At 41.2% G+C, this 139813-nt stretch overlaps 15 protein-coding genes across 25 annotated transcripts in view; 4 read left to right on the top strand and 11 right to left on the bottom strand.

Annotated features, from left to right (window-relative positions):
- Positions 1–4243: 4243 nt before the first annotated feature.
- On the bottom strand, positions 4244–5331 carry LOC106657526. Its single transcript, XM_023462212.1, has 5 exons — positions 5172–5331; positions 4945–5100; positions 4801–4875; positions 4519–4731; positions 4244–4443 (listed from the first exon to the last, which is right to left on the bottom strand). Exons 1-5 carry the CDS (start codon positions 5247–5249, stop codon positions 4324–4326), a joined length of 642 nt encoding a protein of 213 aa, XP_023317980.1. The 5' UTR covers positions 5250–5331; the 3' UTR covers positions 4244–4323.
- Positions 5332–7522: 2191 nt separating this feature from the next.
- Positions 7523–8498, bottom strand: LOC111694390. The gene is made up of 5 exons (XM_023462368.1): positions 8381–8498; positions 8154–8309; positions 7975–8049; positions 7710–7916; positions 7523–7621 (listed from the first exon to the last, which is right to left on the bottom strand). Exons 1-5 carry the CDS (start codon positions 8465–8467, stop codon positions 7532–7534), a joined length of 615 nt encoding a protein of 204 aa, XP_023318136.1. The 5' UTR covers positions 8468–8498; the 3' UTR covers positions 7523–7531.
- A 689-nt stretch (positions 8499–9187) lies between these two features.
- On the bottom strand, positions 9188–10411 carry LOC106657565 (cell death-inducing p53-target protein 1-like). The gene is made up of 4 exons (XM_014379153.1): positions 10247–10411; positions 9595–10060; positions 9390–9522; positions 9188–9312 (listed from the first exon to the last, which is right to left on the bottom strand). The coding sequence occupies exons 2-4, from the start codon at positions 9974–9976 to the stop codon at positions 9210–9212; spliced, it is 618 nt and encodes a 205-aa protein (XP_014234639.1). The 5' UTR covers positions 9977–10060; positions 10247–10411; the 3' UTR covers positions 9188–9209.
- A 746-nt stretch (positions 10412–11157) lies between these two features.
- LOC106657578 (probable salivary secreted peptide) lies at positions 11158–12305 on the top strand. The gene is made up of 2 exons (XM_014379172.2): positions 11158–11267; positions 11769–12305. The coding sequence occupies exon 2, from the start codon at positions 11787–11789 to the stop codon at positions 12147–12149; it is 363 nt and encodes a 120-aa protein (XP_014234658.1). The 5' UTR covers positions 11158–11267; positions 11769–11786; the 3' UTR covers positions 12150–12305.
- A 2648-nt stretch (positions 12306–14953) lies between these two features.
- Positions 14954–41166, top strand: LOC106657576 (neuronal acetylcholine receptor subunit alpha-7-like). Of its 2 annotated transcripts, XM_014379170.2 has the most exons (8): positions 14954–15301; positions 23934–24070; positions 30117–30271; positions 30984–31167; positions 34781–34997; positions 36688–36822; positions 39526–39870; positions 40636–41166. In XM_014379170.2, exons 1-8 carry the CDS (start codon positions 15247–15249, stop codon positions 40908–40910), a joined length of 1503 nt encoding a protein of 500 aa, XP_014234656.1. In that variant the 5' UTR covers positions 14954–15246; the 3' UTR covers positions 40911–41166. The 2 variants fall into 2 exon arrangements, with proteins under 2 accessions (XP_014234656.1, XP_023317865.1); XM_023462097.1 differs by lacking the exon at positions 14954–15301 and having other exon boundaries at positions 23496–24070.
- LOC106657577 (retinol dehydrogenase 12-like) lies at positions 24822–29972 on the bottom strand. 3 transcript variants are annotated; one of them, XM_023462104.1, is made up of 6 exons: positions 29563–29972; positions 29308–29415; positions 28379–28552; positions 26065–26275; positions 25774–25972; positions 24822–25694 (listed from the first exon to the last, which is right to left on the bottom strand). In XM_023462104.1, exons 1-6 carry the CDS (start codon positions 29705–29707, stop codon positions 25506–25508), a joined length of 1026 nt encoding a protein of 341 aa, XP_023317872.1. In that variant the 5' UTR covers positions 29708–29972; the 3' UTR covers positions 24822–25505. The 3 variants fall into 3 exon arrangements, with proteins under 3 accessions (XP_023317872.1, XP_014234657.1, XP_023317870.1); XM_014379171.2 differs by lacking the exons at positions 28379–28552; positions 29308–29415; positions 29563–29972 and adding exons at positions 26352–26531; positions 26630–26737; positions 26837–27270 and having other exon boundaries at positions 24846–25694; XM_023462102.1 differs by lacking the exons at positions 24822–25694; positions 25774–25972; positions 26065–26275 and adding exons at positions 26995–27674; positions 27745–28151.
- Positions 41167–41687: 521 nt separating the features above from the next.
- Positions 41688–44150, bottom strand: LOC111694357 (ankyrin-2-like). The gene is made up of 3 exons (XM_023462245.1): positions 43130–44150; positions 42768–43049; positions 41688–41698 (listed from the first exon to the last, which is right to left on the bottom strand). Exons 1-3 carry the CDS (start codon positions 44148–44150, stop codon positions 41688–41690), a joined length of 1314 nt encoding a protein of 437 aa, XP_023318013.1.
- An 8740-nt stretch (positions 44151–52890) lies between these two features.
- LOC106657527 (facilitated trehalose transporter Tret1-2 homolog) lies at positions 52891–58086 on the bottom strand. The gene is made up of 4 exons (XM_014379111.2): positions 58052–58086; positions 57862–57973; positions 57360–57798; positions 52891–54212 (listed from the first exon to the last, which is right to left on the bottom strand). The coding sequence occupies exons 1-4, from the start codon at positions 58084–58086 to the stop codon at positions 52891–52893; spliced, it is 1908 nt and encodes a 635-aa protein (XP_014234597.2).
- Positions 58087–59307: 1221 nt separating this feature from the next.
- On the bottom strand, positions 59308–60430 carry LOC106657528 (chymotrypsin B-like). The gene is made up of 2 exons (XM_023462257.1): positions 59927–60430; positions 59308–59511 (listed from the first exon to the last, which is right to left on the bottom strand). The coding sequence occupies exons 1-2, from the start codon at positions 60428–60430 to the stop codon at positions 59308–59310; spliced, it is 708 nt and encodes a 235-aa protein (XP_023318025.1).
- Positions 60431–61039: 609 nt separating this feature from the next.
- LOC106657562 (calmodulin-like protein 4) lies at positions 61040–62162 on the bottom strand. Its single transcript, XM_014379151.2, has 4 exons — positions 61974–62162; positions 61847–61877; positions 61371–61685; positions 61040–61285 (listed from the first exon to the last, which is right to left on the bottom strand). The coding sequence occupies exons 1-4, from the start codon at positions 61974–61976 to the stop codon at positions 61185–61187; spliced, it is 450 nt and encodes a 149-aa protein (XP_014234637.1). The 5' UTR covers positions 61977–62162; the 3' UTR covers positions 61040–61184.
- Positions 62163–62299: 137 nt separating this feature from the next.
- LOC106657553 (inosine-5'-monophosphate dehydrogenase-like) lies at positions 62300–64717 on the top strand. 2 transcript variants are annotated; one of them, XM_014379138.2, is made up of 3 exons: positions 62300–62446; positions 62759–63070; positions 63214–64717. In XM_014379138.2, exons 2-3 carry the CDS (start codon positions 62777–62779, stop codon positions 64456–64458), a joined length of 1539 nt encoding a protein of 512 aa, XP_014234624.1. In that variant the 5' UTR covers positions 62300–62446; positions 62759–62776; the 3' UTR covers positions 64459–64717. The 2 variants fall into 2 exon arrangements, with proteins under 2 accessions (XP_014234624.1, XP_023318029.1); XM_023462261.1 differs by having other exon boundaries at positions 62301–62446; positions 62762–63070; positions 63214–64715.
- Positions 64718–65130: 413 nt separating this feature from the next.
- Positions 65131–67595, top strand: LOC106657555. 4 transcript variants are annotated; one of them, XM_014379143.2, is made up of 6 exons: positions 65131–65364; positions 65761–65857; positions 65920–66073; positions 66139–66559; positions 66628–66854; positions 66926–67595. In XM_014379143.2, the coding sequence occupies exons 2-6, from the start codon at positions 65764–65766 to the stop codon at positions 66996–66998; spliced, it is 969 nt and encodes a 322-aa protein (XP_014234629.1). In that variant the 5' UTR covers positions 65131–65364; positions 65761–65763; the 3' UTR covers positions 66999–67595. The 4 variants fall into 4 exon arrangements, with proteins under 4 accessions (XP_014234629.1, XP_014234631.1, XP_023317837.1 ...); XM_014379145.2 differs by having other exon boundaries at positions 65137–65364; positions 65926–66073; XM_023462069.1 differs by lacking the exon at positions 65131–65364 and adding an exon at positions 65441–65653.
- Positions 67596–67793: 198 nt separating this feature from the next.
- LOC106657530 (ankyrin repeat, PH and SEC7 domain containing protein secG-like) lies at positions 67794–70057 on the bottom strand. Its single transcript, XM_023462168.1, has 2 exons — positions 68835–70057; positions 67794–68751 (listed from the first exon to the last, which is right to left on the bottom strand). Exons 1-2 carry the CDS (start codon positions 69937–69939, stop codon positions 68066–68068), a joined length of 1791 nt encoding a protein of 596 aa, XP_023317936.1. The 5' UTR covers positions 69940–70057; the 3' UTR covers positions 67794–68065.
- Positions 70058–70768: 711 nt separating this feature from the next.
- LOC106657529 (tankyrase-2-like) lies at positions 70769–73110 on the bottom strand. Of its 2 annotated transcripts, XM_014379113.2 has the most exons (3): positions 72647–73110; positions 71908–72583; positions 70769–71827 (listed from the first exon to the last, which is right to left on the bottom strand). In XM_014379113.2, the coding sequence occupies exons 1-3, from the start codon at positions 72998–73000 to the stop codon at positions 71301–71303; spliced, it is 1557 nt and encodes a 518-aa protein (XP_014234599.2). In that variant the 5' UTR covers positions 73001–73110; the 3' UTR covers positions 70769–71300. The 2 variants fall into 2 exon arrangements, with proteins under 2 accessions (XP_014234599.2, XP_023317929.1); XM_023462161.1 differs by having other exon boundaries at positions 71908–73110.
- Positions 73111–83225: 10115 nt separating this feature from the next.
- Positions 83226–139813, bottom strand: part of LOC106657579 (apoptosis-stimulating of p53 protein 1) — a 105122-nt gene continuing 48534 nt past the window's right edge. Inside the window, exons 1-14 of one of the 3 annotated variants that reach the window (XM_014379174.2) lie at positions 132046–132264; positions 113961–114530; positions 103477–103620; positions 98002–98128; positions 89373–89557; positions 88572–89289; positions 87762–88499; positions 87421–87688; positions 86520–86924; positions 84935–85441; positions 84517–84852; positions 84266–84432; positions 83972–84171; positions 83226–83883 (exon numbers count right to left, since the gene is read on the bottom strand). In XM_014379174.2, the coding sequence (XP_014234660.2) occupies positions 83845–83883; positions 83972–84171; positions 84266–84432; positions 84517–84852; positions 84935–85441; positions 86520–86924; positions 87421–87688; positions 87762–88499; positions 88572–89289; positions 89373–89557; positions 98002–98128; positions 103477–103620; positions 113961–114347 (4221 nt within the window). In that variant the 5' untranslated portion in view covers positions 114348–114530; positions 132046–132264 and the 3' untranslated portion in view covers positions 83226–83844. Of the gene's footprint in view, positions 83884–83971; positions 84172–84265; positions 84433–84516; positions 84853–84934; positions 85442–86519; positions 86925–87420; positions 87689–87761; positions 88500–88571; positions 89290–89372; positions 89558–98001; positions 98129–103476; positions 103621–113960; positions 114531–132045; positions 132265–136454; positions 136539–139813 lie in introns of those variants that run through there. The other 2 variants (XM_014379175.2, XM_014379173.2) reach the window with 2 other exon arrangements.

Consider the following 139813-nt stretch of genomic DNA (forward strand, 5'->3'; position numbering starts at 1 on the left):
CATGATTGAGATTTTTGGAGTTTATTTTAGTATAGTTTATATTTGAATAACAACTGTACATAAATAAAGATTGAACTTCTTAATATCATTCACATTTCTTGACTCACATGTCCAAACATAGCACCACAAATGTCAATTTTTTATGTCATGCTAATGAATAAACTTTTGTGTTTCAATTTTATTTTAGTTTTATTTACAAAGAATGATTCTACGCTCAAAATGATAAAATTCGCTTTGCTTCAATTTACCATCTATTTCTATGTTTCGAGTCATAAAAAAAAACTCCGTGAATACATAATTTGACGTAAGGTTTGTGCCATTTCAGGATTCGAGCTCAGATTCAAGATTTGATGCTTATTTAAAAAAATATGGTTGTTTATAGAAAAAAGAAGTAAACTTCGTTGCAAAGTTTCGATTTTTCAAATTAAATAATTTGTTTGAAAGGATGTTTCATATCTCACTGGCACTACAATTTATACATGCTATCATTATGGAAAGCTCATTTTTTTCCTACGCCTAACCATCCTAACATACCAAATTCTTTCATCCTTTTGCACAAAGTAGTGTCAACTGTAATCTGCAAAGAAAATACAATAGTTTTAATAGTGAAGTTTTATCTCCTTTAGACGGACTAAATTAAGCTTTGCAATTTTACTTACCTCGCAGACTTTTCTGAGTATGTCATTGTCAGTTGTACGAGGACACGCCTGCGTGTATACAAAAGTGGTGCAAACCTTTTCGATTTCGACGGTCAGTTGTTCGCATGCGTCACGTGTATCAAAAAGACCATTGACGTTTTTGTTCATAAAATTGGAAGTGACTTCAAATGCATCATGCGCACTTAGGCATCCGTCGTACATGAGTTTGTGACCCTAAAAGTTGATTCAGCTTTAACTATCGATGTTTTTTCACGCAGCAGGAGGTGAAATGGTTATTTTACTACTTACCAGTGACTTTGTATCATTGACGCCAACGGTAACGAAAAAATCTTTGCAAATACCGTCGGTTATGAATTTCTAAGTTTTCAATGCAAACAATAATAATTTTGATAATGTAACTGTTCAATCTAACAAATTAAATCTCCAACTTACTTTGCACAAGTCTTGGTAATCTTGACAGTAGGTTTCGATTTGGTTGCATCCATGGGTAAACATTGTATTTAAAGTCGAACTCAAAACTTCACAAAAAGCTTCAGCCGAGTCAGGCTTGTAGGTACCTCGACAAACTTCCTCCACTGTCGTGGAGATCTGATAACAAGGTGTTACAACATTAACTCTGAGATTTACAACAACAAAATTATTGTTATTCAAATTCATGTACCGAGTTTGGTTCGGCATATGTTTTTTTCAATAAAATGAAAAACAAAAGAACAGAAAAAACCCTCATTATGTTTTTTACTTGAAATAATTGAATTTGAAAACACGAGTGAATTATAGAAAATTGTTGGACTAAGTGCAACTTAGAACTGGAAATTCGAAACAAATATTTTGAAATTGATAAATCGTGACTTTTTTAGTCGGTTCATCGCGTTAAAATGAAATTACCCGAAATACTTTTTCCTTATAATCGACTCAATTATTATAGCTCTAAAAACTATTTTAAAATTAAGTATGAAACTTTTGGGCACGTTCTTTTTCTTTTTAAAATTTGAAAATTCGAAATTTTAACTTTTCTACGCACTTGTCTTGAATTGCTAATAGAAGCTAGCAGTGACATCATAAATTTCAAAAAAATGTGGGGTTGGCTCAACGCCCACGGCAAAATTGAGCACCAAAGAAGTCAATATTTATCAAACATACTTCAATATAAATCAAATATGATAACTATGACTTGCTAGCAATGGTTTTCGAGTTCGAGTCGAGTCGGGAAAATTCAAGTACTCGAGTTTTTTTCAAATACTCGAGTTTTTTCGGGTACTCGAATTTTTCCGAGTTTTTTGAGTACTCGCATGATATTTAAGTTTAAGTAATAAATAAATGATGAATTTACAGTCTCTAGACCACCTCTTGATTGGATTGGATTGGAAGAAGGAAATAATTTAATAGTACCGCACTTCATCACCTAACTTCGCTCAGCTTTGTGCAACGAACGTTGCACTAGTACTTAGTTTGAGAAGGTCGAAATATTCCTCGAAGGAATCGTAGACATGTTAAAATTTAAAATTGTTATGAAAGTTTTAAGAACAATGTATAAAATGATAAATTGGTGACTTGATTGTAAACAATGTGATCATAAACGATTTTGACATATTTCCTAGTCATACTGATCATAATTATAGTATATACAAATTAGTTTAAATATTATCTTTCTCGAAATATCAAGCCATATAATACCAATAGATAAATTTTACCCGTTCAATCTGTCTTTTATTTGAGGCACCAAAATGGATAAAAGTGAGAAGAAATCCGATGAAATTGTCTCAAACGTCAACTCAAGTGATCACGACATTGTTGTTTCAGACGAAAAAAACACGTTTGTGATAATTACAAGGAGGCGTTTGCACTTAAATCAAGCATGATAACACACCGAGAAACAATTCACTATAAACAAAATAACTTTTCATGTGACAAGCGCGAAAAAAAATTCGGGTTCCGAAGTCATTTGAGTAGACACCAATTATCAGAACAAAAAAGCAGCAAAGATTTTGCATGCGTTCAGTGCGAAAAGAAATTTGTGAAAGAATCAAGTTTGTTTACGCATCAAAAGTTGGTACACAAAGATCGCGAAGATTTGACGTGCAACAAGTGCGATAGAAAATTTGAAAATAAATCATCTTTACTCAAGCACAAAAAAAATATTCCACGAAGTTTTCAAAAATTACTTGTGTGAAATGTGCGCGAAGAGATTTAATACTAAACATTGTTTGCTGTCGCAGACGAGGGCGGTACACGGGAGTCTCAAAGATTACGCATGCAATAAATGCGAGAAGAAATTTACACTAAAATCAAATTTGTTCATTCACCAAAAGACAGTTCACGAAGGTCGCAAAGATTACACATGCGATAAGTGTGAGAAGAAATTCGGACGAAAACTGCATTTGCTTAGACACAAAGAATTAATTCACGAGGGTCGGAAAAATTTCGCTTGTGACAAGTGTGAAAATAAATTCGGACAAAAGCCTCAATTGCTTCTCCACCAAAAGACAGTCCACGAAGGTCGCAAAGATTTCGCATGTGACAAGTGTGATTACAAATTTGGAAGTAAGTCAGGTTTTTTGAGGCACCAAAAAACAGTACATGATGGTCGCAAAGATTACGCATGTGACAAATGCGAAAAGAAATTTGGAAATACTGATAATTTGCTCATCCACCAAAAGACAGCCCATGAAGGTCTTAAAGATTACGCTTTAAGACCTTCATGGCCTACGAAAATAGTCCACCAAGGTCGCAATGATTACGCATGCGTCAATTGTGAGAAGAAATTCGGACACAGATGGGTTTTGCGTATACACCAAAAGACAGTACACGAAGACCAAAAAGATTATGTGTGCGAAAAATGTGAGAAGAAATTTGGGAGACCATATAGTTTGACTAGACACCGAAAAACCGTTCACTGTGGTCGCGACAACTACCCATGCGACAAGTGCGAAAAAAAATTCAGACAAAAAGTGCAATTGCTCAGACGTGAAAAGCAAATGCACTAGGGTTGCAAAGATTTCGCGTGTGACAATCGCGAGAATAAGTGATGATTAACAGTTGTAAATATGTATAGATACTTACACATGTATTTTTCTGAAATTTCAATAAAAATTGTGCAGACATTTATTGATAATTTGGTTTATGAATTGAAATTAGAACGTAATTAGGTCATTTGGACTGATTACCTGTGTATTAATTTTTTACTACGCGAATTATATGCATCATTTTAGAAAAATTGTTTTTGTCCCAAGCTTAACAGCTTGTTTCGAAATCTCATCTAAAGTTTATCCTTTCGTCGAATGGCTGTAAATTCTTATACAGTTTGAGTTTTCACTTAAATGCTGCATATCAATAGGAAAACAAATATTTACTCTTTTTTTTCTATTCGTTCCTTCACTTTGATGACGTATAAAATCTGCAGAATCTGACTCTTAAAAATAATAAATTTTGTTCATTAATTCGACATAACTGTGTAATCTTCTTATTTATTGTCAGCTGAAGGAATGTAAATATTAAATTTTAAGCAGTCACTAAAGATTGGAAAAATTGGGATATCTAGAGTATAAATTAAAATATACAGGCTCTATTTTCTCTTAACTAATTAATGTCAGGAATATGTAACATTTTTATTCTTTATAATCATACAAATCTGTGATTAGAACATGTTTGAAAATAGCGTAAAATTTCATTTTTTACCCAAATTTATACCCAAACCACTCAGAATACTACCGAAAATAGCTGAAGGACTCGTCCCCTCTGGGGTTTGTCCTGGACGTATTTTACACACATAAACGTCAAGCACACTCTGCAAATAAAAATGTGAAATAATGTAATTAACATATTTTTCATTCCCGATTGTTAACTTTCCCATTTTAATTACCTTGCATTGTTCTATGAACTCTTTAGGGATAATACGAGGACTGCATGCCTCCTTATTTACGAACTTACGGCAAACACTTCTGACGGTCCTGGTCAAGTCTCGGCATGCTACGTCGCGATCTAAAAGAGCGTCTATGTTCATGTTCAGATATTTGGTTACGGTTTGTACTACATCTTGAGATTTCAGGCACGTTTCATGCAAAATTGTGTAACCCTGAAAAATAATTCATCCGTGCAGTGGATATTTTTTTATGCAGCAATAGGGAATACGGCTAATACTTACCAATGATTTTGTCGGCTTATCTCCGATGGTAACGTTTGTGAAAAGATCTTTGCAGATACCATCAGTTAGTATTGCCTGTAAGTTTTCAAAGGAGCATACAAAGAATTTCAAATATCAGAAACATTGATCAAATTAATAACTTACTTTGCATAATGGTTGGAAACCTTGACATATATTTTCGACTTTGAAACACGATGAGATGAAAGTTCCTTCCAAAGTGGAACTCGCCTTATCGCAAAATGCACCAATGGAAATAGGCTTGAAGGTACCTTTACAAATGTCCTTTACTGCTGAAGATAACTGAAAGCAAATTACGTTAAAAAATCAACTGTGAAACTTACAAAACTAAATTTTTAATTGTGCTCAATTACCGTAGGTAAATCGGGCTTGGGTTCGGCATCGATTTTTTTGAAGAAAATACAAAATAAAATAATATAAAAAGCTCTCATAGTAATATGAATGTTGTTCAAAATAATCTGTAATAATCCGAAATAGATCTTGTGAATAATCCGAAGTTTTCAGATTGACTGCAAGTTCAAAACTCGAAGTTTGAAAAGAATTCAATGTTTATAAATCGAGATTTCGTTAGTTATTCAGTCGTTAAAAGTGTAATTTCGTGCAATACTTTTTTTCTCGTGATTGTTTCTATTACAGCACCAATAAAACTTTATTTTAAAATTTATAAGCAGGAAACATTTTTTCACGATCTTTATAATTTTAAAATTCACAAATTTAAACCATTGAAGGCCAAAATTATATTTCTTTGAATGTTTTTAAACTGAAATATTACTGCAAACGAATCGAAAATTATAAATATTTTGATGAATAACGTATGCATTTTAGAAATTGCTTCGGATCATAACGTGTTGCATACGGCCAGGCGTGCTTACGTATTTGCAATCGAATTGTCAACTTTGAATTTACAAATACTATTGAAAGCATCGTAAGTTAAATTGTCTACATTTAATTATAATAAATAAATCGTTGCATAATAAACTCATTTAAGAGATGCCGAATGTACATCCTTTGAACTATTCATTTTCAAAATGACATAATTAAACATTCCGATGACACGCGTGACAGTTCGAAAGTAACATAATTCTGAAACACGCGCGACCAGCGTAAACAATGCCGAATTGAGCGGCCTTCATTCGTCAATTATTTTTTATGTCTCTGTTAATTAAAATCTTACGAAAATATGATTATCACGGCAGAGAAATTACCATGCACTGTCGCTAGTATGAATGAATATCTGAGAAAAGCTATAAAACTGCGGTGACCACGACTTCACTGATTTCGGGAAAAGAGCGGCCCGGGGTCCATTAGTATATGCGCGCTTGCAGGAGATGTGTCAATTATTGACCCATATCCCCAGGCGGGGATGAAGTTAAGGTGTATAAAACCTCTAGTAAAAGAGGATCGTTCGCTCAGTGGTTTCTCAAATTTTTTAAGGCGCGTATCAATCCATTATACGCAAGCTCTGCAATTTCCGATCTCTTATACGGTGTACATTCAGTCACCATTCGTTACTGTAGACTCTTAGATTTTGAATCTTTCGAAAATGTGATTAAACGTTCGTTAGTTTTTCAACGAAAAGTATTGTCCAACGCTGTACTTATGCTCAGGCAAATCGTCAGCAATGGGACTTGAAATATATTTTTTCATTCAACGGGTATGATGTGCGAATAATTCATTGTAACTGCCCGAGCAAGTGCATCTGCGTGATCCAGCCTTCATCGAGACGTCAATCAACCAAGGAACATCTGTGAGATGGGATAAAACAGTGTGAGAATGAGTGTTTGTGTGTGATATGTATAGCGACCAATGACACTTGTTAACTATGTCATAACTGCACCCGCGCCAGAAATATTGGCGCCAAAAATGACACCTGCATGAAAACTCATCAGCGCCGAGTCACTAGCAATTGGTGGCATATACAGCGGAATAGACACCAAGAAATCGCGTAACTTAATAGTATTTCCACTGGAGAGAGGAGCTGTAATGAACACCATCTTACGAGGAGCAGTAGGACAACGAGTAAATACAGAAGGAATATCCATAAGTCCGTTCCTGACAGAAAAAATCCTCAACAAGATTGCAACAAATACGTGGAACAAAGTATACTATAGCTTAGTGAATTAAAATTAACGAAAAATATTATATTGAAAATATTACATGAAATCTAAAAATACATTCATAGAAGCCTGCATAAATAGAGGCACAGAGAAAATTGTTTGACTTGACTTGGGACGTCTTATCGCACGAGCTATCCAAATGACTTAATATTATAAATTAATATTATAATATTATAATATTATAATGACTCATCCTTTGACTAATGTATAACTTATTAAGATAAAATATGTGTGAGTGTGTCAACACCATCATCGACGATTCTAAATAAAACTGTAAATTTGATATTATCATATCTATCATTTGCATATTTATTTTCATCCTCCTACAACCTGACAACAAAAACAAATCAACAAATAGTTTCTTGCCTAATTCCGACTGCGTGATCTATGCCAATATAAATAACAATCAACTCAAAAATCTTAATAATAAAATTAATAATAATCTTAATAATAAAGTTTTCATTATTCATAATCTTACAGTTCTGCGAATAAAACATATTTGAAAGTAGCGTAATAATATTTTTAAAATTATTTTGAATATTATCACTTGTAAAACTTGAAAATGCAAGATTTTAAGATATCTGAAACTTTAATTTTCACCCAGTAATTGCATTCCAAAAATCTGAAAAAGTTGGCCAATCAATTTTTCCTGGATGTACTTTACATACAAAATTGTCAAGTACACTCTGCAAAAAAAAATAAGTAATAAACATTTCAATAACATATAATTTACTACTTTTTCAATGCAAGTATTAGCCTTCCCATTTTAATTACCTCGCATGTTTTTGAAAAAGCTTTGGTAATTCGAGGACATGCCTCTTTGTGTACGAAATCAACGCAAACTCTCTCGACGTTCTCTCCCAAATTCTCGCATGCTTTCTGTCGATCGAAAACAGCTTCTATGCTTATGTTTACAAAGTCGGTTATACTTTGCATTACATCTTGAGATTTCAGACACCCTTCGCGCAAAAGGAAGTAACCCTGAAAGTTAATTTATCTGCTGCAGTCGATGTTTTATTATGCAGTAGTTACTGCTTACCAATGTTGTTGCCGGCTTATCTCCGATGGTAACGTTTATAAAAAGATCTTGGCAAATACCATTGGTCAGTAATTTCTATAAGTGTTCAAAGGTTTATGATAATAATTTCGTAGTTAACAAGGTTTATGATAATAATTTTAAACTTCTAGAATATCGATTAAATTTAGTTCCGAACTTACTCTGCATATCGGTTTGAAACCTGGACAAAAACTTTCGACTCTGGTACACGATGAAAGGAAAACTATTTCCAAAACGGAACTCACTATATCACAATATTTATCAGTAGAAATGGGTCTGAAGTTACCTAAACAAACCTCCTGTACTGCTGAAGCAATCTAAATGCAAGTGACGTTGTAAAATTGACTGTGAAACTTATAAAACTACACTTTAATATAGGTTAATTTACCGTGGGTAGATGTTTCAGCTGAGGCTCGGGTTCAGCATGGATATTTTTAAAGAAAATGAACAATAAAAGAATATAAAAAGCACTCATAATAATATGTATGCTGTCTAAATTGATTGAATATGCAAACACTCGTGAATAATTGAAACTTTCATATAACAAAACTCGAAGTTTGAAAAAAAGTCAATATTAATGAATCGTGACTTTTTTAGCTGTTCAATCGTGTACAAATACAATTAAGTGCATTATTTTTTTTCTCGTAACTATTTAAATAGCTACACCTTTAAAAATTTATTTTAAAAATTAAGTATGACGACTTTTTTGCACGATATTTATAATTTGAAAATTTACGAATTTAAATCATTAAATACCAAAAGATTAGTTCTTTGAACGTTTTTCAATTGAATTATTAATAAAAACGAATCGAAAAGTATAATTATTTCGACGATTGACACATAACTTTGAAAAATTGCTTCGGATCATATCGTGTTGCATACGGCCAGGCGTTCTTGAATAATTCCATTCGAATTATCAATTTTGAAAGCTACTATTGAAAGCATCGTAAATCAAGGTGAAAAGATTTAATTACAATCGACGAATCGTAAATTAGGATATCAGGAACAGATGCTGAACGTTCATTATTCAAACAATTTATTTTCTAAACGACATATTATATGATAACGTTCTTACATGAATTCGACGCAACATTTCAATAATATAAGTCAAATCATTTTACATTCGCACATATAAATAACGAGTCAAAAATCTTAATGAACTAATATTAAGAATTGAAAACAACTACACTAGGGTTTGTCTTTTTCGAAAAGTAATCTCACTTGGCATACACTCCCAAGAAGCTATGACAGTCCGGACAATAATGCTTCTTTTCTTGCAGATCTTTATCGCAATAGGCGCACGGAGATAAACAGCAGCAACTGCGAAACAAAAAAAAATACTTTTATTTTTACACTCCAAATTTCATGGTGACAAAATGATTGTCAAACGAACGAACCATATATAGCACAGTAACTGGGCCGCCATCCGATTCTTCCAGGAAGGAACGTTGCGAATTTCCGACATCACCGTCTTTTTGCACTTCTGACAAACGAGGCTTATTGGCTCGGTAGAATAAGTCACTCCAGGTACTTAATTTGAAAAAAAATAATTATTACAAAATTCATTCTCATTTATACTCGCTTCGACAATATTGTACATACCATGATACGGAGGATCGTCGACCGGCGTCGCGGTCAATTGTACATCCTCTTTTCCTTCCTCATCGGTCTTCAGCGGTTGCTTCTCGTCGTCTTCGAAAGGATTTCCCGCGGGCTCGTCCTCTTCCGGCTTCTGCTCGACCGAAGGCACCGAAATTTTTTCCGCTGACTTCGGTCGGTTCACCACGGGTGCGAACTCCCTCGGCGGATCCGCGGGTTCCTCTACGTCCTCGAACGGATTCACGGGTGGCTTTTCCGTTGCTTCCTCGTTGCTTCTGCTGCTGCTCCGCGCAGCGACGCCGCCGGCCTGATTCGACAAGTTTTCCGAAGAGCTCGTCCCGTTCTCGAACGGATTGACGGGGGGTTCGTCTTGTTTTTGGATCATTTTGTTTTCACTGCGCGACGCGACGGTACGATGCACACGAATGAAACTCGCGTATAAACGTAATACACGAGAGATGGTCGCGAACTGCTTAACGCACCCAAAGTATGTAATATTGGTGAAAAAAAAAGACGAACTGATAAGATAATATTGGCATTCGAGACCAGTTGCGATTTCGAGAAATTTATTTCATGTGCGAAAAAAAAAATCACACAATATCAAATGCCACCGGTGTTGAGATTCGATATATAGAAATAAAAAAAAGAAACTTACCTTGCTACTAATAGCCCGTAATTCAATTTTGACGTGATTAATCAAGCGGTATATCGTTCAAGACCATCTGCCCGAAATAAATTACATAAGAATGACCATTCGAAAATAGGATTTTGACTTGCAAGCGGTACATCTTGATTAGAAGAAAAAGAATCTCAAGCATGAGTGATTTGAAACGTAATACATCGATATCGAAGAGCGAGCGAGAGAGATAAGATTATGGGCGATTCCCCGGCATATATAAAGCACGTTGCATCAGGAAAAACCAAGTTTATTCATTCAAAAGACGTGTTCGTAGTAAAACACATTGTGTTTTAGATCGTCTCGTCTCGTATACATTATTATGAATCCATGAGAAACAAGATAGAGACAAAAAAAAAATCCTCGTATCCATCGTGAACCGGTATTTACTTTTTCACGTATACGAACAAAGAACGATCGCGAGTGACTTTATAATCTGCGATAAATAAGGCCGAAAATGAGGCCAAAGAGCAACTTCAACGAGCGCGACCTTTACCCAAAATTCGACGTCCTTTTTCTCGTAACGCGCGTGTGCTCGAAAATTGACCAAGCGCTCCTTCGGAAATATTATTTTACCTGACTGAAAAAAAAATAATAATAATAATAATAAAGACTCAAACGTTTTTTTTTTGCTTTCTCATCGCGTCCCATTCACAATATATACCTGTCAAGCATTGTAAACACTATATAAGCTCATATAGAAAAAAAAATGATTTGCATTGGCCGCTGATGTCATAAGCTAAATATATGTATACATCACCTCGTTTTGTAAATACACAAAGCGAGTCCAGTGCGAGTCTCTGTCTGTGTCTCTCTCTCATTCTCGAGCACACTCATTCACACTCGTCGTCGCACTCGGTGTGGGATAAATTAGATACTCATACACATAATATAAAATCTCGGCTGCGAATCGTCGTGAGCTTCAGTCACGAGTCGCTAGTCTTCCACGGAACACGCAGCAGCACGGCACAGAGTCGAGATATAATAATAATATTACAAAGTGAGTGATCCCAGCAGTGACCGTTTGTTTATTATTGTTTTTCTCCGTGTAACGTAAAGAGATACGAGTACTCGAATTTCATTGAATTTAAAAACAAAAAACCAAAAAAAAAAAAACAAGAAATAATTACGTTGTCGAATGTACGCAAGTGCGAATCGAGATCGGATGTGTTTGTCTCGTAGGGGTAATTCGAGAATCTGGATCGGCGAATATTGCGCGTCGAAACTACGCGTCAATGTCGATGTGCGCGCGCGCGATTAAATTATAAACACCTGCAACCGCGTATCATTTGTGAATGTGTAATCGAGCACGATTTTACTCAACGAGACGCGCGCAAAAATCGTTCGTAATCGAATCACGTCGGCGTTTAATATCTAAATAGGTCGGTCGAGTTTCGTAATTTTCTCTCTCTCTCTCTCTCTCTGCGTCTGCATTATCTGCGTGCGCACAAACATAACACAACGCTTACAATGTAAATCATCGTACTCGTTTTTCTCGCAGATCATCGCTTCGTCTAAGATGTCCAAGAGCATGAAACTGTCGGCGCTGCTCGTCCTCTGCCTCGTCGCCGCGCTCGCCGAGGCCCGCAACGACCTGGTGATCGGCGTGCGCCAGCCCAACGACTTTCTCATTCAGCGCGAGCTCGTGCAGAAGGACGCGGACGTCTCGGCGCTGGGCATCAGGACGAGCTACGAGCGCACCTTCACCGGCAACAACATCTCCAACATCACGATGATCCGTGCTCTGGACCAGCACGACAACGGCCACGGCGCCACGGCCCAGATAGTCGGCGGCGGCGTCGGCTTCAAGTACGTCACCATCAAGTTCAAGAGCGAGCTGTTCCGCGGCATCGACTTCGTCGTCGAGATCTACGGAAAGTAACGCGGATGTCTTCAGTTTTTTTTCTATAACGTAGCTCTCTAAAATATGTATTGACTTTTGATCTTTTTTTTATGTATAACGACGACGCGGAAGTTATTGATCTGAACAAATATTTGTGTACCATGTGATTTGAATAAATATTCAATTATTTTTTAAGTACGTATTACTCTGTTATTTAACGATTGCTCGAGACGTCGAGATGAATCGTACGAGAGGTTGCATACTTTCAGGCGCCAATTAACGAAAGGTAAACAATCGGTCACTTCAAAGTATTTTATTCCATTATGAAACAACCTCGATTTACCGACGACACGACATCTCCATTCATTTGTATCGAACACAATATCGAGATTTACAAGATAAACGCCACTGAATGCAGAATAATGTCTTTTGAAGCACATATATTAGCAACTCTTTGCCTCAAAGGCCCACGCGATATGGCGTAATGATCGAATGAGAAAAAAAATGAGACGATAATGAATTTTGTACGCCATACGAATTCATGCATCACGGTTGATACTCGTTATAATTGTTGTACCGACGACGAGATATAAATCACTACTACTTGCGCGCGTGCGTTTCGTTTCCTTTATGCGTGTGTGCGCATTTAATGCGATTATCAATTATAAAAACGATGGGAAAAGTAAATACAATTTTTTTTTCTCTCCGTCTCTTTTTTTTGGTACATTTAAATAATAAATCGCGATCGTCGTCGTTGTCGTTGCGTTTGTACATTTTTTATGAAAGGATTTAAATTGATTTTTTCTCAGTCACGGGCTCAAAAGCATTTTTTTTGTCTATTGTTAAAAAAAAAACATTCAATCGCTCTGGTAGAAATACTCAAAGTTGATAATGGCCCAATGACCAAAATATGATCATTCAAAATCAAGAGGTGCGATAGCACCTAGTCGGCAAAGTATAAAAAAAAATTATTAAAAAAAAAATTTTCGAGAAGAAATTTTTCAAAAAAAATTTTTTTATGATGTTTTAAATTACATTTCATTTAATTGGCTCGTTTTTTGGGGATTTGTATGTTACAATTAAGTAAAAAATATCAAGTGGATTTTCAATGATATCAAAATAGAAATGTATTTGTTTCAAAAAATGAAGACTAATTTTCGACCAGTTTGTATATAACAAAACTACTTTGAGCCTCCGCCACTAGATGGCGAGTACTTTTATTTCTGTAAATCTGCAAGTGGTAAAGTGAACATAAATGTATAAGTCTAGGCATGGTTTCTCCAGTCCTCGACGAATTTATTGTTTGTGTGTTGATTTCGAAAACGATATAATTACAATTTTATTTTTCAAATCTAGGAAAATTAAAACAAGGTTAACAAATTAAAAAACTAACGCCAAATAGAAGTAAAAAAATGTCGTTACTTTTCTATCATTTCTCTCATTAGTTCGTTTTCGGTGTTTAGTTTGCTTATTATTTTATTGTTAGCTTTCAAGTGCTTTTCAAGTTCTTTGATTTTTTCTTTAAGAAACACCACATCATGCTGTAAATTAAAATTTTAAAATTATTATATTTTTAAGATTTCATTGCAGTACTTCGTGCAACAGATTTAGATGTACTTTTTTTACAGTTTCAAAAAAGGGTCTGTAAATGTGGCAAAAAAACACTTTAGCAAATTACACTTAATCAATAAATATCCATTCGTAATGACCAAAAAACTAGCCATAAAATTTTGATATTTGATCATTTAACGAACGAAGTGATTTACACACGCGATAATCGGCTAAGAAACGCGAACCACCTCAAGATCGGCCTCGCTCGTACACGCCAAAGTTCGACACAATTGCACGTATCTACACGCCTTCGAGCACAAGTGATACGCGGGAGGTAATATTCGTGCAAAAGGCTCGCATTTAACGCAATTACAAACTTCTCGTTTTAAGTAATAATGATAGTTCGTCGAAATTTCGGGGAGCTCGACGATCCTTTACCATACACGTAGAAACTACTCGCGCGAGATATATACGTATGATATTGTAATTTTTTTCTCACACTCCCTGCAGAGAGAGAGAGAGAGAGAGCCATCATTCGCTATATATTTTGCTACGCAGCATGTGATGTATTCCGATTCAATTTTCGGCGAAAAGTTTATAGAATTTTCGGAAAATTATTCGCGAGCGCCAGGACGAAAGTTTGCAAACGCCCGCAGAGCTTTTCTATAGCGCGTGCACACACACGCACACACACACATTTATAATATGTGCGTATTATCAAATTCATAATGTATGTAAAATTTCGAGGCCACGAAGTTAAGAGTTGAATTCTTCCTTTTTTTTCTTCTTTTTTAGTTTTGATCCATTATAAAAAATTTAGATTTGGATTATGGAAGGATTAAATCAAAACGATTTTATCGTCATTACTATATATTTTGATCTTTTTTTAGTGTATTAAAGTTTTTTTTTTTCGTAAAAAAAAAGGGAGGAAAGAGTCACGCCGAATGATATACGTATATTTTCGCGTCCTCGTCGCCTTGTGTCCCTATAATCTCTAACTAATAACTCACTTTACCGAATAAAGCGAAAAATTCTCTCCTCGGCTTTTTCGCTCTTTCTCTCGCTTTCGCACAGCAGCAGCAGCAGTAGCAGTAGTAGTAGTAGCAGTGTTTTCCTGCGAGTATAGTCCCTCTCTAGCTTTGCTCTCTCACAGAGAGAGAGACAGCGCAGGAGCTCTTTTAAAGCGTCTGCGCGCAAGCTGTGTGTGCTTGCGGAGCTTTTGGCGCGCGGGAACCTAAATCTCTCGCTCTCTCGCTCGCTCGTCCTCTCTGGTCCGACGAGCCGACGGCGCGTATCAGTCGTTGGAAAAGCGACGAGCCTCGAAGCCACGGGCAAAAGTGCGAGAGGAAAGCTTGCAACGTCCGTACATACGTAGTTCGCATGTAAAGAGAGAGAGAGAGAGAGAGAAACCCCGGTGTGCTTTTACATGTATACGTAAACGTCCTGTATATATACCACATATACATATACGTATATTTTTGTGTGCTCGTGGAGAGGCCTGTGTCAGAGAGAAAAAGAGAGAGAGAGTTAGTTCAAGTTGCCGTCGCTCGAGATATACAAGGCCTCATGTCTCGGAGCAGTACACATGTCGCAGTTTCACGCCGGATTCCTTGGACTTTTGCTCCTTTATTTTCCGTTCGGTGAGTGTTTGACCATCATCATCATCATCACGTTTAATTAAAAAATAAAACAACGACAAATGAACGAAGAAATAAGCAATCTCGGGCCGCGGTAAAAGTAATTAAGCTAAAATAAATCGATTTACCGATAAGTAGTTTACAATCGGACTCACGGCATCTTACATAGCCTGTATACCAGCAAAAAAGAGAGAGAGAGAGAGAGAGAAAACAACAACGGGAAAAAGCTTCTCAAAGAGCTGACGCGCGCGCGTCGTACTGCAGCAGCAGGGTAAAAAGAGAGCTCCTTTTATGTGTCTAATAATGTATTGTTACAACCACTTCGCGGTGAAAATCTCATATAAACGCGTGTAGAGTTTTCCGCGCGCGACTCTCTTCTCCTGTTTTTTTTTTATCTCGTCCTCAACTCTCTTCTACCCTTTCTTGACTCGTAATCCTAAACTTAAATTCGAGCATAATAGTGTCTTTTCTACGTCTAGCTGTGTGTGTGTGCGTAAAGCCTTTAATTTATATACACCCGAGAGAGAGAGAGAGAGAGAGAGAGAGAGAAGAAAGAAAATTTCTTCGGTCTCATCACGTCATGCAAATAATACCAGGATGTATATAAAAAGGCCCGTCGCGTCTCTTTTCTACGCGTCTCTCTCTCCTGTAATACTCAACCCCGCTCGCGCAGAGGCGCACACGAATTACACTTCTACTCTCGAGCTGGCAAAAATTCTTGCGGTCTTTTGCATAGCGATGTAAGAAAGTACGAGGTAAAAAAAAAAAGAAGAGAGAAAAAAAATTAGGAGGATAGGGAAAATGGCTTTTCTCGTCGGGGTGGGTGGGCAATATCGCGTGGTTGAGCTGACGCGATGATGTTCCATCCCGTAGAGCAGAGCGCGCGGTATCGGATAAAGTGTCGACGTGTCTTCGCGTCTCCGCGCGCCGCGACTTTCTTATGTATAGCGAAAATTTTTTAGCGCAGCGAAAAATATAATACGAATTGTTTTCTTTAGTTTACCTCCTTTTTTTTTATTCATCGAGCTCTTTTCGTTAGGCGCAACTTTATTCTTTCGTCTTTTTTTTAATATCAAACTCGAGGAATTGTTTGCTCGAGAGAGAAAGAGAGAGAGCGAGAAGTTTTCCATCGCTGCACGTAGCCAGGAGATATTATATACATAACGCAGGAAGGGGGTGGTAGATAGAAAAGATTTTTCGGTTGATTATTTCGTTGAGCAATTGTTTCAATTATAAAGGTGAAGCTTTTTTTCCCCTCACCGATGTATAAATATCACAAACACACGCACAAGTATATACACAATATTATGTATATACACGTTGAATGTATCGCGACGCGACCGACCGAGGGGTGTGATTAAAAACTTTGCATAGTTTGTCTGTCTGTGCGTGCATATATATCTGCAAGCACAGACTAAGGCATCAGCAGTTGCAGAAGCAGAAGCAGAAGCAGCTCAACAACTCGAATCCCATTAAAACTTATTATTAGCTTCGCTTGCGATATACATATATTATTGCCTTTTGGTGTCGGTGCCGAGCAATTATCATCCTGTTGCAGTTTATATGCATACAGTCGATATAATATAAGCTTGGCAAAAGAAAATCTTCACGCGCGCGCGGTGGAAAAAAATCAAATTTACCGCTCGATTCGTATAATTTATTACAATTTTATATTTTATAATAAACATCGAATTCATCGTGCCTGTGTGTGTGCAATACGTGGTAAATCGGGGGCGCCCGCAGAAGCAACACATCGTCATCCTGATCATCATCATCAGCAGCAGCAGCTACAGCAGCTGTTGGAGGATGTACATTTGACACACTCGTGTGTGCGCCGCAGAGCGTCATGACGAATTGCGTATATTATGTATTACCGTGTATGGGCTTTTGTTGTTGACTCAACTGCGCCGCGCATTGGTGCAACACGTTACTGTATATATGAACGCCGTACGGGTATATATAGCAAGTAAGTAAGTGCGGGTATATGCCCAAGGTAAATCTAACGAATTGTTTACCTAATACAACGTGCTGCTGCTACGTACTCCATTTTCCGACGAAAATTCGAAGATTTACCAAATCTGCATATTACATTGAACGAGTCCTCGTCTTCGTCGTCGTCGTCGTCGTCGTCGTGCAGGTGAAAATTTATATACGGCCAAATCCCAAAATAAAATGCAGTATCGTAAACAAAAAAGGAGGTGACATTTTTTTCGCGAGAAAATCGCCGTCAAACATTGAGGGCTAAATATCTCGAAAAATTCAGTACGTGAAAAGTGAACTTTTTGCTTTATTTTTGATTTTTCATCGTGAAAATTGAATATTTTGGAAATATTATTATAAAAATAATAATAAAGCCATTGGCTTCTCAGAAATATCACAAACTATCCCGGATTTTTTCTTACTAATATACTCACACTACCGTTCAATCACTTTTGCCATACCTAAGAAAAAAATGAGTAAACTTCAAAACGTCATAACTCAGTCAATAAAAGTCGTATTGAGATTTTGAAGCTACCATTTGAAAGGTCTTCTCAAGCCCTTTCTAACCATATCAATTAGTATTAGGATTATTCGTTTATTCACTTATTTTCGTTGACAATTAACAAGTCGAAAAAAAAGTTTTTCTGGTTTTTGCTATTTTTGCTATCAGTTTAGTAAGAAGACTCGTAGAAAAATTCTGAGCACATCAATTTTTAGGTTTTGTCAAGACTTAAATTGTACTACGAGCATTCTTGAGTTCATGAATGTTATTTTGGCTAAAGCGTTTAGTCGATACAACAATTATCGGCATTGATCGTCGCAAAATCGCTCTAGTTAATCACGAGATGGATTACGCAGCAAGAATACATCACTTCTGGGGCTGATTTTTCGAGTTTTACTCGATTCCAACTCGACTCGCCGAGTTCAAGTCGAGCTCGTGTCGAGTCGGGAAAATTCGAGTACTCTAGTTTTTTCGGGTACTCGATTTTTTTTCGAGTAATCGATTTTTTTCGAGTACACACAAAGAGAAAGGTCTAGAGACTGTTGATTCATCATTTATTTACTTAAAACTTAAATATATTGCGAGTATTCGAAACAACTCGATTACTCAAAAAAACTTGAGTACCCGAAAAAGCTCGAGTACTCGAAAAATTGAGTACTCGACTCGAACTCGACGAGTCGAGTTTTTTCGAGTACTCGAACAGTCCTACTAATTACCAGATGCCGAGAAACGGGCATTTTTTAGCCAACTGCACTGAACTAATACATCGGTGTACGATTAGAAAGCTTATGAAAGTAACGAAGTGCCATGTGCTCCGTCTGTTAGTTACGAGGGTTAGAGCAGCTTGTCGCTTTCTCATGTTAATTCTCATAAGAAAAGAAGGTAATTCGAGCATCCGAAGCGGCGTTTTTTCCACAATAACGAAATCTACGGTTACTTTCGACTGCAACCTGGCTTTCACTTTCAATGATTCGGCCATGTGTTTTTTACTCTCTGAATGTGGAGATCAGTATACGTTCGAACGCGGCAGTGTGAACAACGAGAAAAAACGCAGCCCGCGCCTCAAGTGACTTTTGTGGAAAAAAGAAATATATTTTGTTATATAGTGAGCGACTAATAATCGTGTGCGAGTGTGAACAATGGCCAAGAACGTTAATTTAGAAACATTTAAGTGCTTGCGTGACTGGAAGGGCCAACTTTCTAATCTTTGGAGGGAATTTCAACCCAAAGAAATCAAGCGTCTCATCGCGGATTCCGCAAAAGGTATTCTCTTCGACAAAGACTACCATCGCGTTGAGGAATATCAACGATTCATCATGTACGCGATCCGAGCGAGCAAGATCAGAAATGAAGCCATCAAGCTCGATCCCGACGAGGTTAGACTGTTGCAACGTTTAGTCGGTACGGGCTCATGGGACGGGCATAAACTCAGCATTGACCCCAAGGTTTCTCGTTGCCTTTTCGACATATGGGCCGAATTCGATGCGAATTACTTCGACAAGGAGAGCCGTTCGGAGCATTTCCACATGGCCTGCGAATTCGCCAATTACGACGTGGTGAAAAAGTTCCTCGAGCTTGGTCAGGATCCCAATTGCATCGACAGAAAAACGGGCGAATCGCCGCTACACTTGTTGCTTTCGCCGACCCGTGACAACGACAACGAATTCAGACGAACGATCGAGCTGCTGCTGAGAAACGGCGCCAATCCGAACGCAACCAATCGGATGGGATCGACGCCTCTGCACAAGATGTGCGAGTACAGAGACTGCTGTTCTATTAACACGATTGACGAATTCTTGGTGGTCTGCGACGATGTCCGTCAGCGGGTGCACATCGACGCCCAGGACAATGAGGGTCGGACGCCGCTGCACCTGGCTGCGGAGTTCCGCCGTCAGGATGTGGTCCTATTGCTGCTGAGACGCGGCGCTGATCCTAATGTCGCCAACGAAATGGGTCGTACTCCTATGCACCTCGTCGCCCTGCTGAACCAATTCTACGGGGATGAGATAACGAAGATGATCTTCGAGTACAGCGCCGAGAAGCAGCGACCGGTGAGGATCAATGTCCAGGATAGGATGGGTGACACGCCGTTGCATTTGACCATGCCCGGCTGCGACAAGAAGGTGTTTAAAACCCTACTGAGACAGGGCTCAGATCCGAATCTGGCCAACAAGTACGGCACGACGCCTCTTCACGCTGTCTGTCGCAGAGACCGCGACGACGGATTCGTCCAGATCTTGTTTGAGATCTGTGATAAAAGGCAGCTGGCGGTGCAGGTTGACGCCCGTGACAGCGACGGTAAGACACCGTTGCAGTTGGCCGTAGCCAATCTATTGCCAAACGCCGTCGATGTGCTCTTGAATCGTGGCGCAGTTGTAACCAACGGCATTTTTCCAACTTCAATCGATATGGAACTCTTAATCGATTCATCGTTGACCTGTAAAATGAGAGTAGCGTCCGGTGCTTTGGCCGTCGCCGAACAGCTCGAGGCAAGAGGATATAGCTTCAGCCGAAGCGACGCCCTTTCGATCATGGAACTCTTTGCTAAACACGATTTGTTTGAAAAGTCATCGGATCTTAAAAAATCTCTGCGTGATGATGAGGAGTTCGCGAGCCAGGCAAAAATGGCAATGATCATTCCGAGTCTGTCGCTCTACGATCTCATCCACTTAGGACCCAAAGAGGAGGAAAAGCTACTCTCTTACAGGGACTACTTCGTGTTCGCGGGTCAGTATTATAAATTGATGGTGACTTCAGAAAAGAATGAGGAGAATTGTATTTTGCATCTGTGCGAAAAACTATCGAGAGGATTTTTTCGACGCTGGGCACTGGATCCTTTCTCCGAGTTGATTCGCAAACGGCTGCCGATTCTCTGCTGCGAACAGATCTTGGAGAAGCTGGACAACCAAGATCTGTGCAATATCTGCTTGGCGGCTGCAGGCCAAACCTCTTCATAACGATCAATGTGTTTCCACAACTTTATTTATGTTATTGTATTATTCATTGTTCCACAAAGCACACCAGAGAACTATTTTTCAAAAATACTCCATTGTAACGTTATTTGATTGTAAATTTAGTAAAAAATAAATTAAACGACTTGAAAAAAAATGTTAAGAGGAAAATTGAACCTACTTATCCTTTAGATCCTACTAACTCAAAATATAAAAGTAAATATTAAATATTTACCAAAGAGCATTACATTGATTTCTATGCAATGTAAACGATACTTGCTATTTGATTTCATGACAATGAAAAAATAACCGAGTACAACAATCAATAAAATTAAAAATTTTATTCAAATTTTTTCAATTTTTGACATTCTTGAACTGGGATTTTTTAAAATTTTTTCATAACTTTATTTTATTTGCTCTTCTATTAAATTTTCCAAGATTTTTCTTCTTTCATATTTTGTAACTATTGTTACTGATAAGCCGTATTTGCGTGAAAGCACGACTTTTCGGCATCTAAAACACAAAGGTGACAAAAAATAATACTTACCTTCAAATTTCATGTTCAAGCGTTTTTCTCACTCCTAGAAATACTAGGAAAAATTGGCTTGGGTCCGGGCTGCTGGGCACGCAAAAAAATGTCACCTTTTTTTGTCAACTAAACTGTATTTTATTCGGGGATTTGACCATATATCTAAATTCGCGTCGAGAGCACCGAAATTTAACGATTGACTTCACTCGTCGCTCTCGGCAAAGTTTTACCGAATTAATTATGAATTTCGTTTCTTTTCTTTCTCGTCGTCGATTCATTTTACCTGCAGTTGCTCCTCGTCGTCGAGTCTCTCTGATTTTCTCTCTCTCTCTCTCTCTTCGTCTATATATAATAAAGTCTTTGTATGTATACGCGAAACTTGTGCGTATATTATACGCCGCGCAAGGTATCCTCCTCCCCCGAATAAATTTCCCGAAATGCGTGTACGATGTAGCGAAGTCGTGTGCGCGCCTGTGTGTGTACGCGACGTTTAGAATTGAGATACGTATTATAACTGTCGCGTCGCGCGATGATAAATGGCACGTCAATTAATTATAACGCACACGATGTGTGTGTGTGTAGGAAATTACGTGGCTCACGTGAGCCGCTAGGCTGGGCTGGGGCTGATGATGATGTTCGATTCGACGAAATCTCGATGTACGTACCTTTATTACTTTATATCATTTTTGGGGGAGAAGGTAAAGGCACACAAGAGCCGCGATCCCAAAATTACGTTGCCATTGTCTCGACAGAATCGGTGCGTCGATGCGAGGATTCGCGGCTTATCGCTCTGTGTGCTCTATGGAAACGTATGCTGCACGTCGTACATAAGCACAATGTAACCCAATTCTATATCTTCGATCTATGGGGCTCATTATGTTATTAGCTCGTTTCGATATATAGCGTGAAAGAGGCTGCGAGAGCACTGCCCGCTATTATCGCGTTAATTAGCATCCCTGGATAGAAGTGCTCGACAATATTTTTTTTTTTTAATAGTTTGGCCATACGATGTTCGACATTTTTTAATTGTCGCTATTTAATGATCATTTTTTACTTAGTCAAAAAGAATGATAACTCCTCACGGTGGGCCTGAAGCCTGTATAGGTTGTATCAAAATGGCCACCAAAACTGATTGCACCACTTTTTAGTAGGTCAATCACAGATGAAAAGACCGTTCGAATCAAAATCCTAGCTGATCCTGTTCAAAAGTTATACGTATTTTTCACTTTTCATACGAAAATCTCTATTTATTTCCTTGCCACCAAGAATAAGAATATTATAATCTCATTATTATAAAGAAATCAACGATTATATTGTACATTTAAAGTGTTCGGTAGTGAGTGCGTTAAGAAAAATTTCCTCATGTACGTTTCAAAATATACAGTCGTCAAATCTTTCCAACTTTTTCCATGCCCGAGCGAAAAATGTCTAAACTTAAAGTGTCGTAGCTCAGTCAAAAAAGGTCAAATGAAGGTTTTGAAATAACCAGTGGAAAATCCCTTTAACTACTCAAAGGCTATATAAATTGTTATTAGGTTTATTCGTTAATTTATTCATAAATTTTTATTAACAATTAACGAATCGAAAAAATTGGTTTTCATTTTCTTCGCTATTTCTATTGAAACAAATGTCCCTACAATGAAATCCGTGCCGTGACTTATATACAATCATTTTTACTTTGCCACTTGCATATTTGCAGAAATGATGCTACTCGCCATCTAGTGGTGAGGTTTCAAAGCGTTAATGTCGAATTCAAATTCGTCTTTGAAGACAGGACTACATTGTCTGTTTCAAGTCATTTAAAGTGCGCTTCATAATTTTAATAGGAAAAATTTCCAAAAGCAAGCCAATAACAAATTGAAGCATCTGAAAGCATTTTGATATATTATCAATGTTGAACATTTCTACCAGGACATATATATCCCAAATATAAGCCGAAGAGAAACACATGCTTCGAAGCGCGAAATTTTTACAACAAATACAAAATCTGCTCGTGCTAAATAATGATTTTACCCCTTACCAGAAAGAGAGAGAGAGAGAGAGACGTAGGAAGAGAGAAAACAAAAAATCTCACCGTCATTTTTCCGCTTTATCTCTCGCTCTAGCCGCAGCAGACGTCGTCGTTGTCAAAAATCAGGCCATCGCCGCCCATATAACGATTCGTTTTCGATATCTTTACGACAGATACGTATCTTTTTGCGGAAAAACAGCTGAGGAGCGGGTGAAAACATTTTTCTCGTTTGAATATCTTACGTACGCTCTGCGAGTCGTGGGTTGGGATATATTACATAAGGAGAAAAAGGAAAATAGCCATTGTGTATCAGCACTTTTTTTTCATTTTTCTCTCTCTCTCTCTGTCTTGTCTCTGCTACCGTTGCCACTGCCCGTTTCCTTGATGGAGTTGTTGGAAGAAGCGATTTATCAAAGCCTCGAAGCTTGTAATGCCACTGCTACGCTCGACGATCGTATCATTTTTTTTTTCTTCCCTCAACTTCTTTTTTTTTTTGTTTTTTATTCATTGTAAAACTTCCCCTCGTTTCTCGCGTTGCGCGCGATATTGCGCCGCGTCGTTAGATATTTTCTCTTTCAATCTCGTATACACGATGACTTTTCCTCTCTATATCTCAATCTTTGTCTTAATGTTGTGCGCCTCCGATCCACCCACCAACGCAGGCATCTGCGACGAGCACGAGTATAGGCTGACGAGGCACCTGCTCGAGGGCTACGACGCGGCGGTGAGGCCGGCGAAAAATTCATCCGAGCCGCTGGTCGTCGCTTTCGGCCTGGCGCTACATCACATTATCGACGTGGTAAGCTATGGATATATTTATAACTACTATAAAATATGTGAATATGTGTGTATGTGTGCTTGTGTGCTACTGTTGGCCAATATTAACGCCCTCCTTCCCCCACGCAGAAAAACCGTGAATCAAATATTTTCCTGATACTCGCGTGGTTGCAGAGCTGTATACTTACCTCAATAAATCTTTTTCGGAGATGTTAATGAAATTTTTACCGCTGCCATGTGGTTCGTGATATTTAGAAAGTTTTCGACGATATACGCGCCAGTAGGCTACTCGCGATTATTATTCGGGAAATATTGCCGTTCGTACGTTTCTTTTTTCTCGTTATGTACACCCGCGTATATCCGCAAACTCGTCGTCGAGAGGATAATAACGTTTGTATACACTTTGTATTTGACTCGTGGAATTACATTGCATAATGTAACGAGCTCCTCCTTCCCCCGCTTCCCCATATTATTATCATTATTCAAAACTCACTGCCGCAACGATGATCTGCATTAAAAGCGCATGGGGAAAGATAAACACGCGCGCGCCGACGACGACGACGACGCGACGTTTATAATAACTCGCGATGTAGCAGCGGCGAGGCGATGCAGTACATAGCGATAAGTATATAGTAGCGCGGTGATTTTAATATACATGTCACAGGCGAAAAGTAATTTTCTAAATACACTTAAAAAAACATTTTTTCCATTTCTCGCTCGTTTTATGCGCGCGCGCGCGCCGAGTGGCTCTCGAAGAAGTAAAAAAGTAAGTTTTTGCGTGCGTGCGAGCGCGCACATCTGGAAAAAGCGTCGTTTCAAAAAAAGAGAGAAGGAGTAGGAGGAGAGCGCGAAGAGTGCACTTTGCTTCGCGCGCGCGCCGCATTGTTTGCGCCTATATACACGAGCGAAGCAGCAGCAGTAATAGTAGTAGTAGTTATACGCAAAGTTTTCGCGGCGCGGCAGCTTTTGCAGCCGAGCAAAAGTACTATAATGAAATAGATAGATCGATGGAGGGAGCGAGGGAGGAAAATTTATAATACAGGAATTCGTCCATTGTCGCTCGCGCGTCGAAGTTGAGTTTTACCTTCTTTTTTTTATCTCGGATCTCAAAATTAACAAGATTCTCGATATAAAATGAATCGCAGAGAAAAAGAAAATGTACACGGTAAATAAATAAATGAAAAAAAGAAGGGTAAAAGTAATTACGCATTTATACGTGTAACGGTATATACGCGCAGTGTACACATTTATATATATCCTGGAATTTCAACCGCGCTCGAGAGCTTTTGTGCGTGACAGTACGCCGGTGTAATATACACAGTTTATACAGAGCATCTTTCTTTTTTTCTCTCTTTTTAATTACACCGTTTCTTTCTTTATCTCGTCGTGGTCGTCGTCGTAGCGACGAGAGAAAATTCATTAAAAAAAAAAAGAGAGAGAGAGAAAAAAAAATTGTCTCAAAACGGCAAGCGCTCGAGACCGACTTGTCGGAGCGACAGATCGAACAGACGATCCTGGACGAGCTCGTCGTTGCAGATGGCTTTGACGCGGGACTCGCGACAGTTGCTCACGTAGACGCCGCTCTTTTTCTCCATCAGCGGACTGACCGCGGCGTAGACCACGGGCACGGCGCCTTCCTCGAGATTCTGAGACAGATACAATACAACAACGACGATATAACGAAATAAAATTGAAATATATATATCGATCATTTTTAATACTGACTTTGAAGAGTACATCGACGATGGCCCGCAGGTACTTGACGTAGGTCGTGCGAAAGATATCGGTGCTCACTACGCCCGGATGTACGGCGCACACCTGCACCGGCAGTCTCTTGGCGGCGAGCTCGCGCGCCAGCCTCTTGGTGAACAGCACCTGGGCGAGCTTGCTCTGCGCGTACGCCTCGGCGGTGACGAACAGATCTCTAAATCGCGACACACGGATCGGAATTATCAAAATTTTATTGCTAAAAAATATTTATTTATTTTTTTTTTTTTCGTTTCGTATAACAATTACTTTCTGTTGGTGTCGCTGAATCTGACGTCACCGACCAGATGAGCGCAGGACGACACGTTGATCACCCGCGAATGACCGAGATCCGTGGATCCGGCGCGGGCCAGCGCCGGCATCAGCAGCAGCGTGAGCAAAAAGTGCGACAGATAGTTCACCCCGTACTGCTCCTCGTAGCCGTCCACGGTCTCGTTGTAAGGCGTGCACATGACTCCGGCTACACGATTATAATGAAAAAAAAACAAAATTAACGACGCAATCATGCGAATCGCAAAAAAATCGATCGTACGTACCATTGTTGATGAGAATATCGAGTCTCGACGAGAACTTGCTCCGATAATCCTCGACGAATTTCCTCACCGCGGCCAGACTCGAGTTGTCGAGGCACATCACCGTGGCTATGCCGCTCTCCACGCCCCCGGATCCGCGTATGTCCTCGACGGCCGCCTCGCCAGCCGCGATATTTCGACAAGCTTTCGTGATATATAATATATTTCCAATGTCAAAGTGTCAATAGCGCCGAGATACGATATTACTTTTTATTTTATTTTTTTTTTTTATATGTCATTACCGACGACGACGTGAAGGTCGCATTGGAGCAGCATCTTGACGATCTCCTTGCCGAGGCCGCGCGAACCGCCGGTGACGATCGCCACTCTGCCCGTCAATTTCGGCATCTCTATATATGATATGAAATAATGTGGCAGACGACGCAACAGCATACACATGTGTGTGCTATATATAAGTATAACGGTATACACGGCTCGCTTACACTTACCAGTTGCGTTGGTGCGCGCGTGCCAGCGATCCTCGACGATCCCGGCCAAGCCCAGCCAGGCGAACTTGACCTGAGTCGAGCAGTAGCAGTAGGCCAAGCTCAGGCACCAGCCGATTTTCGACAATATATTGTCCTCGTCCTTGCTCGACGACGACGACGACATCTCGATTCGATCGAAATATTTAAGCGCGAAACTGGCGTGTAAATTCACGCGGCGTAGCGCAGACTACGCACTCGATCTTTATTCGCGAGTGACGATGATGCTGCGATGCTGTGCAAGTACGCGGAGAGGAGAGAGAGATATTTTTAATGATCGCGGCCGTACGGATAGATGGCGCTTTTACGATGATTCTCGGTGAATATTTAATGTATGTACAGTGTACGCGACGATAGGTTTTTTGCGTGCGCTCGGTAGAGCTAATGACACGTGAGAAATTAATTGCTCGAACACGTCGATCGATGACTCTATCCTGTTTTTTATTATTCCATACATATTTGAGTTGTCTAATTAAAATAAAAAAAAAAAGAGGAAAGTATATGTACAAGAGAGAACGAACGTACGTATCGAGCGATACGACGACGTAAGAGCTGCGCTTTTTTTTGCGCGCGCGCTGCTAGCTGCTCGTGTAGCTCGTCAAACGGACTCGGCGAAAAAGTCGTAGTCCCGCAGTCCCACGTGCTTGAGCGACACCTCGAACATGCGATCCTGGGCAGCCTCGTCATCGCAGTACTTCTTCACCCGGGCCTTGCGGCAGTTCGTCATGTACCAGCCGCTGATCCTCTCCATTCGCGGATCGACCCCGGCGTAAACGATCGGTATCGCGCCCTCCGTCAGATTCTACGAATCGGTATAAATATAATAATTTTTTTTCCCCCTCGAAAAATCGGAAAAAATGTTCTACACGTACCTTCAACACGAGCTTGAGCAACGGCTTGAGGTAGTAAAAGGTCGTCTCGTCGAAGATGTCGGTGCCCACGGCGCCCGGATGCACGGCGTTGATGGCCACGGGCACGGAGAGCTCGTCGAACATGCGAGCGAGCTTGCGCACGAACAGCACCTGGGCGAGCTTGCTCTGGCAGTAGGCCTGGCCGTGGACGTAGAACTTTTTGCGATTGACGTCGTCGAAGTCGATGTCGCCGAACATGTACGCGACGGACGAGACCATGACGACGCGCGCCCACTGCTCGTTGGTGGCGGCTCGCCTCAGGGAAGGGAGCAGAAGCATGGTGAGCAGGAAGTGGCCGAGATAGTTGACCGCGTAGATCCACTCGAAGCCGTCGACCGTCTCCTGGTACGTGTTGACGAACGTGCCGGCTAAACGTTGGTAAAACATAATATGAAAGTGATTTCTTCTATTCCTATGTATGAATGCCAATAAAAACACATAAATCCCTTCAAAGTCATTTTACTTCATACATTGTTAGAAATTCAAACACGTAATCAAGTTAAAATAGTAAGATTTATTTTGAAAAAATGAAAAAGATGTATTTTGGAGCTTATCGTGTAGTTTCCTCTGTATAGGAGGAAGTATAAGAACTCACCATTGTTGATGAGAACGTGAAGCTGCGAGTACTTTTTGGTGAACTCGGCGACGAATCCGCGCACCACCTTGAAGTCGGCGTTGTCGAATCTCATGACCTCGGCGCGGCCGCTCGTGACGCCGGATTTGCGAATCTTGTCGATGACCTTCTGGCCCGCTTCGGGTTTTCGACAGGCTGCAGCGGTACAATATATATGTTATCATTGATTCCTCTACATACTTTTGAAATAAATAAGTTCTAAAACAATTGGCGCTAAAATATTGACATACGCTCGTTTCGTGTGTAGTCTTTTTTGAAATTTAAAGTAAGGTAATTTTTTCATTGCAATTTGCTTAGTGAGTTACGGCAGGCATCGTGCAAATATTAAATCATGAGCAGGATTGTCATTTTCAAAGACACATACTTATCGTAAGGCTCACATTTTTTGCGATCACAATTATTTAAAAAAAATCAATCGTTTTTTACAAGACATACGTAAAATGTGCAAGAACTTAAATTTTGAAAATATTGAGTTCGTTCGTTTAGAAAACATTCTCAAAAAGTTCCAAAAATTCATACACCTTTTTATAGACTAAACTTTCCAAGAGTTCATAACAGAAAGAAAACTCTGTGAAAATTTCAAGTCCACACCAACTTTTTTTTGTAAAGTTAATACATTTTTTTTTATAAGAATGAAATCGATTTTTAACTGCAGCATACTCAGAAAAGTCTTATCTTGAAAAGTATCGATAATGAAGTTACATGCTCAAAAAATTTCAAACAAAGATTCTGTTAAATTTTTAAAGATGCTCAATGAATACGTCAAGATTTTAAAATTACTCATATAGCACACACATTATGCCTGTCCATCATCACGGTTCAAACACGGCACTCAATTTTTATTATTCTTTGTTCACAAATGAGATAATGTAGTTTCTTCGTCTACGTACCTACGATGACGGTCATGTCGCACTCGAGCAGCATCTGCACGACTTTGATGCCGATGCCTCGGGCCCCACCCGTCACTATCGCCACCTGACCCGATCGTCTCGGCAGCTCTGCAAACGAAATAAAGAGAATTAAATTAAAAAATAAATCAAACTAGAAAACAACGTAGGCCGTGTAGCTTCTTTATCGCTATCGCGTGCTGTCTCGGCGCATCGCGCGCGATAACTTTTATATTGTTATACAGCGCGGGCACATACCAGTCTTGTTGTGGCGTCTCTGCGTGATCCTGTCCTGCAGCATGCTGTGGCCGCCGATGGCCAAAAATTGCAGATGCACGTAGAGCAGCACCACGGAATACTTGATGGCCCAACCGAGCCGCTGCAATTTCGACCACACACCCATGGTCCCGCACGTCGCGCGCGTACAGCGAACCCTTCGCGTTGTTTTATTTATTTTTCCAGGCTCCTCCTCTCGTTTATCTCGCTTTTATTTTCAATTGAAAAAGTACGAGCGAGCCACCAGCAGCAGCTACAGCAGCACTAGCGAACGGAATGTAGTTATATCGGCTCCGACGAAACTGCAGAGGTGTAGCTCTTTTGAGAAAACTACGCGATCCGTCGAACGAGTGCCAAACGAGTTCTGCTACTTCTTTTTTGTTGTCTCTCTTTCTTCTTCTTCTTCTATCGTCGCGCGATTCGTTTCGCGATCACGAGACTACGATCGACGCGAGCGATTATCGCATACACACACGCACAATGAGCGGCTATACGTTATAATGATAATACGATAATCGCCGTGTATAATTTCGCAGGACGAGAAGAACCAGATCTTGACGACCAACTGCTGGCTGACCCAGGCCTGGACGGATCATCATCTGCGCTGGAACGTCTCGGAGTACGCGGGCATCCGAGTGATACGAGTGCCCTACAACAGGGTATGGCGGCCCGACACTATACTCTACAACAAGTGAGTGTGTCGGCGTATACCCCCTGCTCTCTCTTCTTTTTCTTTTTTTTTCGGCCGCGCGTGCATTATTCATTGGTAATTGCGGCGTTAATAAACGATTGTTTATTTTCTATTTTTTTTTTATTTTCTTTTTTTCGGAGGGCAATTAAAGTTATACGTACAAATTTTTAATGCCTCAGGGAGGCCAGAGAGCTTTTTTTTATAACTGACAAATATTGAATTATGAAGCCAGAGCGGCATTGATTATCGTTTCATATTGTTATTCAAAAAGTTTATCGTCCAGAGAGCCGCGCGCTCGAGGATGCAGCTCTCATTGTGCCTATACGAGAAAATTGAAAAGAAATTCAAAAGCGTCGTCGAGATAGAGAGAGAAAGATCTCTCTCTCTCTCTTAGCAGTATAGTGCCAAAAGTTCGAGACGCGCCCCCCAAAGTGCAGCGAGAAAGCTCGCCGAAGCAGCACCGAAGAAAAGCTGCGATGTAATACGATATCTTATAATGCTGCCCCTTCTCCTCCTTCGGCTTCCCGCCGAGAAATCTCACCCGCGCGCATTAATCAAAATTTTCAACTCGCGAGCGATTTCCATATTATATAATATCGTCAGCTCGCGCGCGAGAACGCGGAAAAGATGTAAAATAACGTTATAACGATTACCATCGATAATTTGATTTCTTTTATTATCATCTTTTTGCTTTCCAACGACGACTATGCAGCGCCGATCCGCAGTACAGCTCGGCGGTGATCAATACCAACGTGATAGTGAGCCACACGGGCGAGGTGGTCTGGCTCAGTCACGGCATATTTCGCAGCAGCTGCGACATCGACGTCGAGTACTTCCCGTTCGACGAGCAGCGCTGCGTACTCAAGTGGGCCTCCTGGACCTACGACGGCTATCAGGTTAACGTCCACAATCAATTAATTATTTATACGCATTAATTAATTAATCAATTAATTATTACATTGTTCTATTGTATCAATAAATACTCTTGCGTTTATACGATGTATATCATGCCTGACACACAAATTTAACAGGAATTTATAATCCTCGTGCTGCGCCGCTGCCGCGCGTGAAATGATAAGGCTTCGCTATACACACACGCATAATAGTCCGCCTCCGAAAGTTTTCAACGCGCGTATATATACAGTGGCGCGGGAAACTAAATTAATACGGCCCAGCTCACACGGCGGTCGGGAAGCTAATACACACACACACACACACACACAAGCTCAAGCTCACGGGTGCGTGGTTTTCTTTGCGGGCGGGTGTGCTTTTTTTTCTGCAGCCTCGTTATATCAACGCAATTAAAATTCCTCGAGGTACACTTTGTCGCGAATCGATGTGTGTGTGCGTGACATATCACACGCGCCACCTGCGGTAAAAGGCCCCCGACGACGTTAATTACTTACTTATAATACGAGTTGCGCGTATCGAACCTCGAGCTCGCGTGGTCGTGTGGGGGGAGGGGAGGAATTAATGACTCGCTGCTGCTGTTGCTGCTACTTTTTGGGGGGAGGAGAGCTTGTGTGCCAGGAGCTTTAAAATGTTTCGGCGCGCGGCCTCTGGGGGGTAGAGAGACGACAAGCGCAGCGAGCTTCTTTATAATAATTTTACAACAACGTAAAACGAGAAGTTATCTTTTTTTTTTATAATCTCTTAACGCACGAACGAATTTTTTTTACCCCTACCCAATGCTGCTGCGACGACGACGATGACGATGATATGCACAAATCTCAACTGCTACGGATAGGATGGAAATTGGGGTAGTAGTCGCAGCAGCAGCGGTGGTGGTGGTAGCGGTTATAGTAGTAGTGGTAGTAACCGTGCTCTCTGCGACGCGATGTAAATTTCACGAAATAAGCCCCTGTGTGGCAATCTAGAATTCAGCGAGTGTACATCTCGGCAATCGCGTTGCTGTACGAATCTTTTTTTTTGCGCTTTTTTTCATCCCGCCTCTGTGTGCTCGGCCGGTCGCATTTCGACAGTTGAATTATCATTATTATTACGCGCGTTTATATGCGCGAGTGATACATGCTTAACGAATTAATCAAACTCTCCGGGTAAAAGCTGGGATTATTAAGCCTATACTGTACTATTTCTCGTCGCTAGTATTATATATTGGCTCGAAATTCGCGCGCGCGTGAGCTTGTTTTTCGCTCGATCGAATGCCAATATGTGTGTGTCTGTGTGACGCGAGCGGAACCCGATTTGTATTTATAACGTAAGCCGATATACGCCGTTACACGCTATATAGTACGCGAATCGAAAAAATCCGAAATCGTTCTCAATATCTCGAATGTATAACTCGATCTCGTCGAGAGAAAAAAAAAACTTGAAAACTGTCGTTCGCGACATCGCGTACGGATTATTATAATGTAATTCTTGTATGCATCTGCTTATCAATCATTTCGCTCGTTTTGAAGCGAAATTGTGACGAACATAAAAAAGTAGGCTAGCTTCTCCTTTGTCCCGGCCGATATATATGAGGTAAATACGTCAAAAATAGAAATGAAAAAAATAATGTACTTTTACAGAGTTACAGCTTATTCCTCATTTTTCATGAATTTTTCATGTTTTTTTATCTTATTTATGCTATCGAATTGTGGCCTTTTGTCTGTCGAAGATCAAATTTCAGGAAAAGTTGTATTATTTCAATTCTATCCTAATCGAAGGATACATAACATTGCACGATCTTAATTGAATTGAATTTGAATTTACTCATTAAATTCTGCATAAAAAAATCACGTTACAACCATTTTTTCATACTCACCCCTAGTTTAACCAGTTTAAAAGAATAAAGTTTGAAAAATGAAAATCCAACTCTGAACCTTTGTAGATCCACGAAATTTTACTCTTAAAGAGTACATAATTTTCTTTCTGCATCTCTATTTTTTGGCGCATCGCGCTCGCGCCGACTCTGGTTCAGCCCATATATATACCTATAATGATACGCGCAACATGAAAATTCGCGAAATCGGATTATGATCGCGCGTGTCACCACAATAAAGCTCGACGACGACGACGACGATTTTTTTGCAACTCACCGTCGTCGCTCGTTATACGTCCGAGAATGGTACGGGATTTTTTTGGGGTTTCATCGATACTAATTGAATTTGCATCGGCTTGACCCGGACGAGCGCATCGTCGCACGCGCGAATCCCCCGAAATTTTTCAAAATAACCGCGAAGAATCTCGCGAGATATTAGATATAGAACGAAACATCTTCTTTATATATTACGCAGTGAAGCTGAATAAAGTGATTGGATCCCCGACATTTCTGATTTAGATTGCTAAAAAAAAGTACAATAATAGCACTATTATAGTACTATAAAAGGACTATTACAGTACTGATATAGTTCTATAAAAAAGTACTACAGTAGTACGTACATAGTACTACTAAATGGTTTTTTTCACTATACTATATCATTTTATTAAATGGTGTTTTAAATTATTTAATTTCATGTACATCTCAGCTGCTCAATAATCCATAAAACTAAAAATCATAGAAAAACAAAACTTACTTCACCCTATAAAAAAACTTTATTTAATAGACTCTTCAATGAATGTTGAATCAATACTATACGGAGAGAAATACTATATTAAATATCAACACATTCGCTAGCCAATATTGCTATGTTCTCTAGAAAAAGAGCTTCATAGTCGATATGTATTCAATTTTTTTTGTGACATAGTAATTTTTAGTGCGGTATGCAGTATTTTTTAGATTGGTAAAATTATTTTAAAATAATAATTTTCTTGAGTGGCTTCCCGAGATGATTTTTCGATTTTTTGAGGGCCCAAAGTATTCGACCTAACCCTGGTTTCTGTGATCATGGGATTATTCCATTCGTCGGTATTTACAAATTAACACTCACTTGTCTCTAGAAATCTAATCTACCTAATAACAGTCGAGTATCAATATTAATGCAACCGGCAGTTTGTACAAAAATTGTTCTACCAATCGGATATATACCAATCGGAAATTTTTCTGCTACTTGTGGGAATTTACCATACTACATCTATTGACGAAATTGAAAAGCTTTGAATATGATAAAAATTGTTACAATACAAAATAAATTTTGAAATACTCATCCTCAAATTTTCTCGTATTTTATATTTAATTTTCTACATATCAATTTTCACTATGTAATATAGCAATTTTTAGAATATCTTATAAATATTTTTGAAGTACAAAGTTACAAAAATAACTGAATATTATAGTCATATTTAGCATCTATATAGTAGAAAATACCCATAGTTCGACTGTGGGGCACTTGTACTAGCGAATACAGTAATATTTGCTTGCAAATGTGTTGATATTTAATGTAGTATTTCTCTCCGTGTGGTAAAAACAACTTTTACAATTTTTGCAACTGTCCAAAATTTCTGATAAATAATCCGAAAACCGAACGAGCGTAACCCTGGTAAAAATGCAACATTTTTACCACGGAAGCGATTGAGGTAAAGCGCTAGCGTCATAGTAATGCGTGTGAAAATATAAAATCGATGCAGTTGCAGCTGGAGAAGCAGAGCGAGCAGGGCGACGTGAGCAACTACCAGCCCAACGGCGAGTTCGACCTCGTCAACTTCACCGCGAAGCGCAACGAGGAGTACTACTCGTGCTGCCCCGAGCCCTACCCGGACATCACCTACGAGATCAGGCTGAGGCGTCGGCCCATGTTCTACGTGTTCAATCTCATTCTGCCCTGCATACTCATCAACGGCATCGGTATCTATAGATAAAAGACGTTTTACAAATTATTTAATTATAAATACAGGATTGGCGCGACTTTTCTTTTCTTTTTCCTTTTCTTCTTCTTCACCGTTTTTTTTTATCGATCTGTGGCGCGTATAATTCATTTGCGACCAATGATTGGATTATATGTCCACAAGGTGTGCGGCGGTGCCGATTTTGCGACGCCACTACTACTATATAGAGATATCAGGAGTCGATTAAGTCGAGCGTGAATTTACGGACGACTCGATCGTCTACGCGCCCGCGCCTCCTCGGGGGTATATAGCTTATAAGCGATAAAATAATATATATCTATATTATAGCCCGAGACAAAAGACTCGATAAAATCTCGCGGCCTTATATATATGACGATATATAAAGGCGATGAATTACAGACTTGCACACTGCAAAATCGATTCTCTCATTAATTATTCATGTAATGTACATCGTTAATCAAAATCTTGGGGCGCGCGTGAGCGAGAAACTATATATTCACGAGCTTTTTCCTAATTCGCTCGATATTGTTTTATCGAGGACGAGTCGCGGCGACACCTTTCGATGATTTTTTTTCCGTCGAAATCGTTGCGCGCGTGACGTATTTACGGCCAAGTGTGAAATTCGTGATATACAATATGACGATGACGAAATTTTCAACTGTCATATTATAATGACGATAATAGCTGTTCCTTTTTAAAAATTCACGAGGATAAACACTGCGAGCGGATACGCGTCAATTTTTTATTTCTATCATTATATAAAGCATAATTCGAGCTGAAATAAAATAAACACACGTACGTACGTTAGTCGTCGTCATCATAAATATTTTCAATTCTCTGCCCTACATCTATATCCCATATATACACATGCACTTTGTGACGAGCGATTTTCATTTCCCACCCAACCCCTTCCCTCGCGGCGTTTATATATTTATTATACACTTTTTTGCCGTTGTCTGTATCCACTGCTGCGACTCGCTCGCGGTCACTCAACGGAATTGTTTTTTTGCGCTTCGATACCTCGCCAACTAATCATTCTCTCTCTCTCTCTCTCCCTCTGTCACTCGACGCGCCGTTTGAGAAATTAATTTTTTTTTACTTTTTCGTTCCTTTCCACGCGAAAATCTCGTTTTTTCAAGCTGTGTGTATGTGTATGCGTGGCCGATTTTCCCGCGCGTAGGTAGTCTCTTTGAAAATGCGATTCGGAAAAAGGATTTATTTGTTAAACAAAGGCGGATAAAAAGAGACCGGCGGTGCGTGCGTAACTCGGGCCGCGCGCGTTTATACTCGCGAGCTCGCACACACACAAAAAAAAAAAAAAAAAAAAGATAAAGACGCGAAAAAAGAAAGACAGCTAGACGACGAAACAGAGAGAGAGAGAGAGAGAATGGATTTCGCCGAGAGCCAATTACTTCGTAGCTACTAACTGAAAGCGCGGAGTTTTTCGGCCGGGCCTCGACGCGCGCATAGTACTACGCGTTGTAAAATGAAAAGAACCGGGCGAGCGAGAGGGAAAAAACCAGCCAGCTTGATTTCGATTGAAATTGACACTTACTACAATCCTCTGCACTATATTACGTGCATGTGTGCGCTGAGCGAGCAGCAGGGAAAAAATTTGCAGCTACGTACAGTTTCTGAAAAACAAGACGAAGTTTTTATTTTTGTCTGTGTGTGTATGTGTGTTACAGCTCTGCTGGTGTTCTACGTGCCGTCCGAGTCCGGGGAAAAGGTCACGCTGGGAATCTCGGCGCTGCTCTCGATGACGGTCTTCCTCATGACGATTAGGGAGACTCTGCCGCCGACCGAAAAAACGCCGCTGATAAGTAAGTTTATAAGTCTACAGAGGCTGACGATTGCCAGTCTCGCGCGCGTATATATGTGTGTGTGGGAGGCGGAGCAGATTACTTTAATTCGATTTTTGAGTTCTCTATCCTTCCACGCGGCAGAAGTTTTAGTTCGCGCGGAGAATTCGGTGCAGTGGTGGACCATGAGCTTTTAAACGAATCGGACGCACGACGAGAGTTGGGTTGTAGTAAATTTTTGATATGTTGGGTTTTGAATTGTTTTGGACAACGGTTGTTATCCATCTTTTTTTCAAAAATTGATGTGATGCATAGAGAAAACAGTTTTGAAGTGCAGGACGTTAAGTAAGTCGCAAAAAAACTCGTAGACATGGACCCGAGGAGTGCCATATGTTATTAGCTTCAAATTGAATAATATGTTCTCATTTTTCTCCAAAAAATTTATTGACTTTTAAGAAATTGAACACTTTTTTTAAATAATTAAATAATATTGAAGGTTTAAATAAAATTATTATAAATGAATATTTTTCAAATAGTCTTCCAAACGAATAAATTACATTTATACGTTAAATATCATAGTTATTTATATTAAATTTTATACGTTTATTTAGTTGTGATGAGTGAATGATGTACCTTCTTGATGTGTTTTTTGAGATTGCTCGTGTGTGCGAATGTCTTTTCGCATACACCGCATGTATGAGTGACGCCGATATGCGCCTCATCGACGTGGGCCAAGAGTTTGTACTTACTTGTGAATTTCTTTTCACATATTTCACATGTATGTCTGACGCCATTGTGCACTGAATCGATATGAAATTTTAGATAAGACCTGCGTAAAAATGACTTTCCGCACTTATCACATGTATTTCTGATACCATTGTGGGCCGCATCGATGTGTCTTTTAAGATCAGGCTGTGTTGAAAATGACTTTTTGCATGTATTACATTCATGTTTGACACCATTGTGGGCTACATCGATGTGGGCTTTGAGATTACTTTTTTGAGTACAAGACTTTCCGCATACATCACATGCATATGTGATACCCTTGTGGACTGCTTCAATGTGGATTTTGAGATGAGCTTTTTGAGTAAAAGACTTTCCGCATACATCACACGCATATGTGATACCCTTGTGGACTGTTTCAACGTGGATTTTGAGATTACCTTTTTGAGTAAAAGACTTTCCGCATATATCACATGAGTGGGTAATACACTGATGTATTGATTGGACATGCCTACGCAGACTACTTCTGTGTGCGAATATCTTTCCGCATATTTCACATGCCCTGGTTGTATCATTATGCACTGTACCGATGTGTGTTTTGAGGTTACACACATTGTTAAACTTTTTTTTAATTTTTCCTATTTTATATCGTTTGACAAGTTCACAGTCTATATTCAAATTCAGTTGTTCTCCAACACTTTCTTGTTTCGCTTCTTCCGCAGTTTCTATTATGATTGAATTTTGAGTTTCACAACTATCAGTATCTTTCATATCCTGCATGAAATTTTGAGAGTCTTCTTCAACTTTCTTGACTGCCAATAAATGAATGTTAGGCTTGACGTCTTCGCATTCAACAACTATTTCCACTCCGTCATCGGGTTCATTTTTAACTTTAATGTCACATTTTCCAAGGATATTGATCTGTTGAAAAATCAAAACTACGTTAAAATTTTCAGTTAAAACCCGAAGGAATACTTATAATTATCAACACTTACCGAATTTTCCAGTGGGTGTGGTAAGAGTTGAAAGTTTTTTAGATCGGGTTTCTCGTCAATCATTTTGCGATTATTTTGAATAAGCGACACGTCACTAGGCTCCTCTTTCACTCTAACATAAAACCAGTAAATAAGTGTTAGGTTATAATACATTTTTTGTGCTACCCCAACCTAAAGGAACATTTTACTCCCGCTGAGTAAAACCAAAATGTTACTTTAGGCTGGGGGATTCTCAAAAAATTGTATTTGCACCTATAAAGCGAAAAAAGAAAATCTCAGAGCACGTGATTATCAACCTCGGCTTCGCCTCGGATGATAAATTACACGTGCTCTGAGACTTTCCAGTTTTTCACTCCCTAGGTGTAAAATATACTATAAATGTATCGTTTGTATAAAATGGACATAATTACCTGACAGCACGATCGACTATGTCACTCGATTTCATTTTTCTCACTCAGAGTTCAACGGCAATCAATCTTTCTGTGGTGATTTTGCGTATCAAACTAACTTGAACACTATCCTGGCGAAAGATTGACCAAGAGCGATATGCTCTCTTCTCGCTTGCTTGAAAAACTGTGCCTTGTATGTGGGCTAAGAGAGCCCTCTAGCTCTATCACGGTATATGCACGGCAAAATACCGCGAGTCGGGCGGGCAACACACGAGTTCATGCAGGTGACATATATAATATGACCTACGACGTAAACAACAACCAGTTTTATCCGTGTAAAGCAAAAATTATGCTAAATTTCGAAGTTATCGATGTAAAAGAAGCCATAAGAAGAAATTACATTATGCAAACATTTTTCTACCAAAAATGATTCTTTGCTGCACGCGCATGTACCGAATCCTTCAAAGTTAATCGTCCACTGCAATATATATTTAACGCTCGTACAACTGCAGTAAATTAACTTTACCTCAAACATAAATATACGAAATTTCAATTATTCCTCACTCTTGTATTTATCTTTCGCTAATTTTCACGTGTTGTTTTCACACTCGTATAAGGTCTGTACTACGGGGTGAGCATATGCCTGGTATCTTTCGCCTCGGGCCTGGCCGTGGTCACGCTCAACATACATCATCGTGGCGTGCGCGGCGTCCGAGTCCCCACGAGCGTTAAGTCTCTGGTCCTCGACAAGCTGTCCCGAGTCGTTTTCTTCAAGTTTCAAGAGGAGTATCCACAGCAACAGCAGCAGGACGGGTTGCCGAAGAGGAACAATAGTTGTCCGATGCACGGCAGTAGCAGCAGTCACAGAGAAGGGATGAGAGGAAGCAGTCCGCCTTCGCCCGCTGCTGCTGCTTACATAGCGCGGAGACACGCCAACAACGATCGCAGCAGTCCGAATTTAGGTTCGTCTTGGGGTAGTTCTAAAAAAAATGCATGCCTTGTGTCTTGATTAAACCAGTCCGTTAGTGGTTGAATTCGACCCTCCCAGCTCGCGGTTTTAATGTATTTTGTACGTAACTTAAACTTCGATCAATTTCGGAAATTTTTTGAAGGATTATTCGAAAATGTTTAGCCGAAAAGGCGCAAAATGTCATTGTAATCACGCAACAACGAGTTCGGAAAAATTTTTCATTGTCGCGAACATTTTCGCTACCAAAGCATTTTAAAAGTTGTAAACGATAAGCAACGAGAACGTTTTACCACCACCATACTGATTTTTTACTTCTATTGAGAGTTATCCAAATAGAAATGTTGTTTTTTTGTTGAAAAAGTGACAAATGTAAAATTAACAATTTTTCTGAATAATACAACTTTAGAAATGAAAAATTAAGACGGTGGCGATACAGTTTTCTCTTTGCTCGTTATGTATAACTTATGGATTTTCCATAATGGTTAATAAATTGATATATCGTTTTACTTCATTTTTGAACACGTTTTTGCGTGATGACAATTACATTTTGCGCCTTTTTTGACTGGTATTTTTGAATTATCCATTGATTAAGTTAAATACAGAATACATGAAAAATGCAAGCTTGGTGGGTCTCATTTAACCGCCAATTGCCCGTGTATTAGCCAAGACACACGATAACCACTTTTTTTTAGATTTGCCCATATACATAATTGTCTTTCGACCGACTGTTTTATAAAACCACTTATCCTCTCTGCAGAATCGAGCAAGGACAATAACGCATCGACGACTCTGGACGGCGGCAACGGCCAGTGGTCGCGCGTGATCGGCCGCGTCCAGGCGACGATCGAGCGCAACGAGCGACGCCTGCTGGAGCAGGACAGCCGCGAGCGCACCGAGCTCGAGTGGAAGCAGGTCGCGCTGGTAGGCGATCGGGTCCTGCTGCTCATCTTCTTTCTCACGACGGTGGTGAGCACGGCCGTGATACTGAGCAATTCGCCGCCCAACGACGGCCAGTCCGTCATTCAGACTTGAATTTTCGACGCGCCGAGTTTACGCGCAGAGGGTGAAACTATACGCGGAGCGGCGGGGCATTTTGTTTTTCAATTTTTCAATTGTATAAAATTGTAACGACGTACATGATATTCATTCATATTGTACTATGCCTATGCGGAAGGAAATTCGTCCGCCGATGTGTGTGGCACGACAAATTTACTCTCGGTGCATACATTACTATATAGCTGTTGTTCGTTATTGTCGAATGTTACAGGGAGTTTAGATAAATATATGCATACAGTATTCACTTGATTAATGTAATTAAATTTATTCAACGATTATAGCATAATTAAAAAGAAAAAAAAAGAAACAAAAGATCAGGGGTTTTTCTTCTCTTCTCTTCGTATCAAGGCCCTGGTAGAATTCCTCAAAGCGTTTGGACAAGTTTTTTTAGCAAAAAAATGTCTTATAGTATCTTTATGGGCGTGATAATGCATCACATTTATTTTATAACCATTTTACTACCATAACAGTACGACAAGTAGTAGATCAAGAGGTGCGGTAGCACCTAGCCGGCAAAGTTTAAAAAAAAAAATTATAAAAAAATTTTTTTCAAAAAAAATTATTAAAAAAAAAATTTTCGAGAAGAAATTTTTCAAAAAAAATTGTTTTATGAAAATATTTTGTTAAAGAAATTGCTGATGAAATTACTGCTCTGACTTATATTATAGAATAGTTTTAATTTTTCCACTTGCAGATTAACACATAGTGGTACTCGCCATCTACTGGAGGCTTCAATTAGTACTATAGTATTCATTAGATCTGGTCTAAAATTTTGGAACAATTAAATTATAACTCCAGATCATTCGAAGAGCGCTTGATATTTCTAATATCATCATAACAGAAACAGAACAATACCGTTTAATAGTATATTTGAAAATAATTAAAATTAAAAATTTTTATCAATATACTAATGTAAGGTCTATGTGTTTAGTCATCTCAAAAAGTACTATAAATGCACGAACTTCGGCCACGATTGAGTTTTTAAAAAATTGGATGCGTGCTAAAAGTGGATCTGTCATCGATTTGTAGCAGATTATTTTTGTGAACTGTTATTATTATCTCTTTTGAAATTGTATTTATTTCATGGCGAGAATATCTTTGAGGCAATTCAGTTCCATGGATATTAGCGCGCCGCGAAGCTAAGATAACATTCTGGGTTATCGAAGCGCGTTGAAAAATGACTGGTATTATGAAATTGACATCAACTTATAGAGTTGAACATTTTATTTTAACTTGAAATTACCGATGAGCTTTTATTTTATTTTGAATACTTATCGTTTTTTACAAAACTTAAACATGGTTTCCATACATAATTAGATAATCGTTAATATTAGATAAAGTTGTTTATTAAGAACCAGTTGTGAGCGTTGATGGATGCTATTTTCTGAAACTCAGAATCTTTCCTGAAAAATTGAATAATCGTCAGTGGCCCAATGATGTAGAAGCCTCAAAGTTGAAGTTTTTATTGGTCATCTTGCGTGCCCGGCAGGCCTCGCGATTTACGCGACCGACGGATCGGTAGTTCAGAGCTCGCAGACGCCACCGACTCACTACTTCTACATCTCTTCTTTTGGTTGATCGGCCTTGATTTTAATTGATTTTCGCCTGTCTGCTGGCATAAACGGAACAGATCTTCGTCGCTCATGTGTTCGGCAATTTTAAGGCAAGCAAGATACGGAAGGTTTAATTGACAATGATCCGTCATAAAAAGATCGGCTACAAACCATTCCAGCTGTCGCCGAATTAAAACGTTTGCCAAGTGTCTTTTTGCGATGATGTTCACGTACGTACACGAAAGATCGTCCATTGCGGGTAATCGCCAATTTTTTATACCTTTTATCAGCGAATAACCATTACTGTAGCTCATTCGGCACATTTGATACAGCGAAACGTTTTCGCTGAGCATGATATTTTTTGTGCGCTCAACTTGAGCTGTCAAATCGTTAATTGCTTCTCGAGGAAAAAATCGGTGATATTCACTCGGATTTAAATTTCTTAATTCCTCGCATTTTTGGCGCAAGAAACCTTCAGCTTTTTGTGTAAGATGAAATCCGTACTTATCATGAAAAAATATTTTCTTCTCGATCTTGTCCTTGTTAAATATTTTCGATGACTCTAAAAGAAAAAGAAATTATTTTAAAAAATTATTCACCAGTAAATTTAATCTATGATTGGTAAAGTGAAATATGACTTACCGGTATCATCGCTGATTAGATGGTCTGTATCGTTTCCTCGAATTTTCATCCAATATTTTATCATTCTGAGTCTTGCTTGTAAACTTAAATTGTATCCAGCTGACTTCAACAAATGAGTCATCTCAATTATGTTGAGAGTTAGTGGATAATTTTTCAATTCCAGTGGTGTGAATGTCATGTTGAAAATTTTATTCTCGTTTAAATTGTCGATCTTCGCTCCATACTTCAAAAATGTCCTCGTGAGCTCAAGGTCAAGTCGAGAAACCGACAGACCTAGTGGAGTGTACCCTTGACAATTACGAGCTTCGATATCTGCTCCGTTATCAATGAGCATTTGAACGAGTTTATCCACTGGTTTCCTCTTATCACAGAATTTTTCGCAATCGGTGCACTGACATAGACACAGCCGAGCCAGGGCGTGAAGAGGCGTGGATTCCTCTGCGTCTCGCTGATTTGGATTGGCCCCGTGTGTCAATAAAATTTCAACAACTTCAGCGTGTCTGTACTGGGCTGCTAAATGAAGCGGCGAACACGTGTATGTGTCGAGATTGACGTCCACGCCTTGGCTCAAAAGTAAATTCACTGCACTCACATTGCCAGACATACAAGCTCCATGTAAATATGTATATCCGAGATTGTCTTGATAGTTTTTTTCTGGACTCTCCAATAAGTAATCCATGATCCTTAGGGTTAATACTTTTAAATTTCCTTCGCACGACAGGGGTTCATCGTTTCCTTTGTATATTACTTCAGCCAAATAATGCAGAGCAGAATGTCCATCTTCGAATCTGACCTCGTGTATTTTCAAGTTATCTGCCTCGATCAGTTTTATCATTTTTAAACAGCGTCTGACTAAAGCAGATTTTAAGAGATTTTTTTTGTCTCCAACACTGGGATATAGACTGTTCATTACCTGTATCACAATTTCACTCTCCATACCACAACTTACGGTGCGAAACATTAAATTGCTTATAATTTCCTCTTTTTTTTCACTTCCCAACCAATCGTTATTGGTTGCCATTTTAAATTGATCCGTTGATAAAAGTAAATTCCACAATCAAAAATTTTCTACAAAAAAAAAAAAAAATTATAGCTGATCACTGAACACGTGGTCGAGTTCACTACTGCACTGGCGTCTGGCACTCGAAAGAGAGAGTATGCTAATGGTTGGATGCGTGTTTCCCTACTGCGGCACATGCAGACATAGCGGCGACGTAAGAAGCAGCTAAAGACAGCTCTACATCATTGGAAAGTGAAATCATCCCGCACTCTTCGTTTAGTCAATTGATGCGTCATGTAACGGTCATTGACCAAGCTCCGCCCACCTAATTGGGAATACAACGCCGGCGCAATTATGGACCTGGCTAGCCGCCTGATTTGATCATCTGGGCCAAATCTAGTTCCAGCCATGGCCCTGATTAGCAATTTAATATGGTTCAATGATAAGTATTTCCTGAAACCAGGGTTAGTGTCGGGCCTCGTCAGGGCCTGCAAAAATTTCTTAAATGCATTTCTCCCGTGAAAAACTCGATATATCGATGCTGTTAACGAAAACTAGCACGTGTACATTATAAAATATATAGAAACGTACTAATGTCGATAACAGCGTCTATATTTGGGCCTCTAATGAACCTGAAGTTTTCTGATTTTAAAGTATTACTTTAAAATATAATAAAATACAAAGAATTAAAAATTGAAAATAAGTAATGTATTGATTTTATATTTATTATCAAAATACAACATATTGCATACTATTATATCTAGTAAAGTACATTCTAGTCTGATCGTTGGTATTTTTGACATTTGTGCGTAAGAATATTTTCAATTGATTTCGTCGAAAAAACCGCACAAGTAAAACTTGGGATTCTTTTGTTCTTTTCAACGGGTTCTAGATTTTCACTCGCGCTATGGTGCCTCGAACATCGACTCTTTGATGCGGTGCTCAACGGCGGCCATTGTAAACTAATAACATAAGAGTTCGCTCACCGTTACGATTATTATAATTGATAGTCAATCAATTTCCAGTATGAAAATCGCGCGCGTATCATTCGACATTCTTTCATTCCCAACGGCTTGTACATTTTAATCATTTGTGTAAACTCGACAGGCAGACTAGTCAACTAAACTACTAATATCTGAACAGTGCAACTTGATAATAAATATTGAATGGTGAAGCATTCAGCCACTAGTAATATCTGAATTGTACTGTTATTGTTGCTTCAAAGTTTTGTCTTGACTCTTGTGTTTGGTAAAACACTTGCAGCATTCAAAAAAGTAAATCAACTATATTCACAAGTAAGATTCATAAGCATTGTCAAATGTTCATCTGATCTTGTGTGATTGTGGCTTCCAAACTCGAGTTTCATGAAATTTCGTAGCTCTCAATGATATAATTTTTATTATTTCTGTTTAGAACAAACTATTAGTCGTTCATAAAATATTGATGTCAAGATACATGAAACGTACCTTTCTTTGGCACAGTTTCATGTACTATTCTTTTTTCTGGAGTAGTCCCTGTGAGTCACCAATTTATTTTTCACTTGACAAAAAAAAGATATCAATATGATATCGAGTTAAATTAAACTAATCAATTTAATGACATTTTCTTACAGTTTTTTTTGTCTACCTTTTTTATCTGAAATTTTAATTGTCAAAGCTAGAACTAAATAACATAGTACAATTATTTATCAATGCTTGTTACTCTGACATGTAAATATTATTCTTTTATACCTGTAAACGCTATTAATAATTCACAAAACTTATATGTCAAGATGAATATAAGTCTCGTTCGAGATCTCGGCTCAGCCACTCGGGCTCTCATTCTCATGCACTCGACCAAATTGGAACAAAGTCTTCTTCCCTCTCTAAGTCAAAAAATACGTCAAACTCTGAAAACCGACCTGACGATAGACACAAGTCTCGTTCGAAATCTCGGCTCAGCCACTCAGGCTCTCATTCTCATAGAATCAACCAAACCGGTTCGAGATCTCGTTCCCCTCGCTCGAGATCTCGTTCTCGGTCTCGGTCACTTTAGATATGCTACCCACTACCTGCGGTAGCAACCGAACTTCGAATTTTGGCACGCTCTACGGTGTTGGTTATGTTTTTGTTTGTATACATTTTCCAACTGTTGTTACAGTATGTGCGCGCATGAGTGTGTGTCGGCAGTGCGGTATGATGTAATGATCCGTTTCGTCTGTCGAAACGGATCCGTTTCGCCCGTAGAAACGGCTCCGTTTCGCCCGTAGATACGGTTCCGTTTCGCCCGTAGAAACGGCTCCGTTTCTGCCAGACGAACCATATTTCTATCAGTGTGTAGTTATGAATAACAGAATGATCAATAATGAATATGAGAGACTGCCTAGCGCAGAAATGACCTTGGAGACTCTGCGCCTTCGCCGATTACCTAAACTTCGAACTACGCCAGACCGCATGAATAAGAATCGACGCTTGAGTATACGTACAGATCTCATGTTTATCAAAGCAACGCACAGTATTTGTGATAATTTTAATAAACAAGTCTTTATTTTTTTGTTAATTTATAGCCGATGGAATCAAAATAGACCACAATCACTCTTATAAGTTTGTAAAAGCTCACGCAGATCGCTGCTACATGCGGTACAAGCGAGCAAAGTTAATTAACAAAGGTATATTATTTCAGAATTTTTATCATTTATATCATTTTAGTACTTATTAATAAAATAATTTTATTTTTAGCTTACATACCACCAGAAAATTTATACACGAAGCTTCCTAATAATACGGTGAGTCTACTAAATTGCATTATTATTATACACACACGCAAAAATAAAAAAATATGTTTAGAAAACATTTATTCGTTTTTTTCAGATTGATCTTGGATTAGGCATTACAGTAGGAAAGAAGTGTTGGGCCATTATGAAAAGAAAAAAATATTCCCTTTTTGTAAGGGAACTGGCACATTATTTTTATTTTGAGTATGGTTGTTTTGCAATGGCACGAGTTAGACGCGATGATCCAAATCGCCTTCATGAAAATGTGCCGCATTCGTTTAGCTGCCCAATAGAATTTAAGGGATATATGCAGATTCAATTTAGTAACAAGAGTTATGGTAGTCATCGGGTATGTGGAAAATAAAGAATACCAAATCCAATGGAATGACATACTAAGAATAATGGAATTATTCGATACGAACAGGCTATTCCAGACTGAAGAGGACCGTAATGAACGCTGGTGGGAGGATGAGATGCTGAAGAAAAAATAAAAAAAATTAGAGTTATGAACAAGCTGTCACTCTACCAACTTGTACGAAACGACTATATTTAACTCACATACTCGATCTATTTATTCGCGTGAATTACACTATTTCTCTGTGCCACCTAGCGGCGACACGGCTCACTACAATACACACATCAAGTGATATGGGACGAGGCCGGTGAAAATGATGTTACACAAGAAGTAACAAATTTTATGAGTAATGATAGAAGACCAGTGAGGGTCAAAAATCCCCCAAAAGACTAAGAATAGATTGGTAGGGGTTGAAAATAATCTTTTTGGTTCTTCGAGAAATTGTAAATAGTACATACAACAATAGAAAAACGCGTTTATACCATATATTTATTTTGAAAATGATTATTTGAGGAAAAAGTTTTTGATATTTTACGTTTAAAGAATAACGACAGACACGATACGCCTGTATTATATGAAAATAAACTTTGGAAATCAACCATGCAAATATTGAATTACTTTATAAATTACTCAGTAATCGACGCATTGTATTTGCCGAAAAATTTTAATTATAAGGAGAAAAAATCGACTCGAACGAGTCGCAAATAAGACTCGAATTTTCTTTTTTAATTGCTTGATCAAACGACACGATAGAGTATAGTCGTCGTTCAAATACGTATTAAGTATTTTGTATTTGTGCGAAAGCAGTATCGAAAGATGACTCGAGTCGACGAAAACAGTTCGAATCTGTGGAAAAGTTTACTGGCAAACGTTAACTGAAAAGTCGAAAAAGAGCGACGCGATATTCTTCGCCGAGTAACCCGTTGATTGAAGATTGACACTACGGCGGAGCTCGAAAACCATAGACTTTTGAACCTCAGTTGATCTAAAGAGTCTGTATGTAACGCGTGCGTGTAGGAAGAAGCTCTGTGATGAGCTTAAAAAGTTTTTTCTCAATTTTTCTTCTTCAATTTTGTGTTACTTTGACCATTTGCTATGTAAAAAATAATTTATCGTAAAAAATAAAGCACGACTTATAAAGATCAGTTTCTATTCAGCGTTTTAGCTTTAATTTAAGATTCTTTAATTTTATGATTTTGTTTATTAATAAATGTTCATCTTTCGTAAATTTCCAAAAATCAGGTAGTTTTCTAAATATTTGTATAAGAATCATGAAAGAAGGGCGATTTTTTAAGATACTTGGCGTTAACTAATTAAATAATCGATCTTATATTGGAGGGAGAGAATGAGGGAAAAATGGATAAAATGAACGAGTAGACGTTATCAATGGTTACATACACAAGTTACAATTTATTCAGGGTGACTCAAACATACAGATGCACAGATCGTCTTCCACCTACATAGGCTTACTGAAGTGGCGATCTTGGCGCACAATCCTCGGTGTCTGCGTAGATGACTCAATAGACCAAGGGCCAGATGGAATTGACTGTCCAACAGTGGCTGCATCTTCATAATGAATTACACTTCGCATACACTTCGCATACATGTGTCACAGAGGTGAGGTTGTGGATCTTTATGAACTGAATCAACATGCAACTTGAGATGAGCCTTTTGTGTAAACGTCTTTCTACACAAGTGACATGGATGTTTGATACGATTATGCACCAAATCAATCAATAATTTTAGACTACCCTTTCGTGTGAGCTTTTTTCCATACGATTTACATGTGGGAATTGCACCACTATGCTGCTTATAAATGTGTCTTTTGAGACTGCGCTTGTAGACGAATGATTTGCCACACATATCGCATGTAAGTATATTGCCATGGTGCACCAATGCTGTGTGGTAATTGAGGTAGACCTTACTTGCGAATGCCTTTCCGCATCTATCACAAGTATATTTGATATTATTATGTACCATATCGATGTGAGTTTTGAGATCGCGTTTCGTTGAGAATTTTTTTCCACATATTTCGCATGCATAAGTGATTTTTTTGTGCACTATATCAATGTGGACTTTGAGATTACCTTTTTGTGTAAATTTATTTCCGCAAATATCACATGCATGCATAATTTGATAGTGCACCGAATCGATATGCTTTTTAAGACTACTTTTTAGAATGAATGTCTTTCCACAAATATCACATGCATGTGAATCACCATTATGTACCGAATCTATGTACTTTTTGCGAGTTTGCTTCGAGGCGAATGTCTTGCCGCATGTATCGCTCGCATGGGCAATTTTTCTATGAACTGAATCAATGGGAATTTTGATATTACCTTTTTGTTTTAATGTCTTCTGGCACATATCACATGGATGCGTGATTTTTTTGTGCACCGATTCGATGTGGGTTTTAAGATTACCTTTTCGAGTGAATACCTTTCCATAAATATCACATGCATGTGAATCACCGTTATGCATCGCATTAATGTGTCTTTTGAGATTACTCTTGCCTGAGAATATCTTTTGGCATATATCGCATGTGTTCGTGATTTTATTATGCACAGAATCGATGTGAGTTTTGAGATTACTCTTTTTTGAGAATGCCTTTTGGCATGCATCACATGGATGCGTAATTTTCTTATGCACCGACTCGATGTGAGTATTGAGATTACTTTTTTGTGTGAATGTCTTTCCACAAATATAGCATGCATGTCGAACTCGATTGTGCACTGAATCGATGTGGATTCTGAGATAACCTTTAGTTGCGAACGACTTTTGACATTTATCGCATGAATAACTGGTTTTATTATGCACCAAATCGATGTGGATTTTGAGACTAAATTTTTGTGTGAACGTCTTTTGGCATACATCACAGGCATGTCTAACACCATTATGCACCGAATCGATGTGGGTTTTGAGACTGCACGTTTGTGAAAATGTCCTTCCGCAAATATCGCATGCATGTCGAACTCGATTGTGCACTGAATCTATGTGGATTCTGAGATAACCTTTAGTTGCGAACGACTTTTGGCATTTATCGCATGTATAACTGATTTTATGATGTACCAAATCGATGTGTCTATTAAGACGATATCTTCGTTTGAAAATACTTCCGCAAATATCACATGCATGCGTGATACCATTATGCATGGACTCGATATGGATTCTGAGAACATTCTTTCGTGTGTATTTTTTTCCGCATACGTGGCATGTGTGGGTGATTTTTTTGTGCACTGCATCGATATGGATTTTGAGACTATGTTTATATGAAAATGTCTTTCCGCAACTATCACATGTATGCTTGATTTTATGATGCACCGGATCGATGTATCTATTACAATGCACAGATTTAATGCGACTTTTGAGATTATTCTTACATGATGATGTTTTTCCTCGTTTGTCACAATTTTGGGTGTTATCGCTATCCTTTGATTCTTCTGTGCCACTTTGTTTTTTATTTTGTTCAACGTCAAGATTTAAATTCAATTTTTCAGCAGCGTCATCAAAAAATTCCTGTTTAACTTCACCCCTAGTTTCTGTTTTATTAACCACTAATAAGTCCCTATCGAGTTTCACGTCTTCGCATTCAAAAATTATTTCCATATCTTCGTTGTGTTCACGATCATGATTAAAACTCGATTCTACCGCAAAGTCGTCACTGATTTCTTGTTTCACTTCACTCACGGTTTCTATTTTAATTGCAGCTTGAATTTCACAACCATCGCTATCTTTTTTATTCTTCATATGATATTGAAAATCGTCATCAATTTCTTGATGCATTTGGATCTGCAATACAATTGAATAAAGATTAAATTATGTTTAATCGCATGTAGCGATATCACTGCTTACTGAATTTTCTGTCGAAAATGGTAAGCATTGGATTTGATTAAGATCGGGCTTCTCGTCATCCATTTCGCAATCATTTTCGATACGCCACACATCAGTAGACTCCTCTTCCGCTCTACAACGATAAAATCAATAAAGTCAATTTTTTCACAATAATATTACTAACATTTTATTCCCTTAAAATGATATTTACCCGACAGCACAGACTAATTTACTAATATCCATCTCACTCGCTTGAAAACGATCGAACTTACGACGCGACGTTCGAGCTCCAACTGCGTGGAAAACGTGGCGATGAAGTGTTTCTGATAGGTCCTTTTTGTTTTCCCCACATTCAATTTACTGCGCATGCATATTACCTCAATCCTGTAGCTACGCAGGGTTACGATGCGGTCCTTGTCAAGCCCTTCGCATATCGATTCCGAGCATCTAAAAATATAGCGAGCCACATGCAACCTTACGAATACCTCATAGCTCAACTGAGGCTATTTTACTCGTATTTATGACAATTTTAATCACGATCTCATCAAGCTCAACCAAAGTATTATCATTATTGTTATTATTAATTATTTATTAAGCTACATTTTACAATTCTTAAGTAACACAATTTTAAAATTGCAAACAAAATATGCGATTTATCTGTACATAACACTCTCTATACTCTAAGTACGAGAGTAAAAATTAACAAAAATTATACCTACACGATACTTTTCATACGCATGAGAAATTATCGTATTCGTGACAAACACGAGATCTCAGTGGATAAGCATTCTATCCAAATTCTGTCACTTCATCGGTCACGTTATGATATTGAAATTCTGTTGTGGCTAATAAAAGTATTTATATACTCTGTCGGAATTCAGACTTATTTATAAGTAATCCAACATGTGATATTAGCTAAGGCCAATCGCGAATTGTCTGTTGAGATTAAAATATTATTAATCATTATCATCAAATACTTTATTTAAATAGCTAACCGTAACTGTAACTGACTTCGTGTTTGCATAAAGTTGTTTTGGTTTAAGTTAAATAATGTTTATCCATTACGACTGGAGGACAAGTAGATCAAAAAGTGTATCATAGTTATAATCAAAAAAGATAATACTTTGCTGTAGTTCAAACTTATTAATAAGTCATTGAACAGTTAATATTAGCAATACTAATTTCGACAACTTGAAGAAAAAAAAATTCGTTCGAAAAATTCCCGTTACGTTTTCAGGTTTGGCCATCAATTTGTTTTCAACGAACGACTTTATATGTGGCTATGAAGACCGATCGACCATGAAAAATTGTTTAGAGACATCAAAGCCGTGTCCTGCACTAATTCAAAATACTATACAGCGCGCGTGTCTGGTCAAAGCTTTCAACACTAAAAGCCATGCGCTGCATCGAGAATCGATCAGCTTTTTATTACAAAAAAATCAAAACAGAGGCACATAGGAGAAAGCTCAGTGCTACTATTTTAATTGTGCTTGAAAAGTTCTCGCGTATTATAGGGTGAAATTTCCCCAGGAAGCGATCGGGGTACTTTTTTTTAACCGTGTCAATTTTAACTCATTTTTTGAAGGCTTTTTTATAATTTAATTCTAGCTGATGAAATTTTCGACCAGGACTTAACTTCGGTAACACAAAATAGGATGGATGGATACATAGAAGTAATCATACAAACTTTAGTTCAATCGTCATTTTTTTTTTTTCATCAATATGCCTAAGATATAAAAATGAGAACGATAACATTTATTTACAATAAAATGAACAGTCGGCGAGGTATACTAAATTCGACTAGGGAAATTTGTCACGCTCGTTTATTTTCTACGCAACATATTCTGTATCTCGTTGAGGGACTTTCCCTTGGTCTCGGGCAGCAGCAGAGCCAACGGCACACAGAGGCTGGAGAACGCGACGAGCCCGCAGAAGACCCACTGGTCGCCGAGCTCGTCGGCGAGCGGCCGATACGACCTGAGCACGGCGAAGCCGCTGAGTGCGCCGCAGAGCGACGCCAGGCAGCCGGCCGCGCCCTTGATGCCGTCGCCGCAGATCTCGCTGAGTACGGCGTTCGGCACTCGGGCCAGGCCGATCGCGTAGAACACCAGATAGGCGACGACGCAGCTCGGCGTCAGCCAGCCGAGGTTGTCGACGTCGTCGTCGGCGTCGCCGTGAAAGTAGGCCGCGGCGAGGCCGGCATTGGCCAGGGCGCAGCCGCAGCCCGACACCATCAGCAGCGGCCGCCTGCCCAGCCGGTCGACCAGATTCACCGTGGCGAGGGTCGCCAGGCTCGAGATCGCGTTGGCGCCGATGACCAGCTGCTGCGTAGACTCGACATGGATGGACCGGCTGGTCTTCGCCAAGATCACCTCCATGTACGACTGCACGATCATCAAGCCGGTGAGATTCGGCAGGGAATACAGCGCCACTATGTAAGCGAAGGATTTCAGCGAGACGGGCCGGGTCATCTCGCGCCACTTGTTCACTCGATCGGTCCTCTTGGATTCCAAAAAATCGCGTATCTCGCTCATCTTCTGCTTCGCCTCGACGTCCGGATAATACAGGATCACCGACTTCTCGGCCTCGGGCTCGCGTCCCGCTCGCATCAGATGATACGGCGTGTCTCGCAGCCAAGCGAACAGCCCGATCGACGCGGCGCACATCGCCAGGTACAACGAGGACGACAATCTCGCCGGCAGATAGGACTCGGCGCAGGTGCCGACTAATATGCCCAGTGGTATGCCCGCGCTGGCGATCGACACCAGAGTGCCGCGACACTCCGGGGCGCCGACCTCGCCCAGGTACAGGGCGAACGCGCCGTAGGCCAGTCCGGCGGAGAGGCCGCCGAGGGCGCGCGAGGCTATTATCCAGGAGGCCGAGGTGGCCGCGACCAGGCAGGCGCGATCCGCGGCCTCGATCAGCAGCGCCAGCAACAGCGTCCTACGGCTGCCGAGGAGCTCGACCAGGCAGCTGCCGGCCAGGGCACCGGCTACGGCCCCGAGACCGATCACCGACACGATCCAAGACAGCTCGTCGTCCGTGGCCGTTATCAGCGTGTCATGGTTGCCGGACTGCTGGAGGCGAGGCACGTTGGGCGACGGCCAACCGATCGATATACCGATTTGCGCCATAAACGAGAAGACTGGAAGAATGGGTAATTTTGTGCTCAATTTTTTCGACGCTCGCTGAATTTACACTCTAAAACCCAAAAAAGTAATTTTCGAACCTCAAAAGAGTACACTTTTAAAAAGAGTAAATAAAGCAGTTATTCTTTTGGGTAGAGTACTCTTTTAAAAAGAGTAAATAACGCAGTTTACTCTTTTGAGGTTCGAAAATTACTCTTTTGGGTTTAGAGTGTATATTATCAAATTAATGAATGAAAAGCAAACCTCCGAGCGCCAACGTCCATTCGATGCAATGCTTGGGTATCGTCCGACGTGAAACCACTGCTTCTTCAGTCACTGACATGTCGAAAGCTAATGACTGAACTAGTCATAACAGGCCAGAAACACGAATGAAGATTTGTATTGCTCCTCGAAATTAATCTACATCGAGAGCTTTTATCGAGACGGTATTTTTATGAATGTATTTACGATTGGCTCGATTGCCATCTGACCGATCGAAATCTATAGAAAGAATCGTTCCCTGGACTGTAGCATTTTCACTATGAGTCGACAATATTGCATAGAAAATGCAATTTTAAACTAGTGATAACGCAAAATTGAGAAATCGGTTGAATTCATTACAACATTGTTTAAGTACTATAATATTATTTTTCTGCGCGGTCGCTAGCGCTCTTTACTTCGCTAGTTTTTTTGCGTTTCTCGTTACTGTTAAAGTTAATAATAATTTTGAAATACCACTTGATTAGATAAGGACATACAACTTTTCTCGTTCAAACCGCTTATAAATTCAAAGCAGGAGTCAGACACACGAATAGATTATCTTTCAATTTTCAAAAATAGTAAGTGTAATCAGTATTAAAATTAAATTCATTAAAATTATTAAAAAGTATAAATTACATTGTATGCATGAGAGGTTTAATCCCCAAAAAATACCAGTTTCTGCCAAAAATTAATAGCAGCGAGCAACGTACATCACCTTGTAGAGAAGGTCTGTCGGAACATGTGGGTGAATTTCGTTGTGATTTGGACACGAACTTTTTTTTTTTTTATTAACAAAAAATCGCAGTCGCGTTTTTAGCTTTTCTAAGATATTTTCGAGACCAAGACAGCTTAGGTGAGGCTCCCACGAGAAAAAATGTAGGAAATTTAATTACCTTTCCAACGAATTTAAAAACTAAAATGTTTATTCTTCAAAATGTACATTCCACTTTATTGTTTCGACATGGGAATCTATTAAAAACAACGCCCACAAACTTAGTGCATTTTTGCGAAAATTCACTAGATTTCGCTACTGTCTAATAGTTGACTATGCTGCAGTGGCTGCATCTCCATAATGAATTACACTCGCGTTAGACTAGCGGATCAAATTGACACACAAGTCTAGATGCCTCGTTTTATTGTTTTTTTAAAATCATCTGATACCGACAATGATCTTTATTGACGAGTTTGAGCTACGGGTAACGTTTTCATAATTACAGAATTTCGTATTCGATTTGTATTATATTTTGTAACGCATGTTTTTTATTCATAAGTAATACATATAAATAATACATTAGTAATTACATAAGTAATACATATAGTTTCGATATTGAATTTGTTGCAAATCGTTGCAAACTTCATAATCCCATAGACATAAGTAAAAAAATCGACATCAATTAGAAGAATTCAACATTTAATTGGCTACAATTCATAATAGATATTATTTTAATTCTGAAATTCCTTTACATGAATAATTAATTTTTAAATACGACATCTAAACATAAACATACATCAATGTAGAATTTAAGACGGCATTCGGTTGAACATTACTTTCACCGAACGCAGTGCTCGCATACATGTGTCACAGAGGTGAGGTTGTGGATCTTTATGAACTGAATCAATATGCAACTTGAGATGAGCCTTTTGTGTAAACGTCTTTCTACACAAGTGACATGGATGTTTGATGCGATTATGCACCAAATCAATCAATAATTTTAGACTACCCTTTCGTGTAAGCTTTTTTCCACACGATTTACATGTGGGAAGTCCACCACTATGCTGCTTATAAATGTGTCTTTTAAGACTGCGCTTGTAGACGAATGATTTGCCACACATATCGCATGTAGGTATGTTGCCATGGTGCACCGATGCTGTGTGGTAATTGAGGTAGACCTTACTTGCGAATGCCTTTCCGCATCTATCACAAGTATATTTGATATTATTATGTATCATATCGATGTGAGTTTTGAGATCGCGTTTCGTTGAGAATTTTTTTCCACATATTTCGCATGCATAAGTGATTTTTTTGTGCACTATATCAATGTGGACTTTGAGATTACCTTTTTGTGTAAATTTATTTCCGCAAATATCACATGCATGCATAATTTGATAGTGCACCGAATCGATATGCTTTTTAAGACTACTTTTTAGAATAAATGTCTTTCCACAAATTTCACATGCATGTGAATTACCTTTATGCATCGAATCGATGTGTTTTTTGAGATAGCCCTTGTCTGCGAATTTCTTTTGGCATATATCGCATGCATGCGTGATTTTATTATGCACGGAATCAATGTGGAATTTAAGACTGCTCTTCTTTGAGAATGTTTTTTTGCATATATCACACGCACAGGGGGTTTTCAAATGCACAGATTCGATGTGGGTTTTGAGACTGCTCGTTCGTGAAAATGTGCTTCCGCAAATATCGCATGCATGTCGAACTCGATTGTGCACTGAATCGATGTGGATTCTGAGATAACCTTTAGTTGCGAACGACTTTTGGCATTGATCGCATGAATAACTGATTTTATTATGCACCAAATCGGTGTGGATTTTGAGAGTACCTTTTTGTGTAAATGTATTTCCGCAAATATCACAGGCATGTCTAACACCATTATGCACCGAATCGATGTGGGTTTTGAGATCATTCTTTTGTGTGTATTTTTTTCCACATTTGTGGCATGTGTGGGTGATTTTTTTGTGCACTGCATTGATATGGATTTTGAGACTATGTTTTAATGAAAATGTCTTTCCGCAACTATAACATGTATGCTTGATTTTATAATGCACCGGATCGATGTATCTATTGAGACCATCTCTTCGTTTAAACATTTTTCCACAAATATTGTATGCGTTAGTGATATTACGATGTACCGATTTAATTCGACTTTTGAGATTATTCTTACGCGATGATGTTTTTCCTCGTTTATCACAATTTTGGGGGTTATCCCTATCCATTGATTCTTCTGTGCCACTTTTTTTGTTATTTTGTTCAACGTCAAGATTTAAATTCAATTTTTCAGCAGCGTCATCAAAAAATTCCTGTTTAACTTCACCCATAGTTTCTGTTTTATTAACCACTAATAAGTCCCTATCGAGTTTCACGTCTTCGCATTCAAAAATTATTTCCAAATCCTCATTGCGTTCACCGTCGTGATTAAAACTCGGTTCTACCGCAAAGTCGTCACTGATTTCTTGTTTCACTTCACCCACGGTTTCCATATTATTTGCAAGTTTAGTTTCATAACTATCGCTATCTTTTATATACTGCATATGATATTGAAAATCATCATCAATTTTTTTATTACTGGCACAATTTACGTCAAATTCTTGATACATTTGGGTCTGTAAAGTAATTGAATTGAGATTAAAATGTTTTAATTTGCATGTAATTATATCTCTACTTACTGAATTTTCTGTCGAAAATAGTAAGCATTGCATTTGATTAAGATCGGGTTTCTCGTCAATAATTTTGCAATCATTTTCGATACGCGACACTTCAGTAGGCTCCTCCTTTACTCTGCAATGATAAATTCAATAAAATTAATTTTTTCACAATAATATTACTAACATTTTATTCCCTTAAAATGATATTTACCCGACGGCACAGCCGAAAAATTCACCGGACTCCATCTCGCTCGTTTGAAAACGTCGAACTCACTACGCGACGTTCGAGCTCCAACTGCGGGGAAAACTAGCGATGAGCCTGTTGCTCTGTTTAGTCGGAATGTTAATAAAAGGTCCTTTGTACTTCAAGCATCCTTCACATATCGACGCGTTGCATCTAAAAATACATCGAGCCAGTTGCACCCGTAAAAAGCCCTCGTCTCAACTGATACTCTCTGGCTCGTTTTTATCAAATTCATGAAAATTTTAATCCCGATCTCATCAAGCTCGATCAAAGAATCCAAGATTGAGAAGAAGCGTTTACACAGCGTTCGATGTTAGTTGAAAACTTTGAACTCGGTTTTCTCGAAAGCATGTTTACCGAGACGAACGATTAATCGATATCGCTTCAATTTCATTTATTTCAAAGATAATTTAATTTACTGGACCTCAGACTAAAATTATACTCTTGCAGTAACTATTTTCATTTTTGTAGCACTTTTTGGAAACAAAAAAAAATTTTAGTTCATAACTTTTCTTCGTTAACATAATCTAAGATTCATCATATATGCCTTCTATTTTATAAATAAATTCAATTTTTAAATGTGAGACAATAATTAAATGCGTTCTCGTCTTACGATGACTATTATTTTTTGAATGCATATTATAAAAAAACTCCACGTATTTTTTCAAGAGAAGAAACAATTCAACACGTAAAGTATACGAAAAAGACTGAAGTCTTTTATCTCGGTGAAAAATGAAATTTTCAGACTTTTAAAAATTGCAGTGGAAAAAGAATAAAAACCCTTTCCAATAATTGATTAAAAATGTTTTTCAATTTAAGAGTGCCTATAAGCCCTTACCTTTGAACTATTAATCGAAGATGATCGAAATTTTAATATTAATTATTAAAATCCTGGACGCGGCCTTAACAAAAATTTAAAAAACGGATTATTTGTATAAGGTACAATCGAGATATAAGGAGGTGTTATATCCAGAGACATAGAAACTTGTGCTTCAATTGGAGCTCTAGGGCAAAAAACAGATACTTGCAGCTTGTGAGTGAAGCAGCGATTGTACCTCCAAAATTGTTTTTTTGTCGAGATTGCTCATATATGTTGTTCGTTACTGTCCAATGTTAATTAAATATGTAATTAAATTTATTCGACGATTACAAGATAATTTTAATCCAAAAAGTAACACAGCAAAACACAACAAAAAAATCAGTTTCTTCTTTCTCTCTTCCCTTTAGAACAGGGCATAGTAATTGTACTGGAAATCCACGACCTTGATGGTGTGATCGATGTCATCGGCCATGGCTCGGCTGATGAATTGCCGATAGGGGCCGATTTTCGTGAAGATCGCGTCCGACGTGCCCAAACAGTCGGCCGGCACGTGCGACAGGATGCCAGTGATACCGGATCGCTGCACGTAGGGTGTGCCGTCGTCACCCTACGAACAATTTTTATGTCTGGTAGCTTATAATCGATTTTTTGAATGGTCGTAAATTTTAAAAACTTTTATATATTTTTATAGACTTAAAAAAAAGGTCGGACTTTGGACAAGTATGAAAATTTATAAAAGTTTATAAAATATAATAAAAGGTTATTAATTTTATTTTACTCAAAGATAGTTTAAATTTTTAGTCAGATGAAATATTATATTTCTTAAAATTTGAAGCAAATTTTGAGTTGAAATTAAGAACTGAGTATACTTGATTAAAAGTATTTTAAAGATTTTATAAAAGTTTATAAAAGTCTATTGTAGTATTATTACTAGTACTGCTTTTTTAAAGGTATACCCAGTTTTTAATTTCAACTCAAAAACTTTAAAAAATGTTTAAAATGGAAATTTGGAAGAAGCTCACCTCGCAAACACTGGCCCCGGCATTGGCAGCCGTGATAGCCGCGCAAAAGACGGTGTCGTCGCCGCCCAACAAATAATTGTATCCGCAAATCTCGTCGTCCACGGGCTTCATCATGGCGTACCTCAACCTCGAATCCGCGTGGGTCGGATCGGTCCTCTTCCTGCCGTAACCCGCGACCAACGAAGTGTCGTATCTGCCGAACACGTGCGACCTCGGCAGCGGCGATATCTTCAACTGGTGCGAATTCGGCAGCTTGACGACGTTACGGGCCAGTCGCACCACGGCTATGTCCGCCCGATCGTACATGCCGGCCATGCCGCCGTCCGATTTCCGATAGTCCGCCGGCAGATAGGCGCGCACGACCTTGGTGCTGATGCGCGAGGCCCGATAGTCCGGCGCGCCGACCTGGGCGTGGATCTCGCGGTTGGAGATAGGTTCGCCGCGCTCGTCCACGAAGCAGTGCGCCGCCGTGACGGCGAACACGCTGCCGACGATGCCGCCCATGCAGAAGGACCGCTGACCCGACGAGTCGTGGAAGCTCACCAGGTAGGGGAATTGAAGATTGTCGGCGGTCAGAGCAGAGTACATCGCCTCCAGCACGGCTATGTATACAATTGTGCAAGGTTTTACGCAACGATTTTAGATTGTATGTTCGATGATGGGACTTACCGATTTTTTGAAAACAGACGAGCAACAAGAAACGAGGAAGAGCTCGCATTTTTGTGTGACTGAGGAAAAAAGTCGCTCGTTATACGTATTTTCGTCGAGAAATCATGCAGGGCAAAGTGGTGCACGACTTTTAATACGATGACTCGACAAGGAAAAAATCCGAAGTCGACGGCACTTGACGTCACCCACGTAGTAATGTTTTTTTTCTTTTTACAATTATTCGTCGACGAAACGTTTTTTGAATGTCGATGGTAAATCCTTTTCACGATTGGCCGATAAAAATAAATGAAAGCATTAAAAATTTTTTACAATGGTGTGGATTTTGATGAGCCGAAGACGTTCTCGAGTATATAGTTGACAAAGTGCTGTAAATGTCGTGAGAAAATTTTTCAAAAGAAAAGTTTCCTGGTTTTAATTGTACATTTGCATGAAATTCAACAATAATTACAATTTATATAGTATTTATTGATAAAAATTTCTCTTAAAAAGTATAATATCTCTGTAAAAAGTTAAGTACATTTGTAAATGGAATACTCTTTGTCCGGAATGTATTGAATATATAATTTACTAATTCTACTCGATGCAGTGTCTAATAGTAGTCAGGTACTGGTGCGCAAGCAATTTTGACAAAGTCTTCATATTTCACTTGTCCGTTGAGTGAAACATTGGCCTCTCTAAAGATCTGTTCGACTGAAAGAGACAAAAGAAACAAATATTACACAATAGAACTGAAAAATATTACCCAATCAATTTCCATAACTGCATATAATGTTACCTTCTTTGTTACTCAGTTGTTCTCCCCATCTCAGCAACATGTGAGCCAGTTGCCTAGCCGGTATGGTACCAGTTTTGGCTAAATCAGCGGCTCTGAACGCTTCTATCACTTCCTTGGGTAAGTCTTCTGCTCGGGTTTGCAAGTGCATAGCCTCCAAAAAGTCAGCAAACGACATTTTGCCACCTTTGCTCTTCAAGTACTCGTTCAGCTCAGCTATCGTCGGGCTGAGACCCAGAGACCTCATGATTATAGTCAATTCGTCCAACGTTCTGATTTGACCACTTCTGGCGTACAGGTAGAAGCACTCCCTGAACTCTGCAAAACAAAATGAAATAATTCATGGTTTATAGTCAAACCTTTCACAGAGTTCATAATCATTATTGCTGGTTCCGGTCTACCAAGCAAATAGGCTATTTGATGATATTTAATTCTTTTACACAAAAGTACACGAGTACACAAGATATCTATTCACTCACCGTCGATGTCCTCTTCACGAAAGTACCGAGCCTGAAATCATCAAAAAACAGTTTTTTAAAGTAAGTGATCAATGTGCAAAAATCAGCTGAGTGAACAATTATTTTATCAATATAACAATCTAGTAACCATCGTATATAACCGTCTTCTTCCACCAAACGATCGATCCAGGAAACGTTAATTTACGTAACGCGTCTATCTCTACGCGCTGGATTGCATCCAGTAAAAAGAAAACAATTACAGCTCGATATCTGACACTTGTTTAAGCTGCGCCCGACACAGCTCAGTTGTCAAGCCGTCTGCGTATATGGAGAGGTGAAAGTCAAGTCTGACAACTGTGTGGTTCGAATATCAAACGCCAACCAGCGTTCGCGCGTGTGGCAGCACTAGCAGGTGCTAGAATTTGAATTTCTCGTGTAAATAAGCTGCGTACTACGACGGACCAATGCGTACAGCGTATGCGCGCCTCGGCACGTCGTATGCGTGAAAAATTCGTCTGCTTCGATTTTGTGTATTGTGTCGTGGAGGCTCGCTGACGTACTACATAGTACATACGCACACGCTCCAGTGAAGTTTCCAAATTATTAAGCCCGTCGTGCGAGGTTAATCATCTATTAATAATACGAAATCTTATTATAGCCTTTTTATTTTCCGTTTTGTTTCTTGTGTGTATACTCTCCATACGTATAAGTGCGATTGCTCGCTGCGGCGGCGGCGGCGGCCCCCCTGGCTTGAAAAGTGACTCGACGCAGATAGTCGATAGTCGAACTCTCCGCAGCTTATCACTATTCAATACTGCATTTCTCCTTGTGTGCATACGCGTGCAAGCTTATCGTCTTTAATACTGCGCATTTAATACTTTTCTGCCCTGTGTTGTAATCGCTTCTGTTCTGACACTTCTGTGCTTTCTCCAGCAGCAGCAGCATACGATCATGGATCCTGAGGCGGATAACGACGGACTGACGGCCGGCCAATTGTTCAGCCACGGCACGGGCCTGACCTACAACGACTTTATCATACTGCCGGGCTACATCGACTTCACCGCGGACGAGGTGGATCTGAGCTCGGCGCTGACGCGGCGCATCAGCCTCAGGGCGCCGCTCGTCTCCTCGCCCATGGACACGGTCACGGAGTCCGACATGGCCATCGCCATGGCCTTATGCGGCGGCATAGGCGTCATACACAACAACTGCTCGGTCGAGGATCAGTACCACGAGGTCTTGAAGGTATATAAAAGAAAGAAACTTCTAGTACATAAATACGGTCGTATTGCGTTTGAATGTTCGCGAACGCGCGTGTGTGTCTGTCGGGTTGCGGGACACGATGATGCAATGAGTCTACACTGTTTCCTATATCCTATATTTTACAGGTCAAAAAATACAAGCACGGATTCATTCGAGATCCGGTCGTGCTGTCGCCGGTGCATACGATTGGAGACGTCGTGAACGTCAAGGAGACCCATGGATTCTGCGGAATACCGATCACCGATACCGGCAAGCTCGGAGGAAAACTCATGGGAATGGTCACCTCCAGAGACATCGACTTCCTGGCGGATTCCGCAGAAAATCTTAGCATCAAACTGGGCGATATCATGACGAGAGTCGAGAATTTGATCACCGCTGACTCCGGTATAAATCTCAAGGATGCCAATGTCATTTTGGCTCAATCCAAGAAGGGCAAATTGCCAATTATCAACGATAATGGAGAATTGATAGCTTTGCTGGCGAGGACTGATCTGAAGAAAAACCGTAACTATCCCAATGCCAGCAAAGATGAAAATAATCAGCTTCTTGTTGGAGCAGCCATTGGAACTCGTCAGAGCGATAGACACAGATTACAGCGACTGGTTGATGCTGGAGTGGATGTCGTTGTTCTGGATTCGTCTCAAGGAAACTCAACGTATCAAATAGAGATGATCAAGTACATCAAGACAACTTTTCCAGGTTTGGAAGTTATAGCTGGTAACGTTGTAACTACCAAACAAGCAAAAAATTTAATTGAAGCTGGAGCAGATGGCTTAAGAGTGGGAATGGGTTCAGGCTCGATTTGCATTACTCAAGAAGTGATGGCAGTAGGCAGACCTCAAGCAGCAGCTGTTTATAATGTTGCAAAATTTGCAAGGGAACATGGAGTACCGGTTATCGCTGATGGTGGAATTCAAAATATTGGACAAATTACCAAAGCACTGAGTCTAGGAGCAAGTACAGTGATGATGGGATCTTTGTTAGCTGGACACTCAGAGACTCCTGGCGAATACTTTTTCAGCGACGGAGTGAGGTTGAAAAAATACAGAGGTATGGGTTCTATTGAAGCTATGGATAAAAAAAATGGAGAGGGCTCGGCATCTGATCGATACTTCCACAATGAAATGGATAAACTAAAAGTAGCTCAAGGAGTCAGTGGAGCCATTGCCGATAAGGGCAGTGTTCTCAGATTTTTGCCATACCTCCTTTGCGGATTGAAGCACGGTTGTCAAGATATTGGAGTAAAATCATTAACTATTCTCAGAGACTCAATTTACAGCGGTCAAGTACGATTTGAAAAGAGGTCTCAATCGGCTCAACAAGAGGGAAATGTTCATGGATTGGTCACGTACGAGCACAGACTGTTTTGAGAGCAAGAGGCTTCTCGAAAGAATAATTATCAGCATTCCAATGATTGTTACACAAACGCTTCGGGGTGATATTTTAGAGTTTAGAAAACAGTTGAGGGTCGAGAGTTTTATTGTTGTACATAGTTGTTAAATTTTTTCCAATACAGATAATTATTAAAGAAATAATTTTGTATACTTTATAGATTTTTATAAACAAGCGTTGAGAGAAAAAAAAATAAAGAAAACATAAAATTCATTAATGCAACGACTCATTCATCAAAAACCCCGAGTGTTCATCGTGTTTTTGAACTCCGTAAGTATAATAAAAGATAAAACGTAGTAATTTTTATGAATGGTACAAAATGTCGGTTCAAAGTGTTTCATTCATCGCCCCCGCGCGTCGGCGTCGGCGATCGATGTCATTGAACGCGCGCCGGGATTCTCCGCTCCGGTTTCGATGATAACACAATTCCAGCATGATATAATTATTGTGCCATATTATCTCGATCGGCCGTGGTGTAGCAGCACCGGTTCAGCAGCAGCAGCAGCAGCAGAAACTCGCGCCAAGAAATAGCAAATAGCAATAATAAACACCACACATATAAGTACGTATACACAATCACATGTGCGGACTATACGGGGCCCGGCGACGCGACGCTCTGCGCAGAGGCTGGCAGCAGTACAGATACTAACACACACACACACACATACACATCACCTCGAAACTGGGAGCTGATCGAGTTTCTCGCTGTAAAATCTCCCGCCATCTCCGGCACTGTACAACATAACATCAACACGGCATCGTCTGCAGCGCGAGAAACTTCCCTCTCGAGGACAGGCCTGCACCACCCTCTTCTGGACCACAGAGCAGTAGCCGTAAAAAAGCGGAACAATACCATCGAGGGATATAAACTCGACGAGTGACGGGTATGTTTTTTGAGCGCGTCGCCCGTGTAAACCTTGCAGAATTATTAAAGTGTGTAAACATTGCAGCTGCTGCTTAGTTGCGTGTGTGCGCGTGTGCGTGACTCTTTGATAAAACTATTTCTAATTTTTCGCACTCGATTATTCCAAACGTATTCTTATGACGTCGTGTTATATCGCGTTCGGCTCATCGAACTCTGGCAATTTTTTGGTCTGCTGACAGGTCCGTATAATCAGTGTTTGCTTCGCGTATCTCGTATTTGTTTAATCTTTGCATTTTTAGAAGTTACAAGTTCGTAAATAAACGTTTCATTAAGATATTCGAGTTGGAATTGTTATTTGTGTTACAGAATGCATTAAATAACTTATTGATATCTGTAAATTTTGGCTTTTTTACAGACAATGGCAACACCAATAAGAGATGCTCCTCGAAGACGATCTTCCAGACAGGCTCTGGCCATAATTCCAGATACTACCATCTCAAATTCATCGCCGCGTAAGTATGACATTTGAATAAGTCAAATTTTTTCAAGTGAAACATTGATGCTACTTTGAAAGTTGCAGTTGGTGCTACCACTAGAGGGAGAGAAAGTATGGAACCAAGCAAACCAGCTCCAAGTCCCGATGAATTGGTTATACAAAAAAGAGGCAGACGCAGTATGATTGTATGGTCACCCGAAGCTGATGGTACCAAGAGAGAATCCATCTTTAGGTAAAGCATTATTAATGCTGGCAAAGTAGTAAACAATCTCACAATCGCTTTTACATGTTATGCAGCGATCGTACACCTGGGAAGACTCCTAAAAAGAAAGGTGATCAAGAAAAACAAGATAAACAATACAAAAACACACCTAGAAAGAAACTTAATTTAGGAGAGGACGATATTGAGATGCTATCAGAACAGCCCAGAGTTTCACCCAAACCATTCACTGGTGAATTAATCAATGGACTTAAAGGTTTGAGTAAAGAACAATTAATTAAAATGTTGATGGATCTCATACAGTTAGAAGAAGATCAAGGATTAGAACCTAACAATAGTTTAAGAGAAATAGTGATGAAAAATATGCCAGTAGCTGATATACAACCACTCAAAGAAAGACTGTCTTCTATAAGACAAAATATTTCTGCTAGTCTAGTATCTTCAAATGAAGATGAACCACCGTATACTCGAGCTGTCATTCATTTGGACAATTTTCAGGTAACATTTTGCTAATTTACATTGTTGAATTTGTTTTTTATGTTCATGATAAATTTTATTGTTTGCAGAAAGCTATCATGGAGCATACAAAAATGCTAACAGATTCTCAACATTGGTCAGCTACTATTCAATATATATTTGCTGCTTGGTCAATTACTCGGGATCTTCCAGAATGGAAAAATAATGGTGTGCAAAGCGAGAGACAACGGAGCTTTAAACTTTTAGCAGACACTTGCTACAACGCATTGGAAGAAGGAAAATTTTCAACAAATACGCTCAATATCTACAAAGAAAAGTAAGGACATAGCAAAACTCATAGAGAGGTTATTATTGACAATTAATTCATTTAAAACGTTTTTGTTTCAGACTGAAGACGTATGTTGGAGATTATGACGACATCAATCGTTGTATACAATTTATAAAAAAAGCGAGTGCGTGACTCCCACCTGATCGGTTAGAATAAACCAATGTGACATAATTTTATAATGTATATATCTTTATATATATTACTGATGATAATATATATTTAAAAAAATGATTTTTTTATATATTCGCGTAATGTTGGACACATGAGCCGATATCAAATCAGTGATTAGTTTTATGACAACGTCATTTCAGACGCAAAGACTCATAAGTTAAAATGAACCAGTAATCAAATCTGTTATAACTGTATATCATTAGCAAGATCTGTTATTTTTGTTTATGTACACGGATACCACTGACAACTGCATTAATATTATTGTGTATACTTTCATAAAGTAGAGTAACTTCTTGTGATAGTATTATTGTACATGTATTTCTAGCATATAGCAATGTTCAATTTATTTTTATCTATTTTTATTAACGAGTTGTATCTTTACCTATTGTTTATAGTCGTATTTGACCATAAATTAATGCGGACGAGATTATGTCAAACCAGTGAATAAGCATGTTAAGATATTTATATATAATGTTTGTATTATATTTATAGCAAAAAAAGAAATATTTTCATATGAAGATATAGATCAGAGTATAATAAATGACGTCGTAGCAATTATTTATTTTTTTTTGTCATTAACACTTCATTAATTTTTTTATTCTCATTTCATGAACATACAATAACTAAGTAAGTCGTAAACAAGAAGTTTTCAAATTGAAAGGACTGACATCACAAAATTTACATAAAAAGAGCTTCATAATTTTATAATTTTAAAATTGATATAACACTTGTTTACTTTTCAAAAAAAGTAAAAAAATTATTTTAAATTTAATCATTGTTTTACATAATTAAATAACATTGTAGAGATCATTGATAGTATTACTGATGATCATTTTTAAACCAATTCTCCCAACGTATAAATAAACAACAGTCGCGACGTCGCAATATTGACACTGGTTGCCGCAAACTTCCAGAAGATGAACTTTACGAACAAGAAAGTAATACAGTTGTGAGCGTTAATCGATACAACTATAGAAATCTTTCCTGAAACTCGAAGGTACAGATTTACTTTCATCCCCTACACTTTTTCAAAAGTTGTCCTCATTTGCTGGCAGGCCACGTAATCTGCGCGATCGACGGATCGGTGGTTCAGAGCTCGCAGACGCGACCGACTCACTACTTCTACATCTCTTCCTTTGATCGATCGGCCTTGATTTTAATTGATTTTTGTTTGTTTTCTGGCATAAGCGGAACAGATCTTCGTCGCTCATGTGTTCGGCAATTTTTAGGCAAGCAAGATACGGAAGGTTTAAGTTGCAGTGATCCGTCATAAAAAGATCGGCTACAAACCATTCCAACTGAGGCCGAATTAAAACGTTTGCCAAGTGTCTTTTTGCGATGATGTTCACGTGCTTACACGAAATATCGTCCATCGCAGGCAAACGCCAATTTTGTTTACCTTTTATCAACGAATAACCCTTGCTGTAGCTCATTTGACATATTTTATACAACGAAACGCCTTCGGTTAACATAATCTTTGTTGTGCGGTCAACTTGAGATAGCAAACGGTCAATTGCTTTTTGAGCCTGAACTAGGTGGCAATTTTCCAGTTTTAAATATTCTAATATGTGGCGCATTCTTAATTCCTTGCATTTTTGGTCCATGAAATCTTCAGCTTCTTGCGTAATATAAAATCCATAATAACGATGAATCAATCGTTTTTGCAAGATATATCTCTGATAAAACATTTCGGTATGTACTTGGAGTCCCTCCTCTTCCCGGAGAAAAATAAATCATTTTAAAAAATTATTCAGCACTAAATTATAGATATTATATAAGCAAAATAAAATGACGTACCTGGCCAAAACTCTGCAAGATCTGCGCCCATGAGATGATCAGTATCATTTCCTCGAATTTTCATCCAATATTTTATCATTCTGAGTCTTGCGTGTAAACTTAAATTGTATCCAGCCGACTTCAACAAATGAGCCATCTCAATTATGTTGAGAGTTAGTGGATAATTTTTCAATTCCAGTGGTGTGAATGTCATGTTGAAAATTTTATTCTCGTTTAAATTGTCGATCTTCGCTCCATACTTCAAAAATGTCCTCGTGAGCTCAAGGTCAAGTCGAGAAACCGACAGACCTAGTGGAGTGTATCCTTGACAATTACGAGCTTCGATATCTGCTCCGTTATCAATGAGCATTTTGACGAGTTCATCAACTGGTTTTCTCTTATCGCAAAATTTATGGCGGTCTGTGCATTGGCATAGACACAGCCGAGCCAGGGCGTGAAGAGGCGTGGATTCCTCTGCGTCTCGCTGATTTGGATTGGCCCCGTGTGTCAATAAAATTTCAACAACGTCAGCGTGTCTGTACTGGGCTGCTAAATGAAGTGGCGAATACGTGTATGTATCGAGATTGACGTCCACGCCTTGGCTCAAAAGTAAATTCACTGCACTCACATTGCCAGACATACAAGCTCCGTGTAAATATGTATAGCCGAGATCGTCTTGATAGTTTTTTTTTGGACTCTCCAAAAAATACTTCAAGATCTTTAGAGTTTCCACTTTTGAAGCTTTAGAGCAACGATACGTCTCATCTTTCCCGTACAATCCCTCAGTCAAATAATGCAGAGCAGAATGTCCATCTTTGAATTTAATCTCGTGTATTTTTAAGTTTCCCTCCTCGAGCAGTTTTATCATTTCCAAACTGTGTTTGTGTAAAGCATATCTTAAGAAATATTTTTTATCTTTGACACTGGGAAATAGCTCTTTACAGTTCATTAACTCTATACAAACTCTCCTATCAGCAGGGATTCTTAGTGGTCTTATATAAATTTCAAAGTCAAAGTAACATAAGTCGCAAAAAGTCCGGCGTCTCTGGTTCACGTCTTTTTCAGTTTTCATCATAAAATAACTCCTTTCCTGGATGGATAAGTCGTCGTAATTAATTATCGACATTTTGAAACAAACTTTTTGTGAATCTAACCTCCAAGAGTAAAAATTTCGAGTCCAGCACTGAGTGGAGGTCGAAATTGTACTGACGCTTGAAAGAGAAAGTATTTTAACGGCCGCGCGAATGCGCAGCTGCCTATAACGGCCAATGCGTATACGACATCGTTTGAATAGAAAACAACGAGCCCGCACAGTTCGAGCGATCATTCGAACGGTCATTTTGAACGTCGTATTTTTGGCGGTAATCGTGATCCTGTAAATTTCGCCCTGTCTTTCGTGTGTACGGCAAGCTCACAGGACCAGTGCTTTGGGGTGTAGATTTCTATAATATTAGTTAACAATCTGAAACGTGGTACGTTCTTGCGGTAATACAAAAAATATTAGAAAAATATCTTTGCCAGTGTATTTCTGGTGAATTTTTTACATCGACGTTAATTACAGCATCTAAAAGGGTTGCAACAAAATCTTAAAATAAAAAAGAAGTTAAAAGATCTAAATACATATCATACATACATGTCAGGTTCATTTATCAAAGATTTATGTATAGGTCATATCCCATTAATAATGCTTGATACAATTACATCTTAAATATAATCATAATCAAGACATAATAAATCAAGACCAATATTAACTGATTCTAATGCTTCATTATGATAATTATGATTACAGTTACACTTAATATACAATATGTACATGCGAGCATGAGAACTAAGATGATTACATGAACAAAACATCCTAGAACCTCTTCAAGACTAAACCATAAAAAACAAAAAAATGCTACATCAAAACAACTTTATAGACTAATAATTTTGAAATTGAAATTTCTTCACCCATATTGAAATTTTTGTATCTTTCTTTTGACGCCAACACTTCCACAAACACTTTACACAGCTGACAGCCGTCATATCACTTTTGATTATTTTATACGTGAACAAATAAAATAATATCAAAACAAGTGTCAAGTTGATACGTGTGCCTTGAATTTGGTCATGCGAGAAATGTTCTATTTGTGCGATTAGATACTACTGATAGTGCAGTATACTACTGATACTATTTCGTCTTTATTTTAAGTTTTAATTTAAAAACAAGAACAAAATATTATATATAAATATAACAATATATTTCATTAACAACTAAGAAGAAAACAGTGGAATGGATGGTGCTGGTTAACTGGAAGACCCTACAGTCGATAGGCCTAAAATTTGGAAAGGCACAGCAATAATTTTGGCATCGAGTCTTTTTCAACTGTGATTTTGACTTGCTGAAAGTCCCTGTAATCTGCGCGATCGACGAATCGGCGGTTGAGGGCTCGCAGACACCACCGACTCACTACTCCTACATCTCTTCGTTTGATCGATCGGCCTTGATCATAAATGATTTTCGCCTGTCTGCCGGCATAAACGGAACAGATCTTCGTCGCTCATGTGTTCGGCAATTTTTAGGCAAGCAAGATACGGAAGGTTTAAGTTGCAATGATCAGTCATGAAAAAATCGGCTACTAACCGTTCCAAATGTGTCCGTATCAAAACGTTTGCCAAGTGTCTTTTTGCGATGATGTTCACGTACGTACACGAAATATCGTCCATTGCGGGTAATCGCCAATTTTTCATACCTTTTATCAGCGAATAACCCTTGCTGTAGCTCATTTGACATATTTGATACAGCGAAACGTTTTCGCTGAGCATGATATTTTTTGTGCGCTCAACTTGAGCTTCCAAATCGTCAATTGCTTCTTGAGGATAAAATCGATGGTAGTCACTCGGGCATACATTTCTCAATTCCTTGCACTTCTGGTGCAAGAAATCTTCAGCTTCTTGTGTAATATACAAGCCATATATACGATGAATATCTATTTTGTGCTCGATATTTATCAGGACATACTGTTCGCAAGAATCTATAAGAGAAAAAAAGTATTTTAAAAAATTGTTCAACGGTAAAATACAAATATTATATCATTAGTATAAAATGACTCACGTTCACCGATAAGATGATCGGTATCGTTTCCTCGAATTTTCAACCAATATTTCATCATCCTGAGTCTTGCTTGTAAACTTAAATTGTATCCAGCTGACTTCAACAAATGAGCCATCTCAATTATGTTGAGAGTTAGAGGATAATTTTTCAATTCCAGTGGTGTGAATGTCATGTTGAAAATTTTATTCTCGTTTAAATTGTCGATCTTCGCTCCATGCTTCAAAAGTGTCCTCGTGAGCTCAAGGTCAAATCGACAGACCGACAGACCCAGTGGAGTGTACCCGTGACAATTTTGAGCTTCGATATCTGCCCCGTGATCAATGAGCATTTGAACGAGTTTATCCACTGGTTTCCTCTCATCACAGAATTTTTCGCAATCGGTGCACTGGCATAGACACAGCCGAGCCAGGGCGTGAAGAGGCGTGGATTTCTCTGCGTCTCGCTGGTTCGGATTGGCCCCATGTGTCAATAAAATTTCAACAACGTCAGCGTGTCTGTACTGGGCTGCTATATGAAGCGGCGAACACGTATATGTGTCGAGATTGACGTCCACGCCTTGGCTCAAAAGTAAATTCACTGCACTCACATTGCCAGACATACAAGCTCCATGTAAATATGTATATCCTAGATTGTCTTGATAGTTTTTTTCTGGACTCTCCAAGAAGTAATCCATGATCTTTAGGGTTAATACTTTTAAATTTCCTTCGTGCATAGTTTCATAGATTTTTGCGTAAATTACCTCAGCCAAATAATGCAGAGCAGACTGTCCATCTTCGAGTTTAACCTCGTGTATTTTCAAGTTTCCCTCCTCGAGCAGTTTTATCATTTCCAAACTGGGTTTGTCTAAAGCATATTTTAAGAAATATTTTTTATCCTCGACACTGGGAAATAGCTCTTTACAGTTCATTAACTCTATCAAAATTCTCTTCTCACAAGGGCCTTGTGTTATAGGTCTCAAACAAAGTTGAGAGTTATAGTGACATAAGCAACAAAACATCTCGCGTCTTTTTTTCGCGTCATCGTGTCGCATCACATAATCCCTAAACATTTTTCGCATGACGGATACGTATTCCTCGCTAAAAGTTGTTAACATTTTGAATCGAACCGTATTTGAAACTAACCTCCGCGACGAAAAATTTTCGAGCCCGACACCGGTGGAAGTTGCAAACGCACTGACGCTAAAAAGAGAAAGTATTCTAACGGCCGCGCGGCTGCGCAGCTGCCTATAACGGCCAATGTATGTATACGACATCGTTCGACCGAGCGGAGCAACGAACCGGCGCCGCTCGAGCCATGCGAGTAATTAATATAGATAGACGTAATTCTCTGCGTCGATGCGGGCTTTATCGTAAGTCCCGGGACTGAGTTACGTTCTGCTGTTGTAGCAGCCGATGTACACATGTACTCCGACGCGTTGGAGTTGTCTGTTTACCTTTCAAGCGCACACGTGTTCGACGAGACGCGCGCTATTTTAACGCCTAAAATGCCGTGAATTCGTTATTGACTAATTAAATTTCAAGTTAATATGGGTTTTGATAATATTCTGGTGTAAGTAGCTGGGATATTATGATTATGAAGTTTTACTTAGAAGTAAAAAAAAATGAGTGGACGTAATGTTCGTCACAGGAGTAATAAGCATTATCGAACAAAGGTGTAATGATAAAAGATTTTTAATGAAACACAATCATATTGACAACATTTTTATTGTAATTATAGAAAAACTTGTAATTGAATGTCTGTATAAGTTTCTATACATAATTATAATCGTCCAGAAAAAAATTAAGCACTTGTCATAATTTCACCGATGAAGTGCTGTTATTCTCTTAGGAACTAATCTAAGCATGTGACTGCAGTACATTCGAGCTATATTAGTAAAAACAATACATCATTCATATAAAAACTTGAAATCTCTCTATCATCATTATTGAGAGCCGCGTGTGGGATATTTAGTCTAATAATTGAAAAATAATCAGTGAATTTTATGAGTTTCTTTTAGTACACTTTTTGTGTCCAAATTTTTTCTCGCACTTATCGCATGCAAAATCTTACTGACTTTCATGGCGTGCCCTTTGGTGGTAGAGCCAATGCTGTTTTTGTCCAAATTTTTTCTCGCACTTATCGCATGTAAAATCTTTGCGACCTTCATGTATTGTCTTTTGGTGTTTGTTTAAATTACTCCTATCTCCAAATTTTTTTTCGCATCTGTCGCATGGGTAATCTTTATGCCCTTGGTGGACTGTTTTCATGTGCAAGACCAACGTACATTTGTGTCCAAATTTCTTCTCGCACTCGTCGCATGCAAAATATTTACGACCTTCGTGTACCGACCTTAGGTGTAAGAGCAAATGCCGTTTATGTCCAAATTTTTCTTCGCATTTGTCGCATTCGAAATCTTTACGACCTCCATGAACTGTCCGTTGGTGGCGAAACAAATTAAATTTTAGCCCAAATTTCTTCTCGCAATCATCGCACGAGTAATCTTTGCGACCTTCGTGAAATGTTTTTTGGTGGCTGTTCAAATCTAAATTTCTTACAAATTTCTTCTCACACTTGTCACATGCATAATCTTTTCGATTTTCATGCACTGTTTTTTGATGAATTAGCAATTGTACTTTTTGTCCAAATTTCTTCTCACACTTATCGCATGCGTAATCTTTGCGACCTTCGTGGACTATTTTTTGGTGTTTATTCAAATTTTTTTTATCTTTAAATTTTTTCCCACATTTGGCACATAAGTTATCTTTGAGGACTTTAAAGGCAATATTTTTCCGACCTTTATGAATTGTTGTTGTGTTTATGAGTAAACTCGATTTATTTTCTACTTTCGTTTCCAAATCGTCACATGAGTTATTTTTGAAGATGTTGTGTACTCTCTTCATATGGAGTAGCAAATAATCTTTGTGTCCAAATTTTTTTTCGCACTTGTCGCATGCTAAATCTTTGGGACCGTCATGGACTCCCTTCACGTGTGTGAGTAAACTGTGCTTACTTGCAAATCTCTTGGCGCACTTTTCACATAAGTAATCTCTGAAAACTTCGTGGAAAATTTTTTTGTGCTTCAGTAAAGTTGATTTATTTTCAAATTTTCTCTCGCACTTGTTGCACGTGAAATCATTGCGATTTTTGTGTACTAATTTTTGATGCGTAAATAAACTCGATTTTTTCACAAATTTCTTTTCGCACTGGTCGCATTCATAATCTTTGCGGCTTTTATGCTCTGATATTTGGTGTCTACTCAAATGACTTCGAAACTCAAATTTCTCATCGCACTTGTCGCAAGAGTAATCTTTTCGTTCACTATGAATTGTATTTCTGTGTGTTATCATGCTTGATTCTAGTGTAAATGCCTCCTGACAAATATCACAAATATAGTTTTTGTCGTCCAAAAATATAATGTCGCGTTCACTCAAATTATACGTTGAGACCACTTTATCGAGATCCTTCTCACTTTTATCCATTTCCGTGCCTAAAAAAAAAACGGAACCTATTTCGTGCCACGAAAATTGAACGAGTAAACTTGCTTTCACTACTGTAAACTAATCAGTGTATAGAGAGACAATTTCAAAATTGTTTGTTATAATATTGTTTACAATTCAGGTGCCGATGTATCGGTTCATTGTAATTACAATTTTCTAGCTATTTTGAAAGTGGGATACAGAATATCTGACTGAGAAATCGAAGGAGAACACTTGACGTTTAATTTATAATTTATTATTTTGAAAATCTTGCAGGAATCGAGAAGCCAAAAAATACTCGGAGACCAGTAATTAACTTTAAAATAAAGATATAATATGTGATGATTAATATCAAGAAGTTTATGTAAAACACATATTTTGATACAATTTTTATTTAAATTTTAGAAAAACTCGTACTTAAACATTTTTACATGAGTTTTTGTATATATTTACAATAGACAATAAGAGAATCGAGGGTTGTCAACATTTCACTGATGAAACACGCGCCTTTCTTTTGTAAGGCACTATTTACAGCATGCAACTTCAATAAGTTCAAGCTACATTCGTAAATATGATAAATTATTTACTAAAACTTGATTTTCATGTGACATGAGATTGGATTTAATTAAGCATAAATGGGTCTCTTTCCCATCATTATTGTTTTTTAGTGGTCCAGCAAACTATTTTTAAGTCCGAATTTCTCGACGCCCGAATTATATGCTTATTTTTTCGTGGACCATTATTCGATGGTAGAGCATACGATATTTTCGTCCGAATTTCTTCTCGCACTTGTCACATTCGAAATCTTTACGACCTTCGTGAACTTCGTGTTGGTGCTTAACCAGAGTCCCTTTTTGTCCAAATTTTTGCTCACACTTGTCACATTCGAAATCTTTACGACCTTCGTGAACTGCCCGTTGGTGATAAAGCAAGTTTGATTTTAGCCCAAATTTCTTCTCGCACACGTCGCATGCGTAATCTTTGCAACCTTCATGCACTATTTTTTGGTGTTTGTACAAATTTCTCCGATCTCCGAATTTCTTCTCGCATTTGTCACATGCATAATCTTTCCGACCCTCATGGACTGTCTTTTTGTGTGAAAGCAACTGTGATTTTAGTCCAAATTTCTTCTCGCACATGTCACATGCGTAATCTTTTCGACCTTCATGGACTATTTTTTGGTGTTTGTACAAATTTCTCCGATCTCCAAATTTCTTCTCGCATTTTTCGCATGTGAAATCTTTGCGACCCTCGTGGACTGTCTTTTTGTGTGAAAGCAACTGTGATTTTAGTCCAAATTTGTTCTCGCACATGTCGCAAGCAAAATCTTTACGACCTTCGTGAACTTCGTGTTGGTGCTGAAGCAGAATCCCCTTTTGTCCAAATTTTTGCTCACACTTGTCGCATGCGAAATTTTTGCGACCTTCATGAACAGCCCGTTGGTGTGAAAGCAACTGTGATTGTAGTCCAAATTTCTTCTCGCACATGTCGCATGCGTAATCTTTTCGACCTTCATGGACTATTTGTTGGTGATAATTCAAATTTCTCCGATCTCCAAATTTCTTCTCGCAATTATCGCATGCAAAATCTTTTCGACCCTCGTGGACTGTTCTTAGGTGGATGAGCAAATTCCTCTTTTGTGTAAATTTCTTCTCACACTTATCACATGTGAAATCTTTTCGACCTTCGTGTATTGTTTTATGGTGGCTCATCAATGTCGATTTTTCTCCGAATTTCTTCTCACATTTGTCGCATGGAAAATCTTTCCGACCTTCGTGGACTGTTTTTTGATGGAGCAGCAAATTCGATTTGCGTTCAAATTTCTTTTCACACTTGTCACATGTAAAATCTTTGCGTCCTTCGTGTACTGTCTTTTGGTGGAAAAGCAAATTTGATTTTTTTACAAATTTCTTTTTACAATTGTCGCATGCGAAATCTTTGCGACCCTCGTGTACTATCCTTTGGTGTTGGAGCAAATGTTGTTTTTGTCCAAATTTTTTTTCGCACTCGTCACATGCAAAATCTTTACGTCCTTCGTGTACCGTCTTTAGATGTAAGAGCATATTCCTTTTTTCTGTAAATTTCTTCTTGCACCTGTTGCATGCGAAATCTTTCCGACCTTCGTGTACTGTCTTTATGTGCATGAGCAAACTCGATTTTTTACCATATCTCTTCTCACATTTGTCGCACGGGTAATCTTTCCGACCTTCGTGTACTGTCTTTTGGTGTAAAAGCGACTGAAATTTTTGGGTAAATTTCTGACCACACTTTTCGCAAGCGTAATCTTTGCGACCTTCGTGAACTGACTTTATGTGGATTAGCAAACTCGATTTTTTTCCATATGTCTTCTCGCATTTGTTGCATGCGTAATTTTTGCGACATGGGTGATCCTCGAAGACATGTACTCTCTTCATGTGAATGAGAAAATCCAATTTTTTTATAAACTTTTCTCCGCACTTGTCGCATACGTAGTCGCTGCGAACGTCATGTACTGTCTTTATGTGCATGAGCAAACTATGTTTATTTCCAAATCTCTTCGCACACTTTTCACACAAGTAATCCTTGAAGACTTCGTGGAATATTTTTTTATGCTTCAGTAAAGCTGATTTATTTTCAAATTTTCTTTCGCACTTGTTACAAGTCAAATCTTCACGATCTTTGTGTACCAACTTTTCATGCGTTAACAAACTCGATATTTTCACAAATTTTTTCTCACACTCGTCACATGCGAAATCTTTGCAGCCTTTGTGTACTGATATTTGATGTCTATTCAAATGACTTCGGAACTCAAATTTCTTCTCGCACTGGTTGCATTCATAATCTCTTTTTTCATTGTGAATTGTATCTCGGTGTGCTATCAAGCTAGATTCTAGTGCGAATGCCTCCTGGCAAATATCACAAACGAGTCTTTTTTCGTCTGGAACAACAATGTCGTGTTCATTTGAATTATTTGCCGAGACAAGTTCTTCGGGGTTTCTCTCACTTTTATTCATTTTAGTACTTAAATTAAACGATGGATCCTTCAATTTTTTGTCACAGAAATTGAATGAGTAGCATTTATCTTTCGGTGTTATGACTTGTTTCGTCGAGAAAGATAACGTTCAAACTAATTTATTTTTACTATAAACATGATTGATGTATTTGAGAACGTACGTTAAAGTCGTTTGTAATCATACTGTTTACAATTGAGTGGGTAACTTATTTGTATGTAATGGGTAATTTATTTGTTTATATACTAGTGGCAACCACAGTTGCAAAATGCTGAGCGACTGAATGGTAAATAACGAAATAGCATACGACATCATGATAATAGTTGTTTCAGCCGTATGAAATTAATAATAGTAGCTTCAATGAGTATCATAATAAATCAATGTTACAATGAGTTTTTTGTGTCAGCTAATTTGGTAAAGCCGTTAAAATTATTATTGGTATAATTGGAAGTAGAACACAAAAATAGGGCGTATTTTTTAGTTTGATGTTCCCTACATGTACATTAGTATAGGTATATATGAATACAGGTTTTCGTAATTCGCACGTACGAAATAGATTTCACTTATCGATGTTTTGTGCTCAGCGTGTATTGACAACGTTGCGACCAAAGGAATTTGCACATGGCATGCCAACACATATAGAGCTGTATGTACGCGTTAAGCTGGCCCGGTGTGCCCACGTGACAATATACATAGATATATATTTGACTACATGACTAACCATGCATATTTATCACACATAGATTACATAGATGTACGATATTCGCTCGTTGTGTAAAAATGGTAAATGATATAGATGCGACTGTAGTCACGTATTTGGCGTTAGTGTAATATAAAAATGTATATAAACCCTTCATTCGCTCACGTTAACTTTGTTTCATATTTTGCGCGTCGAAAAAAATTATGCGAAAAGGAGTATAGGACACATCATAAGCTCGATTCATGAAGTGTTCAATAATTTATAATTTCTTTGTAATAAGATACAATTCAAAGAAAATGGCTAATTGTTTATTACGAGATCAATAGTATAATTTCTCCAATAATAAATGATAAGTTTAGAGTGTCTCTGTTGACATAAATTTTCTCAAACTTTCATTTCACGATTTGTAAATATTATTACACTTATGTTACCTAGCTCGATGTGTAACATCATTACAAAACAATTAGTCGTTGATCAAGTTCCGAGTGATAAACATGGACTTCAGTGATGTATATAACTCTGATGTCAGGTAATTTTTGTTTCGTGAGAATGAAATTTAAAAAAAAATGGCATAATACTTTATATTATTGGGAATATTGCAGAGTGAAGAAGGAACCAGATGATGTTTCCCCAATTAAAAATGAAGATTATAAGATAATTGACAATGCATGCGATGCTAAAAACGACGAATTCTCGAGTTTTTGTCGAGAAAATTTAGTAAGTGTTGATGTGGGACTGTTTAGTCAATATTTTGATCAAGTATTTTTACTAATCTCATTTCCAGATTTATGGGCTTCGTGAAAATGATGAAAATTCTGGACCTAATAACGATTTGGAAATAGAATTCGAATGTAAGGACGAGAAGCTCGGCATTAACTTATTAGTAGTCAAGAAAATCGAGGACGATTATCCAGATCAATGGCAGCATATGAAAAATAGTTGCGATTATCAGACTCAAAAGAAAATTAAAGAAGAAATTGTCGACGAAGTAAAAGAGGAATTGAATTTGGATGGTGAACTCAGTGATGCATTTGATGCAAATGAAAAAACATTTGCTCAAAATAGTCAACGCAAAACCCAAACTGATAAGGCACGCAATCGTACCAAATATCCATGTAATATATGCGGTAAAAAATTTGCACGAAAAGATTATCTCAAGGTCCACATCGATTCAGTACATAATGGTGTTAAACATGCGTGTGGTGTATGTGGAAAGTCTTTCCCACAAAAATGTTATCTCAAAATTCACATCGATGCGATGCATAATGGTATGGCACCTACTTGCGAAGTATGCGGGAAGAAATTCTTAACTGAAGCTGCACTCAAGATTCACATCGATGCACACAATGGTGTTAAACATCCATGTAATATATGCGGTCAAAAATTTTCACGAAAAAGTAATCTCAAGGTCCACATCGATGGAGTTCATAATGGTGTTAAGCATGCGTGTGGTCTATGTGCAAAGACTTTCACACAAAAATTTTCTCTCAAGATTCACATCGATGCGATGCATAAAGGTGTGGCACATACTTGCGAAGTGTGCGGAAAGACATTCACACTAAAGGGTAATCTTAAAAAACACATGAATTTGATGCATAATAAGACCACTTATTGTAATAAGTGCGGCAAGACATTTTCTCAAAAGGATCGTCTTATAACTCACATTAAAACGCAGCACGAAGACATTGATCACGCTTGTGTTTTATGCGGAAAAAAATTTAAACATAGAAAATATTTATGCAGACACGTCAAAAGTGTGCATGAAGGCAATACCCAAGCACGAGATCAATACAAATGATCTTAAAACGTACCTATCAATACCGCGCAAAATGATGAAACATCGAGACAAATAAATAAATTAACAAATCATAAATTAACATATATTTATTTATTAGCATATAATAAAGAAACATATCATAAATTTTTGCTCAGTAGTGATACTCAAAACACGACATAATTATACTATATCACAATCATGTTACGCTCAGTGTAGTGGTACTCAAAACACCACATAAGATATACTTGTCTTAAGTACAATGTTAAATGCCGATACACAAGTAAGACCGATCGCAAACAAAAATTACGTTTTTTCGAAGTGGAGATGTCGCGAGGTGCAAAACTCAAAATTGCATAAAAAGGCATTTTTTGTATATTAGGATATACGGATGTCGCTAAAAAAGTATACAGCACTCCATCAGCACCGAAACAATGCTAAGTAAAATGTTCAGATCGATTGGTTTATCCCTGCATGAGTTATCGCAATTAGAATAAAACATCAAAAATAAGCAATATCGAATGTATACAAAAAAAAAATTATCCATAAATAACCCACAAAATATATATTACAAAATTTACACACGAATATTGATGCAAAACTCAAAATTGCATAAAAATGCATTTTTTGCACATTAGGATACACTGATGTTGCTAAAAAAGTATACAGCACTCCGTCAACACCTTAAGAATGCTGTGTAAAATTTTCAGATCGATTGGTTTATCCCTGCATGAGTTATCGCAGTTAGAGTAAAATATCGAAAATTATCAATATCGAATGTGTAGGACTTTGCTGCGCTCAGCATCAATTATCCTTACAATATTTGAACCAGTTTGAAAACCTAACTTGGTGACTTTTTTGAGGAAAAAATATGGCCTTCCTAAAAAAAGTACTGTCATGCCCTTGAAAAGATTGAAAGTTACATCGACAACCGGCAAAAAATGAAATGTTACGTCGTACTAACTCTAATTATCTCTAATTATTATTTCAAATCAGCTTGGCAGAGTAGAAACACATCACAATCCGCGAGTCCACATAAGGTTCGTAGAGTTGATGCAGTATTATGCAATTTACTTCAAATAAAGCATGAAAAATTGCTGTGATATTGTGCTAAAATACTAGACAATGAATGAGCATATAAATAGCAAAAAGTATAAAATGAGATCAAAGTATTATATAATATAATATAATAATATAATATGAGATCAATGTATAATAATTAAATACGTGATAATTATTTTAATTTTTTTATTATAAACGATTCATCAGTTTTCTTCTTTTTTTCATATAATTTCGGGAAATAAATCTTAAAATGTATTTATTACTCTTACAAAGGCACATGTTTTATTAACAATAGAATAAGTAAGTGGGCGATAATGTGTCGAATGCAATTTCAATTGTCGATTTCGTTTTTGTTATAAATTTCGTCGTAGTGTTTTTTGGTTGTAAAATTGGCTCTACTGTTAGATTATAAGTTGTTTATCGATTATAAACCTACACGCGGAAAGTTTTTAAAACATCCTATTATAAATATTAATTTATTCTGTCATCTATGATAAAAATCGAGCGAAATTCTTAACTAAGAATAAAACAATCAAACATACGTAATCACACGCACGCATTTCATTTCTCTATTAACTACACGTAAAATTCGGAAAACTATACATTATCATGATGATAGAATAGTTTAACAATGATAATCGCTAAAAAGTCTCATAATATAATATTACGTTGGCAAGTATAAGAGTTTCCACCTCATTTCTATAAATTTATACATATATAATTCATATGATATCATGTATATAATATTTACACAATCGCAATGTAAAATTTTCATTTAAATCCGAATATCCAGTCGGATAGTTTAAAAAATTTTGCGAGGTAAAAAGAAAGTAAAAATCATCGGCGCCTGTTACATCTCTCTTTTTTTTCTGTGCCATTGGTTATTCATTTGACTTCATCTAAACTTAAAACATTTAGGTGAGACAAATCAATGATCAATCTTACTCTCATTTTTAAGTACATCGTATAAATTCGTGCGATTATGCTCCATCATTTTCGGAGTATTATGTTGAATGAGAGGCTCTTAAATTTGAAAGAAGAACAATTACTTACACGACACAATATCTCATATATATATTTTATATAAGTCAATCGCGACCTCACAATGAAATTTTGATTTTGAAATACATTTATAAATTTTTTGATATAATATACAATATTTTTTATATAATAGAAACGATGCGATTAACACACAATTTTTGATATGAACGATACATCACGAACGTTTCACTTCTAGCTATATAAATAGGTAGAGAAGAAAAATTTATTATAAAGAGAAAATACTACTTTTTTTTAAATTAACTATTTCTACAAATATTTATATATGTATATATGTATAACATATAATAGTATTGTCTATAAAGATTGCGATGATACGAATTGAATGAAAAAAAAAATCGTTACACAAAATGACATAGTTGATGAATTTTTTACCCATTCGATAAGTATTAACAGTTATATACAATTAAAAATAATAGTTTGCACGACATTGTGCATTTTTGTAATTCGAAATGACGACTTTTTCGTTCAGTTTGCAAGCACATACTTTTACCACTTACAATTTTATATTAAATAATTTCTCTTTCGATATGAATGCATCTTTGTTATTATTTAACAAATATCTCTTTCTCTTTTTTTGTATTATGCGGTGTATTCACAAAAATCCGTCCATGCTTCGTATATATCCACGCATACGATATGTCTTTAGATAGATCGATCAAAAAAAATTTATTAAGCATGATTCTGTTTCATCCTCTTTTTTTTTGTACAATTATACGCGAACGAAATGCATTGCGTAATTTGTTATTATTTTCACTTCTTTTCGTTCATAAGAATATTGAAAATAGAGTATTTTTTTTCAATGCAAGCGTGCATTTTACTTTTTACAAATAAAAATTAATTAGGCATGATCGCTTATCGATAGAGGATAATATTAATTAACGAATTAGTCTGTGTTCAGTCTGATTTGCTCTGCGGCTGCACTCTTGGGTATAGCTGCAAGAAGAGAGAACGAAATTATTGTAAATCACGAATGGCCAATCGATCGAGCTCTGCGGTAAACGCTTTTTATAGGAATACTTACGCCGAGTAAATTTCGCGGCACGTAGCCCTCCCGATGGTTGAGCTTGCTCCACCACCACTCGCGCTCGTTGTCGTCGCCCTTGCGCAGTATCACCAGCGAGTCGCCGTTCTTCAAGCTCAGCTCGTCGCTGTGCTGCGCGTCGTAATCGAAAACGGCGTACACCTGGCCGTTGTTCATGATTCCGAGTTTCTCTTGAACGCCTGCGAAAAATAAACGAGATAAAATTTTGCCTGGCTTCTTGAACCAAAAAGAGAGAGCAAGAGAGAGAGAGAGAGAGAGAGAGAGAGGACTTACTGTATAAATATTCGGAGCAGCCGTCGAAGCCTTCCTCGTCCTCCTCGCACTTTTCAGCCGCCGTTTCGTGATCCGACAGCGTGGTGGCGAATATGCAGGCGCCGTGCTCCACCAAGAACCTCACCATCGCCAAATTGTTACAGCTTGCCGCGCAATGCAGCGGAGTCCTGTCGGAGTAAAAAATCATTCAAAAATCGATATCGCAACTATCAAATATAAACAAATAATCTCCGTTATCTGTAAGACCGTACCATCCGTCGCTGTCCTGTGCGTTGACGTCGCAGCCGAACTCCACGAGGAACTTGACGATCTCGAGGTGGCCGGCGCAGATGGCGTTGTGCAGCGCCGTGATGCCCTCGTCGTTGGCCGAGCTCGGGTTCGCCACCTCCTTGGCCGTTTTGCGCACGAGCTCGAGCTCGCCCTCGAGGCTGGCGTCCAACAGCAGCGCCAGAGGATCGAAGCTCACGCGCCGTGACAGATTCACCTTGCCCGTGCTGGATTTGAGATTGCCCTTCTTGCGGCGTATCACGTCCGCGGCCAGCTTGTTCGCGCTGGGATCTCGAGTCTCGATCTCTATTGGCTCGGGTCTAAATGAAAAAATAAACATAATTATTTTCAAATTTCAGAAGCAGTTATAATTAAGGTCACAAGATAGTTGATCGTGCTCACTTATGATGTTGTTCATCCATATTGATGTTGTTCAATGCCTCGACGATATCCGCATCTTCGATTTTGTCGTTATTACAGTCGTTGGACGACGGGCTCAGTACCACAGGGCCATTCATGACTCTCCTCAACGCCGTGCTATCCGTTACATCGTGATGTTGCTGCTGTTGTTTCAGTTGTTGTTGCTGTTGCTGCTGCTGCTGTTGTTGCTGTTGCTGTTGTTGTTGAACGTCGGTTTGCATGAGATCGGCGGGAATTTCATTTTCCGGAAATAGGAAAGCTGGCGGCATTTCGATTCGTCGATTGATCGACACGTGGACCTGATTCGATTTGCCGTAGCGGAACTTTGGCAACTGAGATTCGCCGGGCTTTTTCAGAGTCAACGGGCGCGACTCGATCATTTGTTGCTGCTGCTGCTGCTGCTTGCTCAGAGCGTCCGTCGTCGGCGAGTCGGGCGGTGGCTCGGACGCAGGCAACGGCGGCAGCAATACATCTTCCTCCTTATCGGGCCTGTAAAAGATTGGAAAAAACTCACGTAAATGCAAATCCACGTATATAACTCTTTCTCTCATTTCATCTCGTCTCTCTTTCGGGCGATATATAAATTTCTCACACTCGTAAAATTTCCTGCACAGCCATCATTGCTGGGTATAGTGGTGCTGCGGGCGCACACGCGCTACATGACACGCATAAAAAACAGCCTCAGAAGAACAGGAACAAAAAGAATCGCAGCACGACGACCAAGTGTAGCGTGCAGATAAAAACGGCGATGAATATTCGACACCCGCGAGCGTAATTTTTTATACCGATCATCGTTGAAATTGAAATGAGGAAAAAAACAGCGCGGAAAACAAAATCCAAAATTTTGCACTACTGGTGTACAGCGAGATAAAAAAAAAAAGGAAGCCGTGTACGAACCGACGAGCGAGAACAATCAATCGATTCTTCGCCCCGTAGTGCTGCTGCCGGCTAGTCGAAAAAGCTATTCTCGTGATGATACGCGGAGAGAGAGAGAGAGAGAGAGAGAGCAAGCGATAGAAAGAGAGAAAGCCAAATCGATCGTGCACTCAATTGACATTTATAATTAACCCGAACGACTGTCCCTCTACCTCGCTCGTTCTCTCTCTCTCTCTCTCTAGCCTCGAGCGCGACCAGTTGAAAAACTCAAAACGACGATCGCCTATAAGCCCCCCTTAGGTGGTGTAAATGAGTTTTTTTTTATTTTATTTTTCGTCGCAGCGCTCGAAATCGCGCGCGTCTCAATTTGTCCGTCGAGCGGAGAGCAGCGCAGTCCACGCGCGATACGTAATTCCGTTATAAACTTGGAGTTTCTTGACTCCTTTTCATATACATAAGTAAATGCCAAATAAAACGAAAACTTTCGGCGCCCGAACGCGTACATTCCGAGTTATAAATCCAGAGGACAAAAGTTTACAGTTCCTATATACGTGCCCCCTCTGACCCGTGCGTGAGTATTTTATACATAAAACCATTTGTTCTAGACGCCGAGAGCTTGGCTATATCCAATTCTTTAAAACTCGCATAAACGCGTAGAGAAAAAGAAAGAAAGAAAAAAGAAGAACCGTACCTGGCCGGCATACTGATGATAGCCTTGGAAGACTCGGAGACGGCCGCGACGAGGGCTTCGGCCGTCGACGTCGTCGTTGTAGTCGTCGTAGACGACGACGAAGGAGCGATCGATGGCACATACTGTGGCTGCTGCTGCTGATGCTGCTCGACGATGGTCGAGTGCTGCGTAAGTCTCGGAGGTGGATTCGGTTTGCAAGGTTTCGGCGGCAAAGCTGGCTTCTGCTTGACGATCGTCTGAGGCTGCTGATGGTGTTGCTCCTGTTGTTGTTGTTGTTGTTGTTGTTGTTGTTGTTGCTGTTGCTGCTGGGACGACGTCTGTTCGGGTCGCGGCGCTTCGGGTATCGATTTGACTGGTACCTCGAATTTCACGTGCTGCTGCTGTTGCTGCTGGGCTTGCTCGAATCTATTGGAATAGTTTTGTTTTATACATAAACTAATGTATGAATGCAAGCGAAAGCTTTACAAATTGTACAGGCTCAATCGAGATTGGCGCGGTTTAATTGAAAGCCTTTTAAAAACGTTGATACTGGCTTCGCGAGATAGATTCTATTTTTTCCACCCATATACCTTATAACGACTCTCGTACTTTTTCTTTTTTCTCGATGCGACTTCGAGCTTACGAAATAAAAAGTGTGCAGTAAAAAAGTAGCGAGTACATTTTTTTTTCGTCCCTCGATATTAATATTGGATCAAAAAGATATCTATATCCGCGCATGTATCGTAGCGCGCGCACTTCTCTGAATACGAGTATGGAAAACGAGTTTTTAATAAAGTCACTCGCGATCTGTCGCCCCGCGTTCCATGTGCGCTTCCGCGCGACACACACACTGCACACGGACGTAAAAAGTTCCGAATAAAGTTGTACTCGTGCGACAATTTTTGGCGTCGTCGATTCTCACCTGGCTGCTAGATGCTCGAATTTAGTTTGATTCTGCTCGGATTTGAATTGCTGCTGAGGCAGTTCGTGCTTGTAATTCTGCATGGGATGCTCGGTTTGTTGTTGTTGCTGCTGCTGCTGCAACTTTGTGGACTGTTGATGGTGCTGCTGCTGCAGCTGTTGCTCGTGTTGCTTGACCACTTGATCGAACGCTTTGTTCGATTGATGCGGCTCGTATTTATTCGCGTCGAATCTTTGCTGCTGTTGTTGCTGCTGTTGTTGTTCAATCGCTGAAAAAAATACATCAAGTTCGTTTAATAATAATAATGTTGCTCGCACAATCCACAAATTCGCCAAACTCACCGGCAATCTTCTCGGGCACTTTGCTCAGTCGCTCGTCCAAGCTCTGCTGGCTGTAGGCGTATCCCGGAAAACAGGTCGATTGGGGCGAGTGCTGCGCCTGATAGGCCGACGTAGGAACATTTTGCGACGTTGGTACCGAGAAGCTGAGACGACCCGGGAATGCGGATTCTTGCTGTTGCTGCTGCTGTCCATTCTGCGGGACATTTTGATTCTGTGGACTTGGCGCAGCGTTGACGTATTGCTGCTGTTGTTGCTGTCCGGGTGACTGTTGCTGCTGTTGCTGTTGTGAGTGGCCTCGGCCGATGAGGCTCAAAGTTTGCGGCATCACCGGATGGATCTTGGTCGAGGACGTCTGATAGATCGGCGACTTGACGGGGAAGCTCGGCGCAACGCTGGAGACGGGCTTCTGATGCGTCGGTATGCCACTGCTGCTCGTGCCGGTGCTCAGACGCTGCTGGCTTTGGCCTTGCTGCTGTTGTTGTTGCTTTTGCTGCTGCTGCAGATGTTGTTGTTGTTGTTGCTGCTGCTGCTGCTGCTGCTGCTGCTGCTGCTGCATTAGCCTTATCTGCTCGTTCTGGTAATTGTGGCTGGCATTGATGTTGTTGTTATTGTTGTTGTTGATGATGTTGCTGCTCGGCGCATTATTGTTATTGTTGTTGTTCATCGGATGCATGACAACTTGATTCGGCGAGTTGAGCTGCTGTTGCTGCTGTTGATTACTGAGCAGCTGCGATTGTCCTGAAAAATCGAAAGGATAAAAAACTATTTTAAAATAACCGTTCATTTTCCCAAATATATTTTTATCCATACCTTGGACATGCTGCTGCGTCTGACTGTGAACAACTTGATGACCGTACGGCTGGGGCGCCTGTTGCTGTCTCAAACCACCACCAACGCCACCACTACCTTGTTGCTGACTCTGCAACTGCTGCTGCTGTTGCTGCTGTTGAATCTTGTTCTTGTTGACATCGTCGTCGCTCGACGTCTGCTGTTGCTGTTGCTGCTGCTGTTGCGACGTCTTGCTGAAGTTCACCGTGAACTTGGTGTTGTAGGGCAGAGTCTGGTACTTGGGATCGTTCTTGTTGAGGCTGAAGGCACCGCCGCTGCCGCCTCCTCCGCCGCTGCCGTCGTTGTCGTTGGGTATGTGCGAGTAGGGCTCGATCGCGGCGATGTTGCCCGCGGGCCTGAGCTTGTTCGTGCCCATGCCGCCGAGCTTGGTCGGGCTCTCAGCGCTCGTCATCTGTCGATTGTTGACGATGGCGTTGTTGTTGTTGTTGTGCTGCTGTTGATTGTGGTGCCCGCTCAGCTGTCCGGGCGCTGGATTATGCTGCTGCTGGGACTGGGACTGCTGCTGCTGCTGAGCCAGCTGCTGGCTCAGTCGCTGATTGAGGGCCCGTTTGCGCTGCAGTCGGCCCTGCAGCTGGGCTATCTTGGCGTCGATCGAGGCCATCTCGGCCTGGCGCTGCACGAGGGCCTGGCGCTGCTGCGACACCACCTGATTCTGCTGCTCGTTCATTTTGTTGCGGTACTAAAAAGCAGAGAGAGATGTCACACACAGCCGGTTCGCGAACGAATGAATGAAAAAAAGAAAGAAAAGGGTGCAATACTCACGAGAAGCTCGCGCCTGAGCTTTTCGAGCTCCGCGCTCGCGGCGCTGGGCAGGTGGCCCGGTTGATTGCCGTGTCTGCCCCTCAGGTCCTCGAGCTGGCGCGTCAGCTCTTCCACCTTGGCCACGGCCAGCGAGAGCTCTTTCTCCTTCTCGTTGAACAGAGCCCTGATGCAGTCCAGGTCCGATGCTGGAAAAACGCAATTAGGGGGTGTAAAAACGTGTGTAAGTTCAAGATTTTTTTTTAATGTTCAAGTATATAGCATTAAGTATGTACGTGCCCGGACGGGAAAGAACGAAAAAGCACGAAATAGTAAGGTACACGAACCAAAGGCACGCGTGCCGGTATTTCACTGCGTCGATAACCCCATCTCTCTCTCTTTCTCTCCTGTATATAACACACGTGTGTACAAGCGCGAAGCTTTTGTGTGTACTGCACATGGCAGAGGTATTAAATTCTACTTTGAAGACGCGCGACGACGACGCGCGCGGGCATGCATGAAAATGGAATTTAACACGGGCGCGCCGTACAACGACGCATTATCATCTCTCTATCCTCGTAAGCGCGCGGGGGTGTGTGTGTGGATCGATAGCCGGAGCATCGATGATCGCGCGAGCAAAAGTAAAAGTTCGCGTTCCGTGCGGTCTTCCTTTTGTGCACGAGAGTCAGCGCGTAAGAGAGAATATAATGTACCGACATCGATTTCTGTCTCGTTTTCTTTTTTTGCTAGCGACTGCGCAGCAACTTTTATTCAAAAAATTATTACTTATAAGCCGTGAGCGCGCCGGGATGCTTGAAACCCAGAGGGCGGGGGGTAGAGGAAGGAGGAGGAAGTTTTCGATACAGTAATTATAAGTTATATTGAAAAGTTTTTAATTGAAAAATACTCGTGGCTTATAGCGTGGCGGTGGCGGCGATGGTGCGGCTTCCGCTGCACACGGTCGACTATATAACGCGCGCGACTTAACTAATTCAGTGGCATGTCAAAAACAGCGCTTAAAATATTAAAATTCTTTCTCTCTGCTGGCAGCTCGCGTCGATCAGCTCTCTCCTATATATACATCCTGTGTATCGGCGATCGCGCCATGCAAAATATAAATTCAGATCCAACGAACGGCAGCAGCATAACACGCGTTCGCCTCTCGCTAAACGCGAACACAGTAACGACGACAACAACGGGGGAATAAAAAAGCATAAGGGATTTACGAACGCGCGTATACATCCCCGCGCGCTTTTGTTTAGGGCGAGCGAAGCTTTTTTTGTTTCATCCTTTATTTTTTTTTTACTTTTTGGCTCGTACCGCGAATAAACTCGTTTTTTTTTTCGTTGTTTTTCATTTACATTGTGTAAAAGGGAAGTATATTGGCTTCCAACCACCACGACACACAAGCGACACATCGCACACGGACGGAGCGCGACGATCGGACGATAACTTTTGTTGCGAGAATGATGAAAAACTCGCGGCGATCTGTTTCATCGCTCGGATGGATTTTTATCGGTTGCTTTATAACCACGGCGGCTATACACGCGCGTTCATTTTGCGTATGCGTTTCGCATGCATATAAAAAAAAAAAAAAAACCGCGTACACGCACTAGGCGTATACACATGTATATCTAGGTGAATTATGTAAGGGGGCACAAAGCTCACGAGGCATTTTCCAAGTTTTTTTTGCCCTCGCCTCTCGAACGTCCGTTTCTTTGCGCGTATCAAAGCTCACTCGACGCTGCGCGCGCGCGTATACGCTATGCCGTGCTTCGCCACGGGGGAAAATCAATCGTACTCGATGCTTCGGCTGCTGCGAGCTGATAGCTCTCGAATCCGTTATTCAGTGAATTATTTTCTCCACTTGAATTTTTTTTTCTCTCTTTCTTCTTTCTCGATATCCTTCATTATATACACGCCTGCAGGACTTTTTGAAACGTCTCTCCTAGACCCTTTTTTTCCCCTTATGAGCGATTTTAAATACACAACGCCGAATCTCGCATATATATGTGTACCTTAGGTTATGTGGAAGCGAGAGAGAGCAAAAAAAAGGGAGAGAAAGAGGCCGCTGACTCGAAATTCAATCTCGATGCACTTTCTCGCAAGCTCTCGACAATGGTACACTAGATATTTTTCCTTATACTCTTCTCTACACGTCTCTCTCTCTTTTTTTTCTTTTTGCACGCGGTGCATCCGGTTGCGCGGTGCCAAGTTCCTCTCTCTCGGTGTGGCGTATAACTTTTTACGGCGACCGGGGAAAAACTTTAAACCGACGAAAGTGAGAGACGCGGCCGGGTCACTTTTCCCTGTTTTATTTTTATTTTTTTTGTTCTTTCTCTCTCTTTTTCTCGGTGTATAACTGTCTCGTTTCCATTTGTATTATAACACCGCATAGCGCGAGCGCGAAAAGCAGCAATAAACTATTTCCTTTCCTCCTCCTCCTCCTCTTTCTCCTCTCGCGCTTTGTAATGAGAGGTGTACGAACGCGAGATATTCAATAAAGGCCGGCGATCGATTTAAAAACGTCTTTAATGCAAAGATTCTTTCCTCCTCGAGCGAGGCAATAACCCTTTAATTTTATTATTATTATTATTATCGAGCTGCTGCTGGAAAATTTTAATTGGCCTCCTGCTTTTTCGTCCGTGAAAAAATAATTCGCACCCAGTCTATCCGATATCGCATTATGTTACATTACGTGTACGTTATAATCGAGTTTTCGATTGCCAGAAGCAGCAACAGCAGCAGCACACACGGTTTTAATACGTGTATATCACGGTATATGTATATGGTACGGGGCCAACGCGACATACATTGTGCACCGCACACACGCGAGAGAGATACAACTTGTTGCAGGTCGTCGCGTATGAGAATCTAATTTCCCAGAGCTTCGTTTATATTACACGTCGTAAAAATTCAATTTCTCGCTCTGTCTTGCGATTTTCTTTTTCTTCTTCTCTCTTTTTTCTCATCGTCGTCGTCGTCGTCGTCGTCGTCGTCGTGCGGCGTAAAAGACCTTACTCTCTCACACAGCTCTGCAGCAGTAGCAGAAGCAGCCAAGAACTCCAAGCTCCGTGTCGCGCATATAACTCGATTTAAAATTCATTCTCGCGACCAGCACCAGCAGCGACAACAATAGCTACGGTAATTTCGGGAGAAGATTGCACATCTTCTTCTTCGTTCTCGCTATAGGGCAGGCTGGCTCTGCCGCTGTTTATTATTTACGTTTTGTCTGCGTCGGAAAATATAATTCAATGATGGCTGTTGTCGGTGGTGGAAAAGGGGAGGCCGGGACGAGCAAAATAGTTTTCATTTTATATAAAATCGCGGACGCATTACAGACAGACAGTGTGTTGTTGGCGCGCAGCAGCAGCAGCTATGGCTCGTTTATTATGCACGAGGCAGCAGTAGCAGCAGCGGGGCACAATTTTCACGTTGCATCGCTAATTAACAACAATAATATTGCGCCCCGGCGCAACTGTCAAAACGTACATACATATACAGCGCGCCGCGTAAATAATTCGGCGGGACGATAAGGGATAAACTCGCGGACGATAATTAACATCTCTCTCTTGGCTCTCGGCTGATTTTTGCCTTTGTCCGCGCGCGTCGTAAGATGTGTATACATACGTTATATATGTACAAACTTTGCACATAGTAGCAACAGCAGCTCCCGCGAGAGGCTCTTATCTGCGCGTATAAATAGACAAATGTACTCTACGGGCTTGCGAGCGCGCCTTTGTATACGTATAAGTACGGATCGTCGACGCGCGGGTACCGTCGTGAGCTATTTCGCGTACATCAGCGAAAAGCTTTTTTCTTCAACCGCGCACTGAGGGATCGCGGTGCTGCTATTGTTTCGTGGGGAGAAAAAAGTGAGTATATAAACAAGGCGTACACGAGAATATTGCGCTCTAGCGCGAAGAATTTGGACAATTTTTGGTGCATTTACACATCCTCTCGCTCTCGTGCGCTCTAAGAAAATGGATTTTTCTCTCTCTCGTTTCTCTTAACAGCGTCGGCCACCGTCGGTGCTTACTTTTCTCATTTTATATTCGATTTAAAAATAAAAAATAATCCGCATACGGTTGAGAAAATCAACGATGACGAAAAATAAAGAAAGCGATACTTCTCGTCTAGCGAGCGCGCAGTGGCGGCAGCGGCACAACGACACGTATGAAAAATAAAAATAAGAAGAAGAAGAAGAAAAAATAAAAGCTCCGAGGTGCGAGTGTATTATATGGTCGGCGGCGATGACGATGACGACGAAGACGAAAACAACACCTGCACTTATAACTTCTGCTGTCGCTGCTCGCGGTTGACTCTGATTACTGTCATTTTCCATGCTCGCGCGGAGACGAAAGCGCGCGCGCGCGAGCGTCTCATCTTTACTTTTTTATTTATATTTTATTTTATTATATTATATATTTCGCCCGAGCTGCAGCAGCAGTCAGCTCTGAAAACCGAGAGCACACGCATTTCATTTCTCTTCGTTTCTTTTATTTCATTCCTCGCCTTACCTCGCCTCTTATTTTATTTTTTTTTTTTTTAAGAAAAGGTTATCTCTCTCGAGAGTGCAGCGCGCGCGCGCAGGAAAAAGGGGCCCGGGGATGAGAGTCGAGGATACGCGTCTGACACGTAGCTATGCGGATGATACGCCTGTTCCTTCATCTCCTTCTTCCTTTTTTTTTCTTCCTTCTTATTTCGCGAGCGAGCGAGCGAAATTATACACGTATATTTTCAAAAACTCGTTCATTTTTCATCGCGTTGTGGAAAACTAGTAGCCTCGCTTCATCGAACGAGGACATAATTGATCGTATCACCTCCTGCCTTCTGAACTTTTTGTTTTTATCAATCGCGTCGCGTCGTTACATTGACCTACATAATAAATAACGCACACATACATAAATACAACAGCGAGTTGAATTCAATCTTTCTCTCTCTGCCGCAGCCCTACATAGGTTTCTCGAATTGAAAGACGCTTCGCGCATATCGTATCGACTCTCTTCGGGGGCGTATTATATATACGAGAGAACACAGAGACAGACAGACAGACAGAGATATTCCTGCGGCGTATAGTAGTACTACGTACGTTTCAACAGCGAATCGGTGGTGGTGTACTTCGTCTGTCTCTCTCACCAAGGCGTATATTTTATTGTATGCACGTCGACGACGACCGTGCGCGATGGCGTACAGTCTCGACTTCGGTTGAGTAGAAAAGTAGGATACGCACTTATGTATACGGCGATATCGACGTATAAACAATAAAAAAAAGTATAGCAGGAATAATGGCCATTGGTATGAGCTCGCGAGAAAGAGAGAGAGGCGCTAAGATAAACCTTATACCTCGAGTCAATAATATACAACAAATACATAAACGCGCGTGTGATATTATATGTGTGCGATCGCAATGAAAAATAATCGCGAAACCGATAAAAGAGCACAGAGGAAGTCGAAGAAAAGGATTGCTCCGTACCGAGCCAATATAAGAGAGAGAGAGAGAGAAAACAAAAACGTCGGCAAAAACGCGCACCGAGTTTCCCTTTACGATGTCTGTTTAATTTCATCTTGAGCTGCCTCTCCCTCCCTCTCTTTCCTCCCGCGCATCGGCCTTTAGTTTTCTTTTGTGCTGCTGCTGCTGTTGCTTTCGATTCACTTTTGTTTTTTTTTCTCTATCCTGACTGAGCAGTTTAACGCTCATGGGCTCACCTACAATATAGATATATAATCTATAAAATGTGCCCTTTTATGTAATGCATCGCAACCGAGCGTATATAGCCTTTGAAGTTAATGAAATAGCAGGCAGCTCGACTTTTCGATCATTTCCCGCGCGTGCCTTGCCTGCCTGCCTGCTTGAGAGCGCAAAAATTGAGCAACACAGAGAGAGAGAGAGCGAGAGATGCTTACTTTCAGCTCTCGCGCAAGGGCGTATAACTCCCGTTGCCCGGTTGACTTTTTTTTCCCCTTTTCTTTTCTTTCCTCTCGCGCGCTTTTTTTTCTCTCTTCGTTCTACGGAGTCGTAAATACGTTTAGCGGAATCATAAGGAGAGAGAGGAAAAGCAACGACGACAATGAGGTAAAAGAAATTACGGAAGTTTCGTTGCTCTCTCTCTCTTTTTTCGGTTCCTGTTGCAGCTGCTGCCGCTGCCGCCGTCTCTTGGTATAATACTATTTAATAATACACCGGCACACAGCGCTGCAGCACTGTGCCGGCCCGCGTCGTCCTCGTCGTCGTCGTGTGCAGCAGCAGCTCGCGGAGAGAAAAGTTTAAAATGCAAATTTAATGTGTTTTGCAGAGTTGCGCGCGCTGCAGAAAAGCTCATGAAAGTCGCGGCGCACGTCCTATAGACTCATATAATCCATATATGAGTTTAACAAAGAGACAAGCTCACGGGCACGAACGTTGAGCCGAGCGAAGCACGAAAAAAAAAATCAAATAAAGGGATATGTGTGTACGCGGAGGTAATTTTCAAGGCCAACATTCGTCATCGCCGCGGCGTATATATGGAGAAGAGAGAGAGAGAGACCATTACATGCCTCGCGATCAACAGCCGACATTCCACGAGCTTGTAATAAGCGACCTTGATGTACGCCGCGCGGAATCATTGTAGTCCTCCTTACCTTTTTTTTTCTTTTTTCTTTTTTTTCTTTCGTTCAACCCAGCGTCCTCATATAAAATAATACGCGCGTATCCGTTCGCATCCCTAAATCCTGCGGGGCTTTTTTCCTCCTACCCTCTCCTCTATCTGTCTGTCTGTCCTCTCTTTCTCTCTCTCTCTGTGTCTCTGTGCGCTGGATACCATAGAAGAATATAAAATAGTGGAAGATTTAAGCGGAACCAGCGAACACACGCAGGAAAATTCGCTTTTCCAATGCGCACTGTGCCCGGCCTATATATGTTATTATATAGCTCTGCGCACGGCTCGGCAGATAGAAAAGAGAGAGAGAGAGAGAGGAGCTTTTGTTGTAAAACGTCGTAATCGTTTGTTATTCCACGTGTGCCGCGGTGGTGGGCCTCTCTTTTTTTTTCTCGTTCGACGCGTTAAATTTTCTTTATACCGCAATAAAAGCCAATCACTTCCATTTATTGTTACTATTATTATTATTATTTTTATTATTATTATTGACGAAAATATGCCAAGGCCTGTAACTTTTATTTAAAAAAAAGTCGTATCCTCTCAACTTCTTCTCTTTTTTTCCGTCTGTAATTCAAGAGATAGCTGCTACATATGTACGCAGTGGCACACATACTCGGCTCGGCGGAAACGTTTATTCGATACCCATCGTGCATTCCGCGACTACGACGTTGTGCTCGTCTCGCGGTGCAATCAAACACGTCGCGCGCGAGCGCGGCAACCCCATTTAGAAACTTGGCCCTGGTTAGTGTGTGTGTACTGTGTGTCCGTGTAGGTATGTGTGAGGCGCGCGACACCGGCGACGCGTGAAGGCATCAAAGTCGACACTGCCGTGTATAATAGCTGGCGCGAGTAGTATTATAATGCAGCCGAAGCAATCTCCCGCGACGAGCTGCTGCTGCTGGCATTTTCCCGGCTGCTGCACAAAGCTTCTCTGCACAGCAGCGGCAACGCGACTCCTTAAACGATTGACGATCGATATGTAGGTCTCTCTCTCTGCTCTGCAGCTAGCTCTTCGCGCCGGGCCGCGACTACGACGACTATCCGAGCTAAAAGGGGGATGATCGCAGGAAATTAAGCATGCATATATATAGGAGGCATTGATCCGATTGAACTAGTCTCATCTGTATGATATAGGCGTACGTACGTACGTGTGTGTATAATGAACGCGTTGTACAGAGCCGTGTTTAATGAACATGTTAGCCTGTCTCGAGGAATAATGATAGCCTCCAAGTATATATACATTTAAGCCCCGCCCGACACTCGCAGCGTCGAGGATTTCGATGGATTATTGCCCGCGCGCGCGTCGACTCGAGTCGGGAAGGATTCGGAACGCGATCTCTCTCTCTCTCTCGCTAACGATATAGATATATATTTATTTATTCGCCGTTTAAATGCGCATCACAAGCAGCATCAGCAGCAGCAGCAACCAGTAGTATAAGTTATATAGCCTAGTCTTAAGCCCAATGAAAAGTTTTCTTATTTATTTTAGCACGTCGATTGTTTCGAATTTTCTCTCTTCTCTCTGATGCCTCTATAGACGCTATACGCTGTCTATATATATAAACAAAATCGAAGTCCTGTGCGTGAGCTTTTGTGTTTATATAATACACACACACACACAGAAACGGGAAGCTGGCCGTCGATCGGTCGGCTCGTCGAATAAGAGATAGGGATTTTTCGAAGCGAGAGATTACACAAACAGCAGCGCGGCACCTGCCACTGCCCTGGAGCTTTGGCTACTCTCAAGCGCACAAATAAAAAAAAATAAAAAAAAAAAAAGCACGAGTGGAGGAAAAAGGAGGAGAACAGAGGAACGTAATAACTATTAGCGCGCGTGCGTCCGGGACCGTCTTATCCGCGCTCGATATCCAATTCACTTTAGAAAGAGAAAAGCTCTCCACTTTTGTTGTGCTGCTGTGTGGGTGGGTACTCCATATACCTATATCATTAATGCACGGAGATGCGCGCATGCATGTGTATATACTGCACTGTACTTTACTGTATACTATACTCACTGAGGGTAGCATTGTTGGCTCTCGAGGCGTCCGTTTGCGATCTGAGTAACCTCAGTCTGTTGAGTTTGCTCTGCTGTTGATCGAGCCGGTGCCTGAGTCGTGCCAGCCTCTCCTGCTGCGCCGGCTCCTGTAACGATAAGCACGAAAATCAATATATTACTATATATTATTTTACATAATTCATTATATTATGCTACATTTATAATTGTCGAGTTCAACAGTTTCGATCGTCGAGAGCCACGAGTGGCTACTTCAAACCGTTGCTACCTGATATAACTTAATTAAGAAAATCTCCGCTGGAGTAATTCATACCGCGCGCGCGCGCCAAACAATTTCCTCTCGACCTTTTTTTCCCTCGCTCTCTCTCTTCCTCCTTTATTTTCCTCGTTTTATTTCTATCTTTTTTTTTAATACCATGTTGCGCTGCTATAGCTTTCAACGCGTTAAAATAAAGATCGGCGCCGCCGCCACGGTGCGCTTCGGCTCGCTGCTAGTCGTGCAGCGGTGCAGCAGCAGCACAGCCGGAAAGAAAGTAAAATCTCATTCTGTCGGATGGGAGATGGATCTAATACCGGAGGATTACGCTGATCGTCGTGCACGCGCTCGGCTACACTAGCAGCTAGCAGCTAGCGGCAGACGAGGAATGAGATGTGGTATACGCGGTATATACGTATAGATATGTACTTATACGCGTGCCGCGCAAAAGCCAGCTGAAGTGGAAAAATTTGAATTTCAATGCGGAAAGTAAGAGAGAGAGAGAGAGAGAGAATAGAGCGACGCTCACAATGAGGAATGAGAATTTTGGAGCGCCCCCGAGTGAGTGTAGGGGGCTAAAACATTTCTCGACTGGCCGAGCAGCGGCACATTCTGCGCGAGCGTGTCGCAGGTTTGATTAAAATGTTGCTATGAGCTGCGCGCGCCTTTCATATATTAATACCCGTGTATGTGTGTGTGTGTGTTTTAACTGAAGGGGTTATATATATAAGCTTTTGGGTCCCCGCAAAAGATTGATATGACTCTCTCTCTCTCTCTCCCTGTGTGTGGAACTGCTACATTTATATAAGCTCCGAAGCTGCTGCTGCTGCTGCTTTTGGGAGCTCGCTGCGCGAGAGCTTGCACGTGCAGAGTCGAGCTTGCAAGCGCGAGTCGAAAAAGAGAAGAAATTAATTTCGCTAAAAAATATTTTTCACCTTTCATCCGCAAAAGCCGCGCAATGCTAACACACCCACACACAGACATACATACCGCGTGTGGAAAAAGCGACGCTAGAGTATAAAGTTTCCTTTTTTGCATAGCATATATAACACGCGTGTGATGAGAGCTCCAGCAGCGGCGAAGCGAAAGAATCTGAAAGAGAGGCTCTATTCAAGTCCGCGTGGGGAAAGATCCCAGCGTCGAGAGAGAGATATGCGTTTAGTTTTTGAAAGCTCGAAATCTGCCGAGTGTAATACGTGTACCCGCACTCATACAGCAGCGGCAGCGACGAACAATAATATAATTTCTGCCGAAGGCCGATAATATTCGAATGAATCGCGGAACCGCGGAATAATATAATGATACGACTCTGCGTATAACGAGGAGACCACACGCAGGTTTTTATAATACATTCCTCCGCACACACGCGCGCGCACAAATACGAAGGGATTACGTGCGGCATTGATACACGACGCGAATGTAATAATCCAAGGGCGTGCGCACGTCGCTCGATTGGAATTATATACATTGTCGTTTAGAGATGGTAGGCGTGTGTGTGCGTGTGTGCTTATAATATGACAAACGTGCACACGCGTGAGTACGCATATACAACGATATGATTTAATGAATCGACGATAGGGCGCTGCGCAGGAGAGTCAATAATACGCATATTTTTTTTTCTTGATTCCTCCCACTACTCCACCTTCTCCCAAAATTATCATCGTCGTCGTCGTCGCGGTGGAGGAGAAGGAGGTTGGGTCAAGAACCCACACACAGACTCAGACAAGCGGCATTAAAAGTTTTTCTTCAAAACTTTCGCGAACTCTGTCTCTCTCTCTCTCTCTCTCTCGCACATATACAAATATAAACTCGATTACATTCTTGAGCTCGCCGAGCAAAGGACGTATACGCACGCAGAGAGACAGAGATAAAAGGTTAATTAAAAAAGTATATATTCCGCTGCGTGGGATATATATGTGTGTGTACGCGCATTTAAGCTCGCGGGCCCGAGAGAAAGACAGAGAGAGACAGAGATTAAAACTTGTTTTTCGCGTTATTTTCAATTAGCCGCGGGATCGGCCGCGGCTCGCTGCTGCTGCAGGCTATATATACAATAATAGCATTAAAGGAAAGTATCACCGCGCGCAGATAAAGAAAAATGCCCCGCGTGCGGCGGTTCGCCCGCGTATACTATAACTACGCGCGCTCGGACCCGATGAAAGGCCAGTCAAAAAGTCTTAATTACTTTTTATGTCCGCGGGAAAAAGAGATCGATCCCATTTAAAGAAGTGCTTTTTCCTCCTCTTTCTTCTCCATTCTTGAAGGCAGTGCTACCGCTATACCTCGACTTATTAGCGACGAGCGCCCCGAGGAGTAGCTTTAAAAGCTTCGGTCGAGAGAAAGAGCGAGAGAGACGAACTTATTGAACTTGGAAATAAAAGCAAATCTTGTCGCGCTCGTATCTTTTCCTTTTCCTAGCCGCGCGCACACGCAGTTCGACCTTATATATACACTCGATCGCGCACACAGTTATATATAGCCCCCCACGCACTCTATATATTTTTCTCTGTCTCTTTCTCTCTCTCTGTTGACTTCATTTTTTTTATAGCTCTCGCGTAATTTTGCTCGCTCTGAGGAAAATTGTCCGACGAATAATAAAAAAAAAAAGGAAAGAGTAAAGAAAAAAAAAGTGCGCGCTCCGCGACTTCATAATGGGAATTAAGAATCGAGGACGTCGTTTTTTTTTCATTTTTATATTCCGCGTTCATTCAATTTGTCGTCGTCGTGTATACATACACTATACCTTCAATCAAATGCGGCTTATCTCGACGGGTTTTGTACACGATATTATAAAAATATTTATTATTTTTCCTCGACTCAGCTCTCTCGCTATTTCTTCTCTTGCCACTCGTAATCAAACGCGGCCTGTTGATAAATGTACTTTATAAATTGTACATATCGTCGGAGTTTAATATTTTTGTATTTCATTTTATTTCGATATTTTCTTCTCTCTTTTTTGTTAATATTATTCTTCGTTTTCAGGGCAAAATAAACACGCGCGCGCAACTGATACTTTTCAGGTATTATGTGCAAGTATATCTACACGCGCCGAGAGCCGAGCCAAGAGAGAGAGAGAGTAAACTGATAAAAGAACTTCAATGCTCGAGTGGTGCACAAGAGCTGCAGCGGCGGCTAGCGATAAATAATGCACTGTCAAGGAGTGTGCAGCTGCATATCGTGTAAATTTGCGCGCGTATGCTCGAGTCCGATAATGGATGAAAAATTTCTATAACGTTCGAAATTTTTTGCCGCGATATAAGCGTATATATAAAATAATTTATGCTGTATAACACTATATACGTACAAGTACAAAACGTTTTATCGGCATGTTATATTATATATTATATGTATAATATATACGTAAGATTCGAGTAACTTTTGCAGACAATCGTAGGGAATATTATACGTATAAGTATAGGCAGTATAAAGCTGCGCTGCGAGCTGCTTTACGAAGTCGGGACACGCGTGTTATAATTATTATGCTGTAGGCGCGCAGCCTCGGCTCACTCTTCTACCACCCCCCAAAAACCGAGTTCTAATTAGAATTAGACGTTTAAAGCGAGACTAATCCCTCCGACTCTGAGCCCGCGCTGCGCCCGAGCTTGCGGGTTTTCCGTAACTGTAATTGTACCCCATCAAGCGCAGCAGTAGAGAGAGAGCAGAGCCGACAACGACAATGACTTCTCGTTCTCTCTCCGCTGACGTCTACTACTACTGCTACTACGGCGTGTGATGCGAGAGGGTGGGTACGTAATTCAACGCGAAGGTTCGAGAGCTTTTTTTTTCTTACTCGGCAGACATTTTTTTTTCTTTTTTTCGATAATAATTGGGACACGCGTTTGCTGCGCGTGTCTCCTCTTCCGCGCACGGGGCTCTCGAGATATATCATTAATCAAAAGTTAATATACGAAAGTTTTGACGATTCACTTTCGGGGAGCCGATTCGATTGGGAACTTACATCGCGAGTCTCTTCCCGTCTCTCTGTGCTGCTGCTGCTGCTGCTGCAGTGGCGAGGCCTTTTAATGAGCTTTTAAACTTTATATAGGTATATATATCCTCGGCTCCTCGGCTTGTAGCGCGGCGCACGAGTGAAGTCTGGTATATAGAAGCAGTAGTAGTCGTAGTATAGTCCCCGCACGCGATGGGCTCGAGGGAACGTTTTTACATGCAAAGCAAGTAGTCGGTTTTTCTTTTTTATACTTTTTCTCGCTCTCTCTCTATCTTTCTTTCCCTTAAATGTCCCATATTTACGTTGGCCAGGGAGCAGCAGCAGCAGCAAAAGCTCTACTCTCTCTCTCTCTTTCACTCTTTCCTCGATGTTTTCATTCGAGATTTAGGGCAAATCGAATTTAAGAGAAAAGTGGCTATTGCCGCACGCGCACACATGACTCGGGCCAATATAAGGGCAGCAAAAGGCATTCGGCAAGGAAGTCATATATACTTTTATTGGCCAAGCTGTATAGTAGTAGTAGTAGTACTACTACTACTACTACACAACCGAGGGTAAAATTCAAAACTTTGCAACAATTGAAATATATATAGAATAAATTCTTGCCCCGCTACTACTACCACTACTGGGGCACGAGTAGAGAGCTTGCGGCAAAGATAAATCAAACTTGCCCTCGTAGTAAAGGTATTACGAGCTCGTGTATATGCGCGCGGCGCGCGTATACGAAATTCTAAAACTTTTTAAGCCATCGGATGAAATACGTGAAGCAGCGGTACAGAGAGGCTGCGGCGATGCGGCGGCGGCAGCAGCAGCCTCGAGGAGCCAACATAGATATCGCCGTAATATATTTATATTAATGTTAATATCTGAAGATAGTGGTGCGTATACGCGACTACTATTACTACCACTACTACTACTACTGCCGCGAGAGAGAGAGAGAGAGAGAGAGAGAGAAACACCATCGTTAAGTATGAATATTTATGATTCACGGGGAAAAACCTGTTTTTCTTCGCGCGGCTAAGGACGATGCACAAAGTATGCGCGTGTATATAATATACAGATCGCACAAATAAAAATCCTTTCCAAAAATGTCTCTCTTTCTCTCGCTATAGGCCGGAAGTGGATAAAGGTTCTGCCGCTGCTGCTTCGCTCATCGGCCAAGAATTTTCAGCGCGTTATAGCCGCATGCGTGTGTTTCATCGCGCGCAGCACACAAAGATATAATAATTGAGTGGTAATAATAATAATAATAATAATGTTGATGATCTTACCTGTGCGCCGCGCAGAAGAGCGAGACGGGCCTCGCGCTGCTCGAGGAGTCGACGCTGCTGGGCGATCTCCCGCTGCTGTCGCGCGGCCATGCCCTCGAGCTCGCTGAGAACCAGCACGGCACCGCCACCCCCGCCCACTGGTAACTGCATCGATGAAACGAAAAGAAATAATAATGATAAGTATCGAGGTCGTGATTGAAATTAATTTTATTATGTATTTATGTGTGTTTATGTGTGAGATGTGTTTGGAAAGGAAACAATATTGATGATGATGATGATGATATTATAATGTTGTACGTATTATAATGTAAATATTGGGATAAATACAATGATGCGTATTCGTATAATGATCATCTCATGCCATATCAACACGTACATGCTTTTGAACAAAAGTAATAATTCGACTATAGATTGTGTTTTGTTGACAGTCGCTTTTGTATGCTAACAAAGGGTTTTTAAATAAAATAAAAATAACATTTATTAGAGAAGAAACTACACACAGACAAATGTGTGTATGTGTGTGTATAATGAAAATCGATTTGCTTTTAAGAGACATTGGGCAATTGCTTTCTCCCTATCTCTCTCTCTTTCTCTTACACAGTCAGTACATAGTTATATCTACATGTTTGGTATAAGTTGATGAGATTGATCGAGTCGTTATAACTGCAACCACCGACGCCGGCGCCGCCGACGCTTGTTTGTATTTACTCGGCTTTTCCGCGCGTGCAGAGCGCAACACAGCACAGCAGAGAGAGAGAGAGAGAGAGAGGGACCGTTTCTATTGCAGTACAGCGCCAGGCTCGTATAAACTCACACACACACATACACACATACAAACATATACATAGAAATGGAGCTGGTCGGACTCCAGCTGAAGTTTTCCTGCACTGCACGGCATTATATATGTACGCGTGGCAGAGAGCAGGCAGGCAGGCCTAAGCTGCGAGTATATAAGGATATATTCCATTGCATATAAGCGCGTGTATATTTGTTATCGTTTGCGGTTTGCCAAATTGATTGCTACGCGCGCCCCGATGTACGCGGTATAAACAATAAACATATCAATTTCCAATCAATCTGCGCTAGGCATCAAGCATACGTATTCGTTGAAGGAGGAGGAGGAGGAGGAGGGCGAAAAATACGTCGATCATTTATTCTCGCGCACCTATACATAGTGTAACTGTGTGTTTGTCTCTGCCTATATATATATATATACTGCTACATAATACATGTGTGCCATGTTTGCGCGGACCAACATTATGTATATCACAAGAGGGAGCCAGAGAGAGAGAGAGAGAGAGAGAGAGAGAGAGAGAGAACAATGCCCTCCTCCCCCGCTGGGCTGCAGCACGATAGCGAGGATATAGCGCGGATGGATTATAATACCGAAACGTGTACCTATATGCTGCTGCTGCTGTTGCCGCTGCCGTAGCAGCCTAGAGCCTGATGAAATGAAAACAGGGACACACGTATACGTATACAGTATGCATGGTATATATATCGGAGAGATTCTGCGCGCCGCGTTGAACACCGACAATCGCGGCGGCGGTGGCAAACTTTTGAACCTCTTCAACGCATCGGCGCTGTGTACATACATACACACACGTAGCACGTAACACAATGTGTATACGAAAGAGGGGTCAGAGAGCCTCCGATTCATTATATCCGTAATAAAGCTCGGGCCGCGATGTTTTGCGATCTCTCTCTCTCTGTCTCGTTGACGATTCGGGTAAATATGTTTTTCTACCTCCTCGAAAATGCAAAATGCGCGATTGTAACGCGTCTGTATTATGCGGCGTATGATAATATGTAACAACGCCGCCCCCCGCACACGCGTACGCGATAAAATGTATGAAATAACATTCGCCAGATTTGCAATAAGAAAAGGAAAAAATATAAAACACGTAATTATAAAAATACCAAAAGTTCGTTGCGTTATCGGCGCGACGATAAGCAAGAGGGCGCGCGATGGAACGCATAACTCTGTGTGCACAAGCGCCGCGCCTGCATAATAATATTATAAACGCCCACAGTGTGTATCATAATGCGAGATATATAATATATATGCACGCGCGCCTGCGTGCGTTTATTATCATACGCGGCAATGTGCGGACGTTCGTCAGCACCGCAGCTCGTTTCAATTATATTATTGTCAATCGCTATCTTTTTGCTCTCTCTCTGCCTCTCCCTCTCATTCTCTCTCTCTCTTTTGTGTATCGTGCGAGAAATGTAGACAGGCGCGATTAATGTTTAATCGCGTTTTACATACATATATAGCGCCGAACCGCGCAATTGATAATTTATAAACACAAAGATGAAATTTTTTTTTCTTCGCCATTGCTGTATACAGCTCGCGCGACTTTGTCATCCTCGCTGCGTGCGCAGTAGCAACAACACCGCACATACCGAAACGTCACACAGTAATTTTCATTTATTCTTTTAATTCTGTTTTTTTTCTTTTTTTTTCTTAGTCTTTTTGGTCCGTTTTATATTCTTCGCCGACCTCGTCACATACTGCTCTTCGATACTCGCTCGACCGGCCGGAAAAATGGCGCGCGGAATGCCGCGAGAGATCGCGATGACTACGGGCAGCCGTATGGGCATGTATACAATCGAGGAGTTTGATATACAACGCACTGTAAAAAAATCAACACGCCTCGCGCACTTTTTTATGCGATCGTATGACCTATAACCCAGAAAGAAATTTTCTAAATCGTTCAGAAAAATCTTTCTTACTTAATGCTAAGGCTCTCCTTTTTCTCTTTTGGTTTCTACAAACTTGGCCATACGCCATCTAGCGGTAACTTACGTACAACTCCATACCTGAAAAAATGAGCTAAAAGACGAGGTATTTTCAATGCACTCGCCATAGTCCTCGATACAACGAGGTTTCTTATTTTTCAACAAAGTGCGTTACTTTTAATGCAAGTGTCGTACTTGAATTTCATTAAATAAAAACAACATTCAAGTTTTCACTTGAAAATTCACATTTTGGTCAAGTAAGTATGCAATATATTGATATTAATATTAGTACTGCTTTATTAATTTTCGATATTGAGACTTTATTTTTTATGTAATTGTAAAGTAAATACAATATAAAATGTCACTGAGGTATGGCTGATTGAAAAGGACTCCTTCCCTAAAACCTCAATTCCAGGAATTCGAGACTAAAACAAGGCCTTTTAAAGATAAGGCAAGTAGCTCTCACTGGCTGAGTGTTATAATCTACGCTCTTGATTACTTCAGTCGTACGTTTACGATTTTTCGTAAGTGAGCCATCTCGTGTTTACAAATTCAAACTAGCCTGTCTCCCTCCATATACATATAGACCGGCATTTCAACACGAGAACTGTGAATTTACGCTTTTGTTTTCAAGTGGAAAAACTAAATCGCGCCGAGCCACTCTCTCTCTCTCTCTCTCTCTCGTTCCAGTACATTTACGGTAAATTAACTCGAAATTTTTCTCATGATTGATGCGATACAAACGAGTAGCAGTAGTCCCAGGCGCGTAATTTATATCCGGAATCATAACTCACGTGCGCGCGGCAGCGACCTCACTCGAGGAAGGATTTCATTCTCGTTTTCTCGTACGTATACACTCGCCAAAAGGAGCGAGCGGCTCTTGCATTATCGAGGAGCGCGCTCGCGCTCGCTCTGGCAAGTATGGCAGAAAGAGCTGCGGCGTACACGCTCCTCATATACATCGCACTGGCGTTTTTCGCTGCTAGTATATACGTCTTTAAAGCTCGGGACAAGTTTTTCTCCCTCTATCTTTTTTTACGAGCTTTATTAGTCTCTGCGCAGAGCTAATGGAAGGACACTGTTGCTGCTGCTACTACAGCAGCAACCAAAGTAATGGTTTCTTGTGGTTTTTGCAGTGTATACTCGTGAAACATATATAGGTATGTAACGCACAGGATACACCGTTGGCAAGAAACCAATTATTAGCCCTGTGTGCCGTGAAATTTTCCACTCGCGTGAAAATGGCTAATAACCGTCGATAAAGAAAAATAAAGAAGGGGAGAAAAAAAAGGGAAAGAAGAAGAAGAAGAATTTATACATTATTATATCGTGAAACACGAGCGTCGATGAATCCTCTCCCCCTTTTCGCTGCTCGTCAATGTGCCTCACTCACTGTATTATATATACCTCTTTTGCGCGCTCCCCAAAGCCCGCAACGACGAGGACGAGCGAGAGAGAGAAATATGAAAATTGATATCCAGGCAGATTTTTTCAACTCGAGTTTCAAAGCCTCAAGAATCTCTCTCGCTCTCTTCGCGGCTGCACAGTACCTTTATGTGTGTAAAAGGATTATGTTCGAGTGCCCATCGACTGTACAATGTGCGGTCTCTCGACGATGACACGAGCTGAAACGATTCTTCTCTCTCTCTCTCTCTCTATCTCTTCCCTCCTCGCGTTTACCTTTTTTTTTTCTTTGCCTTCTGGTTCATTTGCCTTCATATCAAGCTGCTCGCTCGCCGGAGCACGTTATATACGGACTCGTGCTCGCGCTCGCTCTCTCGAAAATGCGATTAGACGGATCAAATGAGGCGTGGATATTAATCTTACCGTACGCGCGGGATCGAACCCGGGGAATCATTCGCATCGCGACTCTGCTCTGCGCGCGACATTTGACGTTCGCCTCTCTCTCCCTCTGGGCTGATTGTATTTGCCATATGTATAATGGTATGGCATGTATGCCTCTCTCTCCCTCTCTGGCCTTTCAATTTTCATGACGCAATGATCTCTGAGGTTTCTGTCTCTCGCTGTCCTCGCTCGCCATATATATATACTCGCTGATCTGTGCGAGTGCGAGTCAGTACATACAGTTCGATATATATGTACAGATGCAGAGCTAGCTCTAGTCCAGCTCTCGTGTCCGCACAGGAAGTCGATATATCGATCGCGCGCGGCGTTCCTCTCCGTCATAGGAGGACTTCAATTATTTATACGTGGGTTTCATTTGTCATAAGCTCTCAATTTTGCGGTTTCGCCGCACGATCCGCGCACCTTAAAATTAGATCCGATCGAACCATTAACAACCGGAGCAGCAATCCGACTGTAAAAAAAAGCGAATTAAAGCCGAATCAATGGAATGTCTGAAAACGTGGAGCATAATTTGTCCGCTATACGGCGGCGGTGACGGCTACTGCTGTCCACCGTGCCATGCAAGCTCTCTCTACTATCTCTCTCTCTCTCTCTGTACACACAGACAAAATATATATTCAGCAGAGCTCTCAACACGTATATATAGCGAAGATAGGTAGAGAGATAGGTATGGTATTGCAGCAGTTGTAAGCAAGCAAGCAGCGGTGGCGGCGTCGACGACGGTAGGGTATACATATAGAGCCGAGCAGCACAAGCAGCAGTAAGCGATGCAAATGTAAATTAACAAAAGGGTGCAAACAAACAAAACTCGTTATAACTTCTACTTGCTTTCTCGTATAAGCGAGCGCGCGCACACACACACACATACATATATAGTGCAAATGCACACAGCAGCAGCAAACGCTCAAACAGCAAGCGGGTAGAGCAGCAGCAGCAGCAAGCCCATATATGTGTACACTTGCTTTTTTGCGGACATAATAATTATTATTTGCTTTATAAACCCGAACGTTCACAGCGGCAAGCGGCAGCAGCGGCAGCAGCAACAGCAACCGATTAACAGACGTAAAAGCTCTCTCTCTCCCTCCAGCTGCTCGCTTGTATACAGGATACGTATATATATCGACGAATCATTTAGAAAACCATTCGCTCGGATAAGTGCGCAATTAGTATATGTGCATGTATGCCGTTATCGAGAAGAAACAATAATAATAATAATAATAATAATAATTATAGTAAAAAGCACAAAATCGACGGGAATAAAAGTGCACACGCAGTTATGCACACACGACGCAGGGTAAAGGAAAGGAAAGCGAGTGTATGAGAGAGAACGAGGAGGAAAACTCGTTAATTATCGCTGTAAAATGCGAATGCTCGTGCGCGCACACAAATACACACACACTCGTATAAATAACGAGCTTACTGACAATATTATTATAGAATCGGATGCAGCTAATGAGATCAAAAGAGGCGCGCTCTCTCGCATGCTCGAGAGATGAGCTTTATGCTTTTGCCGCGCTCGAAAAACGCATAATAATGTATACAAGTATTCTATAACTATATACCTATACTTCTCTAAATTATATAATATAAAACTGCCTTGCGCGTATACCCGCAAGTACAGTCCGCCGCAAAGACAGATTGTGTAAATATATTTTCTATGGGTCTCTCTCTCTTTCTCTCTCTCTCTCTGCTGTGTTGTAGTCGACGACGAGGCGATTTGTTATCCGACACACGAGTGCGACGACGACGACGACGACACACATTTTTCTTTCTCTTTCCGACGCAGGCCATATCGATAAATCACGAGAAGATAAGTTACACAACTTGTGTGTGCGATACATACGTATATATATAGTATAATACTGCGCGCCACCGTCGTAGCCGCTGAAAATATCCTCGCTCCTTTTTTTTTATACCTGTTGCAATATTGAAAACCCATAGATACGCGCGCGTGGCCGCTTTACCCAAAGCTTTTTTCTCTTCTCTTTCTTTCCTTTCTTGTTTCCTTTAATCCTGTATAAATGTGAAAACCCGACGATGTGCGCCGCTCGTAAAAATCGCTTGAGCCCAAAATTGCTGCGCCCCGCGTATCATATAATACAGCAGCAGCAGCGGCGATCCAGACCACCAGTGCAGAAATTTTTATGTGTATCAATATACACGCCGCGGCGGCTGCGTCTACATATTGTATCGGAGTTCGCGTGCACGTATCAGCTTCAATTTTTCACGTTAATCGCTCGGATGGTTCGCAAATTGAAAATTGCATAATTAACGGGTTATTATTGGCGGACGCGCGGGGCTGCTACTATATACATAGCTACATCGCATCGTAAAAACCCCCACGCAATCGAAGAACGTTTATTATTCATGCCGCTGTGCGCAAGATATCGACGCGTACCGATGTTTTTTATTCTTCATTTTCGTTTCTTTTTCTCACATCTATCGCTATCCGTTTATGTAAACGCGTGTAATGTTGTACGGAGAGCGAAAGAATCGACGCGGTGCGCGCTCCGTAGTTTGCCGGGGGCCTGTACCTACTATGAATAATGCCGACATCAGGAATCCCCCCGAACCTCTTCGATTTAGCGAAATAACCCGAGGAAAATCAATGCCAATACAACACGCTATATAGTTCGTGATTAATTTGTGGTCATTAACTTCCTCCCCGCCCCCAGCGGCAGGTCTGGGATTTTCCCATGTACAGGTGGTGCATATACTCTAGCAATGTACATAGCCATGCAGCAGTGCCGCCGCCGAGCTACATATCCCTTGTTGCTTCATTGAAGAGGTCGAGCCACACACAAATACGCATTATATATATGTGTGTGCGTGTGTATGTGTGTGTATACTGTGCTCCTGCAGGTATATAACACGCATTTGCTCGTATACAGTTGGAGCTTAGAGAGATGTTTGATTGCCGTCGCGAGGTTTGTCCCTCGTCAGAACACGGCGTATATAGGACAACATACGTGCGGCGCGATAATGTATACTATATGTTATATGTGCCGCGTGCACCCAACGAGATGGATGAGATTTCGACGATGCGATGTTGTATATGTATGTACATAATATATAATAAATGTAGGTTATTTTGTGCTGAATTGACACAGCGCGCGATGTACTATGTGTGTCACGTGTGCCAGATGGCGCTGCTGCGGCTGCAGCTCTGTATAATGTAAAACGAGCCACGAGAGAGATCGAAATCCGTATATATAACCTATAATTCGTGATTAAAAGAGTTTTTCTCCCCACGCGACAAGACCGAGTCGAGAAGAAGGAGGAAGATAGAGAGAGAGAGAGAGAGAGAGAGGAAAAATAGTTGCTCGCGCTTCGTGGAGTATTACCATGGGAGGATATGAAATTAAAGCCGATAGCCCTAGTCTCTTTTCTCTCTCTCTCTCTATATCCACGATGATCCACGAGAGCTATTTTAATCATCGGAGAAATTAATCCCGCTGCTTCTGCACTATGAAATGGCTTTATCTGCTCCTCTTCTTTCTCCGCGCGCTCAGCTGCCGCTTCGTGTGCTATAGGCTGCTCCAAGAGCCGAGCCGAGAGAGCGAGGATCGATTTTAAAGCCCCGTGTATTTCAACGTGTAGTTTAACGCGTTATATTAAACTTTTATATACCCGTGCTGCCGCTGCCGTTATATTAATGAACCAGACGGTTGTTAACAATGATTTCGACGGCAGCGGTACAATCTTTCTCAGAGAGGTTTCAATTTCTTCGTCTGCGCAAATATTGATTCGCCTAATAATATTAAAAGGGGCAAATTTTCTAACGTAAAGTTGAAAAAGGCCGGAGCTTTTTAGCTCTTGTAAATTTCCTCCTTCTCTCCCTCTCTCTTGACTCGTTGAAAATCACAACTTAAACATTATAATATGCGTATACGCGTATAAAATATATAGATATCATGCATTAGTCGGCGCACTCGGCAACGGGCATATAATAAAAGCGCTCGACTGCCATATCGCTCTCGGTCCTGCCTTTAACGCGCGGGCCGGGGATAAAACAAACTTCGGCAGAGAAATTAATAATCCAAGCAGGTCTTTGCCCAAAGTCTCAAATGGTATTTGATTATATAAACTTGGTAAATTTCCAAGTGCGCTTGTACATCTCGCTCTCTCCTGCGCCGACCCTCGCACCCTCCGCGTAAGGCAAAACTTGGAATTCTTGTCAAAGCGATAGTCTTTCTCACTCTCGTATTATATAATACTGCGTGTATATCCATAATAGTTTATGACAAAGAAGCGAGCAGCTCGACGACAACGATTTCTCAAAAGCGCGAGGGATGGAGCAAGAGCACCCCCGGATTCGATCGTCAAAAGAGAAAGAGGGACGTTAAATAAGCTTCCCATCGCGTGTAAAATAGCTTGCCATAAACTTCCGATAAAGACGGAAAATTGCCGCCGCCGCTGCTGCTGCTGCTGCTGCTCGTGGTCGACGTAGTCGAGCTTTTACGCAGGACACGCGCCGTGTGCAAAGCTTATAACCGCTCCGCAGCGTGCGCTTGATATTATACCCGACAAAACCACGTGCACAAAGTCTAAAAATGCATGCGCGCGCGCGTGGAGCCATTTAGCTCTGCATAGCTGCTGCTGCTGCTGCGCTTCTGTCGAGCTTACCTCGAGCTTTCGACGAGAGAGTAGAAAAGGAGAGAGTTATGATAACGCCAAGTTTATCGAAATATTCGCTCGTGGAATATCAAGAGGCTACTGCTGCTACTGCTACTGCTGTTGTAAAATAATTAAAGCACACCGGCCGGATAAAAAATGTACTGCCACAGAGCTCGTCGTGTACAAAGAAAAATATACGCTGTTAATAATGCTGCTGCTGCTGCCGCTACCGTCCGTATACGATGATGTAAATGCAAAAAAAAAAGTCGAGGCAAAATGTTTTCCTATAAATTGCCCAGGCTCTCTCTCTCTCTCGCGCGCGTGTATATATAATACAGCCCTACGCATAAACGTAAATTTTCCACCGCTCGCCCAGAGAGAGAGAGAAAGAACACGCGAAAATATCCGTTTTGTATGTATAAATTTGCCTGCGCAAAATTTTCGAGGGCTCGTAACGTATACGAATATGTTTATTATACACGCACGGGATAGCCCAGCTTTTAAAACGTACACGCGTTTGGCAAGTGGCGCGCACACATCGTTTTGTATGTAATCTCGACTGATTTGTCTCGTGGAATTTTTTTCCCTCTCTCGCTCTCTCGCGTGCACTCGTTCTATGACATGCAAGATATGGTCCCACGGGTGGATTCCACGATCCACATCGGCTCTGCTCTCTCTCTGGTGTATATTATTTTTACGTCCGAAAGGATTTAACATCGGGGTCGACTCCTCTTATTGCTTGCTACGTCGAAAGAGAGAGAGAGAGTGAGAGCCAGGCGCATTAGAAAAATTATTAATTAATCCTCGTCTCTCTCTCTCTCTCTCTGGGATTAAATTTGAAAAATTACAATAAGCTCGGGCGAGCTCTCGTCGTCGTGCATCGATCAATTTGCTAAAGAGAGATTTCTTAAATCTATACAATAAAAAAATATGATACAAGAGACATGCTCGATTTTTCTCTTTCTCAGCATACATGGCATCAGCGATATCCTATCGCAACGAAAACAACGATAATAATAATGATGATGCAAAATAAGATTTTTCTCTTTCTACGAACGTGCTCTTTCTGCCACTACAACGGAAACGTCACGTGCAAGCTGCATTTCGTCTCTTTGTGTGTATCTGTGCGATTCGATTATCGTATCAGTGAGGAAGAACGTGTCTGTGTCTCTGTGTGATTCTCAGCTATATTTTATATATAAAACACACATCGGCTAGATTATAGAACACGTGCAGAGGCGCTATACTGGTAAACTCACCTCTGGCTCGTTAGCACTGGCGGTGATCTTCTTTTTCTGCGCTTCGCTACTACCACCGCCAACGCGCTCGACTCTGTTCGTAATTTTTTTCTCCTTATTAACGCCGCGAACTGCTGCTGCTGCTGCTGCTTCTGCACCGGCGACGACTCGACTCGATCGTGACCTCCTCGTCGTCGCACTGGCTGCTGTTTTGTTCGCGTAGATATTTCCATTTTTATTATGCTGTCGCAATTGTTGTACGCCGGTCTTATCGTTATTATTGTTCTTGTTGTTATTGTTGTTGTTGTTGTTCTTGTTGCTCTCTTTTTTGTTGTTATTGTTGTTGTTGTTGTTATTATTGTTATTGTTGTTGAAGCTTTCGTGGCTGGGATAGACGCAAGCCAGCATGCCGGCGGGCGTCTGCTTCAAGCGTACGGTGGCCCGCGTGATGGTTTTTGAGTACGGCGCAGCGCACAGCCAGCAGCTAGCTTATATCGTATGCACTATATCTGGGTGTATAGTCGTCGGCCGGGCTACGGGGCAAACCCCGCTGATTCAGGAGACCAAGCCCCGGGTTTTCACGTCAGCATTCTGTACGGTGATTAAACAATAAAGGATGATAGAACTATTTTTCAGGGAGGGGCATATTAAGAAACAATATTTGTAAAACTCATCGGTGTTATTCGTATAATGATATAATTGCGATCTCGTTTCTCGTCCCTCTCTCGATCACGCGTGTATTACGCGCATCAAGTGCATTAATACGTATTTCGTTCTCGGAAAGAACATCGTCGAGAAGAAAAACAATTAAGCTCGAAGCTCGTGTGCTGCTACACGAGAAAGACTGGCTTTATAAGAGACACACACATACACATACACGTGGGGTCGGAGTGAAAAGCTCGGCTGCATTCTTATATAATACACACGATGCACGAAACGTCACGTCGTGCACCCTCGTAAAAAAAAACCAAGAAGAGTCGAAATTCCACCTATTCCTCCTTCCTCCTACTCCTCCTTTTTTTTGCTGCTGCTGCGAATCACATGTACAACGCGATTGTACCACTGCCTGCTGCCTCGCATCATCATCCTCTGTATATACCGTTTTGTCGTTCGCTTCGTCTCTCTCTCTTTCTCCTTTTTTTGCCTTTTTCTTTTTCTTTTACAACTCATCTCCCTTTTGTAGCGTCAGCTCGTTTATGTACATGTATCGTATGTACCATTGCGCGTTATTTCGTCTATATATACGTAGAGCAGGTATATCGCTTGAGCTTTGGGGGAAAAATGAGAGAGTCGAGCTTACGAAAAATAAAAAAGAACCGCGGGTGTTGCTCGCTCGCTAGAAAAGACGAATTCCTCTTTTCGGTATAAATACATCATGAATTCACTCGCTCCTTTTTTGCATATAATGCCTCGGCATGTAATACATAGCAGCGCAGTGACAATTCAATTAGGGACGAAATTTTTGCGCTTTTCCACGAAATTCTTCTTAATTGCGCTGATTGTTTTTTTTTCTCTCTCTCTGTCTCCGTCTCGCTTGTTTTTTCTTGCCCTCGACTTTCTCGGTACGCGTATATATCATTTCAAAACGTTGCATTATGGTTTTTGATTTATCTTCCGCGAAAAAGCCACGCAACGCCCGGGCGTATATGTACCAGCGAGAACGTTGTATACCCTTCGCGGGCGCATATAAATAAACTTGGGTACGTATAAAACACAGGGCCCAAGATACGTCAAGTCAAGAATCGGAGGACTATATACTTTCTCTCTTTCTCTTTCTCTCGGCAGCCATAATTTACTCGCATGTATATAATAATAAACAACAACGTAAACGTAAACGTATATGCGTGTGAGTGTGCACGGGGCGCTTCCATTAAAATATGCCAACGCCGGTGCAGTGTACCAAATTTTCGCGCGCGCACAAAATTGCACCTCACACACACACACGCGCGCTATACGCAAGCGGCGGCTTTCATTACTTTATCCAGAGGCAAATGTTTCACAATCCAAGTGTGTACCTGTGTGTCTCTGTGTGTGCACGTTGCTGCTGTTGCTGCTGCTCTCTTTTTCTCTCTCTCTCACACTGCACTCGAGCGGCATAGCGTAACGCGCGCGGGGGCTTTTTCATTTTTTGGGCGCGCTGCTGCTGTTGTGTGCGCGGGCATGCAGACAACGCTTCGGCGTGTACCGCTAGCTGTTATATACTTGCAGCATAGAGAGAGAGAGAGAGAGAAGAGCGAGCGATGATTGCCTATGCTACTTCAATTTTACGCCGCGTTGTGCACGTGTGTGTGTGCGCGCTCGGAACAATGAAAATTCGAACGAGATTGCTTTTTCCTACTTCATTTTATTTTTATTTTTAATTACTCGCTTAAAACATAAAAATATATATATCTGCTGTATATACGTATGTGTGTGTGTCAGAGCGTCGAGATAACAAAGCGACGGGGCAACAAAAAAAACCGTAGAGTAAAATAAAAAAAAATAAAGCTCGGAAATCTCTCTGGTCAACGCGCGGACGACCGACCGACCGACCGACGTAAACCGCGCGTGTGCAGCAGCGCCGTGTGCATTACTCTCGGTTAAGTCACTCGTTCTTAATGTCGTCGTTTTTATTTTTCTTCTCTCTCTCCCTCTGTACCTGCCATCGCCATCGCGTCGTCATCGTCTTATAGTCGTTTGTTAAAGCATCGTAAAACATACAACGTGTATACACCACCTCTTTCTCTTCTCTCACTCTTTCTCTCTCTCCTTTTACTTTTATATATTTTTTTTAACAAACCTCGAGGAGCTCGTGCAAAATAAAATAAAAAAGGAAAGAGGAGGAGAAAAAACGGCGACTTAAAAGCTCGATGTGCGTTCCCTGACTCTCTCTCTCTCTCTCAGAGGCTCACTCACTTGATACTTTCCACTCGCTGCTGCAACGTTTCTGCACTGCGGGTCTCTTATACGCTGCCTAGGCATGCTTTACCCGTAAACTTTATATACACTGCAGCTTGGCCTTTTTCACTAAGCGTAGATAGATAGATAGAAAGAGAGAGAGAGAGAGAAGGAGAAGATAGCTTCAAACTAACTATCACATATATATAAGAGATATCAAGCCTCGGAGTAAGTTAGGAAGCAAGCTTGCAAAGAGTGGGAGTTTTGCGCTGTATGTATAGTAAAGTGTCAGTCGTTGTACGGAACTTCGAACTTCGACGGGGGTAGGGGTTTCGCACCGAGAGAAGTAGGAGGCGGTTGAAGAAATAGTAAAAGAGGGAAGTGCGAAAAAGAAAGGAGGAGGACAGATCTTTGTCCGCGGAGCAGAGCTATAGAGCTTCGAGAGGGAAGAAAACGAGTCATCGAGCGCGGTGAGCGCGATAGAATACATAATGTAAATGTTAATTCGATAATGCGTGTATAAAAGCTTGCGCACGGACGATGAAGACGACGACGACGACGACGAAAATGCGGTTGGATTTCGGTACATTATAAAGAAGTTCGAGGTAGTTGAGAAAAAAAAATGAGTAAAAAATAAATAAATAAATAAATCATAATGTATAAAGAACCTTTAAAGCTTGCGCGCAATGTAGTAGGTAGTAGTACTCGGTGGAAGAAACACTTTAATTCGGGTCAAGATGTACCTCTCGACAAACTTCTCGCAGTTTTTTTTTACTCTCTCCTTCTTTCTTACTCTCTACACTCTTTTTCTTTATCCCCCGAGCTCGGGCTCACCCTCGCTCTCTTTTATGAAAGAAGCTCCATCGAAACTTTTTTCCCCCCTCCTTCTTACAATGAGCTAACTCGCCGCGCAGCAAGTGTGTTAAACGCGATATCAATCACGCGACAGTAAAGAAAAAAAAAAAGAAAGAAGAAGTTCGATCATCGACTCGAGATAAAAATTATTTAAACTGGTCTCTCTCTCTCTCGCGAGCTTTAATTGATTTCATCCGGTCGTTATATAATCGATTAAAATTGAATAAAGAGAAAAAAGTTTTGTGTAAAAAACCAAAAGCTCGGGCTCGAAAATATAAACATCCATCGATCATGCGCGTGCATAATAACGCGTACACACAGGGTATATGTACAAATATATGCATTGCGTCCTGCATAATTCATCATCCTCGAGAAAATATATAATAATAAATCGATGCCACGGTACACATAACGGAAAAAGAGTCTCATTTATGCTTAGCATAAACGCCGTTCGGTTTTTATTCTTTAAAACGAAGCGAAGCGCACGTAAGACCTAGAGGAAAAGCCGGAGGAGGAGGAGAAGGTGGAATGTAACAACTGGTAGAGATTTGTCACAGTGCGCGAAGAAAGCCATTGTTCTCTGGCTGCGGCGCGAAGATGAAAAATTTTTCTACCACAAAAGGTGCAGGCATTGGTATTCGGCTGAGAAATGCGACGTTATTATTATTGACGATAGTAAAAGGTTCGACTTCGAAGAAAATATCTGTACGACTATTTTTTTTTTTTTTATATCATGGCGGCGGTGAGCGCAGGAGACGCAGTCTCGCGTGATAAGTGAAAAATGACACACACATAAGTCGAGCGCTATAGCGGCCATTTATCATACAGAAGCTGTGCGCGGTTGCGCATCTTTACGTAATAGTCGCGCTTCGCTCCTAGCGCGGCGGAAACGTAAAGTGACATAAAAGGGGGGCGATTCGATCGCGCGAGTACATTCGCGCAAGAAAGTGCACTAGCGCGGGATCGGGTACTTGAGGTGTCGATCGATGCATAATTCACGCGGAAAATCGGCGCTACGACGCTTCTTTACACAGTGTATACGTACGTTAGCATGTACGCCATATTAATGTAGCTCTTCGCGCTCGAGACGAGAATGATTTTGTAGTTATATAGCTAGACATGTTGCAACGAAAAAAAAAAAGAAAAAATAATGCTCTCGCTCGCTTACTCGCTCCAGAAATCGCTTAAAATGCAATTCTCAAACTCAATTATACTCGCTCGCGCGCTGCAAGCTAGCTCTCGTATACGCGGGGCCTGCTGGAGCTTGTTTACGCGAGCGAGCGAGTGTATAAGGCGAGGCAAAACATCAACAGAGTTGCATATGTATGAGAAGCATATAGGCGCAGCAGCAGCAGCAGCACTACACTATAGTAGCAGCGCGAACCCTATGAACACCTATGATAATAAAAAGTTTTTTAATGCTGCACAGCCTGCGTGTGCGAGGTGCAGTAAGTGAGTATGTGTGCATGTATAGGTATACGTACTTCGCGATACCGAGAGTAGAAAAGTTTGCTCTTGTGTAAATAAGATGTGTGTGCGTGCGTGTGTGTGTGTGTGTAGCTGAGAGTAAGACTTTAAGGCAGCGTGTTATAAATATGAAATTATTACGCTCGCGCACGTGGGTTTTTTTCTCCTTTCCAGCCGTATGTATGGTATGTATGTAATACGTGTATGGAAAAAGCTAGAGAAAAGAATTTTCTGATTATTTCGAATGCGTGTAACTATTATTTACGCTTAGAGAGAGAGAGAAACAAAAAAAAAATTTACAAGCTCTAGAAGCTCCGATATCCATTTTCGAAAAAAATGAAGATAAATAAATCTTGGGCAGCGCAGTGCGCAGTACAGTAAAGTAAAGTAAAGCTGAAAAAAGTTTTTTTGCGTCTGCGAAGGTATACGAAGGAAGGAGGAGGAGAATAAAAAAAACAACAACTAGAAGAACAACAACAACGGCAAAAAAGGGTGGTGATAAAGAATCATTAGCCGCGCGCTGCACTTGGCTCGGGGTGTATTAAAACAAACGCGCGCGGCTGTATATTATCTCGCGCCCGAAGATACTATAACGCAACGACCGAAGGCCGTGCCAAAGCGCTGTGCTCGAGAAAAAGAGGGTTACGCGCGGATATATATGGCTGTACATATTTATTTATTATTATATGAAAAGCGAAACTGACTCTCTTTTCTGTACGCCCGCACGTCGTAAATCAGACAAGACGTGGCCGAGACAAGACGGAGAAAGAGAGAGCAAAAAAGAGAGAACAGAGTATAATAAGATCATTCTTGCAGCGAAATAAAAGTCATTTTGCCCACCGTATCACCACCCTGTATATTATACGGATTTATTATATGTGTTACACATATTGGCCGATTTTCCGGAGCTATACGAAGCGTCGGACTCGATATTACGTGTCGCGTTACGATGTCCTCTCGGCGATCCTCGACGCGCGCGCGTGATACGCGAGCAGAAACACCAACGTCCCCTGTATATAGTTATATGGACATACCTACAATCTATGTAGTAGTATTACACCTCGAGGGTCGAGCTAGAGAGATATGTTTTTCATTAATATGATCTTTTACGATCGGCTGAGAGAGAGAGAGAGAGAGAGAACATACGAGCGACATTCCTGCGTAACTATTTCCAATTTATTTGTCGTACAGAGAGAGAAATCGAACTTTCGACGACGAGTGGTCCTCTCGTCGAGCTACAGCAGCAGCACCAGCAGCAGCAGTAGTATCGGTATAAAAAAAGAGAGAAAAAAAAGGAAGATACCGCGCGGTAAGACCTACACGTTTGTCAATACGATACTGCTTCTGCTGTTGCTGGGGAAAAAAGAGTCTCCTTATCGTCTTCGTCGTTTTTTCCTTTTTTTTTTGCTCTTTCACCCTGCGCACCGACGACCGCTGTCATCGCGCGCGCGCTCGGCACGGGCCAATAGCTGGGGGGATTGGTTCCGTATTTTTATTTGAAATTTTCGAGGCTCCAGATTTAGAAGACGAAAAAAAAGAGAGACGTTGATTCGTTCCGATTTAATGTAATATATTTCAAGGATGAAATTTGTCCCGACACTTTAGTTTCCCTTCAAATATTACACACACACGCGCGCGTGCACGTCTTTCAAAGTTCACCCCCGCGGGGGTGGCACGGCAGAACTGCTATATACCCCCCGTCCTCCCGCCCGCACAGCGTATAATATAAAGTTTCGTAACTAGCAATTACAACGCACGTCGGCGGGAAATGGATGGGTCCCTCTCTCTGTACCTTTTGATATTAATCAAACTCGAGTGCTCGCGCGCAACACACATAAAAGCCACTAAATTTTCCATTGTCTCGCGCGGAGTAGAAAAATAAGAAGAAGGGAAAAGAAAAAAAAATCTTTTCCCTTTACACTCTCAGACATTCGCGCGCACACACACCAACGCACCGAGATGTATAGATATAAATAAGTTTAAAATCGCAGGCACGTACTAAAGTAGCAGTAGTGCAGCAGCAGCAGCTCGAAACGTGCGCGCGGTCCGTTAAGCAATACATATCGAGTAGTAGTAGTAGTAGTAGTAGTAGTAGTAGTAGTAGTAGCACCGAACCCGCTGGCAAAAGCTAAGTACCTATTCCCCTAATAAAGCGGCCATTTCTTTCTGTTTCTCGCTTTTCTTTTTCTCTTTTCTCTTTTTCCGCCGCTGCTGCTGCTGCTGCTGCTGTGTCTTTGATCGAATTTTATATAACGAGATGAAATAAGGCGCGATATATACTGTATAAACTGCGCGCGAAGGCAAATGAAAGAGATTTTTCAAAGCTCGCTAGCTGCGTTTGGGTATATAAAGCTCGTGTCTCGGCAGCAGCGTAGCAGCGCGCGAAAACGACTCTAATGAAGTTCTCTTCCGCTATGCACCGTATTATAACCTGGGGAGGAAATTTTTCTTTCGACAGAATTACTGCTGCTGCTGCTGCTGCTGCTGCTGCTGCTGCGTCGAGTGACGTTTTTTGCTTTTGTCGAGGTTCTATAATTGCTTATATATCGGCGCGCGCGCGCTTTTTTCCATTTTTTCGCTTCGCTATAAAATAAGTACTCTAAATAGCAGGTATTGTAAAAAAATCAGCTGTACACAAGGTTCAAACAGAACAAATGATTAACTTTTTTCTTTTTTTTTTAATTTGTCCAGTAGCGCAGCGAATTCGCCGACTTTTATTTCTCTCTCTCTCTCTCTCTTTGCGCGCTGTGTTCTCAATCTCCATCCGTCCGATGTGATCGTCGCAATATACGCGCAAGTGCACTGCAGCAGCTGCCTGCACTGTGTGTGTGTGTGGACTGTACGACCGAGTCACTGGGTGTGTGCGCGCTACGTATGTGCAGCTTCGAGACTCCACTGCGATGGCAATCGTAAAAGGTTAGGATTTGCTCTCGAAAAAGAAGCAGTTTTCCGGGGCTGCGTGTGCAGCAGCGTATAGTATAGCCGACCTAGAAGCCTCGAGAGAAGAAGAAGAAGAGAGAGAGATAGAAACAGAGAGAAAGAGCAACCATACGTATATAAGTAAAATTGACTTTCGATCGTACACGACATAGATATTCAAGGGGCTTTGGTCAAACGTTATTCTCCCTTCGCATCCCAACTCTCTCTCTCTGTCTGTCGCCGATGTGTTTTTTCGAAGCAATTTGCGTTCTCCGTATCGAGGACATTCTTCCTCTTCTTTTTTTTTTCTATCTTCGAAAATATCTCGTCTGTCTCCTCGGGGCGAATCTCATTACGCTACGTCCTGCGCGGAGCGTCGCTTTACATCATCTTTTGATTCAATTTTCCCCTCCGCAAGTAGTAGTAAGTAGTAGTGGAGGAAAGCTCTCCTCCTCGACGGCGTCGATTCCTTAGGTGTACGTATATATTATACATCGCGCGCGCCGCGCTCGGAAAAACGAGATTAGAAAATTATACGATCAAAGGGCAGGCGAGAAGCGAGCGAGCGAGCGCACAACTAATTGACCCATTTCTTAATTACTCGGTACAGCTAGCAGCAGCAGCAGCAGCTCGAAGAAAAGCTAATGTTTAGGAGAGCGAGTGAGGAATAGAGAGGCCGAGAGAGAGAGAGAGAAAAGCTGCTACAATAAGCAGAGAGCTGGGAGGATTAAAGGAGAGTAGCAAGGCGTTAATCAAGAAATCGCATGCACCTTATATAGCCTATTTCTCTACTCACAGCAGCAGCTGCAGCAGCACACTGGCTGCAAAGCTCTTAGAAGCTATATATATAGATGGATAGAGAGAGAGCTCGAGTCTTACCTCTCTCTCTCGCGCGCGGTGTGACGTCAAGTGTGTCCGCCCTTAGATATATATTCCTCCTTTGCCCACCCACCCACTCGTCTATTATATACGCGACAAGTCGGGATGGGGCATAGCCTCCTCGGCGCGCAATTACTCTCTCACTCTCTCTCCATATAATTACACCAATTAATCTTGGCGATTTCGAATTTTCCCGCCCTGGTACACGGCTCGCGCACGAATTTCGCGAAGAAAAATACGCCCGCGCGCTCGTCCTCTTTCTCTCTCTCTCTCTCTCTCGCTGTGTGTAGTGGCACCTCTCGACCTGTGTAGAGAGGGCCAAGATTTATGTATCTATCCTCGAGAATGAGTTGCCCCTGCGCTTTTTTTTCGTTTTTTTTCTCCCCCCTTTTTTTTGTTCTACGTCGAACAACGAGAGCTGCTACCGACGCGTTAAACTTTTTTTTTCTGCTACGGTTGCGGAGGATTTTTTTTCTCGTTGTTGCCTCCACGCATACCCGTTTGTTTATATACGGAGATTTCGCCCAGCGCAAAAAATATGACATTTCGTATAAACGCGCGCAGGTGTCGGGTGTACAGTGTACACCTATACTGTAGCGTCTATCAAAGTCACTACTGCAATGCTGCAGACACGCATCGTTGTAACGCTACTTTTTTTTTGTTCGCGTGTCGAAGGAGAGCGATCAAATAAAAAGCAAAATAAAAAAACACACACAAGCGCAAAAAAAAGAACGCTCGCTTGTTGTTTTTTACCCTCCCGTTCCTTTTTTTTTTTGTCTAAAATTCACTCCGTCGTATTTACACTGGGTATAATAAAATGCCCTCGAGCTGTATGTGTGTGTGCTGTATGTTTAGCCACGCGCGAGCGCGTGGAGTGTTCACACACGCCGGCGCGTTCGCATATGTATATGTGTACGGCGAAGAGAGCAATGCTCTTTAAACACGGCCTGAAAAATTAACGCTCGGCCGACATTTCAACTGAGTTCTCGACCGACGGTTATATGCATTTTTCTCTTTCTCTCGAGAGAGCACATGGCACGGCACGTATATGGGTGCCGCTGCTATATGGGAGAGATGCAGGCATATACACACACACGAGAGCGCAAAATCTGGAGAAGGTGTCGTTTGCACTGAACAAACTCTCGGAGCGCTTTTACTCGTGGATATCATGTGCTCTGGGTTAGAGGAATGAATGTCCTGGGCTTTCTCTCTGTGCTATTTCCGTTCGACCGGTTCCGGACAGATATATATTATTATATTTGTTCGTATGTGTGCGTCTCTATGGGTGTGCTGGATTTACCTTCTTTTACGGGCGAAAAATTTTTATATATCGCATGGGTCAGCGAATATTGGATTCTCCTCATTAGCGCACAGCAGCAGCACACACACATATTTCCTGACTCTCTCTCTCTCTCTCTCTCTTTCTCACTCTGTTCTCACTCACTCTCGTAGACTCACTTTTCTGATGACGACTGGCAGTAGTACCCCCCACGGCTTCACGGAATATGTATACTCGTACGTATAGGCGTGTGCACGAGAGCTGCGGGGGAAGGTTTACGCCTGGAAAAACGACTAGGTGACCCAATTACCGCTGCTGACTCTTTCAAACGAGAGAGAAAAGAGAGTAGTGAACCGGTCGTTTAGTTTTTTCGCCCTCCTCCTCCCACCTTCACCTCCTCCTCCTCCTCCGGCATTCAGCAGCCCCTCGGCAGCAACTGCCGACTACTACTACTACTACCACTAGTCTCTCTGCCCCGTTCCGAACTATGTCATTTGGTTGCGTTCGTAGGGTATGTCTGTGAGTGAGTGCGAGGGGGTGTATAAAAACATATATATATAGACGTTTGCCTTTGACTTTATCGTTTGTTTTCATCTTGATTGGGAGAAATTTGTTTTACAACCCCTTGGTACCCTTTCACGCCTACCATCCACTTCATTTGGAGTCAACCAGATACGTTCGTTTTTTTCTCTCCACCTCCTACTCTCTTTATCTCTCTCTCTCTCTCTCTCTCTCTCTCTTTCTCTTTTTTCTGGCAAAAAGAGTAGAAGACGTGTGTAACGTCGCATCCAGCCCGAAAAAAGGCATTAGTGTGTCTCTCTCGCTTTCTCTCTTTTTCGCGCTGAAAAAAAAGGCACACATAAACAGGCGGAAAAAAAAGAAGAAGAATTTGAAAGACACGCGGACGTGACAAGTACAAAGACGAGTCGAGCGCGCGCGAGAAGCCCGCGTGAAAGGCATATGTGTGTGTGTGTGTACGTGTGGATGCTAGTGCAGCAACAGCAGTCGCCTTTTGGGCGAGAAAGAAATGACGATGTGCGACGCGCGCGAGACGTCTTTATTTATTTCGTTTCCTTCGTTCTTTTTTTTTTTGGTGGGTCTCTGTCTTCTTTTCTCGATTCTATGTATACTATATTTTTTTTATTTTTCGCTTTTTCTTTCCGTGCACGCGTTGTATACCACATCATATACATATTCACAATTCGAGGGAAGGAGGAGGAGGAGGAGGAGGAGGAGCGTATATCGTGTGAAAAAATTTAGCGGCTTTTGTGCGCGAGTCGCGTGGACGAATGAAAAAAAAGACGCTCGTTCAAACAATAACAATGACGAAGCTCGCGCCAGTCAGCTCTCGAGCTTATATACACGCGTGTGGATGCATACGCGTTCATAATACAGAGAGAGAGAGAATGAGAAGTGGATAATGGAAAGCTATATTTAAGCTTTTGCTGTGTTTATAATAGATATCGCGCAGAAAAGTCGTCGTAGTCGTATCGCATAAGTATGTCCAAGGGTCCGTACTGTATATAATATAATATACGCTAGACATAAAGCGTAGAGAGACCGAGAAATAATAATAGGTCGAAGAACTACATTGCTGTTAAAGTTATCATCATATTGTATACTCAGTTCCTATTATCATGTGAGCTTAAAGCTCACCTTCGACCGTTAGGTGCCGCTCACTTTTCGCGCGAGCGAAGCAAACTCAAATGAGAGACTATGCTCTCACATCAGATTGCAGTGAGACGTCCTTAAGAATAGACGCATCACTGCCGTACTGTATTCATTCCACACTTTATACTTATTTATATACTTCTAATTTAAATAAACATTATTTAAACTGTAGTGATTGTTAATTATTACTCAATAACCACATCAATTGCCATTCAGACGTCCACTTCTCGTGCTCTTCTATGCTCTCTCTCTCTGTCTATGTATATTTCTCTCTCTCTCTTTCTGCGCGCGATGCTCTCCTCGTCGTCGTTGCGGACGACGACGTGCGAGCCATTATTATCATCGTTATTATTATTATTGCCATTTTATACTCGCGTATAATGTATATCCATGTAGAAATTCAGAACGAGGTGCGACATAGTTGGCCCTTATCTATATCGGTCCATTTTCTCTCTCTCTCTCTCGCTTTTGACGCGCTTCGAGGACTCGCGAGAGCAGTCGCACTCGCACGATCCATTCATCGCGGGAGTGTATGCAGCTGCTGCCGCTGCTATAGCGGGAAAATTCAAACTAATTCCCGCATACACGAGCGTGCGCGCGCGTACGTAAACCGTCACGTATGTAGGTGGTTTCTGCTGTGGCGTCGATGACAAACAAAAGGCGCGTGAATAGGGTAGTAGGAGGAATCGTTCGATATTTTTTCACAATGGAGCAGCAGCAGCAGCAGCAGCAGAAGCGACACACGTGGAAAATGCCTCTTTTCTCGTTGTCACGAGAGCTTTCATGCGCGTTCGTATGTGTAGGGTTTATATAAAATGTGGCAGCGCCAACGCCGCGATATCGTGACAAATAGAATGAAGGATGCGTTATAATAGAGCCCGTGATGGTATACGAAAGTTACACAGTCTGATGGAGAAGAAGCAAGAAGAGGATTTCTTGCTACTGCTGCTGCTGCTGCTGCTGTCGCTGTCGCTGTAGTATATAATATATATCATATATAGGAAGGGGAAAGCAAAAGCCACAAGCCTGTTACAGCCAGTGGCCAGGATAATAAGATTACATCACCCGCGACTGAGTAGGACAGACAGAGCGAAAGGCGTGTGTGCGTGTGTGTGTGAGTGCATACTATACGGCTGATAAAGGCTGCACAGTATTATACGTGGTATACGCGGCCCTGCGGTACGCCGACGAATAATCGCGTTTTATATGCGCGGTCACCGGCAGAGAGAGAGAGAGAGAGGAAAAAAGTTCATCGTGAAATGCTTGGACAGCATATGCCAATTTATGTGATGTCGCAGCTCTACGTAGTAGTGAACATTTTCGATGTCATTTTGTATCGGTGAGTAATACTTGCTTACGCAGCTTACATCTATACACACGAACTCGCCCAGAGAGAGAGAGACGTTCAAAAGTTTCGTATCAGGCGCTTTTGATACAGAGAGCCGACGAACAAGGTCGCGTCTAACTACTTCTGAGCTTTCCGCAATTCGGTGCGGCACCACACTGCTCTGGCACACACATATACATCGCGCAGAAAACAAGCGCGGCCAAAGCTGCGGCGCTTGATTTAGCGCGAGCTTTTAATGAAGCTCTCTCTCTCTCTCGTCGTCATCTAAGTCGTCAGGGGGGCGTTTAAATTAATAAAAGCTCAGCTCCTCGTACACCTGCGTGCACTTACTCTGCGCGCCTCGGCAGCAGCAGCAGCTCGTAACGTATCGCTTAAGCTCGCGAGCGCGCGCGTATAAGTATGCGTAGGTGTGCGCGTGAAATTCGACAAAGAGAAGGTAGTTTGAGATTAAACGAGGGGTTAATTTAATAAGCCGGCAAAATTATTTACCGAGCCTCGATGGATTATATGGTAAAAAATAATGACAATATTAATGATAAAAGTGACACTTTATCTATATACTGTCTCTCTGTCTCTCTCGTAGCTGCGCGTGACAGAAGAAAAAAGCCTTGGCCTTGTCGAAAAACAGCCGCCCACCCCTTCGTGTTATCGGCAAACTTGCTTGAATCCCTGCGCCACCTTCTGCAAGCGCCCGGTGTTGCCCGCAGGCACTTTTCGTGAGAGAGACAGAGAGAGGCTTTCTTTACCCTAAGCTCTTATCTTTCTCTCTCTGCTTCTTCTCATTTTTTCGCGGAAAGGCAAAAAATAAGTAAAGAGAGGAAAGGAAGGGACTTATCGCTTTATATACGTATAACTTGTATACGTTTTCATTCTTTTTTTTTTTGTTCAACTGCTTTTCACAATGCCGGTGACTTTAGAGGTGTCTCGTCTGCTTTCGCGCGCATACGCGCATTATATTATAACGATGTGGAAAACAATACGTATATCTGGAAACGCGCGATACAACGGCAACAACGGCCTCTCTCGGCCGGCCCGACGTAATAATCCATCAGGCACACATGGCTTGACAGTATCTCCGTCTCTCTCTCTCTCTCTCTCTCTCTCAACATCTACCTCATTCTCTCTTTCTCTCGCCCCGCGCGTCGGGACTATTGTCTCTTGCATATATATGGCAGTAAACACAAAACGCTGCAGCCCTGCTTTCCGACGATAGCCGCGGAATGAGGAAAGAGAGATATACAAAGAACGTGTGTTTTGTAACGAATCGCAACGAGGGATACACGGAAATTTCATTCGAGCTTTTTGGCCCTCCTTCTCAACATTAAAAACAGCAACAAAAAAAAAAAAAGAAGTGAATTTTCGTCGAGCGAGTAAAAGGATCGCTGCTCGTCGTCGTCGCTCGCTCTCGAGTTACATAAATGATAAAATGCATTTCCAGTGTAATTCCTGGGGGGCTTTAGAGAGAGTTTACGCGTCTATATATACATAATGCGTATGCTGCATATATATAATACCAAAATATATACATACATATTACATATACGCATACATATATCCCTATGCAGCTGAGCCGGTATACACGCATAACTGCATATACCTACGTATATTGTATGTATGTGTACGCCTCGTCGTTACAAGCAGATTACTCCCTTTAATGGATTTAATCCCTCTTCTCTCTGCTGCTGCTGCTGCTGTTGCTCTTCCTTCTGTGACGGCGTCGTCGTCGTCGTCGTCGTCGTCGTCGTACGTCGACGTTATTATACGCGTCGCAGGGTTTATTATATTATTATATTATATGCATGTATATCGTACGTACGTATTAGCCCTTTTACGCACGCGTGTGCGAGCGAGACACGTACGGTATACGTTTATACACAGCGCGACGTATGCTACGTGGTACAATAATAATTACGCGGCTGCGGTCGTCCCTCTCTTTTTCTGTCTACTACCACTGTCCGTCGCGTCCGTCTGTCCCGCCGCCGCTGCTGCTACGGGGGCTAATTAGTCGAGTGCGTCCTTGCGGCGGCGGCATGTATACCTACGATACGTAATAAACCTGCGCTGCAAACGCACACGTGATATATAATCGAAGCGCAGACGAGGGACGATATTATACGTTACATTAGTAAACTGTCCTTTATGCATTCCTTCGACGTTTCGTGTGTATATGTACCTCGAAATGTCCTTACAACGTGCCGTATGATATATACACACACGGCGCAACTGGGATGACGCACAGCTGACCCGTCCGCGCTTGTGTGTTTGTGCCAACAGCGGTGAATTATTCTATACCTGCGGCAAAGTGCAGTGGCAAGGTACTAAATCGGCTTTGACGCGGCCTCCTCCTCGCGCGCGTATGCAGTTAGCGTATAAGCAGAATAGCCGCGTATACAGAGAGTTGGCAAGTATATCTCTACTGCTACGTTGTATATACATGCGTATACAGCCGCGGCGGCAACGGCTAATTCTTGCGCTTAGCGCAGGTAGAAGGTGGCTTTAATGCAGTTATGCGCGTGGTTCACACGCACTGGCGCGCACAAAAGGCCGTGTGCTCCGTCGTGCGCGGCAGCAACAGCAGCGGCAGCAGTGCTATACTAGTTGTGAGCTAGCGTTGGATGATACTTGTGTGTATACCATTATACAAAACCATCCGGCCATCGTGGCAGAGAGAGAGAGAGAGAGAGAGTCGCAACGTATAATGTACGAGCCGAAATATTCCGTGGCTCGGTACACCTCTGGCATTAATTTTTTTTTCATCTCGCGCATTCATTCGTTCATTTTTTTTCCACCGCGAGAGGGACAAAGAGAGACGGCGAGCTTTAAAAGCTCGGAAAGTCGCGTTTTAATTAACTGCTGTGTCGAACTTTTTTGACGCTTTCATTTATATTTTTTGTTTTTGCGCGAGTGTATGTTCGTGTATAAATGTAGATGTACGTTTTTTGTTACATAATAACTACATACAATACGTTACAGGCAGAACGGAATGGAGAAAATTTTGCAATTACAAAATATCTACTGTACTATATAGGCGAGCTTATGGATTAAAATGGAATGAAATGAAATTTTGTACGGGTTCGTTGTTGGCGCATCGATGAGTAGAGGCAGAGAAAAACTACACGAACTACAAAACAATTCCATGGAGTTTGAAATGCGCGCGATGCGCCGGAGGATGGATGGTTATACGAGCTCAGCGCGCCTATCATACACGCTATACGCCTGCAGGTAACATATTTGTGCCACCGTATACAATATATACAGGAATATTTTTTAATAATATGATGGAGCACGGTGGCGCAAAACTGTGCCGTCGCCCGCGTTTATACGAAACTTTTTGTCGCGCGAATCGAGTAAAAATTTCGGCATTTCGCCTCGTATAATATGCCGTTGGTGCCGCGTGTGCGCGCGGCGTTCCATCATCGCGTTGCATATACACACATTGTATAATAGTTGCCGCTGAAAAACTTTGGGCTGGGCATTAATCCTGCTACTGTACGAACGGAGCTTGGCATCGGAGCTTGACATTGCAACTCGCGCGCGAGGCAAAGACTCTTACTTTTTTTTGTTTCATTTTTGCTCTACGCTCTCTATTCCAAATACTGACGGCACACGGCGCAGCATTTGTTTATAAAATACTCGACGAAAAAAAAAATTGGAAAGAAAAAATTTCACGATGCAAAAAAAGTTTTTTAAACGTTTTATGAAACGTTAAACGCAAAGAGAGATGGAAAGGGCGAGAGACAGAGGCAACCTAGGTTTATAGAATGTAAATACGCAAGATTATGGATATAGAGGTATAGAGAGAGCTGAACACGAGAGCGCGAGAGAGACTTTTTCATCGGTAAAGGGTATGCGTTTTTTTTCTATTTTTTGCGCCGCTCCATATTCAAAAGACTTGAATAATCTATCGATCATAAAACTTTCGAGGGCGAAATAGCAAGTCGTGAGCGTTTGAGCCCTCCAAAAAAGGGAGAAATGGAGTGAGCGAGTGAGAGAGAGACATTAATTTTTCAAGCTTCGTCGTATCAATTCTGAAAATGTGTCTTAGAAATACGAGTACGATGCACTTTATGAATGAGTAACCGTATACACAAACGTGACGTTTTTTTTTTATTTTGGGTTACAAAAAAATGAAGGGCAGGTATATAAAGTACACAACTTTGAGTTTACGTGCTACTCCGTTCTTTAACTTTTTTTTTTTCATTTCGACGAAACATACACACACACACACACAAGCACAGAGGGTGACAGGGGTGGTGGTGGTGGTGGAGAGAAACGAGATCGCAGCAATAAAATCATCGGGGATATATATGGATGTGTGCCAAAGAGCGACGAAACAGGTGGGTGAAACGTACACATAAAGAGTATATAGTGGCTCGGAAGCGGCAGCGGGCGAGCGCGAGCGAGCAAAAAATGCAAATTTGCCGCGCGCGCGCCACGAGCTTTCATTGCCATGACTTTTACGCGCGCCGCGTCTGGCCGACAACGGCCCGCCCGCGTTACTGTACCAACGCTATATATATAAAATACGGCGCGTGTAGCAGCAGCAGCAGCAGCAGCAGCGGCTCCAACAAGTTGTCCAGAAGACAATTAAATCCCACCTGTTTCATCGTGCGTGGCGTCACACACGCACACGTACGTTTAAGTATACAAACAATGGGCAAATATATACGAAAAACACCATATGATGAGTATGTATAATAATGCGAAGAAAATTGATCGGGGGTATAAAAAAGGGGCTTTGATGACAAGACAATTAATAAACGAGGGTCGAGGGGTTAAATAATTGAGGGGATGAGGATCTCGATCCTTACTCATCTGCACGTCTGCGGAGGACTTTTGCTCTCGTCGAACTCGACAACGACATCGGTCGCGACGTCGACTTTTGTCGTCGTTGGCACGGGCGCAGCCGTCAACGTCGTCCCGTCATCGTCGATATTTGCCAGCGCCGGTGCTCTCCACCAGTACTCTCGCATATGATAGAGCGTTAAGAAGAACAGCTTGACTCTGATGTGCGATGACGGCTCGCGAAGATTGGATAATTCAATTCAAAATCGAGCGAGTAGTTCACAATTGCACGCGCACGCACACTCTTTTATATCATATACCGACGAAAAAAAACGTGTCGTTCTCGAAAGCTCAGCCGTCTGCGCGCACGCGATATTATTATACGGATCTATACGTACGCGACTGCTCGAGACGCGCGCGGAATCGACACTGAGAGCCGAGCGAGCGAGCAGAGAGACTCCACTACTGACTGACTGAGCGCGAGTCGAGTGGAGTCGCGAGTATAGAGAGAGAGAGAGAGCGAGCTTTCGGGAGCAAACCATGCGCGCAAGCTGCGCGCGCGCACAACAGGCAGCAGCAGCAGCAGCAGCGGTGGCACCCACCGGCTCGCTCGACTCCGCAGGACGCGTATAAAGAGGTGGGACGTATACAAGTTGGTTTATGATTTTCGATTTGCTACGTGCTACTACTATATATACACACACACACACACAGACGAAAGCGAGCGCGCGAGAGAAAGAGCCGAGTAAGAAATGAATTTATAATGCCGAGCGTTATATTTGCGCGCGACGCTGTACGACGTCTAATTACCAGAGAGAGCTCGAGCTTGCGAGCTTGCGAGCTGCTCACAAACACACTGTTGCCTACTGTTTGCCGTTTGTACGTGTGTGTGTGTGTGTGTGCTTACAGCGGGAGGTATACATCTACGAAGGAGAGCTTGCAGTGGTAGTAAATATAGCGCAAAAGTCATTTACGCAGCGTCGCCGATTGTCTCGCGTTTATATAAGGTGTACACGAGCGCGACGGACTCGGGGACAACGAGTAAATATACGCGACGCTAGAAAGAGAGAGAGTTAATTACCTGCGTCGAGCTTTTTCGATACCACTATACCGCGCCGTAGCCGCAAAATTAACCTAGGCAGCTTGCGCGCGCTATATACCGTGTAAAACACAAGATTCTCTCCACCTAATTATACGCGCGCCGACGTCGTTATACCTGTGATTATTTGTTCGTAAGTGTAAAAAAGCAATTTTACACGAGATATAAGTTTATCCAAACGATTTGGCGCATGCATAATAACGGCCTTTGAGAGAGCGCGAGAGCTTGCGAAAGAATATATTATAACATTTTCATATACACATTTTATAACGGGTCGAGTCGGGTACTTCTTTTTATTTTTTTAATTCGAGTGTACGTGTGTGTGTTATTTCTCGCTGCCACTCCATCATGCATGCGCGCCCGAGCTTTAGACGTACGAAATATATAAAGTTTTTTCCTTCTGCCTGGCGAGCGAGCACGCACGCGGGCCGAGTTCTATCCAATTAAAAGCCGCACGCGCGCTCGCTAGCGACCTTTTTTTCGCCAGCCCCCCCCCTTCTCCTCCGAGTTCGTTTCCTCTGCACTGCCCAATTTCACGTTCTCTTTTCCGCTCGGTACCTTTTTCCTCTCTCTCTCTCTCTCTCTCTCTCCTTTTGGGTGTGTGTGTGTGAGTGCGAGCGTAAAAATAGTCACATATAACATACACGAACGCGTACATGTATACATTGTGTGCAACTTTTTTTTCCGTTCATTAAGGATGGAAAGAACAATGAAAAGCACGTGCAGCAGCAGCAGCAGCGAAAACGAGGACCAAGTTTGCGCGATGCGAAGGTCGTGTGCTGCTGCAGTGAGCATCATTTGTGCACGCTCGAGTACACGCCTTTAGCGTCTCCCTTTCCCTCTCTCTCTATCTATCCTCATCCACCCCAGCAACAAAGCACACTATGTAGCTCAACACCGCTTTGAGTCATATAATATAATAATTTTTCATTATGTGCTTTCAAATTTTTGCCGACTACATTTGTGCGTATACAAGTACATCGCTCGAAGCTCGAAGCGCAACGGTTCCGGACCGATGCGTTTACTACTGCAACTACACTGCAGTTCTCTCACGCGCAGACATGCAGGCAGACACACACACCTGCGCCTGCGACTTTGTCACGAACGCATAAGGGAAGTTGAGCAAAAATGAATTCCCACGCAATCAAATTTTGGAGTTCACGAGATTATTACGAGAGTGCACGTAATGCAATGAGCAAAAAGACGAGGGAGAGAGAGAGAGAGAGACAGCGACCGAGTTATTACACATTTATAATTATATATGAGGCTTGACTTTGATCGAATCGTAACGATTAGCTTATATATAGCAGTAGTAGTAGGAGCAGCAGAGAAGAGGAAAACGTTAACGAGGCGCTGACTGGGACACGCGAAACTCGCAGCTTACTTTATAATACATTGCCGAACGTCGAGTCGTCGTCGTCGACGATAGAGAACTAGTCGACTCTCTCTCTCTCAGTTCTATATACGTATGCCATAAGGATCTAATTATACGCTCCCAGGGTAGCTATTTGTCTTTCAATTTGTTCCCATCCTCTCCCACGTGAAAATTCAAAGTCTGACAGAGCAGAGCCCAAAGCAGAGCGAGAGAGACATATAGAGAGAAAGAGAATCCCTCGAGCGCAGTCTATGCGCGCCCAAAGCAGCCAACTTCTATAATCATGTTTTCGGGGGGGGGGGGGNGGGGGGGGGGGGGGGGGGGGATAATGAGCCTCAATGACGGCTGACTGTTATGTGTATTTCTGCGTGAGCGTGTGTCGTGAAATTCGCGAAATGAGCAACGCTGCATCGAATTTTACACGAGTATTACGTAATCGCAATGTAAAATAACATTGATACGTTCTAAGCATTTTTTTCGTATGAAAAAAAAAATTTTCCTGAGCCAATTCTAATCAAGAACGAAAATTCACTTGGAAATAATACCGAATGTATGGAGCTCGAAGATTGAACTTTGTTTACATGCCGAATAACCGTATACACGAGTCAGAGCCATTGAGAGAGTATGACTTAGGTTGCTGATTATTCCCGCTACGAGGCGATGGTCCAATTCGCGCAAGAAGGAACTGTATGTTACTGGCATTTAATCACAATTGTTTTCCTGACTCCACCAAAATGAGCAACAGTCGCTGCGTAACGATAATCAAAATGAAAATAATTAATTTACCTCGAAATGAATTAATCGACGTCTGGACCATCCTAGCCAAGATGCTCAGATGATTATTCGACTTTTACCAATCTCAGTCGAAAGGCCAAAGAGGGTCAATTTTCTGTATTTTCATTATTTACAAGTCGTTGTCTGCCAAAGAAACGTATCGAAACGTTCATTACATTCTCACCAATGATCTCGCAAAATGAATCATTTCCAAAAACAGATCCCCAGACTCTTATACACCTATATCCTACACGCGTATTACGATAGGCCCCCTGGAAAATCAGGCGTAATAATCACCTTTAGATAGGATCGTCGTGCGTATAGGCACCGAGAGAAGCTCGATAATGTCAGCGCCGAACGATGAAAATCAGTCAAGCGCATCGAGCTATGTGCACTACATATATAATATACGCGACAAACGTGTTCGTCGGCACGAAGCTCTCTTGTCTCGATACATACGTGCATGCATTATATTATACATTATGTACTCCGCAACATGCGCATCGCGATGCATAAGCGTCTTATAACTAATGTTATAACGCGCGTAAGCTGCGCACGCGCGCGGAGGATGTAAATTGATTTTAATCGCCGCGTACAGGCGGATAATATATAATAACGTGCAACGCAACGTAGATATTGAAAATAATGTATACCATTCCTCTTTCTCTATATACTGCGATTCTCGGTCGATCGATCTCTCTCGCGTGTGCACGGCGAGCAAAAATCACGCGAGTTCGAATTACCCTTTTTCGAACGTAAAAAAAAAAACCAAGTAAGGTTCGACGATTACCCAGCTCAGTTGCCAGCGCGCGCGTGAGCGTGAGCGTAATATGCGTAAACGTGTGCTGCACGGCATACATATAACTGGGCGGCAGGGCGCTCGTACGCCGATTTGCACACAATTTGCAAATGTGGATCGTTATGTACTGCTATCCGGGTTATGCGCGCGCGTGTGTATGTGCGTTATAACGAGGCGCGGGCGAAAGAGAGAAAATTGTTACGATTTCTTTTTTTTTTCTGCTTTCCTCGTATCGATTCGTGTATGCGAGAAAATGGCATGTATATACGCACACGCGTATCGTTCGTATGTACATGAGATGCGTGCACCTGTATACGTGTGATTGGGTATATGAATCGCGCGGAGGATGACTGCGGTGTATCGTGTAAGAAAGAGTTTGCGAACTTACGTTGGATTCGCGTGGAATGTGCATCATCGGTTCGATGATCAAGGGTTTTTGTTGGGCTATTGTTGTTGTTGTTGATGAACTCACCTGCGAACAGAGTAGAGAAAGAAAGACATTAGTTATTTCGGAAAACAAAGTTAAAGATTCTTATATTTACGTATCGTTATATTATTTGTATTATTATTACTGACGCATCGAAAGGTATATCCGCAGTCGTACATAAAACAAAACGGGGATGAAGGTGGATGAAAAAAAAAGGAAGAAGCTCTCTCTCCCCGTTATATTCGTCTCGAGAGAGGAAAGCGAGATATATGTACAGATAGAGTAAAATAACAGTCGCGTTAGCATCAGGTATGCATGCACCACTTTGTTTTCACAACCCCAGCTGTATATGTATATAATAATACACGCTACATTTGCGCGTACCTGTGTGCATGTGTGGCAAAGCTACAACAGCAGTAGCTCTCTGTATATGGCATGGCAACGTGTCAAAAGTGTATATATACCTCGTTTTGTACGCTACTACATACCCCGTATTTGTGCCGCATCTATACTACGTACAACGGGTACATATTATATATAGAGACCTGCGCACGATATCACATACACACTCTCGCGCGCGCGAGGGGATATGAAGAAATGCCCGTGCGGTATTATTTGCCTGTCGCGTCTCTCTGTCTTTCACGTGTGTGCAATGCACCCACCCACTTTCCCTTGTGCGTTTGATACAGCCCGAGCCGCCGCGCAAAGGTGCACTTTGTCGATATACATTACCCGTGAGCTCGCTCGCTCGTTCGCTCGCGTGCTTATATGTAGGTATAGCGTAGCAGCGTATAGGTACCGGGGGGTGTGCGCGCCGGAATATCGAGTTTCTCAATGAATACGGGAAATACGCGCGCAGGCAAATAACTACACCTATGAGCCGAGGCGCGCGCTGACACGAGAGCTTACCTATACCTGCCTATACCTACGCGTGTTTTATTTATTTTTTCATCGACGTACGTTCGAGCTCCGTATAGATAAGCAAAAACGCGCGGCAGCAGCAGCAGCAGAAGCAGCTCATTGTTATACTCGAAGCAGGCTTAAGCGCTCGCGGGTGTAAATTTCAACCCTACGTATGTGTGTGTGTGTGTGTCGAAAGCTCAACACACGCGATACATTTACCTTTTACAAATTGGACTTTTGCAGGGGCGCTCGCTCTTGCCCGTGCTGTATGCTTTTAATATAGAGAAGAGAAGTACACATGTATATAATATATATTAAATGAGTTCTATATATAGGGCGCTGAAAAACGATGAAGCTCGGCGCCAAAGAGCGGGTGTAGGTATATAGGTATATAGCGCGGCGGAAAATTGTCCAAGTACCATCAAAATTTAATTAAAGCCCCTCTCGCCCGCCAAAGAAGATGAAGGAGAAACGCGAGCTTACAGTATGTAGCGACATACGTAGCATAGGCATTATATAATATATAACACGTGTAACTATACGTGGCAAGGATAGAGTGAGATAGAGAGTAAGAGAGAGAGAAGTTCATTGTCGCGCACTACCACTCGACGCGCTTACATATATATAGGAAAGCTCGATGGGTGGGTGGGGGGCGCGAGCTTAAGTAGTTCGTCGCGCGACGACGACGACGACGACGACGCGCTAAAGAGGGTAAAGGGTTCGTGAATATTGCAACGCTTTACATTGCATTATATATGTCTTCCAGCAGAATCAGCAGCGAGTACAGCGTGTGACTCGACATGTATAGTTACAGTGGCGGAGAAGGTAGAGGAGGAGGACACGAGCATGAGAAATATTCATTAGTCATTTGGTTGAAATGCGTGAGTCGAGAGTCAAAGCAACGACGACGGCAAGGAGAGAGAGATGAAGCTCTCGCACGCGCGATTAAATATGTATGCGTTATATACGACACACACACGAGCATATACTCGTATACAAAGGGCAAAACTAGTTACAAATATGAACACATCACGATTAGTTAGCCGCGACATCCGTAATATTTCCCCCCTTCGTTTAAATGACTGAGCTTTCGCGAGTAATGCAATATAAATACTGCGAACGAACGAACTGTATTAAGCCGCAGCCCCGCGCGCGTGTCGTCGATTATATCCCCCCGATAAATAAACTCTCGGCGTAAGAGCAAAACTCGATGTAAATTGCGCGCTAAATCGCGCTTATTAATGCATATAGTATATCCTCGTATGCATAAGCGCGCGCGAGCTAGAGAGAGAGAGAGAGCGAGAGAGCTTAATTCCCAAAAGGACTCGCGCTCGCGCGCCCTGGTTGGTAGTGGCTCTAGCTCTCTCTCTGATCCCAGTAAGCTCGCTCTATGCTTGTGTGTAATAATAATGTATCGAGCTCTACATAGCTAGGCTTCAGCGCGCCGCAATTGCGTTGCTATAGGTAACCCAACACACACACGTATATAAGCACACGTTGCAGCACGTAACAAGCTTTCGATACGATTTGCCTTTTTTTCTCTCGTTATAATTATTATTATTTTCTTTTTTTTTGTGCTATACATACAAGTGCGTCCTATGCGTCGAGGCGCTGAGATTTTCAATTATAAACGCGCGGGTCGCGGGTGGTAGTGCGGTGTATTGGCATCCCCCCGGGTTTTCCACGCACACTTTAAAAGAGGCACACGGCTACCGGCTTCAACGTCATTCTGCAAACGCGCCACTGCAAACGACGCGTACATTAATAATAATTATTATTATTATTATTATAAAACGTTGCTACTTTTTGTTTTTATTCCTCGACTTAATATTTTGCGCGTGATAATTTCAAAGCGACAAACTCACCCTTCTGTAGTACATAGGCATTTTTTTGTTTCGTCCGTACAACTATAACCAAGCCACCACTGTGTGATATCGTCTAGACTACTGCACTCGCGATCAATACGATATATTATATTATGATAAACAATGTATTTCGAAGCTAAACGTCGCGTCGCGATGTTTGCGCGCGATTCACTTGCGGGGGGTGAATGCGTTCGACTCTCGACGTACAAACGCGGAAAGCTACTAATGCAATTCGCCGACAACGACGACGACGACTACTATACGTCTGCGACGTCAATGAGAGTTGGGTATTTGTTTGTGTGCGTGCGTGTGTTTGGTTGGATACACACCTTGCAGCAGGCTGCATAATGTGTGGCGTGCAGCGCGGGAGGCACCGCCATCCCCCTTATTTCTGTATATGGGAAGCCTCGGGGGTAGTACTCGCTCCTACCCTCTCGCTGCACATGGGGCTTCGCTATACGTGTATATAGTATACGCGTCTGGCACGTCGCGTGTGTTTTAGACATCGTTACATAAAGGTAGCTCGGCGGTAGGTAGTCGTCGTTTCTGCAT

This window comes from Trichogramma pretiosum, unplaced genomic scaffold, assembly GCF_000599845.2.
Source record: "Trichogramma pretiosum strain Unisexual culture from Peru unplaced genomic scaffold, Tpre_2.0 scaffold86, whole genome shotgun sequence".
NCBI lineage: Eukaryota > Metazoa > Arthropoda > Insecta > Hymenoptera > Trichogrammatidae > Trichogramma > Trichogramma pretiosum.

What these genes read in the sequence shown, in the direction of transcription:
- LOC111694390 (XM_023462368.1), bottom strand. Translation starts at nt 8,467, where the DNA reads ATGAGTGCTTTTTATATTCTTTTATTGTTCATTTTCTTTAAAAATATC. An exon ending in AGCTGAAACATCTACCCACG is followed by an intron (nt 8,310 to 8,380) that starts GTAAATTAACCT and finishes ACTTGCATTTAG; the next exon opens with ATTGCTTCAGCAGTACAGGA. An exon ending in GTTTCAAACCGATATGCAGA is followed by an intron (nt 8,050 to 8,153) that starts GTAAGTTCGGAA and finishes GAACACTTATAG; the next exon opens with AAATTACTGACCAATGGTAT.
- LOC106657576 (XM_023462097.1), top strand. Translation starts at nt 23,702, where the DNA reads ATGCCACTGCTACGCTCGACGATCGTATCATTTTTTTTTTCTTCCCTC. An exon ending in TACATCACATTATCGACGTG is followed by an intron (nt 24,071 to 30,116) that starts GTAAGCTATGGA and finishes ATAATTTCGCAG; the next exon opens with GACGAGAAGAACCAGATCTT. An exon ending in TCGCAGCAGTCCGAATTTAG is followed by an intron (nt 39,871 to 40,635) that starts GTTCGTCTTGGG and finishes TCCTCTCTGCAG; the next exon opens with AATCGAGCAAGGACAATAAC.
- LOC106657526 (XM_023462212.1), bottom strand. Translation starts at nt 5,249, where the DNA reads ATGAGAGCTTTTTATATTATTTTATTTTGTATTTTCTTCAAAAAAATC. An exon ending in CCAAGCCCGATTTACCTACG is followed by an intron (nt 5,101 to 5,171) that starts GTAATTGAGCAC and finishes ATTTGCTTTCAG; the next exon opens with TTATCTTCAGCAGTAAAGGA. An exon ending in GTTTCCAACCATTATGCAAA is followed by an intron (nt 4,876 to 4,944) that starts GTAAGTTATTAA and finishes GAAAACTTACAG; the next exon opens with GCAATACTAACTGATGGTAT.
- LOC106657528 (XM_023462257.1), bottom strand. Translation starts at nt 60,430, where the DNA reads ATGGGCGGCATCGTCGGCAGCGTGTTCGCCGTCACGGCGGCGCACTGC. An exon ending in CCGGGGCCAGTGTTTGCGAG is followed by an intron (nt 59,512 to 59,926) that starts GTGAGCTTCTTC and finishes AATTGTTCGTAG; the next exon opens with GGTGACGACGGCACACCCTA.
- LOC106657565 (XM_014379153.1), bottom strand. Translation starts at nt 9,976, where the DNA reads ATGATCCAAAAACAAGACGAACCCCCCGTCAATCCGTTCGAGAACGGG. An exon ending in CGACGATCCTCCGTATCATG is followed by an intron (nt 9,523 to 9,594) that starts GTATGTACAATA and finishes TTTCAAATTAAG; the next exon opens with TACCTGGAGTGACTTATTCT. An exon ending in CAGTTACTGTGCTATATATG is followed by an intron (nt 9,313 to 9,389) that starts GTTCGTTCGTTT and finishes TTTGTTTCGCAG; the next exon opens with TTGCTGCTGTTTATCTCCGT.
- LOC106657530 (XM_023462168.1), bottom strand. Translation starts at nt 69,939, where the DNA reads ATGTCGATAATTAATTACGACGACTTATCCATCCAGGAAAGGAGTTAT. An exon ending in TCTTGCAGAGTTTTGGCCAG is followed by an intron (nt 68,752 to 68,834) that starts GTACGTCATTTT and finishes TTCTCCGGGAAG; the next exon opens with AGGAGGGACTCCAAGTACAT.
- LOC106657527 (XM_014379111.2), bottom strand. Translation starts at nt 58,086, where the DNA reads ATGGAGTCCGGTGAATTTTTCGGCTGTGCCGTCGG. An exon ending in TTTTTCGGCTGTGCCGTCGG is followed by an intron (nt 57,974 to 58,051) that starts GTAAATATCATT and finishes TTATCATTGCAG; the next exon opens with AGTAAAGGAGGAGCCTACTG. An exon ending in ACGAGGAAAAACATCATCGC is followed by an intron (nt 54,213 to 57,359) that starts GTAAGAATAATC and finishes CCATTCTTCCAG; the next exon opens with TCTTCTCGTTTATGGCGCAA.
- LOC106657578 (XM_014379172.2), top strand. Translation starts at nt 11,787, where the DNA reads ATGTCCAAGAGCATGAAACTGTCGGCGCTGCTCGTCCTCTGCCTCGTC.
- LOC106657577 (XM_014379171.2), bottom strand. Translation starts at nt 26,999, where the DNA reads ATGTCGTCGTCGTCGTCGAGCAAGGACGAGGACAATATATTGTCGAAA. An exon ending in CGCGCGCACCAACGCAACTG is followed by an intron (nt 26,738 to 26,836) that starts GTAAGTGTAAGC and finishes TATCATATATAG; the next exon opens with AGATGCCGAAATTGACGGGC. An exon ending in TTCAGCGACACCAACAGAAA is followed by an intron (nt 25,973 to 26,064) that starts GTAATTGTTATA and finishes GTCGCGATTTAG; the next exon opens with AGATCTGTTCGTCACCGCCG.
- LOC111694357 (XM_023462245.1), bottom strand. Translation starts at nt 44,150, where the DNA reads ATGGCAACCAATAACGATTGGTTGGGAAGTGAAAAAAAAGAGGAAATT. An exon ending in TCTAATCAGCGATGATACCG is followed by an intron (nt 43,050 to 43,129) that starts GTAAGTCATATT and finishes TTTTTCTTTTAG; the next exon opens with AGTCATCGAAAATATTTAAC.
- LOC106657555 (XM_014379143.2), top strand. Translation starts at nt 65,764, where the DNA reads ATGGCAACACCAATAAGAGATGCTCCTCGAAGACGATCTTCCAGACAG. An exon ending in CATCTCAAATTCATCGCCGC is followed by an intron (nt 65,858 to 65,919) that starts GTAAGTATGACA and finishes CTACTTTGAAAG; the next exon opens with TTGCAGTTGGTGCTACCACT. An exon ending in TTCATTTGGACAATTTTCAG is followed by an intron (nt 66,560 to 66,627) that starts GTAACATTTTGC and finishes TATTGTTTGCAG; the next exon opens with AAAGCTATCATGGAGCATAC.
- LOC106657562 (XM_014379151.2), bottom strand. An exon ending in TCGTGAAGAGGACATCGACG is followed by an intron (nt 61,686 to 61,846) that starts GTGAGTGAATAG and finishes TTTGTTTTGCAG; the next exon opens with AGTTCAGGGAGTGCTTCTAC. An exon ending in ACAACTGAGTAACAAAGAAG is followed by an intron (nt 61,286 to 61,370) that starts GTAACATTATAT and finishes TGTCTCTTTCAG; the next exon opens with TCGAACAGATCTTTAGAGAG.
- LOC106657553 (XM_014379138.2), top strand. Translation starts at nt 62,777, where the DNA reads ATGGATCCTGAGGCGGATAACGACGGACTGACGGCCGGCCAATTGTTC. An exon ending in AGTACCACGAGGTCTTGAAG is followed by an intron (nt 63,071 to 63,213) that starts GTATATAAAAGA and finishes TATATTTTACAG; the next exon opens with GTCAAAAAATACAAGCACGG.
- LOC106657529 (XM_023462161.1), bottom strand. Translation starts at nt 73,000, where the DNA reads ATGTTAACAACTTTTAGCGAGGAATACGTATCCGTCATGCGAAAAATG. An exon ending in CGATCATCTTATCGGTGAAC is followed by an intron (nt 71,828 to 71,907) that starts GTGAGTCATTTT and finishes TTTCTCTTATAG; the next exon opens with ATTCTTGCGAACAGTATGTC.